Genomic DNA, 144,179 nt, shown 5'->3' on the forward strand with positions numbered 1-144,179 from the left:
GGCAGGACGAGCATGCGTCCATTTAATTGTATGGTAGTATTGCTGAGCACAACACTGGGGTATCTCCGGATCTCCCATTTATTGTCTATGAGATTGCCGGAGATTAACGCTGTGCTCAGCAATTTCCAACATTCCAATACAGTTGAATGTAGAAGCAGGACACATGTTCAACTTTTCGCTGCATAAGTTAGTGAGGACGGGACCCCCCTTCTCCGGATTTCTGGGGGGTTTCCTTCTAGTGATGGGTGGGGTTCCCTCGCCCATCAGATTGTTATCCCCTATCCTGTGGATAGGGATAGCTTAAATAGTTTGGACCACCCAAAGGTGTAATCTCCTGGCTCCAAAACAAATAAAATTTACTACAACCCCCTCCCCCTCACATAATACTGGTGCGATATAGTTTCCTTTGTACCCCCTCATATGTGAACGACAACGTGTAACTGCTCCCTATACGCAGATGTACAAGATCCCTAAATGATTGTCACCCATCCTCTCCATACCCATGCAAAGCAAAATAAATGTGCTTGGATCTATTCCCCCTGAACCTCTAAGGGTGATGCCACACATGGCGTTTTGAACCCGTTTTGAATCAGTTTTTGGCCCATTTTTAAGCATAAAATGTGCGTTTTACTTAAAAACGGGCCAAAAACAGATTCAAAACAGGTTCAAAATGCCATGGATGGCCTCATCCTACTCTGGATAAACAGAGCGGTTTTACATGAAAAATCTTTGAAACTGAGTTCAGCTCTAGCGCAGCTGCCAAAACCTCTGCTATTATAAGATTGGTCACACTTTCTGTCAATTAATTGAGAGAATTTGAGAAGCAGCACCTGACTGCAAGCACAAAGGTGGAAATAACATCTAAAGGAGGAGTAGACGGTAATCGATGAGGACTTCCCACTATCTGTAGATGAATTGGCTCCGCCCTTGGTGCACTTGCAAACTGATTGGCATATCCATAAAGCGATTATCTTTGTATCACCTTATCAGTTTGTGGCCACATAAGTTTCTGCTCCAAATACAGGTCCATTATAAGCCTGGGAGGCACTTTGATCCCCCCCAAAGTTTTAGCGCTCGTAAACGGGCATCTTATTGGCGCGATCCCCTGAGTGACGACAGATCCTTCTAGGACAGAACAAAAAGTCCCTGACCTCCATGACTTATTCATGTCTCGTGCCCGTGAGGTTGTGTACATAGGTTCTGTTACCTGTCTTGTTGTAATGTCACCTTAAAGACATGAAAACCTTCTCTCCGAGCTCTAATTATGGTCACAGGCTCCATGTCAACACTTACTGAGCGGCTACAACCCCCCTGCGCAGCCCTGACCGGTGGCTGACCCCCAAACTAGTTTGTTACAGTGTATCAGTGCAGGTCCGGAGTCCGGGCTATTGAGCTGAATTGCTGACTGTCTCCCCCCTCTTCTTGCAGAACATTGAGCTGAGATATTCTCCAATCTAATATAATGAAGAGATATCAGCAAATTTCTCACCAGCGACTGTCAAGGGGAAGAGGCGATTAGTGAAAAAGCCCAGGACGTCGCCTCCTCCATTAGATGCCGGTGTCCCCGGGGGGTCATGGGCCATTGTTATAGATTGCCTGGATTCATTTGTAACACTTGTAATCTCCAGGGCCGGACACTACATGCAGAAATACAGCAGAGAACACCGGGTTCTGAGATGTGGCCAAATCCAGAAGAACCAAATCCATAGGGATTCCCATCCCCGAGTCCTCCGTCTGTCAGGACGTTCTGTAATTTGCACAATAGAACGACAATAAACGTCTCGTCTTATTCACAAAGAGTCAACGTGGAGTCACAGAGGCTCAACAGAGGAAAAAGAATACATTGTAATTCCTATACGTTTGCTGTCAGTGAATAGGAACAGCCTACATTCAATGCTAACTTATTCATACTACTAAGGGTGATGCCACACACGCCGTTCTGAACCCGTTTTTGGTCCGTTTTTAAGCAGTTTGTTAAAAAACGCATGCTTTTTTGAAAATGCAGCCGTTTTTGACCATTTTTAAGTAAGATAATTGGTAAAACCTGTCAAAAACGGATGCGTTTTCAAAAAACGCATTCGTTTTTAAAAAACGGATGCATTTTTAACGCATACATTTTCTAACAGACTGCCTAAAAACAGGTTCAAAACGCCATGTGTGGCATCACCCTTAGAGCTGAGCGTTTGTTACAGTTGTGTCTAGTTAATACAATGCTCTGTGATACAAATTTTATCTGCACTTATACATTGGGGCTCATTTACTAAGGGTCCGAACGCAGCACTTTCGTACGGTTTCCCGAATATTTCCAATTTGCACCGAATTGCCCCGGGATTTTGGTGCACGCGATCGGATTGTGGCGCATCGGTGCCGTCTTGCACGCGACAGAAATAGGGCCATGGCTGTCGGACAATCCGACAGATTCGGAAAAAACGCGGAATTTAAAAAGTGATTTGTGTCACAAGATCAGCACTCACATGCACCGGGACAAAGTAGGTGAACTCCGGCGGACCTCGGCGCAGCAGCGACACCTGCTGGATATCGGGCGCACGATCTTAGTGAATCCCGGCAGACCAGAATCCTTGTCGGACAACGCGACGCGGGATCGCGATTGGACGGGTAAGTAAATGTGCCCCATTGTACCAGACTGTTGGGACAGGGAAGACAATTTAGTTGCGGATTCTCCAAAATAGCCAAAATTTGGACATGTCTGTAGGGGTTCAGGACCCCTAATCAAAATACCACATCCCTGACCCTGGTCCAACAGGAAAATGTATAGAATGGATATAATTGTAACAAATCCTCAGCAGTGATTGCAGGTTTGCAGCCTTCGGATATCAACATGAATTGGCTTATTCAATGACAGCAAGCAGAATACTTCTAAATGTTTAGGACTAGATACACATGTATATTACAAAGTGTATTTGTTTTCGTTGGCTATAACCCCTGGCTTCCGGTGTGACCTGTCCATGGTGCTGAGGCAGGGCGTCAGTAGGGCTCTGTTCACACCTTAGTAATGGAAACCCCAATGCAGTGAAGGATCCATAGAACCAGAGAGTTCGACCAACCCCACATAATCATTGGGACTATATATTTTCCTATTCTTTTGGAGAGCACAAATACATGATAGTACCTTTCTCCTACATGGAGGGCGGTGACTGTGAGTCTTTTTTGGGGGCAGGTTTACTTATCCAGTCCATTCGCAATCCAGCGGCGGTTTCTCCGACGCCGATTCGGGTCTTCCGGTGATTCACTAAGGTACTGCGCCCGATGTCCACCAGGTGTCGCTGCTGCGCTGAAGTCCGCCGCAGTTCACCGGAGTTCGCTATCCTATCCTGGGTGCAGGTAAGTGCGTGTCATTATTTTTCTTTTAATTAAGCATTTTTTTACTAATCTGTCTGGGTTTTCCGACGGCCACACCCCCCATTTCCGTTGCGTGCATGCCAGCGCCGATGCGCCACAATCCGATTGCGTGCGCCAAAAACCCGGGGCAATTCGGCGCAAAACGGTAATTTTCGGGAAACCCGACGAAAAAACGTGATTCAGGCCCTTAGTAAATGAGCCCCTTTGTCTCTAGTCTCTGTGAACTTTGGAGGTATAGGTGCTGATGTCTAGATGCTTGGTTCTAGGACCTTAGATATGTGTGTTAAAGCCTGGGTGCATAGTTATGGGTGCTGCGGTGTAGATACCGGGTTCTAGGTGCTTAGTTCTGGCTGCTGAGGTCTTGATCCTCAGTTAAGGGTGATAAGTTTTTGGTGCTGGAATACAAATAGACGGGGCAGCCATGATGCGGTTGTGATGGGGCGGCCGTATCGATGAAGGAATTGTAACAATAATTCATAACAAAATTACTGTTATCATAAAACTGTCACTGATTAATACTTTTGCTATGAATTATTGTTACAATTCCTTCACTTATACTGCCAACCGCATCATGGCCGCCCTGTCTATTCGTACCCTTAGTGCTGGGGACTGCGTTGCTGCTGGTACTGGATGCAATGCAGAACCTATAGGATATTGTGAGCCGTCCTGGAGTCTAAGTGGTTAATTCTAGAACTGCAAAGTCCACAATGGGCAGAGTAAGGAGCAGATGGGGAACAATTCCCCTGCTGTGTGCAGTATATTAGAGGTGACAGGTTACAAGGTCGGGCACATGACTCCTGTACAATGCAGACGTCTGCTCTACACTCCCACATTTAGGTTTCTCAGCATTTTTGGGCTGGGACGACTTACCTCATGACCTATGGAGAATTTTTTTTACTGCTAGTCAATGATTTAGGAACCAATAAATGGTGTCATTATGTGCATCAACGCCAGAACATCAGTAGTCAGTTTTCACCCCATATTCTTCTATTTATAGGATGTGACCTGCATTGAAAGGAATGGGGATCCTTGCATCGGTTTGCATTCATGGTTGGTTAGGATTTTGTGGCCGTTCTTACTTGGTGTTATCTGGGATGATTGGGAGCTATGGGTCTTTAGGATTGTTCTGCTGATGTGACCCCCTTATAAAAAAGCTGTGATGGGGGTGGAGGGATCCCGGCATCACACAGTAAAATCAATAAGCTGTCTGTCTGTGTTCTGTATTAAGCTCCCCGGTCCAGCCAGAGACTCTCCCATAAATAATTATAAGAAAACATGCAAACTGCAGCCAGTGTTATGTATTGTCCCTGCAGAGAAGTGTAATCAGACCTTTGTGTATGATGTTAGTAGCAGCAGGACTTTGTAATTAGGATTTATATTCTAGGATTGTGGCTTCTCCAAATGCAGTAGGGACATGTCCTCACACTGCTGTGTTCTGTGCTCTCTGCAGCCAGTGTTATGTAGTCTCCCTGGAGAGATGTATAATCAGAACTTGATGTATGTTGCTAGTAGCAGCAGGACTGTGTTATATGGATATATATTCTAGGATTGTGAGGCGCATGTCCCCACACTGCTTTGTTCTGTGCTCTCTGCAGTATGAACACGTCCCCAAGTAGAGAGAGCAAAGCAGAGCATCTATCCAGGGACAATACCGAACACTGACTGCAGAGAGCACAGAACACAGCAGTGTGAGGACACACCACCACTACACTTGGAGAAGCTACCATACTAGAATATCAATGCATATTACACAGTCCTGCTGCTACTAACATCATACACAAAGGTCTGATTACACATCTCTCCAGGGACATCACATAACACTGACTGCGGTTTCCATGGTCACAGCTGCTGACAGGTTCCCTTTAATGATCATGTTTTCTTATAATTATTTATGGGAGTCTTGAAGGTGTCTTGTCTATAAAACCCTTTTAGCCAGGATGAAGAACTAATACAAAGAGAGTGTCCCTGGCTGGACCTGGCAGCTCAATGCAGAACACAGATAGATTATTAATTTTACTAAGAACTTTGTAATACCGGGCTCCCTCCACCCCCATCACAGCTTTTCATAAGGGGTCTAATCAGCAGAAGAATCCGGGAATATGAATCCATATTTCACAGTCCTGCTGCTACTAACAACATACATATATGTATGATTATAGATCTCTCTCAGGACAATAACTATCACTGGATGTAGAGAGCACAGAGAATATCAGTGTGAGATCTCTCTAAGGACAATACCTATTACTGGCTGCAGAGAGCACAGCAGTGTGAGGATACCCCTCCAGTGTACTTACAGAAGATACAATTCTGGAATATAAATCCAAATTCCACAGTCCTGCTGCTACTAACAACATACACAAAGGTCTGATTACACATCTCTCCAGGACCAATGCCCAACCATGGCTGCAGTATGGTCACACCTGCTGACGGGTTCCCTTTAGAGTCCGCTGACAGACCCTTACGCTTTTCAGTAGACTCCAGACCACACGCGCTATCCTGGGATTCTCTCCAGAGCTTCTCTCTCACACTCTCTGCACTTCTTCATGGTCAATAATATTGACAGATCCCCTTTGAAGATAAAAGCAGGTACCTAAGCGCAGAGCTGGCTCCTGGATGGGGGGCACTGTCAGATATTAGGAGGGGGAGAGCTTGCTCCTGGATGGGGGGCACTGTCAGATATTAGGAGGGGGAGAGCTTGCTCCTGGATGGGGGGCACTGTCAGATATTGGGAGGGGGGAGTGCTTGCTCCTGGATGGGGGGCACTGTCAGATATTAGGAGGGGGAGAGCTTGCTCCTGGATGGGGGGCACTGTCAGATATTTGGAGGGGGGAGTGCTTGCTCCTGGATGGGGGGCACTGTCAGATATTAGGAGGGGGGAGTGCTTGCTTCCGGATGGGGGGCACTGTCAGATATTGGGGGGGGGGGGGAGTGCTTTCTCCTGGATGGGAGGCACTGTCAGATATTGGGGGGGGGGGGAGTGCTTACTCCTGGATGGGGGGCTCTGATCAGATATTGGGGGGGGGGGTGCTTGTAAAGAATAAGTAAACACGTCTGCTTTCTTCTAGAACAGCGCCCCACCTGTCCACAGGTCGTCAGTGGTAATACAGCACAGTCCCATTCACTGCCCTGGATCTGTGATGTGAAACACAATCCCGGGGCAGGTGGGGGGCACTGTTCCTAGAAGAAGGCAGCCATGTTTTCCTGCTGGGGAGGGTATTTATGGGTCAGTGACCTGCAGTGACCCCCATTGTCTGTGCAGCGCTGGGTGCTCATTGTGTTGTGGGTTTTCTAGCACAGGGGGGGTCATGTGCTGCTGAGTCAGAATTCGGCATCAGCGGCGGTGACATGAGGCCTGCCTGTATCTGTGGTGAGGACAGCACCCCCTCCTCCGTGCTGAATCAGCGCCTGTCCTCATAATGCGGTGACATGCAAAGTGGCTTCTCCTTCATTACACCCCACGGGTAACCAGAACCTTCTATCCTGTGCTACAATGCACCATTTATGCTCTAATGATCTCTATGGACAGGGCCATGAGGCAGCACATGATGTCTGAGGCCCCAAAACAACAGGAGGGCCCCAGAGAGTTATGGGGTGCTGTTGATTCTTGTTTAACAGATCTGCACTCCTGTGTGTGAGCCTCAACTGTATCAGCGTCCAAAGGAAGCCAATACAGTGTAACGCAATGGCAGAGCAGGAAGCCATAGACTCCTTGCTCTGCCATTGGGAGTAGAGCCCTAATTTAAGTGGGCATTACTTCTGAATAAATACCAAATAAATATATTATGGTGGTCCAGTTTCATCAAAATGAGGACACCAATGTCATAACTGGAAGGGCTCCCAGTGATTAGGAACCTCTACCAATCTTATATAGTGCTGTGCAGAGGACTTTTATAGGGGCATAGATATACTTTTGTATAAGATATACAAGGAAGGTAGAGAAAATATACACTCACTGGCCACTTTATTAGGTACACCTGTCCAACTGCTCGTTAACACTTTATTTCTAATCAGCCAATCACATGGCGGCAACTCAGTGCATTTAGGCATGTAGACATGGTCAAGACAATCTCCTGCAGTTCTCCCGAGCATCAGTATGGGGAAGAAAGGTGATTTGTGGCCTTTGAACGTGGCATGGTTGTTGGTGCCAGAAGGGCTGGTCTGAGTATTTCAGAAACTGCTGATCTACTGGGGTTTTCACGCACAACCATCTCTAGGGTTTACAGAGAATGGTCCGAAAAAGAAAAAACATCCAGTGAGCGGCAGTTCTGTGGGCGGAAATGCCTTGTTGATGCCAGAGGTCAGAGGAGAATGGGCAGACTGGTTCGAGCTGATAGAAAGGCAACAGTGACTCAAATCGCCACCCGTTACAACCAAGGTAGGTAGAAGAGCATCTCTGAACGCACAGTACGTCCAACTTTGAGGCAGATGGGCTACAGCAGCAGAAGACCACACCAGGTGCCACTCCTTTCAGCTAAGAACAGGAAACTGAAGCTACAATTTGCACAAGCTCATCGAAATTGGACAGTAGATGATTGGAAAAACGTTGCCTGGTCTGATGAGTCTCGATTTCTGCTGCGACATTCGGATGGTAGGGTCAGAATTTGGCGTCAACAACATGAAAGCATGGATCCATCCTGCCTTGTATCAGCGGGTCAGGCTGGTGGTGGTGGTGTCATGGATCCATCCTGCCTTGTATCAGCGGGTCAGGCTGGTGGTGGTGCTGGTGTCATGGATCCATCCTGCCTTGTATCAGCGGCTCAGGCTGGTGGTGGTGGTGTCATGGATCCATCCTGCCTTGTATAAACAGTTCAGGCTGGTGGTGGTGGTGTCATGGATCCATCCTGCCTTGTATCAGCGGGTCAGGCTGGTGGTGGTGGGGTCATGGATCCATCCTGCCTTGTATCAGCGGTTCAGGCTGGTGCTGGTGGTGTCATGGTGTGGGGAATATGTTCTTGGCACTCTTTGGGCCCCTTGGTACAACGCCACAGCCTACCTGACTATTGTTGCTGACCATGTCCATCCCTTTATGACCACAATGTACCCTGTAACATCTGATGGCTACTTTCAGCAGGATAATGCGCCATGTCATAAAGCTGGAATCATCTCAGACTGGTTTCTTGAACATGACAATGCGGTCACTGGACACAAATGGCCTCCACAGTCACCAGATCTCAATCCAATAGAGCATCTTTGGGATGTGGTGGAACGGGAGATTCGCATCATGGATGTGCAGCCGACAAATCTGCGGCAACTGTGTGATGCCATCATGTCAATATGGACCAGAATCTCTGAGGAGCTTCCAGCACCTTGTTGTATCTATGCCACGAAGAATTGAGGCAGTTCTGAAGGCAAAAGGGGGTCCAACCCGTTACTAGCATGGTGTACCTAATAAAGTGGCCGGTGAGTGTATATATTTTAAAATACATGCAAATGCACCTGCAAGTGCTACAGGGGCGGGGCTTAGCTTGCTATCGCTGTTAAAGGATGAAAGGCTTCCCTTTACTAGCAGGTCTTGCAGCAGTAACAGCTAAAGTGCAGTACCTGAGCCTCGGACCAGTGCTCTGCTTAGCTGGATCAATCTCCTGGCAGCCAGATCCACTCTGCTGCATCTACAGAATTAAAACAGCAGTGTTTCTCTCTGTAGTGACAGTCCAAAAGACGAAGTCCAATGGATAACCCAAAATTCCAGGGCTGAGCCTATATTTATGGACCTTTGGTCTCAGCTTGTGGAAGGTTCCAGGAAGCTAGCCATTAGACAGCCTACATAACCTCAGGTAAAGATACAGTTATATAAACTCATAAACACATATCCATTTCCAGACCCGGGAGGTTGTTACAAAACAATTTGCAATACAACCCTGATAGGAAGGTTTGTAGAGGATCGGAACCTGGGAAAGTTGTGTTGTTTTGCCCAGACAGCTGGATCTCTGAGTAACAGAGCCTAGGAGGTGGATCAGTCCTACTGGGTCCACTCCAGTGAGTATACCAGACTAATGTTTAGTATTGATCCAACGCTGGGACAGTACACTTGCATGTGTCTGTATTTAAACCAGGAAATGGGCCCACGCCTGGAGCACTTGCTGTCTGGTTCAGAGATCAATATAAAGATGACTATCTTTGCATCGTTTCATCTTCACAAAGTCTCCTACAGTACACAGCAACATAATTGGTTTATGAGACATTCCCAACGTACTGTGATGTTATTGTAGAGGCTACCTACAGCCACCACTAGGTGGAGCTCACTGAATACACAATCATATAGCTCCAAGATTTACAACAGAATAGAAAAACAGCTCCCTCTTATCAGGGTTCAGGATCAGTGGATCCTCTGGACCACCACGGGAGGTGACCGGAATCTAAGTGGCACCTGGTATTCACCAAAGCCAGCCACCAGGTCGATCCACAGCTGCGACTAGCCCGCGGTGGCAGCTGAGGTCGAGGTATCTTAGCAGAAGACAGTCTCGTGGACAGGTCCAGGCTCAGGGTCAGGGCAGACGGCAGAAATGCAAGGTCAGGTCCAATCCAGGGTCAGCAACGGGAGGTCCAGGCAGGTGGGAACGGGAACACTTGAACGAGACACAGGAGCACACAGAAACGCAGGAACACGGGAACTCAAGAGCAGGAACACACAGGAACACAGGAATATCGCAGGGGAACTTTCTCAATGGCAAAGGCTCAAAGATCCGGAAGGGTTTGCAGGAAGAGGCAGGCTTAAAAAGAACCGTCAGGCAAAATAACCCCCCTAATCTAAATATATTTTCATAAATCTGCCATTAGAAAGCATTGCCTCTATCCCTTCATTGTCCCTCTACATGCCTGTAAACCTAATCAATGAGGTCCTAAAGCTGTATGCAAATGACCTGTGAAATGTCCAATGAGTCATTAGCATATTCAAGCTGTCCAGCTTATTCATGAGTGGGAGGCACAGCCACACCCCCAGTGCTCGACTGACAGCCTGTATAATGATGGGAGGCTGTATAATGATGTGATGGCTGCTCCATGTGCTTGGTGGTGGCCACGCCCCCTGCAGCCTGTGTGTGTGTATAGGAGAGATACAGCAGCTCCAGGCAGCCATGTTATAGCAGAACATGTCAGATTCATGTGTAGCTGATGTCTGTGTCTCTGTGTATTAGGAGGATGCAGCATGTCAGCAGATGCAGCACACACACCAGCAATGCTTTACTATACATTACACACAGACATGAGCAGGGGGAGGAGAGGGGAGGGGTAACAGGGGTGACATCACTGCCTCTGACCATGTGACCAGCCTCATTTACATAATAAAGAATAGATGATTTCACAATGAATAATGTATGAAATAACTAGATAAAGGCTGGGATGGGATCCTTGTGAGCTGCTCCAACAGGTAGAGGTGACAGGACTAGTGACACAGACCTGATGACAGGTGTCCTTTAAATAGAATTCCAGAAAATGGCCAGCACCAATTAGCGGTGGGCTGGCCCTTTAAATCTCATGAAGCCAGAGCGAGCGCGTGCCTTTGGAATCGGGAATGCGCACGCACAGCCGAGGAAGCGGACATGTAAGCGGCGCAGGCGCCAGCGGGGGAACAGAGGTGCGGGTGAGCCCGCGACCTGCAATATGGGTCACGGATCACCCGTGACACCCCTATATGGATATTCATTTGTAATAACCTAGAATGGTGGAAATTCACAAATTTTTAATAAAGAGGTTGTCCATGTGATGAATCACCCACTGGGGTCTCAGTGGCAATTGCTATGGGAACTATTATTTCTGTCCACACTTCTGACACATGGCACACGGCAGATACCAGATAACACTAGCTATGATGGATTACAGACAATTCTAAAAATGACTTGCAGTAAGCAAAGAAGAAACCACAAAGATGGAAGAGAAGGAAGTTCATTGACCTTCCTCTTCTGGGCACGAGGAGACAATGTATCGCTGCTGCTGCAACACATTATAGTACTGATGGGGTTAGGCTCAGTGTCGGACTGGGATACCATGGGCCCTACAGTAAAATCTGATCTTGGGGCCCACAACAGCTATAAGATTGTTACATAATCTATTAATGTAATCATATAGACACATAGGATAGTTGAGATACTCTATGCTACATATATGTATAGCACTGCTATTGCAGGGTCTGGGGGCCCACCGGTGGATCCACCTGTTCACCTGTGGGCCAGTCCGAGTCTGGTTAGTCTATCAGGTAATTGTCCCATGTTTGCTAGGTTGTGGTCCCACTTCTGGGATATTGGGGGCTTGTGTCCCTCCTTCATTGAGCTTTTCACACCTATGCTTACCCTTTGCTAGAGGCAAAGAGGACCTTGCCGATTCCTATTGGGGGGGTTCCATAGACTATTCACACAGGTAAACGGAACAAATACCTGTCATATGTCCTAAATCTAAAAGATATTTTCAGAATCGATAGGGGTCCCAGCACCCCCATCATTGATAAGATGATTACAATACCACTCACTGCCACTACACACTGTATAGAGCTGTGTCTGTACCATATAACACCTGCGATCATATAATCTGTGGGGGTCTCTACGCCCAATGATATAATGTCTATGACACATTCTTAAAAATCAGTTATCAAGATTAGAGTCCGACGGACCCTTAGTAAATGAGCCCCATTGTGTGCAGCCTCTTTGTTTGGACCTGAGCGCCCTCTGCTGCACGAATAAATGATGACACCTTATACTCCTGATGCAGGGAATAGCAGCATAGTGATGATATATTGCAGTATTATTATGCTATGTATCATCAGAATGTCATTATTTCACAGCTTGGATTGCAGTTTATATTTACCTTGCTTAATAGACGCCTTACTAGATATAACAGGTATCGTTTCTATACTAAAGCAGGGCCTTTGTCGGCAACTACAACTCCCAGCATGCCTTGACTGTCAAACCCTATGATGAAGAAGACCAGAAGAAATAGCTACTTCCTTCTTGGAGATCTTACACCGCCCTGCTGGACAATGCTTGTATAGACATCAATTATTATATGAGATAATGACTATTATATACCATGCCGGCTGTTCTCTTATAACAAGCTCCGGGTGTAAATCCAGCAATGCACATATAATACCTGGGTGTGTGCGGCAGGACAGACGCCGGGCTTGTCTCTATTAGTCATGGCTCAGTCACACAGTCAGCTTTTTTTGGTATCAAAGCTACCATAGCGAGCAATCCACATCCAACATAGACCATAACATGTACTAACAGGAGTGAGGGTCTCCCAAGTGTTGATATATATTCCAGGTCCTGCCCCCTCTTTCTCCATCCTCCTGGTGCATAAATTCAGAAATAACTTTTTAAAAAATCCTAAAGAGTAAAATTAGTGACATTACAGAGGCAGAACTGCATTAAGAGAATGGTGCCAGCAGAGGGCAGCGTTACGCTCTAATAAGGACACTGCCTGTGTGAACACTCACCTGTAGTGATGGACCATAAACTGACTCCACCCAATAACTATTCCTCCTTACTTCATCCTACACGTGCATCCTTGGCTAGCATAGGCGTGTGTTTTCACAAGGAGAGTAGACTTGGTCATACATCTAAAGGGGTTGTACCAAGTTTGCCTGTTATCCCGTGAAAAGAATAGGGAATAACAATCTGATCGATAGGTGTCCGATTGCTGGGACCACCATTGATCACAAGAGTGGTTTGACCTGCCGCTCCATCAATAAGTGAGTTTCTCCTGATCACAGACGCCTTTAGATGAAGAAGATGTAAATGAAGAAAAGCCTCTGTTGCCCGATCCCAATCACTAGAATTTAGGTCTAAACACATCTGTGATTGGGAAAAGCTCCTTCCATTGTCCTTCAACTGCCTCTCTAAACATAATACAGACGCCAAATCTGCCCCTGGGGCTCAGTCAGGACCCCTCCGATCCCCCAATACACGTTCCAGCTGTGGCCGCTGCCCGGCCGAAACCACCTGGAGAACTAAGCGTCAGGACATCTGTTTATAAAGAGGTGTTTTCATGGCTAAAATACTTATAAAAAATCCCAAGTGTCATCAATATCAGATCGATGGAGGCCCGAATGCAGACAACCCAAAAAACCTGCTAATCAGACATCGCTTTTGCAGCTGAACTTTTGAAACGCAACGCACAGACTCCTCCTGTGAACACCCATTGAAGTACTTGAACAGGTGATCGTAGGAGGAGTCTGTGCGTTATGTTTTGAAATGCAACGCAACTGCCACATGTGAACACGGCCTTACAAGGAACAGCGCCGGACACTGTGTTCTCTGCCTGGTAGTGCTCAGCCCCAATCACTTGAATAGGAAAGAGCTGCTAGCAACCCACGTGACATAGGGGCTCATTTACTAAGGGTCCGCGGAACGCATTTTCATTGGGTTTCCCAACGATTTCCGAGTTGCGCCGCATTTAACAGGGGTTTTTGGCGCACGCGACACAAATTGGGGGGCGGGCCGTCGGACGATCCAACGGATTCGGACAACGCACAGGATTTAACATAGCAAATTGTGTCGCGAGACATGCACTTACATGCACCGGGAAGAAGAAGGTGAACTCCGGCGGCCCTCGGGGCAGAAGCGACACCTGCAGGAAATTGGACGCACAATGTTAGTGAATTGCGGCAGACCCGACTCCTCATCGGACAACGCACGGCGGGGATCGCGACGGGACGGGTAAGTAAATCTGCCCCATTATGTCACCTACTATGGTGCTGCTTCTGCTGGGAACAGATGATTAATTAGACTGACAATAACGATTTATCCCAAGGACATTACTATGACCTTTTAGCCACCCCTTAACTTTCCTGATTATATTTTGCGGACAGTTTTTATTAAGCTGCAAAGAACCCGCAGGAATTAATACATGCCCTCCAAGAGCCTGGGCCACTGACCCCTCGTCCTCTCCTTGTTTCTTATGTATGTTATTAGGACCTTTCATATTGTAAGGACCCCTTTAAGTAAGCATATTGGCCATTCTAGGGGCTGTCTAAGCGACCCTAAAATCCAATAGCTGCACACATTACATCTGCAAAGTGTTTGTATGTTCTCTACGTGTTTGCGTGGGTTTCCTCCGGGTCCTCTGGTTTCCTCCCACACTCCAAACATACTGGTAGGTTGATTAGATTGTGAGCCCCATTGAGGATAGGGACTGATGTGACAAGCTCTGTGCATAAAGGAATTATATTATGAATAAATACTATCCTGACAGTAGGACAAGCTGGTATAATATAAGTCCTATTTAAGTGGATAAAATCCATGCAAGAGCTGTTGGGGCAGCCATATTTGTCGTTCCTAGGACTAACGCGTACATATAAAGTAGTTCTTGTACAAGAAGACAAAAAAAACACAAATCAGATCCGATCTAATCTTAGTGATTGCTATGGGCAACCGTCTTCATTTTTCACGATTGCAAATTTTCACAACTCCCCATCATTCCCCTACTGTTGCGAGAGTTATTCGTCGCTCTCTGTATGAGAAATGCAGATTTGAGGACGTCGTAGTGTTTTTGTTTTCCACGAGGCTTTATCCGGAGCCGACGTCACTTCCGCCCACTCCGAGCACGTGACCACGACTACTGGCAAAAGAATGGCGCCGGCGCGGCCTCACCTTGTGGGCGGAAGTGACGTAGGCTGTGGTGTATGATGTCACTCGAAGGGGAGGCGCTGTAGTAGTTTCTGGCAGTGTTGTGCGTCACTCCCCGGAGCGGAGTCTCTCGTCACCCGCCGGGATATCCCCCTCCTCCTCCGCCGCTTCACCCTCACCGGGGCCGCCATGGATTTCATGAACGTCCTGAAGGTGGCGGCTTCCAAGCAGAGCAGTGATGGAGCCGCGGTAAGTAGCGGGGTGAGGGGCTGCAACAGCTGAGTGTCAGCGCTGTGGGGAGGGGGGCTTGTGGTCAGCCAGCGAAGTACGGCGGCGGTCACACCGTGCGTTTTCACTGCGGTTTTAAATGTTTGCCGTAAAAGTAGTGTTTTGGTTTTCTTTTTTTGTGGATTCCAGCTGCTGGCATTGATTTGTATCACCTTCTATACAACGGGGCCCCAACACATATGGCGGGGCAACAGATTTGCAGTTTTTACCCACATAAGTGATCGGTTTGGGTTCTATGTATCTGGGTTATAAAGACTACATCCTGGTATCAGGGCATGCTGGGAGTTGTAGTTTGTTACCTTGGCTGATGCCCCAGACCTCTCTAGCGCCCCCAGGTAGGCAGAACAATGTAACTGCGGTGGATGGAGCTGATGGAATGTGACAACTATGTAACAGTTTTTGGGGATTCTTAGTTGCTGTTACAGCAGTGCATGCTGGGAAGTGGTTTATATGACCTGGGTCCTCCAGTAACTTGCAGGTGCGAGTGTCACCTAATAACAGCACCCATCATTAGTGGCCCGGGTGATGGTGACTGCACCCGGCTGCTCGGTGCGGAGGGGGGGAGGGAGACACTGCCTCGTCAGCAGCTGACTCTCCAAATCACCCGTCTGACTACAACCTGTTGTGAGCAGCAGCCGAGTTCTGGGCTATTTCCAGCTGCTCTCCCACATCCAGGCACAGGCCTCGAAGAGTCACATCACACATGTCTGACTTAAAGGGGATGTCCGGCTGCTGCAGAATGTTGTGTTTATACTATTTAATGTCAGACAATGTTCTCCACGCTCCACTGATTATGGATCAGAGACTGACATCTAGCTCCGGTTCATGTGTGGTGGCCAGTCCTGGGAACTGCAGCTGAGCTACTTGTGTCTGATCTTTTTGGGGGCCCCCAGAGACTACTGACTGGCTCTATGGAGAGGTCACCAATATCTAATAAGACGTGAGAGTTGTTACATAGTCGGGTGACTCAAGAGGAATGAGGGCCCCTGCGCGGAAGAGCTTGCAATCTACAAGCTGTTAGTTAGGTGTAGATTTTGAAGAGTAATGTCTGTATCTGTTCTGCTGCAGACCTTTCCACAGGGTAAGGGGTAAGAATCTGATTACTGGGTGAGACCCCCTACTGATCAGAAGAGCAGGACCCCCAGCAATCTGGAGAACGGGGCTCCTGCTTTCACTCATGGTTGTCCTGCTGCTCCATCCAATACTCTGGGAATGTCAGAACTTGCTGGCCTTAGTGTTTGCTGCCACCAATAGCGATTATTTCCCCCATCCTACCATCTCTATGGCAAGGCGGCTGGTGGCATAGTGGGCCGGCAGAGGCTTGTTAGCCCCCCCATCTGCGCACTTGCTATAATTAGCGACCATTCAAACTGCGCGGTCACTATATACGCATAGTAGCTGGGTGCTGGGTACATCGAGATGTTGGAGCCTCATGATGGGCCGGCGTATGATAAATGGCCCCCTGTATGTTTGTTATGAAAATTACCTTGAGAGTCTTGTTGAGGGGCTCTTTCCACGCCCCAGTAGCCTCTGCTGTGTGTCCTCGTCGTGCCGCCGGATTCTTTGGAGCTCTGCGCATGCACTATATCTCCTCATGTGCATAGCTCCAAAGAAGCCAACTGGGGTGTGAAGCATCTGTAGCTCCCATTGCCCAAAGAAGCCGGTACACACCCTAGTGGCTGCTCTTACAAGGACTAGCCAAATATAGTGTAGGGATGAGGCTGGCAGGAGGAATGTACTTGAAGGGATACGGTTGGGCTGATTTGAGACACTAAACCACTCGCAGGTCCTTATGGACCGGTGGTTTACTGTCTTTATGGCCCTTTAGCAACTCCCTGTGTGTGCGCTATTAAATTATAAAAACCGTGTACAGTATACTTGTTCCAGGGCTCCATTTTATGCAATCACACGACCTTCGCTGTGTGCATGCGCTTTGGTTATGGTGGGGTGGACTGCTTCGGCTTCATTGAAGTACTGCGCTGCCATGGGGAGCACCAAAGACGGGTCTGATCTCTAGGTTAGTGTAAAGGGTTTATACGGAGGGTGATCTCAAATACTAACCCCGCCCCCCACCCCCATCCATAAGGACTTGTGGTCAAGGGTCCCAAACTGCCCTGACAAGTCCTTTTTGTAATGTCCAGATAATCTGATTAGTTCTAGTCACGTTCCCTCATGATTGCTTACGCCAAGTTTCTCATGACAATGACCCATCTCCATTCAGAGTATAACGGTAGATTTTAAATAAGTTTTCCATACTTAATGCATCAATGGAGGTTTGTTTGGAAACCCCCCCGCCCCCCCCCCCCCCTCCTTTTGAAACTCTACAATTCTGGAGTCAAAGCTTAATCCCAGGTGTACATGTACTTCCCCTTTAAGTGTGACAGTTCAGTGAGCGCTGCTTCTGTCTATGGCTTGTGTTTTTATTGTTTTGCCGGCGTCACCGTTGATTGTTCATCCAACCATAAGGACCTCTACATCATTATCATTTTATGTGTTACCCAGAGACCCTTGTATTAGAGAGAATCCACCTACGACAAATGTACCTGAGCGCTGCCGGTGACGACTTCTCCGAGCTCATGTGTATCCGGAGCCGTAGATGTTTAGTAATAAGTACAGGACGTTTCATCTGGTGATGTTTTAGTGACCTCCAATCGTTATGAAACCCTTCTCCAAGAAGATACAGGGTAACCTGTGTCCAGGAGACCCCTTTAAGAAGTGTCAATTTGCCAATAGCTATGAATTTTAATGATTCAAAGGAAAAAAAACCTGTGGTTTTGCGTTTGGCTTCTAGTTTTGAAAACCCAGTCGCCTTCAGAACATCCATTCTCATCAATGTGTTAGGTCTGTTCTATATTGGTCAATATGTGACCCCCAAATATTGCAATATTACAGTGAATCCCCCCCCATCTCCCGATGTAACCTCCATGTACTGAGCAGAGAAGAGTCATCTGTGGATGTGATGTCACCGCTGCTCTGTAGGGATTTCACCGCTCGCTGATCAGGAATTTCCTCGAGATCTCTTGTGAGATGACTGTACCCTGACTTCTAACCCACCACAAGCTTCTCGTATAATTGGAGGTGAACCCCCCCACCAATACCAAGTAGTAGATCAGGAGTCCTGTAGTCACCCGGCAGCACCCAGGTGTATGTGGATTGTACAGCGCTAAGGGTGATGTCAGGGGTACATCACTGGCACTGCGTGTGTTAAGCTGTGCCCCGCGCTGGCAGGATTACAGTGTGACTGTGTGCATTGTGCCAGCGCTGATGACACGGTTTCATCACCGCAGCAGCAGATGTGTCTCCCCAAGGAGCAGAAGTCACCACTGTAGCAACCAGATCATCGCTCTTCCCACCACATCCCATTGTATATGGCCAATACCCCCCTAGCGGATGGGTGGCCTGGGGTGGACCACATGGATGCACATCCCTGGCAGCACAATGGTTAAAAACCCACAGTCATTATTGCATGGGATTAGCTCCAATGAATTAGATTGGGGCTAATCCTTGTGCGTAATTCCTGGACAGTCTATAGAGCAAAGCTTACACTGTATGTGTGAACACTGGTCCAAAGTTGTCATGTCTTGGGGGGCAAGGGGACGGAGCTGCCGGATTTCATGTTTGGTTTAATATACTACTTTTTTTTTTTATTATTCTTTACAGAAGAGGTACAGCTTGGCGGTGGGACCCCCAAAGAAAGACCCCAAGGTGAAAGGGGTGCAGTCAGCCGCCGTCCAGGCCTTCCTGCGGCGCAAGGAAGAGGAAATGAAACAAAAAGGTAATGATCTAGAGTCCCTTAAAGGAAATCTACCACCAAAATCCATCCTGATAAACCAGGGACACAGTGTACATTCACGCGGCGGTATGCCCACCGGGCGGGCATACCGCCGGCACTGGAGAATAGGTAACCCCTCCATTGAAAACACAAAGCACAGTACCACCGCTGGGTTGTTATTGCCGTATATGGGGACAAACTTGCGGCCGAATATACATCCCCACAGAAGGGCGTGTGAATAAGGCCTTACTCATAGATCCAGGCACCGTGACTGTTGTAATCTTCTTATATTTGTTATCCATCCCCTCCTTCCTTCTAAAAATCAGCTTTAAAAATTATGCTAATGAGCCTTCACAGGCTGTTACACTGTTACGTACTCCCCCGCTCCCTCTTCCACCGCCTGATGTAATTTCAGCACACAGTGAGAGGGGGGAAATGCTGAGGGAGTGCGGGGAAGGGGGGGGGATAAAAAAAGCTCATTAGCATAATGTTAAAAGTTGATTTTAGAAGGAGGAGGCCATTTATAACAAATAAGAGGATTATCACAGTCACGGTGCCTGGATCTATAAGTTATGTCCCTGGTTTATCAGGATGGATTACTTTAAAAGATTACCCTAATCTCGAATAGATTATTTTGGCAGCATCTTGTATCAGTCGTGTGCCGTTGGTTTCCGTCATGTGACAGACCTGGTGCTGCCGTCTTTTCCGCTTGTCTGTACTTGTGAAAGAACCGAAACTTAGAAATGCAGATGTGAATGTGTCCTGACGCTGCAGTTATATTAGAGAGTTTGTGCAGGATCTATAAAATACATTGCTGCTTTCTTCTAAAAACACTGCCACCCCTGTACAGTGGTTGTATGTAGTATTGCAACGTAGCTCCGCTAAAGTGAACAGAGCTGCAATACCAGACCTGACCTATAGATGGGTATGGCACTGCTTATAGAAGCTAGCAGCCATGAACAACCCCTTTAATGTGTGATAACGCAGGTGACTTGTTGTTTACCTGACTCGGCGAAGGGCTTGTTGGAAAGATCAATGTGACTTCCAGTGAGTAAACATCAGCGGGGACATCACCTGGAGATCTGGAGCTTCACATGAGCCGTTGCTGAGTCTATACCAGGTCATGGTGACTACTCCTGCAAATAAAGGGAAATATAGCATGAACTTCAGTCAAAGGTGCTAACGGACTGCTGCAAGACTACTACTCTCAGCAGGTCCTGTCCTCAATGCTGGTAGATGGCCCTTATAAAATCACTTGGTTCCTTACATCAGAAATCAGTCACTGTGACGTGTACGTTGCCCTTCAGTCAGCCGCAGTGGGGAATCGGACCCCCGGTTTTCTCTCCAAACTTCCTGAACGTGTGTGGGTCTGTATGTAGTGCTGTGGATGCCAAGTATCTCACACTAGGCTGAAGCAGAGAGAAGTGTCCAGTGTGCACCCAAAGGCCAATTTACAGACAATCGGAGGATGTTATCTATCACTGATGTGGGCCGACTAATTCTATGGGTTTCGATGAATGTGTCCACTATTAGAAACTTATTGCTACTGTTGTGTAATGAAAAACTCTTTAACATTTTCCTATATGCTTTCCTTATCAATTCCTCAGGGTTTTCTAGATCTTTGCTTTCTGTTCTGCTATTGAAACCTTCATTATTTACTTGCGCTGAATATACACCGCTCCCTGGTCATGTGATATCGCAGAGTAGTCAGATCTGTGTGTTATAATTAGCCGCACACCTGTGTGATGTCACATGACCTGGGACATAACGAGCCGTGCACCTGTGTGACATCACATATCCAGGGAAATAATGAGCCGTGCACCTGTGTGACATCGCATGACCAGGGATATATGAGCCCTGCACCTGTGTGACATCACATGACCAGGGATATAACAAGCTGTGCACCTGTGACATCACATGACCAGGGAAATAATGAGCCGTGCACCTGTGTGACATCACATGACCAGGGATATAACGAGCCTTGCATCTCTGTGACATCACATCACTGAGGATATATATGAGCTGAGCATCTGTGACATCACATCACCAGGGATATATGAGCCGTGCACCTGTGTGACGTCACATGACCAATGATATAACGAGTAGTGCACCTGTTTAAACCGCAGATCTACAAAACAGTTAAAAAATTGATACAGAAAGTATATTGGAGAGTTACACAAACAACATCAATTATTTGCTGAAGGTGCACATCCCTTTAATACCATTTGTGGTCTAATGGCCTTTCTTACATGTTGTGACTTTAAATTAAGCGAAAGGAAAGTTTATCTCATTTGTGCTTTTGTATGTTCTAGAACGTGATGAAAAGAGAAAAAAAGAGGATCTACTGGCAAAACGGAAGGAACTGAAACATGACAAGAAGGCGAGGGCGATGGCTTCCAGGACGAAAGACAACTTCAAGGGCTACAATGGGATTCCGCTAGAAGAGAAAACGAGCAGCAGAAAGCGAACGAGCAGCAACACTGACCAGAACGGTAATGAGAATGATGAGTACATGACTGAAGAAGAAATGTACGAATATTCCCAGAGCGAGTCTGAGCAGGAGGAGGTAGAAGAACCTCCCCCACCACCACCACCACCATCCAAAAAACCAAAGCTTTCCAGCGGGAAGAGGCCGCCTCCACCGCCAGCCATGAACTTCGCTGAGCTGTTGCGACTCGCCGAAAAGAAACAATTCGAACCAGTAGAAATTGTAAAACCACTAAAAAAGAATGACGAGCGACCAAGAACCGCCGAAGAGCTCCGAGAAATCGAGTTCCTGGAGCGGAAAAGCCACAAACATTCAAAAAGCAATGGCCAAATCGTCAAGGTCAGCAAAAGCTCTTCAGATAAACATTCCTCCTCCAAGGGAAGTCATTCCGAAGATAAGAAGCTGAAGAGCAGCAGCTCCACCTCGAAGAGCAGCCATCACGACAAAGCTCGGAGTGGAGAGAACGTCATGGTCAAAAAACATTCAGATACAAAACACAAATCGGAGAAGCACTCGTCCGCCTCGCACAGTAAAAGTTCTAAGGTTCCTTCAAAACCTTCATCTAGCAAAGACCCTGGTGCTAAACATTCTTCATCCTCCAGACCAGATATGAACGGCAGTATGAATGGAAAACATCAAGGAAGTTCTCGACCCGGCAGCACAAGTTCTATGAAGTCTTCTGGATCTTCTGGAAAGCCATCGGCACACAGCGGGGCAAGTTCCATGCGACCATCCAGTGTATCTAGCTCTGCAAGGCCTTCTGGAGCACCCTCCTCTAGTTCTGGGCGGCCTTCTGGAGCACCCTCCTCTAGTTCTGCGCGGCCTTCTGGAGCACCCTCCTCTAGTTCTGGGCGGCCTTCTGGAGCACCCTCCTCTAGTTCTGGGCGGCCTTCGGGTGGATCTGTTGCACCTTCTTCTCGACCAATGAGTAGCTCCAGTTCCTCCAAACCATCTAGCGGCTCCAGCCGCCCCTCTGAAAGCTCTGCCCGGCCCTCTAGCGGGTCTGGGTCAGGCAAACCTCACAGTAGTTCTGGCTCATCTCGTCCAAGCGGCTCTGGACACTCAGGTTCTGGACGTCCATCTAGCGTATCTGGATCTAGTCGACCCATGAATCCTTTATCCACTGGAAAGCCAAAAAGTGCCCCGTCTGGAAGAGAAGGGTCATCATTGCGACCAAACGGAGGACCTACAATGAGTTCTTCTAAACTTGCAGCTAATTCTGGTCCAGGAAGGCCGGGAGGGCCGCCCACCATGGGCCATGGGTCAATACCCAAATGTACTGTAGTGTCAGAAACCATTTCCTCCAAAAACTTTGTTCCTAAATCTGGTAACGGACCGTTAAATGGTGCGAGACCCGGACAAGTGAACGGTGCAAGGCCAGGAGCGGTGAACGGTGCGAGGCCGGGACCAGTGAACGGTGCAAGACCACCCCAAGCAAATGGAATGCGGCCCGGACCAGTGAATGGTGCAAGACCAGGCCAAGCAAATGGAATGAGGCCCGGACCTCCACCAGGACACAGACCAATGGCACGTCCTCCAGGTATGTGCAGTATATATCAATCTATAGGTCCTATGTCAATCCTTCTTGTGTCTCCATGCTGAGCAAGAGTCCTCTCGTCGCAGGTCCCCCGCTGCCCCCCATAACCAGCTCATACAAGCGAAGAATCGATGACGAGGAGGAGTATGATTCAGAGATGGAAGATTTCATCGATGACGGAGGAGAATCTCAAGACGAGATCTCGAAACACATCCGCGAAATATTCGGCTATGACAGGAATAGGTAAGTGGAGGCCGTAGGACCTATGGCCAAAATCTGACACTATATCTGGCCTATACCTGTTGCAGTTATTGATTTGAGGGGGCTCTCTAGGTCCCCTTTTGAAGTCTTATGCCGACTCTCAGGATCAGTGATCAGTGAAGGTCCAATAACTGGACTTAAAACCGATTGGCTGTTCGGGTATTGGAAACTATACAGGGGATGATGGTATAAGGATCCAATCGCCATATTGTGGCCATGATGGGAACCGCAGCTGAGCTTCTGTTCAGTGCAGCAGCTATATAGACAACTATATAGGCTGAGCCTTCTGGCTCCAGTAATGTCCCCCCAAAATAGGTCCCTGTGCCTGGAGGAAGCCTAAGGAAGCATTGAGTGTCCGGACACCCAACAATCACAGATCATGTTGGGTAATCGGTACCGAAGCTCTTTAGGAGGTCTCGAAAACCCTGCAATGTTCCCTTTAAATTAACTCTTCGTGTCCTTCCTTCTCCAGGTATAAAGACGAGAGCGACTATGCCCTGCGCTATATGGAGAGCAGCTTCCGAGAAATGCAGAAGGAGGAAGCGAGGAGGTAAGGAGAGGATGGTGCCTCGTGTGCTCCTTCATTACCATGTGACACAGTACGACCAATGGGAGTGTGGAAATGTTATTGGAGACGGATGACCTGGATTTAGTTTTACATGCATATAATGATCCTTTGCTATGACATGGGGCGGGGTAGTCTGCACTGACGTCTTCCAGCTTTAATGGCTGAGTACACAGGATCCTGTGATCTGAGCTGTTAACCAATTGATGGTCGCAGTGATGACTTACCAAAGTATAATGAAGGCGGAATCCCCTCTTTAACTGGGCGACTGAGTTTCCAAATGAATCAATCCAGGAGTGAACCATAAAACCAAAAGAAACAATTGCATGTTAAAGGCAACCTGTCACCAGGGATCTTATATGCACTAAAGACAGGCTGCAGAAGCCCATTACAGCTGCATTGCACATCTGTGTAGTCCCAGGGGTTGTGCTTTGGTTTGGATGCATTTCAAAAAACATGTGACATGTCTGTGCTGCAGACTGCTCAGCTCTCAGCCCCCACCTTTGTGCTCCTGTACAGCTCCTCCCTCCTGCTCCTTCATAGAGCTCAGTCTGGTGACATTAGTAGGCGAGGGAAGAGCTGTACAGGAGCACAAAGGTGGGGGATGAGAGCTGAGCAGTCTACAGCACAGACATGTCACATGTGTTTTTTTTTTTTTTGTTTTTTTTTTAAGTATTCAAACCAAAACCCAACCCCTGGGACTACACAGAGGATTCTGTCAGGGTACAAGATAAGTTATAACACACAATTATATTGTAAATGCTTAGAAAAGGCAGAAATATTTGCAATGCAGGTGTAAAGGGCTGCTGCAACCTGTCTTTAGTGTGACAGGTTCCCTTTAGGTGGATAAATCGTAATTTCTAGACTAGCTGCCCCTTCTTTACCTTATGTTCAGGCCAATTTTGATTTCGTCTAAAGATTTGGGTAAATTGACATTAGTTGCATCATGTCCCCAGCTGCAATGTTCAAAGGGGTGTTCTACCCATTAAATATATCTTATAAATCATAAATGCAATTTTTTTTTTTTTTTTATAAAAAAGGAATGCATGAAATGTATATTTACTTGTCCTTGTTAAGTAGTACAGCGCCACCTGTTGTTCAGTGTATACAATTGTGCACGTCCACCTAATTAGCTGGACACACATGCTCAGTCACTCGCCCTACTGGTCTCTGCATAGCATTTGTTTACTGCAGGGCAACCTATAGAAATGGATCATTGCCCTGCTGGTCAGGAAAGGAGCAAAGCCCTAGCAGTACTTGTCAGTATAACTGAGAAGCCTCCACTTGTAGGGGACATAAGGGGATTATATTGTTATGTACTGAAGGGAGAAGACTAGTTCTGTCTCGATAGCTGTCAGAAGACGAAGGGCACCATATATGTTTATTGTTTGCCCCAGAGGGAGAAGGAGACTGATTCTGTTTGAAGTCTGCCCTCAATAGTTGCCAGAAGGAGGAGGAGATTGATTCCTTCTACACTACACCTGTCTTCAGCATAGTGGGGTGCAGTGTACATACAGAAGTTACCATTCACGTACTGTGTTGCTTTCCATACAGTGCATTCATGTTTAATGTCTTGTCTTTTCTCCCAGCCTGCGGTTAGGCATCCAAGAAGACCTGGAAGAGATGAGACGAGAAGAGGAGGAGCTCAAGAGAAAAGCAAAGCTAGAAAAAGCCAATAAGAAAATGAAAAAGCGATAACACCAGCTTTACCCAAAAACTGACATTTTCACATCAGCCCTCTTATAGCGCAGTTCTCTGTGCTACCACCAGGGGGAAGCTGGAGCCTAATGGAGTCTATAATATATATTTACAGAAAAGATGTTATGAATGAAAGATCCTTTTAAGAAAAATCTAGAGATATAAAACTAACGGAATATTTTAGTTTTTTTTTTTTTTTTCAACTTTTTTGCTACCGGGGGGAAAAATGGATCTCCACATCACCCAGGACCACGGGGATGAGCTCGGTTTCTATTTTCTTTTATAAATATATTAATTATGGATCTTGTTCTGAGAACAGATTAATAAATTATTTGTACCGTGTATGAGGATTTATAAAGTTGTCCCCTTTTGAATATTCTGAATTAATGTGTATATATATTTTTTTCCTTTTTGGTCATGGAGTATATAATGTATATCCCTCTGGTGGTGATGTGTATGTGAGGATTGTTTACAGTCACTAAGTGCACTTACCCCATGTCTGACTGCAGAGAAGATCCTAAACCTGAAATACAACTTAAAGGGAACATGTCACCAGGGACCTCATTTTCACTAGAAGCCCATTACAGCTGCAGTGCACATATGTCTTTCGGCTTTTTCTAAGCATTTGCATTATAATAAAATCGTGTGTTATAACTAACCTTGCACCCTGATAGTATCCTCTGTGTAGTCCCAGGGGTTGGGCTTTGGTTGGATGCATTTTTAAAAAACATGTGAAAGGTCTGTGCTGCAGACTACTCAGCTCTCAGCCCCCACCTTTGTGTACCTGCACACCCTCCTCCTCCTCTGCTGGTGAGCTATACATGAGCACAAAGGTGGGGGCTGAGAGCTGAGGAGTCTGCAGCACAGACAAGTCACATGGTGTTTTATGAAATGCATCCAAACCAAATCCCAACCCCTGGAACTCCACAGAGGTTTCTGTCAGGGTGCAAGGTAAATTATGACGCCTAATTATATTGTAATGCAAATGCTTAGAAAACACAGACTTGCCCTGCAGGTGTGATGGGTTTCTGTAACTAGACTTTAGTGAAAATGAGGTCCCTGGTGACAGGTTCCCTTACAATACAACGGTGTAGAGACTCCTGCTCAGCAGCATGATCTATACTCTGCACTATTATATACTACACAGCATATCCACCTTATTTACACTATTCTACAGCTTATGTTACACTAATATACTGGAGAGCTGTACTCACTATTCTGCTGCTGGTGCAGTCACTGTGTACATACATGACATTACTTATCCTGTACTGATCCTGAGTTACATCCTGTATTATACCCCAGAGCTGCACTCACTATTCTGCTGCTGGTGCAGTCACTGTACATACATGACATTACTTATCCTGTACTGATCCTGAGTTACATTCTGTATTATACTCAATGAGCTGCACTCACTATTCTGCTGCTGGTGCAGTCACTGTGTACATACATGACATTACTTATCCTGTACTGATCCTGAGTTACATTCTGTATTATACTCAATGAGCTGCACTCACTATTCTGCTGCTGGTGCAGTCACTGTGTACATACATGACATTACTTATCCTGTACTGATCCTGAGTTACATCCTGTATTATACTCCAGAGCTGCACTCACTATTCTGCTGCTGGTGCAGTCACTGTGTACATACATGACATTACTTATCCTGTACTGATCCTGAGTTACATCCTGTATTATACCCCAGAGCTGCACTCACTATTCTGCTGCTGGTGCAGTCACTGTGTACATACATGACATTACTTATCCTGTACTGATCCTGAGTTACATCCTGTATTATACCCCAGAGCTGCACTCACTATTCTGCTGCTGGTGCAGTCACTGTGTACATACATGACATTACTTATCCTGTACTGATCCTGAGTTACATCCTATATTATACCCCAGAGCTGCACTCACTATTCTGCTGCTGGTGCAGTCACTGTGTACATACATGACATTACTTATCCTGTACTGATCCTGAGTTACATCCTGTATTATACCCCAGAGCTGCACTCACTATTCTGCTGCTGGTGCAGTCACTGTGTCCACACATGACATTACTTATCCTGTACTGATCCTGAGTTACATCCTGTATTATACTCCAGAGCTGCATTCACTATTCTGCTGCTGGTGCAGTCACTGTGTACATACATGACATTACTTATCCTGTACTGATCCTGAGTTACATTCTGTATTATACCCCAGAGCTGCACTCACTATTCTGCTGCTGGTGCAGTCACTGTGTACATACATGACATTACTTATCCTGTACTGATCCTGAGTTACATCCTGTATTATACCCCAGAGCTGCACTCACTATTCTGCTGCTGGTGCAGTCACTGTGTACATACATGACATTACTTATCCTGTACTGATCCTGAGTTACATCCTGTATTCTTCTCCAGAGCTGCACTCACTATTCTGCGGCTGGTGCAGTCACTGTGTACATACATGACATTACTTATCCTGTACTGATCCTGAGTTACATCCTGTATTATACTCCAGAGCTGTACTCACTATTCTGCTGCTGGTGCAGTCACTGTGTACATACATGACATTACTTATCCTGTACTGAGTTACATCCTGTATTATACTCCAGAGCTGCACTCACTATTCTGCTGCTGGTGCAGTCACTGTGTACATACATGACATTACTTATCCTGTACTGATCCTGAGTTACATCCTGTATTATACATCAGAGCTGCACTCACTATTCTGCTGCTGGTGCAGTCACTGTGTATATACATGACATTACTTATCCTGTACTGATCCTGAGTTACATCCTGTATTATACCCAGAGCTGCACTCACTATTCTGCTGCCAAGGGACTATAATACATGATGTAAATGTAAAGAGACAACCATATTGTGATAAATGAAGTATTTTCTCTACCCCCTCACATTGAGTCCTACATGTTGGGGTGCTGGTAGAGAGGAGAGAGATCTCACTGCAGTGTGGGGAGGGCAGTGTATGAGGTGTATACAGTGCGGGGGCAGTGTATGAGGTGTATACAGGATGAGGACCAGTCTGGGGGCAGTGTATGAGGTATATACAGTATGAGGACAGGTCTGGGGGCGGTGTATGAGGTGTATACAGTATGAGGACAGGTCTGGGGGCGGTGTATGAGGTGTATACAGTGTGAGGACAGGTCTGGGGGCGGTGTATGAGGTGTATACAGTATGGGGGCAGTGTATGAGGTGTATACAGTGTGAGGACAGGTCTGGGGGCAGTGTATGAGGTGTATACAGTATGAGGACAGGTCTGGGGGTGGTGTATGAGGTGTATACAGTATGAGGACAGGTCTGGGGGCAGTGTATGAGGTGTATACAGTATGAGGACAGGTCTGGGGGCGGTGTATGAGGTGTATACAGTGTGAGGGCAGGTCCGGGGGCGGTGTATGAGGTGTATACAGTATGAGGACAGGTCTGGGGGCAGTGTATGAGGTGTATACAGTATGAGGACAGGTCTGGGGGCGGTGTATGAGGTGTATACAGTGTGAGGACAGGTCTGGGGGCAGTGTATGAGGTGTATACAGTATGAGGACAGGTCCGGGGGCGGTGTATGAGGTGTATACAGTATGAGGACAGGTCTGGGGGCAGTGTATGAGGTGTATACAGTATGAGGACAGGTCTGGGGGGCAGTGTATGAGGTGTATACAGTATGAGGACAGGTCTGGGGGCGGTGTATGAGGTGTATACAGTATGAGGACAGGTCTGGGGGGCGGTGTATGAGGTGTATACAGTGTGAGGACAGGTCTGGGGGGCAGTGTATGAGGTGTATACAGTATGAGGACAGGTCTGGGGGCGGTGTATGAGGTGTATACAGTATGAGGACAGGTCTGGGGGGCGGTGTATGAGGTGTATACAGTGTGAGGACAGGTCTGGGGGGCAGTGTATGAGGTGTATACAGTATGAGGACAGGTCTGGGGGGCGGTGTATGAGGTGTATACAGTATGGGGGCAGTGTATGAGGTGTATACAGTATGAGGACCAGTCTGGGGGCAGTGTATGAGGTGTATACAGTATGAGGACCAGTCTGGGGGCAGTGTATGAGGTGTATACAGTATGAGGACAGGTCTGGGGGCAGTGTATGAGGTGTATACAGTATGAGGACAGGTCTGGGGGCAGTGTATGAGGTGTATACAGTGTGAGGGCAGGTCTGGGGGGCAGTGTATGAGGTGTATACAGTGTGAGGACAGGTCTGGGGGCGGTGTATGAGGTGTATACAGTATGAGGGCAGGTCTGGGGGGCAGTGTATGAGGTGTATACAGTGTGAGGACAGGTCTGGGGGGCAGTGTATGAGGTGTATACAGTATGAGGACAGGTCTGGGGGCAGTGTATGAGGTGTATACAGTATGGGGGCGGTGTATGAGGTGTATACAGTATGAGGACAGGTCTGGGGGCAGTGTATGAGGTGTATACAGTATGAGGACAGGTCTGGGGGCGGTGTATGAGGTGTATACAGTATGAGGACAGGTCTGGGGGCGGTGTATGAGGTGTATACAGTGTGAGGGCAGGTCCGGGGGCGGTGTATGAGGTGTATACAGTATGAGGACAGGTCTGGGGGCAGTGTATGAGGTGTATACAGTATGAGGACAGGTCTGGGGGCGGTGTATGAGGTGTATACAGTGTGAGGACAGGTCTGGGGGCAGTGTATGAGGTGTATACAGTATGAGGACAGGTCTGGGGGCGGTGTATGAGGTGTATACAGTATGAGGACAGGTCTGGGGGGCAGTGTATGAGGTGTATACAGTATGAGGACAGGTCTGGGGGGCGGTGTATGAGGTGTATACAGTATGAGGACAGGTCTGGGGGCAGTGTATGAGGTGTATACAGTGTGAGGGCAGGTCCGGGGGCGGTGTATGAGGTGTATACAGTGTGAGGGCAGGTCCGGGGGCGGTGTATGAGGTGTATACAGTATGAGGACAGGTCTGGGGGCAGTGTATGAGGTGTATACAGTATGAGGACAGGTCTGGGGGCGGTGTATGAGGTGTATACAGTGTGAGGACAGGTCTGGGGACGGTGTATGAGGTGTATACAGTGTGAGGACAGGTCCGGGGGCGGTGTATGAGGTGTATACAGTATGAGGACAGGTCTGGGGGCGGTGTATGAGGTGTATACAGTATGAGGACAGGTCTGGGGGCGGTGTATGAGGTGTATACAGTGTGAGGGCAGGTCCGGGGGCGGTGTATGAGGTGTATACAGTATGAGGACAGGTCTGGGGGCAGTGTATGAGGTGTATACAGTATGAGGACAGGTCTGGGGGCGGTGTATGAGGTGTATACAGTGTGAGGACAGGTCTGGGGGCAGTGTATGAGGTGTATACAGTATGAGGACAGGTCTGGGGGCGGTGTATGAGGTGTATACAGTGTGAGGGCAGGTCCGGGGGCGGTGTATGAGGTGTATACAGTATGAGGACAGGTCTGGGGGCAGTGTATGAGGTGTATACAGTATGAGGACAGGTCTGGGGGCGGTGTATGAGGTGTATACAGTGTGAGGACAGGTCTGGGGGCAGTGTATGAGGTGTATACAGTGTGAGGACAGGTCTGGGGGCAGTGTATGAGGTGTATACAGTATGAGGACAGGTCTGGGGGCAGTGTATGAGGTGTATACAGTGTGAGGACAGGTCTGGGGGCAGTGTATGTGGTGTATACAGTATGAGGACAGGTCTGGGGGCAGTGTATGAGGTGTATACAGTATGAGGACAGGTCCGGGGGCGGTGTATGAGGTGTATACAGTGTGAGGACAGGTCTGGGGGCGGTGTATGAGGTGTATACAGTGTGAGGACAGGTCTGGGGGCGGTGTATGAGGTGTATACAGTGTGAGGACAGGTCTGGGGGGCAGTGTATGAGGTGTATACAGTATGAGGACAGGTCTGGGGGGCAGTGTATGAGGTGTATACAGTATGAGGACAGGTCTGGGGGGCGGTGTTTGAGGTGTATACAGTATGAGGACAGGTCTGGGGGGCAGTGTATGAGGTGTATACAGTATGAGGACAGGTCTGGGGGGCGGTGTATGAGGTGTATACAGTATGAGGACAGGTCTGGGGGGCAGTGTATGAGGTGTATACAGTATGAGGACAGGTCTGGGGGGCGGTGTATGAGGTGTATACAGTATGAGGACAGGTCTGGGGGGCAGTGTATGAGGTGTATACAGTATGAGGACAGGTCTGGGGGGCAGTGTATGAGGTGTATACAGTGTGAGGACAGGTCTGGGGGGCGGTGTATGAGGTGTATACAGTGTGAGGACAGGTCTGGGGGCGGTGTATGAGGTGTATACAGTGTGAGGACAGGTCTGGGGGCAGTGTATGAGGTGTATACAGTATGAGGACAGGTCTGGGGGCGGTGTATGAGGTGTATACAGTATGAGGACAGGTCTGGGGGCGGTGTATGAGGTGTATACAGTGTGAGGACAGGTCTGGGGGCGGTGTATGAGGTATATACAGTATGAGGACAGGTCTGGGGGCAGTGTATGAGGTGTATACAGTATGAGGACAGGTCTGGGGGCGGTGTATGAGGTGTATACAGTATGAGGACAGGTCTGGGGGCAGTGTATGAGGTGTATACAGTGTGAGGACAGGTCCGGGGGCGGTGTATGAGGTGTATACAGTGATTACCTGTCTCTGGGGCAGTGTATGAGGTGTATACAGTACGAGGACAGGTCTGGGGGGCAGTGTATGAGGTGTATACAGTGTGAGGACAGGTCCGGGGGCAGTGTATGAGGTGTATACAGTATGAGGGCAGGTCCGGGGGCAGTGTATGAGGTGTATACAGTATGAGGGCAGGTCTGGGGGCAGTGTATGAGGTGTATACAGTATGAGGACAGGTCTGGGGGGCAGTGTATGAGGTGTATACAGTATGAGGACAGGTCTGGGGGGCAGTGTATGAGGTGTATACAGTATGAGGACAGGTCTGGGGGGCAGTGTATGAGGTGTATACAGTATGAGGGCAGGTCTGGGGGCGGTGTATGAGGTGTATACAGTATGAGGACAGGTCTGGGGGCGGTGTATGAGGTGTATACAGTGTGAGGGCAGGTCTGGGGGGCAGTGTATGAGGTGTATACAGTATGAGGACAGGTCTGGGGGCAGTGTATGAGGTGTATACAGTATGGGGGCAGTGTATGAGGTGTATACAGTGTGAGGACAGGTCTGGGGGCAGTGTATGAGGTGTATACAGTATGAGGACAGGTCTGGGGGCGGTGTATGAGGTGTATACAGTATGAGGACAGGTCTGGGGGCGGTGTATGAGGTGTATACAGTATGAGGGCAGGTCTGGGGGCAGTGTATGAGGTGTGTACAGTATGAGGGCAGGTCTGGGGGCGGTGTATGAGGTGTATACAGTATGAGGACAGGTCTGGGGGCAGTGTATGAGGTGTATACAGTATGAGGACAGGTCTGGGGGCAGTGCATGAGGTGTATACAGTATGAGGGCAGTGTATGAGGTGTATACAGTATGAGGACAGGTCTGGGGGCGGTGTATGAGGTGTATACAGTATGAGGACAGGTCTGGGGGCGGTGTATGAGGTGTATACAGTATGAGGGCAGGTCTGGGGGCAGTGTATGAGGTGTATACATTGTGAGGACAGGTCTGGGGGCAGTGTATGTGGTGTATACAGTATGAGGGCAGGTCTGGGGGCAGTGTATGAGGTGTATACAGTATGAGGGCAGGTCTGGGGACAGTGTATGAGGTGTATACAGTATGAGGGCAGTGTATGAGGTGTATACAGTGTGAGGACAGGTCTGGGGGCAGTGTATGAGGTGTATACAGTGTGAGGACAGGTCTGGGGGGCAGTGTATGAGGTGTATACAGTATGAGGACAGGTCTGGGGGCAGTGTATGAGGTGTATACAGTGTGAGGGCAGGTCTGGGGGCGGTGTATGAGGTGTATACAGTATGAGGGCAGTGTATGAGGTGTATACAGTATGAGGGCAGGTCTGGGGGCGGTGTATGAGGTGTATACAGTATGAGGGCAGTGTATGAGGTGTATACAGTGTGAGGGCAGGTCTGGGGGGCAGTGTATGAGGTGTATACAGTGTGAGGACAGGTCTGGGGGCAGTGTATGAGGTGTATACAGTGATTACCTGTCTCTGGGGCAGTACTTGTACTTTCTCATACATTGCAGTGGGCGGGCGGTGACCCGGATCGGGCGTGTCGTGCTGCGGGTGGCTCCTCCCCCCGGGTGTCCCGGGTTCTGTAGAGGAAGCAGGAAGAGGAGCCGGGACCCGGGAGACATGGAGTTCAGTGCGGAGGTGATGAGGCAGCGGCTCGGGAAGGTGAGACATGATATTATAGCACAGACCGGACCGATACCAGCATCACGTGACCACCACAGCTCCATGTAACTAACTGGTACCGGACTGATACCAGCATCACATGACTGCTACTCCTAACTAACTGGTACCGGACCAGGACCAGTATTGTATCACTGCTACAACTATTACCGGACTGATACCAGCATCACGTGACTACACATTAAGTGACTGATACCAGACAAGTACCAGTGTTGTATCACTACCACAACTATATGGAACTAGTACTGGACTGATACACCTGCACCTATCTAACTGATACCGGACCAGGACCAGTAGTGTATCACTACCTCTACTGTATGCAATTAGTACTGGACCGATACGAGCATCACGTGACTGCTACTCCTAACTAACTGGTACCGGACCAGTACCAGTAGTGTATCACCAGTACCACAACTGTATGTAACAAACTAGTCCTGGATACAAACCAGCATCACATGACTCTGTATAACTAGTACTTGTCTGATACCTGAGTCACCTGTACAAGACTGATACTGATACCAATACTGTGCTTCATATACCTAACTGATACCTAGGTCATATAACTTTCATTATACTGATCCCTACATCACATAACTAGTCCTATACTGATACCTAGGTCATACAACTAGTCCTATACTGATACCTAGGTCATATAACTTTTATTATACTGATAACTACATCACATAACTAGTCCTATACTGATCCCTACATCACATAACTAGTCCTATACTGATCCCTACATCACATAACTAGTCCTATACTGATCCCTACATCACATAACTAGTCCTATACTGATCCCTAGGTCATACAACTAGTCCTATACTGATACCTACATCACATAACTAGTCCTATACTGATACCTAGGTCATACAACTAGTCCTATACTGATACCTACATCACATAACTAGTCCTATACTGATACCAAGGTCATACAACTAGTCCTATACTGGTACCTACATCACTTAACTAGTCCTATACTGATGCCCAGGTTATATAACTTGTACTATTCTGATACCTAAATCCTATTTCTTGTATTATAGTAATACCTACCTACATCACTTAACTAGTACTGTACCATAATACGCTTTGTTTATATGGTGCTAAAATATTCCTATATACGGTAACAACTGTTACTATACTGATCTCCAAAACTAGTCACATAACTGCTACTAACTACATCATATACCTGGTACTGTACAGATAACTAGTACTATACAGATATAACTAGTACTATACAGATATAACTAGTACTATAGCGATATAACTAGTACTATACCGATATAACTAGTACTTTACTGCACATTTCTCTGCTTTCTCTCCCAGTATAAATTTCGAGACCTGACGATAGAAGAGCTGAAGGACATACACCGCGCCTTCCCCTCCTTCCTCTATTCCATAGACACCTACAGTAAGTCATATAAGATATTATACTGCAATCAGGTGTCTATATAATACTGCGAGTAACATCATAGTCCTGTGTATTACACTGCTATCCTGCAGGCTGATGTATGCCGGGAGCCTGGGACCAGGTATATAATGTATGGACGGCGATGGGTGGGTTTATCTCTATGTTGCAGTATATATTACTTCTTCAGTATTTCATTCATCCAGAGAGCACTACAACCCCCATCCTTACTGCTACTTCTCTGATGACGATCACTGTCTTACATTATAAACAGTAAAGATGTTTATGTTTTGTTTTTATATTTTTAGCGTTTAAAGATGGATCCCAGAAAGATTTGTTGAATCTTTCAGGAACAGTTCCCATGAAGTTCCAGGGTAATGACCTTCTGACACTTGGGGGACAGGACAGGTACACGCTGACACTTGGGGTACAGGACAGGGACACGCTGACACTTGGGGTACAGGACAGGGACACGCTGACACTTGGGGGTACAGGACAGGGACACGCTGACACTTGGGGGTACAGGACAGGGACACGCTGACACTTGGGGGACAGGACAGGGACATGCTGACACTTGGGAGACAGGACAGGGACATGCTGACACTTGGGGGACAGGACAGGGACATGCTGACACTTGGGGGACAGGACAGGGACACGCTGACACTTGGGGTACAGGACAGGGACACGCTGACACTTGGGGGACAGGACAGGGACACGCTGACACTTGGGGGACAGGACAGGGACACGCTGACACTTGGGGTACAGGACAGAGACACGCTGACACTTGGGAGACAGGACAGGGACATGCTGACACTTGGGGGACAGGACAGGGACATGCTGACACTTGGGGGACAGGACAGGGACACGCTGACACTTGGGGTACAGGACAGGGACACACTGACACTTGGGGGACAGGACAGGGACACGCTGACACTTGGGGGACAGGACAGGGACACGCTGACACTTGGGGGACAGGACAGGGACACGCTGACACTTGGGGTACAGGACAGGGACACGCTGACACTTGGGGGACAGGACAGGGACTCGCTGACACTTGGGGGACAGGACAGGGACTCGCTGACACTTGGGGGACAGGACAGGGACACGCCGACACTTGGGGGACAGGACAGGGACACTCTGACACTAGGGGGGTGCAGGACAGGGACACGCTGACACTTGGGGGACAGGACAGGGACACGCTGACACTTGGGGGTACAGGACAGGGACACACTGACACTTGGGGGGACAGGACAGGGACATGCTGACACTTGGGGGACAGGACAGGGACATGCTGACACTTGGGGGACAGGACATGGACAGGCTGACACTTGGGGGGACAGGACAGGGACATGCTGACACTTGGGGGACAGGACAGGGACATGCTGACACTTGGGGGGACAGGACAGGGACATGCTGACACTTGGGGGACAGGACAGGGACATGCTGACACTTGGGGGACAGGACATGGACAGGCTGACACTTGGGGGACAGGACAGGGACATGCTGACACTTGGGGTACAGGACAGGGACACGCTGACACTTGGGAGACAGGACAGGGACACGCTGACACTTGGGGGGACAGGACGGGGACACGCTGACACTTGGGGGGACAGGACAGGGACACGCTGACACTTGGGGGGACAGGACAGGGACACGCTGACACTTGGGGGGACAGGACAGGGACACGCTGACACTTGGGGTACAGGACAGGGACACGCTGACACTTGGGGGTACAGGACAGGGACACGCTGACACTTGGGGGTACAGGACAGGGACACGCTGACACTTGGGGGACAGGACAGGGACACGCTGACACTTGGGGGACAGGACAGGGACACGCTGACACTTGGGGGACAGGACAGGGACACGCTGACACTTGGGGTACAGGACAGAGACACGCTGACACTTGGGAGACAGGACAGGGACACGCTGACACTTGGGAGACAGGACAGGGACATGCTGACACTTGGGGGACAGGACAGGGACACGCTGACACTTGGGGTACAGGACAGGGACACGCTGACACTTGGGGGTACAGGACAGGGACACGCTGACACTTGGGGGTACAGGACAGGGACACGCTGACACTTGGGGGACAGGACAGGGACACGCTGACACTTGGGGGACAGGACAGGGACACGCTGACACTTGGGGTACAGGACAGGGACATGCTGACACTTGGGGGACAGGACAGGGACTCGCTGACACTTGGGGGACAGGACAGGGACTCGCTGACACTTGGGGGACAGGACAGGGACACGCTGACACTTGGGGGGACAGGACAGGGACATGCTGACACTTGGGGGACAGGACAGGGACACGCTGACACTTGGGGGACAGGGACACGCTGACACTTGGGGGACAGGACAGGGACACGCTGACACTTGGAGGACAAGACAGGGACACGCTGACACTTGGGGTACAGGACAGGGACACGCTGACACTTGGGGTACAGGACAGGGACACGCTGACACTTGGGGTACAGGACAGGGACACGCTGACACTTGGGGTACAGTACAGGGACACGCTGACACTTGGGGGACAGGACAGGGACACGCTGACACTTGGGGGGAAAGGACAGGGACACGCTGACACTTGGGGGGAAAGGACAGGGACACGCTGACACTTGGGGGTCAGGACAGGGACACGCTGACACTTGGGGGACAGGACAGGTACATGCTGACACTTGGGGGACAGGGACACGCTGACACTTGGGTGACAGGACAGGGACTCGCTGACACTTGGGGGACAGGACAGGGACACGCCGACACTTGGGGGACAGGACAGGGACACTCTGACACTTGGGGGACAGGACAGGGACACGCTGACACTTGGGGGTCAGGACAGGGACACGCTGACACTTGGGGGACAGGACAGGGACACGCTGACACTTGGGGGACAGGGACACGCTGACACTTGGGGGACAGGACTGGGACTCGCTGACACTTGGGGGACAAGACAGGGACACGCCGACACTTGGGGGACAGGACAGGGACACTCTGACACTAGGGGGGTGCAGGACAGGGACACGCTGACACTTGGGGGACAGGACAGGGACACGCTGACACTAGGGGGGTGCAGGACAGGGACACGCTGACACTTGGGGGACAGGACAGGGACACGCTGACACTTGGGGGGACAGGACAGGGACATGCTGACACTTGGGGGTACAGGACAGGGACACGCTGACACTTGGGGGGACAGGACAGGGACATGCTGACACTTGGGGGACAGGACAGGGACACGCTGACACTTGGGGGACAGGGACACACTGACACTTGGGGGAAAGGACAGGGACACGCTGACACTTGGGGGACAGGACAGGGACACGCTGACACTTGGGGGACAGGGACACGCTGACACTTGGGGGACAGGACAGGGACACGCTGACACTTGGAGGACAAGACAGGGACACGCTGACACTTGGGGGACAGGACAGGGACACGCTGACACTTGGGGGGACAGGGACACGCTGACACTTGGGGGGACAGGACAGGGACACGCTGACACTTGGGGTACAGGACAGGGACACGCTGACACTTGGGGGGACAGGACAGGGACACGCTGACACTTGGGGGACAGGGCAGGGGCACGCTGACACTTGGGGTACAGGACAGGGACACGCTGACACTTGGGGTACAGGACAGGGACACGCTGACACTTGGGGTACAGGACAGGGACACGCTGACACTTGGGGGACAGGATAGGGACATGCTGACACTTGGGGGGAAAGGACAGGGACACGCTGACACTTGGGGGTCAGGACAGGGACACGCTGACACTTGGGGTACAGGACGGGGACACGCTGACACTTGGGGGACAGGACGGGGACACGCTGACACTTGGGGGGACAGGACAGGGACAGGCTGACACTTGGGGGTCAGGACAGGGACACGCTGACACTTGGGGGACAGGACAGGGACACGCTGACACTTGGGGGTCAGGACAGGGACACGCTGACACTTGGGGGGTCAGGACAGGGACACGCTGACACTTGGGGGGACAGGACAGGGACACGCTGACACTTGGGGGGACAGGACAGGGACACGCTGACACTTGGGGGACAGGACAGGGACACGCTGACACTTGGGGTACAGGGTAATGACACGCTGAACATTATGTCTTCCAGGTAACTCCTATAACATCCCGGTTTGCCTGTGGCTCCTGGATTCGCACCCTTTTGCTCCTCCGCTCTGTTTTCTGAAACCAACACAGAACATGGGGATTCGGGTCGGGAAGCACATAGATAGTCATGGCCGGATCTATCTGCCGTACCTCCAGAACTGGAGCCATGTAAGTACAACAACTATATCCCATATACATAGTCATACCGCATTGTTATGGGGATATCCTATAGATTAGGATACAAATGCTGTGGGGAGACCAATTGGGTCACTGCTTTCACTTTGTACAGGGCCTGTAAAATATGAGAGTGGCGATGTCATTGGTTGCTACGGGGAATGTCATGTGCTGGCGATGTCACCGCTGGCCATTTCCTCATGTCTCTCCTCGTGCTCAGCGATACAAGTCATGTGACCACGAGACTCGTAATACAATATTATTATCTCACCGGACCGGGGCGTCTAGTTGTGACTCAGATGATGGAAGGCAATGGCAGCCAGGAATATCATGTACACAAGACGTCTCCTGTGACTGTAATATTACAGCAATGGGGAAGGATAGTCACACATGTCACCCAAATACCTGCAGCAATGAAGAAATAGTGACCTGAAAAGGATCTGAAACGTCTCACTTGGGTTCATAAAATACCTATCTATCTATCTATCTATCTCATATCTATCTATCTAATATCTATATATCTCCTATCTATCATCTATCTATCTATCTATCTATCTATCTATCTATCGGAACATGGGACTCTCCTGTTTTCATTGAGAGCCTGAAAATTGATACAGACTCAATATATCTCACAGCTGTTACTATTGTGTAGTCTCAGCAATTCTCTGAGCTAGACAGAATCTATTCATCTTAGAATAAATTCACACTTGGTACTTTAAGTAAGCAGGAATGGTTCTAGTCACTGACAGCAAGCAGAGGATGGAGATTTTATTATTATTTCTCAATTTTAAAAATTTAAAAATTATGATAGAATTTTAACTCTATCGCTGCCGTCTTGTAACGTTCGGCCTCTCACAGCCCAAGTCTACAATCCTCGGCCTGATCAAAGAAATGGCGGTGACATTTGAGGATGAGCTCCCGCTGTATTCCCTCTCGGCTGCAGAAGCCGCCAGACAGAAGGAGCTCCTCTCTTTCATCTCCAAGGTCACGGATGGTAAGTGTATATGGAGGATCCTCTATATAGACCGTAGAGACTTGCACACTCTGCCCCCTATATAACACCTTGTCATTGCACCCACAGGTGTGTCCAACGTAGACGTCACTGCAAAAAGTGGCTGTAAAGTCACCGTGATTGGAGGAGGAGATTTGGCGCTGGCTTGTCTATTGGCTATATCAGCAAAGGTAATGGCCGCCCCCTTAGAGTGATATGGATAGATAAGTGTGAAGTATAGGATTTTCTCACAAAATACGTTTTCTGTCCAGAGATCGGCAGACAAGCTTGTTCTTCTTGACGTCAGTGATGGCGGATCAAAAGGGGGCGGAGCCACAGACCTGGAACTTTTTCCCGTTCCTAATGTGGAAGTCACTACAGGTAAGGGAAGAACCCTTTATGAAAGGGAATCTGTTAGCGGGTTTGAACATACAGACTGCAAAAAGTGTTTGGGTTTGTCCCTGGAGAAATGCGTAGTCAGACCTTTGTTGTTAGTAGCAGCAGAACTGTGAGAAGCTACAATCCTGGAATATAAATCCATATATCACAGTCCTGCTGCTACTAATCACATACACAAAGGTCTGATTACCCATCTGCATAGGGACAATACCCAACACTGGCAGCAGAGAGCACAGAGCACAGCAGTGTGAGGACTCCCCAACCCCACCCCAGTGCACTTGAAGAAGTTACAATCCTGGAATATAAATCCATATATCACAGTCCTGCTGCTACTAACAACATACACAAAGATCTAATTTCACATCTCTCCCAGGACAGTACATAACACTGGCGTCAATCTGTATTGTCAGACTTGCTGACAGGTTCCCTTTAAGACAGAATTGTGTTTTACTTTGCTGTCTTTTGATTTTAGATGTGTCTTCTGTTGCCGATTCAAAAGTCATAGTCATAACCGTGAACTCCTGGAGTAACGCTCAGTCCTACCTGGAGGTCTTACAGAGTAATGTAGATCTGCTACGTGGATTTATACCAGCCGTGTCCTATTACTGTCCCAATAGCGTCCTGGTAGTTGCTTCCCAGCCAGGTAAGACCCCATTATAGTGAGTGTCGCCATTTTTGATCTTTTTTTTCATTGTGAAAACTGCCATTTTTCCTATATATATGTATAAATAAATAGAGATATATACACACATATACATTCCCTGCCGTTCTCCATATTCACTATATTAATATTTCACCTTGCAGTGGAGATAATGACCTACGTGGCCTGGAAACTGAGTGGACTCCCCCACAGACAGGTCATAGGTATCGGCTGTAACTTGGACTCTGCGCGGTTTCAGCAGATTGTTAAAACTTTGGCCAGTTCTTCCGAGGAGTCGCAGTCGGGCTGGATTATTGGGGAGCAAGGAGCAGACAAAGGCAAGATAAAGGAATAATTGAAGATTTTAGTGTCTTCTATAATATATATATATATATATATAATATATATATATATATATATATATATATATATATATATCTGTTACAAATGTATTTGACTTCCCAAACAATTTCTAGTGTAGTAGGAACCCCCATTGTCTTTGTGCAGTGGTCTGTTCCCCCTAGCTGTCTGCAAGGTTATGGAACAAACCATTGCAGTATGGGGGTGTCTGACTGTGCATAACGAAAATCGGTTTCCTGTGATGGAATACAAATCAAGTCTTTGGTATCATATATTGAATATTATTAATTTGTATATTACAGTGGCAGCTTGGAGCGACCCAGAATCTGCAAATAATCACAAAGCTACCAAAATATACCCCAAACTCTTCCAGGAACAGCTAACAAACAAGTAAGTGTAACACGATGTGTAGAGGGACCTATTGGTAGATGCAGTATATAGTAAAAGTATTACATATTATATGATATAGTATTATATATGTGTGTTTGTTACTTAAGTCATTTATGTATGTCTTTTTTAACTACACAGAGCTATGGAGGTCATGAAAGGCAAAGGTCAGAGGTCATGGTCTATCGGGCTTTCTGTAGCTGACCTCACAGACACCATTGTGCAAAATAAGAAGAAGATTCATTCCGTTTCTTCGTTTGCGAAGGTAATGTCATATCTTAAGTAAAGAATGCAAACCATGTGAGTAGAATTTAAAGGAACAAAGAAAGGTTGTATTTTCTCACCTACAACAATTTAAACTGATAATTTTTCATGTGTGTACATCCAGGGCTATTTTCAATACCACCCACTAACCATGGTTTTTGGAAGAAAGCAGCCATGTTTTTAGCCAACAGACATCCCCTGTAAAGGACATCTACTACCAGGATGAAGGATTGTAAACCCAGAACACTGACATACTGGTGTGTGCCTCCTCTGGCAGGATCTGCTCTTTTTTTCAATCCTTGTTCCCTGTTTTTTATTTGTAAAAGAATTATGCAAATGAGCTTGGGGGCTCCAGGCTCCATAGGTTATAATAATGACTAGAGCCGCTAAGGCTCATTTGCATATTTTTAAAAGCCTTTTATTCTTAAAAACCAGGGCATATGAAGCTTGAAGGAAAGTGGATCATGCCAGAGGGGGCACTCCTCATCAGTATATCAGTGTGCTTGGTTTACTATCCTTCATTCTGGTAGATGTCCTTTAAAGGGAACCTGTCACCAGGGACCTCATTTTCACAAAAGACCAGATTGTAAAAGCCCATTACACCTGCATTGCAAAAATGCCTTTCTGCCTTTTCTAAAAATTTGCATTACAGTATAATTGTGTGTTATAACTTACTCTTGCATCCTGACAAAATCCTGGGGTAGTCACAGGGGCTGGACTTTGGTTTGCATGCACTTCAAAAAACAACATGTGACTTGTCTGAGCTGCAGGCTGCCTCCATCTTTGTGCTCCTGTACAGCTTGTCCCCCCCACTGATGCCAGGCTTATCAGGCTGTGACCTCTGAGAAGGAGCAAGAGGAGGAACGGTACAGGAGCACAAAGGTGGGGGCAAAGATCTGAGGAGTGAGTAACAGACAAGTCACATTTTGTTATCTTTGGTGAAGTCTCTGGATACCTTACTATAGTCCTAGGCTGCAATCATCAGCTGTGAGATGTCTGTAATGAAGTTTTATTGATAATCTTTGGTCCCATTACAGCAAAACATTTGGAAACTACAAATGTCACTGGGGCAATAAACAACATTTGTCAGTTTCAACTTGCATACAAATTCAACTTAAGAACAAACCTATGGAACCTCTCTTATACGAAACCCGGGAACTGCCTGTATATTGCAATGCAAATGCTTAGAAAATATTTGCACTGCAGGTGTAAAGGGCTTCTGCAATCTGTCTTTAGAGAAAATGAGGTCCCTGGGGACAGGTTCCCTTTAATGTGGACGTTTAGTTTAGAAAACCCCTTCTTAAAGAAATGTATCACAGTTTTATTACATGACTTGTACCTTTTTGAACAAAGAGATATCAGCCTCAAGATATAAACAAGAGTATCCCCATTCACTGACAGACACCAGAGATATTAAAAATGGTTCCAGATTACAACACTGAAAGATAACTTTTTAAATTGTAGAATACCCACTGTAATTCAGTATATTCACGTACACATGTGTCTTACTACATACATAGGGATATTTGGGAGTAACTCGACCTACAACCGTTATCCATTAAAGGGGGGGTTCCACTTTCAGCAAATAATTAGTGTAATTCTGAAACTTTCCAATATACTTTCTGTATCAATTCCTCACTGTTTTCTAGATCTCTGCTTGCTGTCATCCTATGGGAAGCTTTATTGTTTACTTTCTGTGGATAGAAATCTGTCCATGGTTATTATATTCCTGGTCATGTGATATCACACAGTGGCACGGCTTGTTCTATCCCTGATCATGTGATGTCACACGGGTGAACAGCTTGTTATATCCCTGGTCATGTTATGTCACACAGGTGCATGGCTCATTATATCCCTGGTCATGTGATGTCACACAGGTGCACGGATAATTGTATCCCTGGTCATGTGATGTCACACAGGTGCATGGCTCGTTCTACCCCTGGTCATGTGATGTCACACTGGTGCACAACTCGTTATATCCCTGGTCATGTGATGTCACACAGGCGCATGGCTCATTATATCCTTGGTCACGTGATATCACACAGGTGCACGGCTTGTTATATCCCTGGTCATGTAATGTCACACAGGTGCACGGATAATTGTATCCCTGGTCATCTGATGTCACACGGGTGCATGGCTCATTCTACCCCTGGTCATGTGATGTCACACAGGTGCACAACTCGTTATATCTCTGGTCATGTGATGTCACACAGGTGCACGGATAATTGTATCCCTGGTCATGTGATGTCACACGGGTGCGCGGATTGTTCTACCCCTGGTCATGTGATAGCACACAGGTGCATGGCTCATTATATCCCTGGTCATGTGATGTCACACAGGTGCACGACTCAGTATATCCCTGGTCATGTGATGTCACACAGGTGCAGAAAGTATATTGGAAAATTGTATAACTTTAAATTTCACAAACAATAAAGTAGACGACCCATTTAACCTCTGGAATTTCCGTTCTTTTTTTCAGGGTTTCTTCAACATCCAAAATGAAGTGTTTCTGAGCGTGCCCTGCCTCCTGGGAGATGGTGGGGTACTCGGGAACCCCCAGATCCTACAACATGAAGATCGTGTATCTGACGCCTTACATAAAAGTGCCGCCTCTATCTCTGACCTGCAGCAGCAGCTGAGCCTGTGACCTATGACCTGCGGAGCCGGACTCCTCTCCATTGTGTGTAACCTCTGCAGTGCAGAGTCGCTTTCCCATATGATTTTAGCACATGAACAAGGGACGGGGTTAATCGTCTGCTATATACACTAAGTGCTACAAGCCCGATGTATCCTGAGCTGCTACATGTCACTAAGCGCCTGAGCCTGACTGTGGGGTCAGATACAACAGATTGCCCGGATCTATGGCTAAATCTACAATTCTTCACGACTTAAATGTATGCAAAAAAATTAGGCAGTGGCTTTGCCCTGGAGTCGGTGCATGTGAGCGAGGTTCTGCATTACATGTGGCTGGGTCTTTAAGGGGTTCTCTGCTTAGGACAATCCATACTTTGGAATAGGGTCCCTTGGACATAAGCTGATCCTCATGCTCAGAGGAAACCTGTCTATAAGTATTCAGCCTCCCTGCAGTGCCCTAACAGGAGAGGGGGAGGTATTACACCATGTCCATACACCTCAATGGGGCAGATTTACTTACCCGGTCCAGTCGCGATCCAGCGGCGCGTTCTCCGACGCTGATTCGGGTTCTGCCGGGATTCACTAAGGTCGTGCGCCCGATGTCCACAAGGTGTCGCTGCTGCGCTTAAGTCCGCCGGAATTCACCTTCTCCGTCTCGGTGTATGTGAGTGCTATTTTTGCAACACAAATTTTTTTTTTAATTCCACGGTTTTTCCCGAATCCGTCGGGTTTTCCGATGGCCATGCCCCCCGATTTCTGTTGCGTGAAATCCAATCGTGTGCGCCAAAATCCCGGGGCAATTCGATGCAAATCGGAAAAATTTGTAAAACCCGGCGGAAAACCATGTTTCGGACCCTTAGTAAATGTGTCCCAATGTCTTGTCTGTGTAATGTTGAGTCCTTTAGAGGGAAAGGTGCTTTTTGTAACAACTCATTACCAAAAAAAAGCCATAGTAGGGGTGTCGAGGGCCCATAATAACCCTTATTTCTCTAAAACAGTATTTAGAGATGGGTTTTCCAAACTATCAAATCCCTTTAAGTGCTCCTGTAAATACTAGGTAGTCACTTTAAAGTCTTTCTACCATTTTTAATAATAAAGGTCTGCTGTGAGTGATTATAAAGCAAAGTTGTTTGCTTTGTTACAATTTAGGCAGTCTTCCCTAAAGGGGTTGTCCTATTTTCGAAAATATATGCATATAGGACTTTGGCACATATCTACATGACCTCACAGGTTGACTTGGATTTTCTGATTTGGCCAGTGATTGGCTGCAGTGGTCATGTGATGCCATTGCAACCTGCAGAGGTCAAATAATGCTGCATTTAGGCCATTCCCAGCCTTTTACCTGAGACTGGACAACCCCTTTAAGCACATTGTTTTTCTGGCTGATGGCTCTTCTCAGTACAGATACATTGCAACAAACTTCAGCTATGTGTAGGATTAATACAGCCACTGGCTGTTAAAATGTTACAAATCACTGACAGCAAGCAGAGATCTTGAAACAATGTACACAACACAATGTAGAAGGTTGATCACTGCGGTAACATTTAGCTGTATTTTTAATCGATGTGCTTGTATACTGATAACAATGATTTTTCTATATTCATTTTTGTAAATGCGGATTATGTACAAAGGGTGGAACATTTCATTCAGTGAATGGAATCATTTGCCGCGTATGTACCAATAAATGTGTTCCCCCTCCAATCACTTGTTGCAACATTGAATTATATTACAAGAAGGGTTAGTCAAGTCAGTGCCACATGTATCCTTAAAGGAAATCTACCACCAGGATGAAGGATTGTAAACCAAGCACACTGACATACTGGTGTGTGCCCACTCCGGCAGAAGCTGCTCTTCTTGTAGCTTCGTATGACTTTGTTTTTAAGAAAAAGAGGTTTTAAAAATTATGCAGATGAGCCTTCGGGGCTCCAGACTCTATAGATGCCAATGGAGCTTGGAGCCCCGGAGGCTCATTTGCATAATTTGTGAAACCTTTTTATTGTAAAAACAAGGTCCTAAGAAGCTAAAAGAAAAGATGAACCTGCTAAGGGGGCAGTCACCAGTATGTCAGTGTGCCTGGTTTACAATTCTTTATCCTGGTGGTAGATTTCCTTTAAGGTTTGGTGTCATGCCCATAACAATAAAAAAAAGATTGTCCAGGCCTCAAAACATAAGCAGGAATTGAACCTGCTGTGGGCTTTGTGGCTCGGCAGTCGGATCACACACAGATCTGTGGAAACCACAGCCATGGGAGCACGTGCGAGCCTTTGGACCTAATATACTGCTGATGAGGTGGTGCCGAAATGCTGCCCCCCACCCATCGGCAGAGCAAATGGAGCAGCACTGGTTCTGTTTCAGGAACTGGTTCTTGGCAATACTGATGACCATAGTGGATGGATGCCCACCGAACAGTTACTATATCTGCAACTTGGACTAACCCCATTAAGAGTAAAAATTATGCTGTGTAATGTGTCACCATTTGGAGAGAAAGAACCGGACCGAACATCTACACATGATACATTGATCTATTCCTGTTAGGCTACATTCATAAATTGAATTTGAGGTTCTTAGTTATATTTTGGTCAAATTTCATAAGAAACTAACCATGTCATGGTGACCTCGTAGTAGTGGGTCCCTACACTAATGGGTGCAGCATCACATGGCGTCCTCTGTCACCTCCACAACACAGCGCCTGCAGGGACCCCTACTGGCAGGTTAAGCACCCATGGCTCTGGGACCCTACAGGCATCACAGAAACAATGGATGCTATGCAGTACCGCACTGTGATTGAGTTCCCACCTTTCCATGTGGTCCCCGGATGTACCGTATGTTTGCTGCTAAATTTTGCAGTGCCCAATCTATTGTCACTGCCTCACGTGTGAACCCGGAATAATGGCAGATTTTCTGGTTTTTGAAGCGAAAAAGAGCGAACTTTGCATCAAAAGACAGAGAACTGGGTACTTGGGACACATCACTGTAACAAGGAAGTGAAACTTGAAAATCATGTGATCCCAGAGACACAGTGAAGGTCAATTAATATAGTCCGGAAATTTGTGCCTGACTTTTTTTTTGGAGGGGGGGAAGAGGGGGTTTGAGCTTGCTTGATTTATATTGGAGAGTGTTAAATCTGGCGTTTCAGGGGGTGGTATTTTTGGCATTTTGTTGAAAAAGCCAATAATTTTTGAGCTACCCATTGTAATATTTGCCCTATGCCAGCAGGAGTGTGAAGGTTTTTTGCATAGAAACGTCCGTAGTTTCAGTCACACAACCCGGACATCATGACCATGGCTAGTAGCAAGGGGCATCAATTTTCCGGCACCAATCTTACAGGTGGCGCGACTGAGCCTGAACGCCGAACTGAAACTACGGGGTGGCTCATCTCAAATAAAGCAATTAGTATAATTTATTAATTTTAAATGTGAATTTTTTCAAACGCCAACATTTGGATTCCTAAGATAAATCAGGCACAACACAAGAAAAAATTTCAGGTGTAATAGGCACAAAAAAAAGCGTCCAAATCCACTAGTGCGCACAAAAAAGGAGACCCTCCAGCCATAAAATAAAATGAAAAATAAAATGTTATTAGGCATGAAGAGTCAGATGTCTTCGTTCCTTCTCCTGGTGAAGGGGTGCGTTTCTGACGTACTTGCAGGTCTGCTAAGGGTGATGGCACACGTGGTGTTTTGAACGCGTTTTTGGCTCGCATCCGTTTTTGACAGGTTTGACCAATTATCTTAATTCAAACTGGTCAAAAACGCATGCGGTTTTTGACCGACTGCTTAAAAACGGGCCAAAAACGCATTCAAATGCCAAGTGTGCCATCACCCTAAAGCAGTGATGGCAAACCTTTTTGACGCCGAGTGCCCAAACTACATCCAAAACCCACATATTTTTCGCAAAGTGCTAATGCGGCAATTTAAACAACTCCCTGCTCTGCCACATATTTAGATTGTATAGGCACCTGAGGACACCAATACAGTAGAAAGAAGGAGAAAAAGCTTTGATTATGATTGTAGCTTCCTTCTAGGGTCCTGGGCTGCCTGGAACTGCAAAAGGCCTTGAGTCCTGTCTGGCGAAGTCTGCAGTGGAGTTATGGCTCGGGTGCCCATAGGTTCGCCACCACTGCCCTAAAGCATTTTAGGAAAGATGGGGAAAGTGACTAAAGGAACTGCTGCTTAAAGGAGAGCGCCATGTATGTTGACTTTTCATGTCAAAGTCCATCTTAGTTTTCTGGGTGTGAATGGCCATCTTTTTGTGGGGTCCACAAGGTTAGACCTCCACTACTTCATAGGGGGCAATCAGTCTGAACGTCGGCTGCAATAACACCAACTTCTGAGCTGCTCCATGAAGTCTTTACAGAGAAGAGTCACCTAGAAACAACTGCTCATAAATATTCTTGCAATTGATGGAAACTTAGGCGAGAGGCTTGATGGCGGTGCGGGATGGCAGACAGGTAACTTTGCATTCGGTGTAATGCTATTTGCAGGAAAATTGTATTTTTAAAAAAATTAAATATAAAACCCCTTTAAATGGTATTGGCCAGTAGGTATTGTCTCTGGACTTTTGAAAATTGCAAAAGTAAGCCGTGTCATGTGTTTCCATAAATCCTATCCACTATGGCGGCACATTGAGGCATGAATTCCTATCTCATCCATGATTTGAGATGGAAATACACCTTCTCCGAATAGTTATAAGTCTGCTGTGCTCTTTGATCATTCCTATTTATGACGGATAACTTGCTCCATAGTAGAATGGATCAGTTCAGCTTATTCTGGTGTAAATTGCTTGTCAGTAGCCTGGGAAAGTTGGGTGGCAAGATGTCTATGACATCACAGATGCATATCCGTAATGGATGAAAACATTGCTGTTGGCTGCTTATATACAGTTCCATGACACCGACAAATAATGTGAAATGTTATTGGCAACTAACAAGAAATCAGCCTAATTTATTATAAAAGAACAATAATCCATATTAATGTGAATTGTTATGAATGTTCATTATATATATAATGTGTGTGTAATGTATAGCTCAGAATCCTCTTTTTACACATAATTTATTCGGGGAGAAAATATCTGCAGTAAGGGAGACCTGCCCTTACCAAACATGGCGGCTGCTTTGTGAATTTTGGTCGCCATGGTAACACTGCTAACCCAGAGGAAGTGACGTGCTGACTGAACTGGAAGTCGCTGACAGCTGGAGTGCAGGTTTACACTGCTGGACGCATCTGTGAGGAGGTCACCATGGCGATGTCAGAGGTTCTGCTGAGCAGGATGCTGGGCAAGGTGAGACTAGCGCCGCCCACAGGCGGGTCACCGGGTCTGACCGGCAGCATGGCACAAAACTGATGAGCTGTCACCTCCGAGACATAGTTCTCTTTCAGTTTCACTTCTCTCCCCTCCTCCCACTGCCCCTGCCCTCTCCTTATTCCTATTTATCTTTCCTCTTCCCCTGAAACTGTTGTATCCCCCCCCCCACCTCTGTTCTCCGCTCCCCCCCATCTCTGTCCTCCGCTCCCCCCCATCTCTGTCCTCCGCTCCCCCCCATCTCTGTCCTCCGCTCCCCCCCATCTCTGTCCTCCGCCCCCCCCCATCTCTGTCCTCCGCTCCCCCCCATCTCTGTCCTCCGCTCCCCCCATCTCTGTCCTCCGCTCCCCCCCATCTCTGTCCTCCGCTCCCCCCCATCTCTGTCCTCCGCTCCCCCCCATCTCTGTCCTCCGCTCCCCCCCATCTCTGTCCTCCGCTCCCCCCCATCTCTGTCCTCCGCTCCCCCCCATCTCTGTCCTCCGCTCCCCCCCATCTCTGTTCTCCGCTCCCCCCCATCTCTGTCCTCCGCTCCCCCCCATCTCTGTCCTCCGCTCCCCCCATCTCTGTCCTCCGCTCCCCCCATCTCTGTCCTCCGCTCCCCCCCCCTATCTCTGTCCTCCGCTCCCCCCCCATCTCTGTCCTCCGTTCCCCCCCCCATCTCTGTTCTCCGCTCCCCCCCATCTCTGTTCTCCGCTCCCCCCCCATCTCTGTTCTCCGCTCCCCCCCCATCTCTGTTCTCCGCTCCCCCCCTATCTCTGTTCTCCGCCCCCCCCCCATCTCTGTCCTCCGCCCCCCCCCATCTCTGTCCTCCGCCCCCCCCCATCTCTGTCCTCCGCCCCCCCCCATCTCTGTCCTCCGCTCCCCCCCATCTCTGTCCTCCGCCCCCCCCACCTCTGTTCTCCGCCCCCCCCCCCATCTCTGTCCTCCGCTCCCCCCCATCTCTGTCCTCCGCCCCCCCCACCTCTGTTCTCCGCCCCCCCCACCTCTGTCCTCCGCTCCCCCCCTATCTCTGTCCTCCGCTCCCCCCCCATCTCTGTCCTCCGCTCCCCCCCCATCTCTGTCCTCCGCTCCCCCCCCATCTCTGTCCTCCGCTCCCCCCCCCATCTCTGTCCTCCGCTCCCCCCCATCTCTGTCCTCCGCTCCCCCCCATCTCTGTCCTCCGCTCCCCCCCCATCTCTGTCCTCCGCTCCCCCCCCATCTCTGTCCTCCGCTCCCCCCCATCTCTGTCCTCCGCTCCCCCCCATCTCTGTCCTCCGCTCCCCCCCATCTCTGTCCTCCGCTCCCCCCCATCTCTGTCCTCCGCTCCCCCCCATCTCTGTCCTCCGCTCCCCCCATCTCTGTCCTCCGCTCCCCCCATCTCTGTCCTCCGCTCCCCCCATCTCTGTCCTCCGCTCCCCCCCCCTATCTCTGTCCTCCGCTCCCCCCCCATCTCTGTCCTCCGCTCCCCCCCCATCTCTGTTCTCCGCTCCCCCCCATCTCTGTTCTCCGCTCCCCCCCCATCTCTGTTCTCCGCTCCCCCCCCATCTCTGTTCTCCGCTCCCCCCCTATCTCTGTTCTCCGCCCCCCCCCATCTCTGTCCTCCGCTCCCCCCTATCTCTGTCCTCCGCCCCCCCACCTCTGTTCTCCGCCCCCCCCACCTCTGTCCTCCGCTCCCCCCCTATCTCTGTCCTCCGCTCCCCCCCCATCTCTGTCCTCCGCTCCCCCCCCATCTCTGTCCTCCGCTCCCCCCCCATCTCTGTCCTCCGCTCCCCCCCCATCTCTGTCCTCCGCTCCCCCCCATCTCTGTCCTCCGCTCCCCCCCATCTCTGTCCTCCGCTCCCCCCCATCTCTGTCCTCCGCTCCCCCCCATCTCTGTCCTCCGCTCCCCCCCCATCTCTGTCCTCCGCTCCCCCCCCCTATCTCTGTCCTCCGCTCCCCCCCCCATCTCTGTCCTCCGCTCCCCCCCATCTCTGTCCTCCGCTCCCCCCCATCTCTGTCCTCCGCTCCCCCCCATCTCTGTCCTCCGCTCCCCCCCATCTCTGTCCTCCGCTCCCCCCCCATCTCTGTCCTCCGCTCCCCCCCCATCTCTGTCCTCCGCTCCCCCCCCCATCTCTGTCCTCCGCTCCCCCCCCTATCTCTGTCCTCCGCTCCCCCCCCCCCACCTCTGTCCTCCGCTCCCCCCCATCTCTGTTCTCCGCTCCCCCCTATCTCTGTTCTCCGCCCCCCCCCATCTCTGTCCTCCGCTCCCCCCCATCTCTGTCCTCCGCCCCCCCCCACCTCTGTTCTCCGCCCCCCCCCCCCACCTCTGTCCTCCGCTCCCCCCCTATCTCTGTCCTCCGCTCCCCCCCTATCTCTGTCCTCCGCTCCCCCCCCCATCTCTGTCCTCCGCTCCCCCCCCCATCTCTGTCCTCCGCTCCCCCCCCATCTCTGTCCTCCGCTCCCCCCCATCTCTGTTCTCCGCCCCCCCCCCATCTCTGTCCTCCGCTCCACCCCTATCTCTGTTCTCCGCCCCCCCCCATCTCTGTCCTCCGCTCCCCCCCATCTCTGTCCTCCGCCCCCCCCCATCTCTGTCCTCCGCTCCCCCCCTATCTCTGTTCTCCGCCCCCCCCATCTCTGTCCTCCGCTCCCCCCCATCTCTGTCCTCCGCTCCCCCCCATCTCTGTCCTCCGCGCCCCCCCCCCACCTCTGTCCTCCGCTCCCCCCCTATCTCTGTCCTCCGCTCCCCCCCCCCATCTCTGTCCTCCGCTCCCCCCCCATCTCTGTCCTCCGCTCCCCCCCCATCTCTGTCCTCCGCTCCCCCCCATCTCTGTCCTCCGCTCCCCCCCATCTCTGTCCTCCGCTCCCCCCCATCTCTGTCCTCCGCTCCCCCCCCATCTCTGTCCTCCGCTCCCCCCCATCTCTGTCCTCCGCTCCCCCCCATCTCTGTCCTCCGCTCCCCCCCATCTCTGTCCTCCGCTCCCCCCCATCTCTGTCCTCCGCTCCCCCCCATCTCTGTCCTCCGCTCCCCCCCATCTCTGTCCTCCGCTCCCCCCCATCTCTGTCCTCCGCTCCCCCCCATCTCTGTCCTCCGCTCCCCCCCATCTCTGTCCTCCGCTCCCCCCCATCTCTGTCCTCCGCTCCCCCCCATCTCTGTCCTCCGCTCCCCCCCATCTCTGTCCTCCGCTCCCCCCCCCCATCTCTGTCCTCCGCTCCCCCCCCCCATCTCTGTCCTCCGCTCCCCCCCCCCCATCTCTGTCCTCCGCTCCCCCCCCCCATCTTTGTCCTCCGCTCCCCCCCCATCTCTGTCCTCCGCTCCCCCCCCCATCTCTGTCCTCCGCTCCCCCCCCCATCTCTGTCCTCCGCTCCCCCCCCCATCTCTGTCCTCTGCCCCCCCATCTCTGTCCTCCGCTCCCCCCCACCTCTGTTCTCCGCCCCCCCCCATCTCTGTCCTCCGCTCCCCCCCATCTCTGTCCTCCGCTCCCCCCCATCTCTGTCCTCCGCTCCCCCCACCATCTCTGTCCTCCGCTCCCCCCCCCATCTCTGTCCTCCGCTCCCCCCCCATCTCTGTCCTCCGCTCCCCCCCCCATCTCTGTCCTCCGCCCCTCCCCATCTCTGTCCTCCGCTCCCCCCATCTCTGTCCTCCGCTCCCCCCATCTCTGTCCTCCGCTCCCCCCATCTCTGTCCTCCGCTCCCCCCCCCATCTCTGTCCTCCGCTCCCCCCCATCTCTGTCCTCCGCTCCCCCCCATCTCTGTCCTCCGCTCCCCCCCATCTCTGTCCTCCGCTCCCCCCCATCTCTGTCCTCCGCTCCCCCCCCATCTCTGTCCTCCGCTCCCCCCCCCCATCTCTGTCCTCCGCTCCCCCCCATCTCTGTTCTCCGCCCCCCCATCTCTGTCCTCCGCTCCCCCCCATCTCTGTCCTCCGCTCCCCCCCATCTCTGTCCTCCGCTCCCCCCCATCTCTGTCCTCCGCTCCCCCCCCATCTCTGTCCTCCGCTCCCCCCCCCCTATCTCTGTCCTCCGCTCCCCCCCCCTATCTCTGTCCTCCGCTCCCCCCCCATCTCTGTCCTCCGCTCCCCCCCCCATCTCTGTCCTCCGCTCCCCCCCCCATCTCTGTCCTCCGCTCCCCCCCCCCATCTCTGTCCTCCGCTCCCCCCCATCTCTGTCCTCCGCTCCCCCCCATCTCTGTCCTCCGCTCCCCCCCCCATCTCTGTCCTCCGCTCCCCCCCCCATCTCTGTCCTCCGCTCCCCCCCCATCTCTGTCCTCCGCTCCCCCCCCCATCTCTGTCCTCCGCTCCCCCCCCCATCTCTGTCCTCCGCTCCCCCCCCCCCATCTCTGTCCTCCGCTCCCCCCCCCATCTCTGTCCTCCGCTCCCCCCCCCATCTCTGTCCTCCGCTCCCCCCCCATCTCTGTCCTCCGCTCCCCCCCCCATCTCTGTCCTCCGCTCCCCCCCCCATCTCTGTCCTCCGCTCCCCCCCCCATCTCTGTCCTCCGCTCCCCCCCCCATCTCTGTCCTCCGCTCCCCCCCATCTCTGTCCTCCGCTCCCCCCCACCTCTGTTCTCCGCCCCCCCCATCTCTGTCCTCCGCTCCCCCCCATCTCTGTCCTCCGCTCCCCCCCATCTCTGTCCTCCGCTCCCCCCCCATCTCTGTCCTCCGCTCCCCCCCATCTCTGTCCTCCGCTCCCCCCCCATCTCTGTCCTCCGCTCCCCCCCCATCTCTGTCCTCCGCTCCCCCCCATCTCTGTCCTCCGCTCCCCCCCATCTCTGTCCTCCGCTCCCCCCCATCTCTGTCCTCCGCTCCCCCCCATCTCTGTCCTCCGCTCCCCCCCATCTCTGTCCTCCGCTCCCCCCCATCTCTGTCCTCCGCTCCCCCCCATCTCTGTCCTCCGCTCCCCCCCATCTCTGTCCTCCGCTCCCCCCCATCTCTGTCCTCCGCCCCCCCCCATCTCTGTCCTCCGCTCCCCCCCATCTCTGTCCTCCGCTCCCCCCCATCTCTGTCCTCCGCTCCCCCCCATCTCTGTCCTCCGCTCCCCCCCATCTCTGTCCTCCGCTCCCCCCCATCTCTGTCCTCCGCTCCCCCCCATCTCTGTCCTCCGCTCCCCCCCATCTCTGTCCTCCGCTCCCCCCCATCTCTGTCCTCCGCTCCCCCCCATCTCTGTCCTCCGCTCCCCCCATCTCTGTCCTCCGCTCCCCCCCATCTCTGTCCTCCGCTCCCCCCCATCTCTGTCCTCCGCTCCCCCCCATCTCTGTCCTCCGCTCCCCCCCATCTCTGTCCTCCGCTCCCCCCCATCTCTGTCCTCCGCTCCCCCCCATCTCTGTCCTCCGCTCCCCCCCATCTCTGTCCTCCGCTCCCCCCCATCTCTGTCCTCCGCTCCCCCCCATCTCTGTCCTCCGCTCCCCCCCCCTTATCTCTGTCCTCCGCTCCCCCCCCCCTTATCTCTGTCCTCCGCTCCCCCCCCCTTATCTCTGTCCTCCGCTCCCCCCCCCTTATCTCTGTCCTCCGCTCCCCCCCCTATCTCTGTCCTCCGCTCCCCCCCCTATCTCTGTCCTCTGCTCCCCCCCCATCTCTGTCCTCTGCTCCCCCCCCATCTCTGTCCTCCGCTCCCCCCTATCTCTGTCCTCCGGTCCCCCCCATCTCTGTCCTCCGCTCCCCCCCATCTCTGTCCTCCGCTCCCCCCCATCTCTGTCCTCCGCTCCCCCCCATCTCTGTCCTCCGCTCCCCCCCATCTCTGTCCTCCGCTCCCCCCCATCTCTGTCCTCCGCTCCCCCCCCCTTATCTCTGTCCTCCGCTCCCCCCCCCTTATCTCTGTCCTCCGCTCCCCCCCCCTTATCTCTGTCCTCCGCTCCCCCCCCCTTATCTCTGTCCTCCGCTCCCCCCCCCTTATCTCTGTCCTCCGCTCCCCCCCCCTTATCTCTGTCCTCCGCTCCCCCCCCCCTATCTCTGTCCTCCGCTCCCCCCCCTATCTCTGTCCTCCGCTCCCCCCCCTATCTCTGTCCTCTGCTCCCCCCCCTATCTCTGTCCTCTGCTCCCCCCCCATCTCTGTCCTCTGCTCCCCCCCCATCTCTGTCCTCTGCTGCAAAACTAATTTTCCTATTGGGATAAAGGTTTTATCTATCCACCCCCAGTGTACTAGAGAAGCTACAATCCTGATGTATAAATCCATATATCACAGTCCTGCTGCTACTATCAACATACACAAAGGTCTCTCCAGGGACAATACCTGACACTGGCAGCAATCTGTCTGGTCCCACCTGCTGACAGGTTCCCATTAGAGGGGCCCTCCAGTCAGAGCTGAATGATTGAAGCTTTTTTTGTGTTCTTGTTTCAGTACAAATACAGAGACCAGACCGTGCGGGAGATCATGAATGTCACCGGGCTCTACGCGGACCTCAGACCATTACCTGACAATTACGGTAGGTGGTGACAATACGGTGATGGCCTGTATCCAGACATGGGCTGTTTTATTACTCCCCTCCCCCTCCTGCAGTTATTAATTATTGCAATTAATGATTCTATAGTCGCTCTTTGGCTTTTGGGTGTAGGACCTTGTGCAGTCGTAGCAGCGGCTCCTTACACTGTGTCACACTGTCAGCAGTTCTTACCTTCATGTCATTATCTTCCTGTTCGTATTGACATGAGATCCTTCTACATCCGCAATGTGATCCCATTTATCACTAGGTGGCAGCACTGGGGACATCCTGCATGACCATTGCTTGTGGAAGTAGCAATAAATCCCACACGGGCTCAATGATATCTGTATTTCCCTCTTTAGTATTCAATGACGGCACGTCCAGAGAGCTCCTGAGCCTCGCGGGCACCATTCCTGTACCCTACAAAGGTAAGTTGATGAAATAGTCTCATAGGGGGAGATGTACGCGGTGCTCCTGCGGCAATCACGCCGAATACATCTAGAGGCTTAAACGTAAAAAACAGCAAATTGAAGTTTGCCCCGTGGAGGCGTGGAGGTGGCATATTCCCGATTTGAATCACAAATTCTTGCTTTGCTCAAGAATAGGAGACAGTGAATAGTGAATGGCAGAGATAGCCGAGCACTGTGCTCAGCAATACGCTCCCATAGTATTGAATGAAGACCTATATTTAACCTGTTACTTCATTCAATTAGGTAACCTCATGATCGGAGGGAGTCCTATGGATAGAAGTTTATACAGCTCCTTTCAGTCACTTTGGGATTTGGGATATTGGAAGTTTCATGTTATACTTGCCTTCAAGGAAATCTACAATTTGAATTGATGCAGTATGAAGCAAACACACCTTGAGAATGCTGTAGCTACACTGTTGCAGGATCATATCTTGGTTAATCCCTGAGCTGAGTGCTTTTGCTGAAAAAACTATTATAACATTCAGGACCTTGGGAAAGCTGGGTCAGGCTGGCAGCCTACATAAACACATTACACATGGGAGCTTGTAATTGAAAATGGAGGTTAGTCAAGACATGACTAATCAATCTGAGCAGGATCTCACATACACAGCAGCTGGGGGATGGTGCAGCAATTGATTATTCTGTCTCCAGGCACAACCCAGGGATTACATCATCCTCTCCTGCAGTCACTTGCTGGGACAAACACTGAAGCAGCAACCGAAGTGAGAGCTTCGTTATCCTAATGTTATATCTGTTTTATCAGCAAAACCACTCAGCTCAGGGATTAACCAAGATATAATTCTGCATCAGTGTAGCTACAGCATTCTCAGGGCATGTTTGCTTCATACTGCATCAAATCAAATGGTAGGTTTCCTTTAAAGGAATCCCAAAATCCTTCATGAGGGGCACTTACTCATAGATCCAGGCACTGTGACTGTGGTAATCATATTATATTTGTTATTAATGGCCTCCTTCCTTATAAAATCAACTATAAAAATGCTAATGAGTTAGAAGGAATATGGAGGTGGTAACCAGAGACCCTCTGTGCTGCAGCTTTATTGGCTGTGATGTTGTGCAGGAGCACTTCCCTCTGCCACTGTGAGGGATGATATCAGGCAGGGGGGGGGGGGGGCGCTGAGGGGCGAATGGTGACAGTGTTGCAGCCTGTGAAGCTACAGCACAGAGGGGCTCTGAAGGGTGTGTCTCATTAGCATACCTTATAAAGTGGTTTTAGAAGGAAGGAGGCCATGGATAACAAATATAAAACGATACCACAATACCGGTGCCTGGATCTAAAAGTGCCCCTGGTTTATCAAGATGGATTTTGATGGTAAATTTCCGTTAAACCAATATAACTATACATATAGTAGAAGGCAAAGACTAGTCATATAGTCAGAAATATTTTTGTGTATGATATCAGATCACACGACCTTTTCTTCCCTTCCCATGTCGAGTATTTATGACACATGCTCGGATGTGGGTATCCTTATAGTTACACAACAGCTGGAGAGCTACAGGGTGCGCGTCTCTGGTGCGGGCCATTGATAAATCTTCCATGCTTCTGGGGTTGTCCCTTGTACCTTCACTGATTTTCATTTTGTTTAGGTAACACGTACAACATCCCTATATGTCTGTGGCTGCTGGACACCTACCCGTACATTCCCCCAATCTGCTTTGTTAAACCTGCAAGTACAATGTCAATAAAAACCGGAAAATACGTAGACGCTAATGGCAAGATTTACCACCCGTACCTGCACGATTGGAAACACGTTAGTACATTACAGGACGGAGATCTGTCTAGTGATCCTGTGATACCCAGCACTGTAACCACAAGGCCTCATTCACACACACAGTACAGGCGCAGCTATACATCATATACTGGATACTGTAATAGCAGTCACTCTCTATCATAGAGGACTGGTGGTAGAAGGGCGACTGGTTTGGGGATTAAAGCCTACTCCAACAAACTCGCCCTCCGTGTTCTCGCTGAATCTCCTTGACGGAACCTAAAATCTCTGAGCTGAACTCAACATATCAGTTCAGTTCAGTGGTTCTGAGTTTGCTGCAGAGAATCCTGAGCGCGTTTGTAAGACCACACCTGCGCAAAACAATAACAATTCTTTATTTATATAGTGCACACAGATTATGCAGCGCTGCACAGAGTTTGCCAAATCGGTCCCTGTCCCCATGGGACTCACAATCTAATCAACCTACCAGTATGTTTTGGAGTGTGGGAGTAAACCGGGGGAATCGGAGGAAACCCACACAAACACAGAGAGAACATACAAACTCTTTGCAGATGTTGACCCTGGGACTTGAACCCAGGTGCCCAGCACTGCAAGGCTGTAATGCTAACCACTGAGCCACCGTGCTGCCCATTGCTCATGAGCGAAGGGCTTTACTCTGATTACATCTTTACAATGAAAAGAAAATGGAAAATCCATAGTCCTTCTGGTTACAAAGCTGGTTATAAAAAATAAAAAATCTCTGCATTAGATGAAATCTAACACCAAACCCGAGCTTAATAAACCAGGGGCACTTACTCATAGATCCAGGCAAGACTGTGATATCTTCTTATGTACGTTATCCATGGGCTCCTCCCTTTTAATATCAACTTTTATAATTATGCTAATGAGCTGAAGGGCTCCTGGGGGTGTTACCAGAGCCTCTCCACGCTGCAACTTCACAGGCTTCCCCTGCTCCCTCAGCACTTTCCCCCTCCCTCTGACTGATGTAATCTCACATAGTGGGAGGGGGAAGTGCATATTTTTGTACATTGTAAGTCACCGCTTTGCTTTGCTAATCTCTGTGGCTGCAATAACCAAGCTCTGAGCTTTCTCTAGCCCTGCGCTATGTGTGTCTAATATACAGGCAAGTATAATTGTACCTGTTATTCCTTATGTAAAATAGCTAGAGATCTGAAGTGATAAATTTTAGGAAATGTGGGTAATTCCTGGCAGGTATCAGGCATAAACTAATCCCTGTATAATGATAATTGCTATAGCGCTGAGTATTGGAGTGTTGGGACATTGGACCTTTTCTTCCCACAGTCCTTTATCATCTCCTTATGTACTTACCTCTGTATTGTCTCTCCACAGCCTCCGTCTAACCTGCTGGGGTTAATCCAGATCCTGATTGTTGTATTTGGAGAGGAGCCACCAGTTTTCTCTCGATCCTCTGCACCAGCTCCATACATGTACCCGGCCACCGGACCTCCCAACAGTGAGATATTTACATTCATAAATTACCAGTTTTCCTGAATGTTTTTTCAACAAATTTGTATCATAAATTTGCTCTATAACATGCTGCATGCAAATAGGACACAATGTAGATTCTGCTCAGCCCCTCCAGCTCTATAACATTCTGCCTGCAGATAGGACACAGTCTACAATGTGCTCAGCTCCTCCTGCTCTATAACATTCTGCCTGAAGATACGACATTATGTACAATGTGCTCAGCTCCTCCTGCTCTATAACATTCTGCCTGAAGATACGACATTATGTACAATGTGCTCAGCTCCTCCTGCTCTATAACATGCTGCCTGCAGATAGGACACTATGTACAATCTCTTTAGCTCCTCCTGCTCTATAACATGCTGCCTGCAGATAGGACTCTATGTACAATCTGCTCAGCTCATCCTGCTCTATAACATGTTGCCTGCAGATAGGACACCATGTACAATCTGCTCAGCTCCTCCTGCTATGTAATATGGTTCCTGTAAATATTATACTAGTTTTCTGGTGTACCAGTTCTTACGTAATCACAATGCTTTGCGAACCTCCAGTAATTGTGATTATTTTCCCCTTTACGCTAAGTGGGTTAAAAGGGAGGGAAGGCGTTCCTTCCCCTCACTATAGACAGGTAGAGGCATTAGTCTCTATGGACAGGTCATTAGTACAGAGACAAAAAAACCCTAACCTCTTAGCAACATTTAACATTCATCATTTGCCCACAGAAAGCCTATGGAGGAGACTCCTTCTCCATACACAGCAGCTGCCATCTGTATTATACTGCAGACACCACCTGCAGCTTCCATCCCTTCCACCTCCTCCCCAAGCATCAAAATCTCTTGGAAGCAATTTATTATTTCTGTCTTTTATGCCACTTCTGAGAAATTCCCATTGAAATCCGTATGCTAATGGGGCAGTTGGTGCAGCAGGACGTGTCCTTGACAGTTGAAGCACTTCTATTCCTGCCTGGACCACTATTCCTGCCTGGACCACAAGACTTTCCATTAAATAAGCCAGAGATTTGTCTCGAAACTTTGGGGCGAAACGTAACAAGAGGGGAAAAACAATTTTTGGTGGGAACAGTTCAGAACAGGTATTGAAAATGGCAGAATGGACAGAAATAGTGAAGGATATGTTGAAAAAAAACAGAAATCGTATATCTACGGCCTGTGGCAAGCAGATTATAACACTTGGTGGAGATGGTAGAGTCCTTTTAACCTATAAAATTCCACAGTTAAAGGAAAACTACCATCAAAATCCATTATGATAAACCAGGGACACTCACTCAAGGATCCAGGCACCGTATATGTTGTCCATGTCCTCTTCCTACTAAAATCAACTTTTATAATTATGCTAATGAGTCGGAAGAGCTTTGGGAATGCTGTAGCAGAGCTGTAGCTTCACAGGCTGTAACACTGTGTCCCCCTTCCCCTGCTTCCCCAGCACTCCCCCCCCTCCTTCTGCCTGCTATAATTATATAATATAATAATAACTGCTGTAATCTCACACAGTTGGAGGGGGAATTGCTCCTGCATAGTGTAACAGCCTGTGAAGATTGAGCATGGAGAGGCTCTGGTAACAAACCCATAAGCCATTCAGGTTCATTAGCATAATTTTAGAAGTTGATTTTTAAAAGTAAGGAAGCCTTATCATGGTATTTGAGTTGTTAGACATAGAATGTGTCTCCACTCACATGTAAGCTGTGGTACCACTAGGTTGATGAGTTTTGCACTGAATCTCCTGCTTGTTTTCTTTGCCCAGGTTCTGAGGAACGATATCCTGAACCATCATCCATCCCACCACCTGTGTTAACTGCAGGGGCTACGGAGGCGTGTACTAGCCTTGGCTCCCAGTGCCAAGGCCAGGATAGTACACGCCACAGTACAGCCCGGCCAGGCTACGCCACGCCCCTATAGCCTCTGCAGTTCATTTACATATTATTCAAATAAAGTTAGGTTCTAGGATTATTAAAAAACAGATTGGGGCAGAGTCAGGCAGCAGGAATCACATCTACTTCTGATGGTAGATTTCTCATGGTAGGTTTCATTTAATGTTCTAGGAGCCACCGTCTTACAATGTATTATGGGTAGTGATGGTGATCCTCTTCATATTTTAGGTGCCAGCGTTAATCCTCGGACTGAAACAGCGGAAGCTGCCACACAGACCGCACCATGTAAGAGATACTGAATGTTTATAGAATTATTTCATTAAACTTACATTTTTATGAAAAGATGGCTGCAAAAAAATGCTCCACCCCTCAATGACTATGCTGGTTTGTAGTTTAATCTCCTCTTGGGCACATTTTGTGGTGCTGCATACATGATGGCTCTCTCCATATGATATATCCGAAAATTGCTAATTAACGGTAGTCAAATGAGTACAGACGGTCCCCTACTTAAGGACAGCCGACTTACAGACAACCCTTAGTTAAAGACAGACCCCCTGTGTCCGCTGTGACCTCTGGTGACCTCTCTGGATGTTCCTTTAGTCCCAGACTGCAATGATCAGCTGTAAGGTGTCTGTAATGAAGCTTTATTTATAATACTTGGTCCCATTAATTTACAACTCCAATTGTCACTGGGGCAAAAAAAATTTTTTGTCTGTATCTACAATTATAAAATATACAGTTTCGACTTACATACAAATTCAACTTAAGAACAAACCTATGGAACCTATCTTGTATGTAACTGCCTGTATATGTAACCCTTACATTGACATTGGACAAGTTAGAACCCAAGTTTTTATGGGAACCCATGAGGGACCAGATCAAGTGACCCCAGTAAATTGTCATGGGAGCCCCCTTCTTTGTCACATGTTTCAGATGCTACATTATTAGTGATCCCCAATGTCTATGTTGGGGTCAAAAGTTTGATTCGCAGTCCAGGCTCCAATGATGATCACATGTCCACAGCTTTTTAGCCACTCAGACAATGTGACTGTACAGGAAAGTTTTGCATGTGCTTACATAGAATGTTTATTTATTTTCTGACCTTAAAGGGATTGGCCACTTTTCAATAAATCTATCTCCAAGAATATGTCCCTGTGTCTTTGCCACCTTTGATAGCTTTAGCCTTCCCCTGTTCTCCCTATGCTGTCATCTGGATATATAAAAGCTTCCCCTCTCTCACTCCTCTAGGCCCTCCTCATGGTTTCTCCCAATGTGTCTTTCTTTTCACTGTCCTTCCTTACTGATAGACACAGTGAGAGGGGAGGGAGCAGGATGAGTCATAATCTCCTGCTGCAGCTCCTCCTAGTCATCACAGCTCAGACATGTAAACCAAGAATCGTGGAGAGTCTGCAGACAGCACAAAAGTAAGCAGCAAGGCTGCCGAATCACTTTATCATTAAGGTAGTAAAGGGACATGGGCAACTTTATGTAAAAGAGTGGCCAACCCCTTTAATATATTGATGTGTTATGTGTACTTATATATTATACATTTGTTTTAACACTTTGCACTTGTGGCTCTTCTCAGATGTCGACCCTGAAGGCCAGAAGGCATTTGACTTATACCTGGACTGTCTGCAGAAGATCAGGGAGGCCGTCAATGACACCGAGGCCAAACTCTTATCTCTGAAGGACATGGAGCTGTGAATTTGTTTTTATTTCAGTTTTTTTAAAACATTTTTATACCTTATATTTTTCACCAGAATATAAAAAGTGATACAGTGCAGGTGGTAGAGTGATTCACCACTGCTATATTTTATATAATTATAGGAATAAGTTTATAAATAAAACATTTTATCTTATTATTTTCTAATATTGTTATATCCCTGGTCATGTGATGCCACACAGGTGCACGGCTCGTTATATCCCTGGTCATGTTATGTCACACAGGTGCACGGCTCATTATACCCCTGGTCATGTGATGTCACACAGGTGCACGGCCTTTTATATCCCTGGTCATGTGATGTCACACAGGTGCACGGCTTGTTATATCCCTGGTCATGTGATGTCACACAGGTGCACGGCTTGTTATATCCCTGGTCATGTGATGTCACACAGGTGCACGGCTTGTTATATCCCTGGTCATGTGATGTCACACAGGTGTGTTGCTTGTTCTGTATCCGTGGTCATGTGATGTCACACAGGTGCAAGGCATGTTATATCCCTGGTCATGTGATGTCACACAGTTGCAAGGCATGTTATATCCCTGGTTATGTGATATCACACAGGTGCAAGGCATGTTATATCCCTGGTTATGTGATATCACACAGGTGCAAGGCATGTTATATCCCTGGTCATGTGATGTTTTTTCTCTTCAATTGTGCCAAATGTTGGAGAATTCATGTGTCAAGCTCGAATTGGGCAAAAAGTCACCAATTGAGGCTCCTTGCACACAGCCGTGTACTCATCGGGGCAGTGACCTGTGTGTAGCACATGGAGAGGGAGTGAGGGCTCCTCACCGCGTCCCTCTGCTGTGCCACAACACGGTCTAAAGACAGGACCTGCTGCGCGGCTCGTACACGTGAAGGGTGGCGCAACATACAACTGCACGCTCACCCTCTTTATAGAGAAGTAACGGCTGGTGCCATAACACGGCAGAGTGTCCTATATTTGACCGTGCGAGGTCACAGACAAACATGTGTTCCCTGCACAGTGACCGGCACCACAGACGTCAATGGGGACGGAGACGTGGCCACCAATGGAGCGGCCAAATATCAGTCCCCATTACTTGTGTGTGAATAAACCCTTAGGTGGGAAATACGAGCACTCAGATGAACGCCCATATCTCCCCAATGGATGCTAGCCGTATATATTGTTACGGTACGGATAATATGTCTGTGTCATAGAGGGGTGTCAGCAGCCAATCATATTTCGCCCTAAAGTAGACACTGAAAACCTTTATTAAGTGAGGGCAGAGATCTTTTACTGTCGTCTTATGACAAGACTCGCTGTCTCCTGAGACGGCTCTGGTAATCACATCTCTGCCTGAGACATCACTGTATGACAAGTTATGCAGCCATCTGCACTGCTATCTGGAAATGATGAGTGTTACTGAAATTAACCATGAATAATCTATGTTATAAAGTGGGGATGCAGGGAAATATCTCGCAGATTTATACATAATTTATGGAATTAACCAGTAAAATCCAGCAGTCAGGGAGACTTGCCCTTATCCAATATGGCGCCTGCAGCGCGGACTAAGGTCGCCATGGTAACACACTGCTGTATCCAGGGAAGTGACGTACGTGCCAGAAGCGGAAGTCGCAGTGCGGACAGCTGGATTTCCGGCTTTACTGGGTTTGGTTCTGGAAGTCGGGAGAGGAGACGGAGGGTGAACGGGGATTGTAAGGGAGCGGCCGGCGGGACACTCCTCACCATGGCGGTGTCAGAGGCCCAGCTCAAGAAGATGCTGAGCAAGGTGAGACTGGCGCCGCCCACAAGCGGGTCACCAGAATTACACCCGCCCTGGAGAGACCCTGTCACTCTGAGGCCCCTCCCCCACGGGGAATGGTACCTCCCAGACCACCCAGGATAATAGCCCCTGTGCTGAATAACAGCCCCTGTGCTGTGTGCTGCATCTCTGATCCCCTTATACCAGATCCCCGACCTCATCCCCTGGATCTCTGTCCAGGTCCCCCCCCCCCTGGATCTCTGTCCTGGCCCCCCCCCCCCCCTTGGATCTCTGTCCAGGTCCCCCCCCCCTGGATCTCTGTCCTGGTCCCCCCCCCCCCCCTTGGATCTCTGTCCTTGTCCCCCCACCCCTTGGATCTCTGTCCTGGTCCCCCCCCCCCCTTGGATCTCTGTCCTGGTCCCCCCCCCCCCCTTGGATCTCTGTCCTGGTCCCCCCCCCCCCTTGGATCTCTGTCCTGGTCCCCCCACCCCCTTGGATCTCTGTCCTGGTCCCCCCCCCTGGATCTCTGTCCTGGTCCCCCCCCCCCTTGGATCTCTGTCCTGGTCCCCCCCCCCCTTGGATCTCTGTCCTGGTCCCCCCCCCCTTGGATCTCTGTCCTGGTCCCCCCCCCCTTGGATCTCTGTCCTGGTCCCCCCCCCCCTTGGATCTCTGTCCTGGTCCCCCCCCCCCCCCCTTGGATCTCTGTCCTGGTCCCCCCCCCCCCCCCCCTTGGATCTCTGTCCTGGTCCCCCCCCCCTTGGATCTCTGTCCTGGTCCCCCCCCCCCCTTGGATCTCTGTCCTGGTCCCCCCACCCCTTGGATCTCTGTCCTTGTCCCCCCCCCCCCCCCTTGGATCTCTTTCCTGGTCCCCCCACCCCTTGGATCTCTGTCCTTGCCCCCCCCCCCCCCTTGGATCTCTGTCCTGGTCCCCCCCCCCCCTTGGATCTCTGTCCTGGTCCCCCCCCCTTGGATCTCTGTCCTTGTCCCCCCACCCCTTGGATCTCTGTCCTGGTCCCCCCCCCCCCCCCCTTGGATCTCTGTCCTGGTCCTCCCCCCCCTTGGATCTCTGTCCTGGTCCTCCCCCCCCTTGGATCTCTGTCCTGGTCCCCCCACCCCTTGGATCTCTGTCCTTGTCCCCCCCCCCCCCCCTTGGATCTCTGTCCTGGTCCCCCCCCCTTGGATCTCTGTCCTGGTCCCCCCCCCCCTTGGATCTCTGTCCTGGTCCCCCCACCCCTTGGATCTCTGTCCTGGTCCCCCCCCCCCTTGGATCTCTGTCCTGGTCCCCCCCCCCCCTTGGATCTCTGTCCTGGTCCCCCCACCCCTTGGATCTCTGTCCTTGTCCCCCCCCCCCCTTGGATCTCTGTCCTGGTCCCCCCCCCCCCTTGGATCTCTGTCCTGGTCCCCCCCACCCCTTGGATCTCTGTCCTGGTCCCCCCCACCCCTTGGATCTCTGTCCTGGTCCCCCCCACCCCTTGGATCTCTGTCCTTGTCCCCCCCCCCTTGGATCTCTGTCCTGGCGCCCCCCCCCCCCCTTGGATCTCTTTCCTGGTCCCCCCCTCCCTTTGGATCTCTTTCATGGTTCCCCCCCCCCTTGGATCTCTTTCATGGTTCCCCCCCCCCTTGGATCTCTTTCCTGGTCCCCCCCCCCTTTGGATCTCGTTCATGGTCGCCCCCTTGGATCTCTTTCATGGTCCCCCCCTTGGATCTCTTTCATGGTCCCCCCCTTGGATCTCTTTCATGGTCCCCCCCTTGGATCTGTGTCCTTGCCCCCCCCCCCCTTGGATCTCTGTCCTGGTCCAACCCCCCCCTCCCCCTCCCCGATCTCTGTCCTCCTACACCCCAGATCTGGATCTCTGATCCCCCTACACCAGATCCTCATCCTCTGGATCTCCGTCTCTGTCCTCGCCCTCCCTTCCCCCCTGGATCTCAGTCCTCATTCCCCCTGGATCTCTGTCCCTGTCCTCGTCCCCCTTGGATTCATTACAGTCTTGGTCCTCCCCAGGATTGATTTCCATCTTCACATGCCCCAATCGACCGCTGTCCTCGCACGTCATCTGCCCCAAACCGACCACTGTCCTCGCAACCCCTTGGTTCAATCTCTGACACCCCCTTTCATTGATTTGATCCACATCCTCTGTCCCGCATTGGTTTTAACTCTGTCCTAGTCAACCCCCCCCCACCCCCTCTCCTTGGTTCCATCTCTGTCCTCATTCCCTGGATTTATCTCTGCTGCACTCTCATCCCCACGTCTCTGTCCTGTTCTCTTACCTGGATCTCCATTCCCCCCCCTGCCCCCTTTATCTCTGCCTTGTCCCTTCTTCCCCCAGATCTTTCTCCATCATCTCCTTCCTGGTATAATCTGCAGACCTCATACACTGGTCTCTACATGACTGTACTGTACATGTATGCGTCACACTGCATTTCTGTATTATAAGTTACTGTCCCTTTAAGTCTAGTAATATGTCACCTAATCATGTGCTGACAGCGGTGAGTCACGGTGATGTCACTGCACGGTGGTATCTCCAGCCCATGTGACCAGGAAGTCATACCTGACGGATCAGGCTGCACATTACATTGACTTTCCATACTGATGACATCACACTGTTACCTCTGACCTCACCATATCACCTCTCCCTTAAAGGGGTTGTCCCACAAACAGAAATAAGGCCCTATCCACAAGATAGGACCTAACTTGCTGATCAGTGGGGGTCTCAGTGATGAGTCCCCCCACAGATCACGAAAATGAGGGGTCTGTTGGGACCGATCGGACCCTTCGTTTTCGAGATCTGTGGGGGGGTTTCATCACTAAGACTCCCATTAATCAGCAAGTTAAGCCATATCCCGTGGGAAAACCCCTTAAATAATGGAGTCCCAGGAAATAGAAGGTGTCACTGTATACAAGAGCGGATAACACATAATCTGAGTTAGTGAACCCTTCCAGCTATATACTTGCCTCGCTGTTGGGGCCCTCGGGCTCCAGCAGTACCTCTCCAATTGGTCCGTATGTAATGATGTCATATACAATGTACATATGTTTTATGATGAATGGGACTACAGCCCCTATTACCTTAATCTGTTATTTACTCTGTACACATTGTATACCAAGAGCTCCCTCTAGTGGTGGTTTCAGACACACAGTATTTTATCATGTTCCGCCATGTCCGTTCAGTTGATGAGATATACAAAGCACTGATATATAAGGAGGTTTAAAACACTATTAATATTGATGACCTATCCCTAGGGAGTCAGAAGAACAGCTCCATTGTCTTGATAGTGGCCATTCTGCTAACTTCAGCTTAGCGTCTGCTCAATTCAGTGGTAACTGGACTGCAGTAACACTGCCCGTCCACTACGCCAGCAATGGAGCTGTTTCCCTTCTCTTATGATCCGTTGGGAGACCAAGTGTTGGGCTTTGACTGATCGTAAGGTCTATCCTATAAAAGATTCTTTTAAAAGAATGTGTCTGATTCATATGTTTCCAGTTTTCTATGAGAATGATCAGTTACAATGATATTTTTCTGCTTTGTTTCAGTACAAGTACAGAGACCTGTCAGTGCGGGAGATCATGAATGTCATCGGACTCTACAGAGACCTCAAGCCATTACCTGACAACTATGGTAGGTGATGGGTCTGTGGTGAGAGTCGTGCGGGGTTAGATTTACTAGAGAGGTGACGTCACCCCCAGCTCCAGGATGCCCCCGCAGGCAGGAAAGTGATGTGATCCTATGGAGGGGGAGGTGCAGCACCAGAGACCTGCTCTGTGTGTAGGACAACGTGGTCTCTGTGTGGTGTTCAGTCCCAGCAGATGACTCAGTGTCACCTATGACAAAGAGCAGCCGCTGCCTGTGATCTCATCATCTTCATTCATACCCAATCACAAAGACTCTCTTATCCTCCTTCCACTTTCTCTGCTGCTTTTTTTATCCCTCCATCGCACTCAGATGTCACCTTTTACAAAAGGAGAACCTTGCGTTGGTTAATGGAAGCGCTTGTTCTAGTATTGATAATTTTTCGGCAGTAAAGAAGCCCCCAACTAGTACATAAATAAAAATTTTAGTTTTGTTTCTAAACATGTTATAGCGCCACCTGCTTTTCAGAATGTCCGTTCTTAGTCACCCCCCCCCCTCCCCCCACAAGCAGTTATCTGCATAGTTATCCAATAGGAATAGCTCCTTGACCTGCTTGTCAGGACAGGAGCAGGCCCTCTGCATTACATAACAGCACAGCCTTCTATAAAAGGACATAAGAGACCACATTGTCACCTGCACAAGGTGGAAGGAGACTTCTATAAACCCCCCTTCCCACCAGTGTTTAGGAAAACTCGAGGTTCCAGGGTGTCCTGTATGCATGGAGTATGGAGCAAATATGTAGCTTCCCTTGCATTCACTTTTGTGGAATTGATGCAGCTCTGTCTGTCCCATAGAAGTGAATGTAATGGTGGTCACACATGTACACAACCCACACTATTCACATTAGCCGTGCAGGGACCCCCTCTCTTACGGTTGCTGGGGGTCTCGGCAGTCCGACCCCTTACAATCAGTCAGTCACTTACAGTCAGTTACATATTATCTATCGTGTGAGTAGAGGAAAGGTATCTTTTGGGACAACCCCTTCAATACTGGTTATTTTCTAGTCTTGGATTAGAGAGATGCTATAAATTGGTAGGAAACCCCTTCTATGCTATCCTGCAGTGGTAGTTTGGTAAAGTGTGTCAGCGTAGGTCATATATGTCAGCCTGGATTCCAAAATGTCTCATCTACCTGTCTTAACTGATGCAATGTAACAAACTTTCAGCTGTGATATTAGGTTGGAATAAGGTTAGTTGTCAGAGCTTCTCATTCAGCGCCTGCAAGCAGAGATGTTGAATGTAATGTGTTTTCATCGAACAAGGATTGATAAATTGCTTACTAAATGATATATAGTATTTGGCTTCACCAATATCTCGGACAATATTGCTGCCCATCTTGTCTGTCAGGGAACAGGGGTCCCATGATCCATCAGCTGTCACTGGGGCGGGGGAGGAGGGAGAAGCAGCTGCACATTTTCTCAGCTCTCTGGACTAGCCTATGGGATCCATAACACCACAGACTGATATCCTGTGACACCATTAGATAGGAGATTATTTAGGGTGTTGCTTCTGGTGTTGAGGTTGCGACTAATTGATATCTGTATTTTTCTCCAGTGTTCAATGATGGCAGCTGCAGAGAGCTCCTCAGCCTCTCGGGCACTATTCCTGTACCTTATAAAGGTAAGTGTCTCTCTACTGCTACCTACTGTCTGAGCTTCATCCAGCACCTCCAAAAATTTACAAGCACAATGCACTTATGTATAGGAGGGGGGGTCATTCATATAACTGGAAATATCTTTTGTTGTATATTATTGACTGTTTAACCTGTGGCTGCCAAATTGCAAAAAAACAACTACAACTTGGGAACACAACTACAACTCCTAACCTGAGGCTGCTGGGAGTTCTAGTCACACAACAGTTTGAGAGCCGCAGGTTACTGATCACTGCTATAAATCCCCATTGATAAATCATCCATCATAATCTGTCATTAATTAATATTCAGGTAACACATACAACATCCCTATATGTCTGTGGCTGCTGGACACCTACCCGTACAACCCCCCAATCTGCTTTGTCAAACCTACGAGTACGATGACCATAAAAACCGGAAAACACGTAGACGCTAACGGCAAGATATACCTCCCGTATCTGCACGAATGGAAACATGTGAGTACACTGGCCTGCAGGGGGCGTCCTACCTTCACCTGGATATCATCACCCGATACATAGGATGATGCTGTGGGCTGCCCTGGGTCATTGGGGGTCTCTCTCCTGATAATAAAGAGCCTTTTCCTGGTCACTTTTCTCTATACACCTGATCCCTGTCTACTTTGTACTCCATAGTGGCTGTGCAGGGTAATGCAGGTTTGTCCTATACAAGCTCCATGTAAGCCGATCAGTTATTGGACCCAGTCGGATCAGTGGTATTGATGGTAAAATCTATCCATCACCTCCTTTACATATAATATACCCCCTTCTCCATCCAAGCCTCCCAGTTGTGATACATCCCGGGTTTATAGTTTATATGTTTGCTATATGCTTCATGCTGCACTGTTCACGGCTGAAATGCAGCACAATGTGACAACGCAGCAGATCGCAGCTGAATGAGAATGTGCTGGAGGCTACAGGACAGAGATGAGTACAGAAGGTATCACAGTGTAGTCACCGCTTATTCTCTCTCCACAGCCTCCGTCCGACCTGCTGGGCTTAATCCAGATCCTGATTGTTGTATTTGGAGAGGAGCCACCAGTTTTCTCTCGATCCTCTGCACCTGCTCCATACATGTACCCGGCCACCGGACCTCCCAACAGTGAGTGTCATATACGTATGCGGTGTATACCCAGAGATAAGGATACATTTCTGTCAGCTGGATGGGGAATACTGCTCTAATGCCTTAGGTGGGGGTAAGGGTCCCAAATACGTTCATTTATCACATTTAACCCAAATCGATAGGTAATCCAGTGAGAAGTTGCTGGGGGTCTGCTCTCTATTGTCTTCTGCAGCCTCAACCATGGTCAGTGCACTTCTCTGTATTGTCTATGCTTGTGGTTTAGTGCTCCTGTATTTCCATGTTATATGACAGTGATGGAGAACCTTTTTGAGACCGAGTGCCCAAACTACAATCAAACCCACTAATTTAAATAGAAAGTGCCAACGTGGCAATTTAAGCAGTAACTTGTTTTGTCACGGTTTTTAATTGTATTGGCATCCTGAGGACACCAATGCAGTTGAAAGCAAGAGGAGAACTTCATATTATCATTGTAGCTTCCTTCCAGGGTACCCTGAAGAGGAAGAATTGTGGGGCCCATAGCAGGAGCTCCAATAATAACCCAGCCTTGTCTGCACCTCCTTGCTCCTCCTGTAGTCCAGGGCAGCTAACTATGTGTAGCTTTAGCACTGATCAAAGCACATCCTGGGTGGCCAAGGAACTGCAGGAGAAGGCTTTGAGTCCTGTCTGGAAACTGTGCAGAGGTGATGGCCTGGGTGCCCACAGAGAGTGCTCCGAGTGCCACCTCTGACACCTGTGCCATAGGTTCGCCACCCCTGTTATATAGTGACATAGTACTTATGGATGGTAGGTCTGTTATAACTGTATTTAGGCAAATCTCTGTGTGACAACAAGGGGTTTCAGCACTGCATTGAAATAGTGTCCCAACTACAGATCTGCCCTTAATTCCTCCAAAAATCATAAATGAAAGAACATCCAAATAAACTTAAAAAAAGCTTTAATAAAAATGTTTAATTAAAACAAAAAAAAGGACATCCAAATGGTTTGTCTTGACTTTTTAGATGTGTGCCCTGCTTTGGGGTCACTGCAAAAAAAAATAAAAAAATCCCACTTTTTCTGTTTTTTGTAGGGATATGTTGGGAGGATTCCAAATGTGTCCTTTACACGGGGCAGCGGCACATCCCTCTCAATGCTCATAAAGAGAGGTGCGGCCTCCTTTCCATCTACCCCTAAAAACAGGCAGTGTTTTTGAATAGTGAATCCATTCTGCAGAGGCCATGGTGCTGAATGTATACTTCTTATTTATACTTTATGTATAGGGATAAATTATATTACAAAAAATGGACCAGTTGTCACGGCAGGGTTATTACACAGACGGACGTAAAGCTGCCATTGGCAGAAAGAATACCCATATCCGGACAAAGAAGTGTGTGTCTTATTGTAAAACGTCACTTTTATTAAACGTCAAATTAAAAAAGAAAGAAGTGTGTGTAGAATCATTGCTACAAATTGCTTTAGAGAATGGAATTTAAAAACACAGTAGAGTGGGCTACCTCTGATGAAGCCAGCTTGCTGGTGTAACATGTCGGGGGGCTTTTGTGTAACTTCTTTTTAATCAGCAGTACAGTTAGGCTCTGAGTCAAATCCACAGTATACTATCAGTTAGCATGTACCTCTCAGATACGGCATAGTTTGGCTAGCAGTACGCAATCTACTCACTGACTCCTGCTGTGTAGGGCTCTGGTCACTGTATATGGCCAACCCATATACACTTACAGGGGGACAGTAGCAACTGGTCCGTCAACTCTCATACATGGATATCAGTGAGATGTCTATCTGAACCTATGCAGTATTATCCCTGTGAGGATTGTGGTCAGGCGAATATCAGTCACCACACCCGAGACCAAGCTACCCAATAGCAACCCCATATGCTGGAAATCCAGCGGAGTCTGACACTCTGTCCATACGCCATAACTGTGCCCGAGAGACCTTAGATTACATGCATGATGCTAATGCGATACTTTAATAGGGAGTGGGTACCCCTCATTGACCCATTGAGCCCACTCTACTGTGTTTTTAAATTCCATTCTCTAAAGCAATTTGTAGCAATGGTTCTACACACACTTTCTTTTTTAATGTGACGTTTAATAAAAGTGACGTTTTACAATAAGACACACACTTCTTTGTCCTTATATGGGTATTCTTTCTGCACGGTGGCTCAGTTGTTAGCAGCAGTTAGCCCATTGCAGCGCTGGGGTCCTGGGTTCAAGTCCCACCCAGGTCAACATCTGCAAAGAGTTTGTATGTTCACTCCAAGTTTGCGTGGGTTTCCTCTGGGTACTCCGGTTTCCTCCCACACTCCAAAACATACTGGTAGGTTGATTTGATTGGGAGCCCCGTTAGGGACAGGGACTGATTTTCCGCGCTGTGTAATCTGTGTGCACTATATAAATAAAGGAATTATTATTTTTCCAGCAGGAGGATATAGTAGTGTAGTCCACTAGGCTTTCTTCTCAGATATTTCCTGCTGAATATGAGGTTATACCGAGCAGATGAAAGGTCAAGAGGAGCCTCTGTTTCTGGGCACATTCAGCATGTATGTCGGTAAACTTCCTGAGATCTAAACATGTCCTTACAGTAACCTAAAATCAATGGGAAGTATAGGGGAAGTGACCGAGTGGCCAATTTTCAAATCACCAACAGGTCATCACTTTATTTCTATTTTTCAATCTTTGTAAATCCACCAAATAATCCAGAGCGACTCTACATGTACTAAGGGCAGGTTTACTGCAGCTTTCTTCACGATTTTGTTAGATTCGGTGCGGACAGTCTGTATTCTGCTCGCATCTGCGCACGTTGTGGTTTCTGTGCAGATTTTGATGTAGAAAACATACAGGTCAACATCTGCAAAGAGTTTGTATGTTCTCTCCTTGTTTGTGTGGGTTTCCTCCGGGTCCTCCGGTTTCCTCCCACACTCACAAAAACATACTGGTAGGTTGATTAGATTGTGAGCCCCATTGGGGACAGGGACTGATTTGGCAATCTGTGTGTGCAGCTGCGTAACCTTTAGGCGCTATATAAATAAAGGAATTATTATTAATAAAATGTGAAGCATAATACCGTAGCATTAAAGTGAATGTGATTGGAATAATGTAATGCAGATGATGCATTATTCTTTTTTTCAGCACGGATAATTAAATAATGATCGTGTCACTTTTCTTGTGCGTCCTTGCAGATTTTTGCATCTATTTTTTTTTTTTATTATTAATATTTATATTGGAAATCTGCATCACTGTGCAGTTTTCATGCAGTATTCCCTAAGACTAAAGGGGTTTTGAAAAAAAGAGGGGAAAAAAAATGCATGCAGAAAATCTGTACAAAAAAATGTGACAATGAATAATGTAGACACATCTGCATGAAAAAGCCCATAAAAAACATAAGTTTTGTATGTGGTTTTTCATGCAGATTTTCCGCATGACTTGTTATGTTCGGCCTCGTCTCCATTTACAGTCACATCTCATTTTCTCTAATATTTATCCATGGCTGCTAATTTTCCTTGTGTATTTCAGGCTCGTACATGCCGGGTGCTATCCCCCCTTACCCGTCTGCAGGTCACCCGTCTAACCCAAGGTACAGTGAATGCCAGGTCATAGAAGGGAAGATTGAGATTGGTCTAAATATGTATCAGTCAGTTAGGATTGTGTCATCCCATAATACCAGGTGTGGAAGACATTCAGCCCTTGCCGAGTCCGTATGCATTGATTCTTTATCTCTCCCTATTCCTAGCGGGTATCCTGGCTACTATCCTGCAGGTGGGCCCTATCCCCCAACGTCCGGCCCCCAGATGTTTCCTCAGCCCCCTGTATCCCAGCCTCAAGTCACCAGCTCTGGTAAGTAATAATCATCAGCCACAATATAAGCCCAGACTAAACTATACTAAAGCCCAGATTTAAGGTTTTCAGAAGAAACCAACCTGCATGGGTTAAAATGTATTTGCATTTGTTAAAAGTGTTGAGAAAGTTGCTCTTTCTCCTATTTGGGGCTGGAATCGATGCAATGATTTCTAGAGTTTTGGAATGTTAATGCTCACGCCGTTAGATTAGTGGTAGTATTTAGTTTTTCTTGCCACCAGAGGGCACCGCACTCCTATGTTTTTATATATCGGGGATGATGTGAGTTGAAGTGTTCCATCCTCCTGTTTAGTTGTGTGATTATTAGAGTTGTTGTCCTTTAGTCTTGCACAACTATACAAGATTTGGTGTAGCAGTAAATACATCAATATCTAGTTATACGTGGATTTTGTACCCAGAAGGCAATGGGTAAAGTCCAGTGTCCATCTACATCTGTTCTTCTGATCTTCTGCCAAGTGTTACTGAGTGCCAAGTACTGATCCTTGAGTCTTATTGATTGCTCAGTGTGTAACCAGGCTTCTTAACTACTTCTGGCCTATCAGTGTGGGAACAACATGCGGTGCTGGTGTGCTGCTACACTACGGTTCAGCCTTGGGCTAGAAGCTCACAACTGGGGTCCATGAATCGCAGAACATGAGCTGGCCAAATTTCATGGACCGACCTGGGTGCATAAATGATGCAAGGATTCCCTTCTTCCCCGCAAAACAGCACACAGTAATGACTTCACAGGGGGTTACATGAATATCCCCCTGTATTCTCTATCAGGGTTTTGTACTAACCCTAGTAAAATTAGGTATTAGTGGCTACCCCCTTTAAGTGTTTCATGTGAATGGATCGCAGGCGTGACCTGCGCCCCTAAGGGCCAGAGGGGGTGAATAGAGCCAGGTCCTGGGTGCACCCTGCAGCCTCATTCACATGCAGCATTTGATCAGGGATACAACATGTGTAAATTGTACCTATGGCTCCTTACACAATAGGTCAGGGGTAGATCTCCTAGATGTGATAAAACCCACCCTGTGTCGCCCAGCGCCGTCTCTTATACTGTACTATGAGGCTTATTGTAATCTGACTCCATTTGCTATAAAGGTTAAGGCAGATTTCATCTCCGGTGGCATAAAGCCCAAAGAGCGGAGATAAAAATGGAAATGTTATGGGGTCATGTTGTGGGCACCACAGGGAATTACAGCCTGAGTAGTTACATAATCTCCTGCTGCAGAAATCTCTACCTGTATGTATTATACTGCAGTCACAGCTAGCGAGCGCCTTTAGCTGTACGGAGACAGGTTATATAATATAAAACCTCATTCACTCATAGAGGAGTCGCTGCAGAAGACCAGGGCAGGTAGTGAGGTCTCATCAGCTCACATGCTGGATGTATACACCGCTAGAGCACCCATCTATGTGCAGGAGGAGGTCTCCAGGATACATGTACTATCGTAGCACCTATCTATGTGCACAGCCCTCATACGCTTCCCTGTGAGGTTACATGCAGGATACATTCACTATCTGAGCACCTATCTACCTGTACATCTCTCATACAATTCCCTGTGAGCTCACTTTATACATACACTATTGGAGCTCCTATCTCTTACCCTGTGTGGTCACATACACTATTGGAGCTCCTATCTCTTACCCTGTGTGGTCACATACACTATTGGAGCTCCTATCTCTTACCCTGTGTGGTCACATACACTATTGGAGCTCCTATCTCTTACCCTGTGTGGTCACATACACTATTGGAGCTCCTGTCTCTTACCCTGTGTGGTCACATACACGATTGGAGCTCCTGTCTCTTACCCTGTGCGGTCACATACACTATTGGAGCTCCTGTCTCTTACCCTGTGCGGTCACATACACTATTGGAGCTCCCATCTCTCATACACTTCCCTGTGTGGTCACATACACTATTGGAGCTCCTATCTCTTACCCTGTGTGGTCACATACACTATTGGAGCTCCTATCTCTTACCCTGTGTGGTCACATACACTATTGGAGCTCCTATCTCTTACCCTGTGTGGTCACATACACTATTGGAGCTCCTGTCTCTTACCCTGTGTGGTCACATACACTATTGGAGCTCCTATCTCTTACCCTGTGTGGTCACATACACTATTGGAGCTCCTATCTCTTACCCTGTGTGGTCACATACACTATTGGAGCTCCTGTCTCTCATACACTTCCCTGTGTGGTCACGTACACTATTGGAGCTCCTGTCTCTCATACACTTCCCTGTGTGGTCACATACACTATTGGAGCTCCTGTCTCTCATACACTTCCCTGTGTAATCACATACACTATTGGAGCTCCTGTCTCTTACCCTGTGTGGTCACATACACTATTGGAGCTCCTGTCTCTTACCCTGTGTGGTCACATACACTATTGGAGCTCCTGCCTCTCATACACTTCCCTGTGGGGGTCACATACACTATTGGAGCTCCTGTCTCTCATACACTTCCCTGTGTGGTCACATACACTATTGGAGCTCCTGTCTCTCATACACTTCCCTGTGCGGTCACATACACTATTTGAGCTCCTGTCTCTCATACACTTCCCTGTGTGGTCACATACACTATTGGAGCTCCTGTCTCTCATACACTTCCCTGTGTGGTCACATACACTATTGGAGCTCCTGTCTCTCATACACTTCCCTGTGCGGGTCACATACACTATTGGAGCTCCTGTCTCTCATACACTTCCCTGTGCGGTCACATACACTATTGGAGCTCCTGTCTCTCATACACTTCCCTGTGCGGTCACATACACTATTGGAGCTCCTGTCTCTCATACACTTCCCTGTGTGGTCACATACACTATTGGAGCTCCTGTCTCTCATACACTTCCCTGTGTGGTCACATACACTATTGGAGCTCCTATCTCTTACCCTGTGTGGTCACATACACTATTGGAGCTCCTATCTCTTACCCTGTGTGGTCACATACACTATTGGAGCTCCTATCTCTCATACACTTCCCTGTGCGGTCACATACACTATTGGAGCTCCTATCTCTTACCCTGTGTGGTCACATACACTATTGGAGCTCCTATCTCCCATACACTTCCCTGTGCGGGTCACATACACTATTGGAGCTCCTGTCTCTCATACACTTCCCTGTGCGGTCACATACACTATTGGAGCTCCTGTCTCTCATACACTTCCCTGTGCGGGTCACATACACTATTGGAGCTCCTGTCTCTCATACACTTCCCTGTGTGGTCACATACACTATTGGAGCTCCTGTCTCTCATACACTTCCCTGTGCGGTCACATACACTATTGGAGCTCCTATCTCTTACCCTGTGTGGTCACATACACTATTGGAGCTCCTATCTCTTACCCTGTGTGGTCACATACACTATTGGAGCTCCTATCTCTCATACACTTCCCTGTGCGGTCACATACACTATTGGAGCTCCTATCTCTTACCCTGTGTGGTCACATACACTATTGGAGCTCCTATCTCTCATACACTTCCCTGTGTGGTCACATACACTATTGGAGCTCCTATCTCTCATACACTTCCCTGTGTGGTCACATACACTATTGGAGCTCCTGTCTCTCATACACTTCCCTGTGCGGTCACATACACTATTGGAGCTCCTGTCTCTCATACACTTCCCTGTGCGGTCACATACACTATTGGAGCTCCTGTCTCTCATACACTTCCCTGTGTGGTCACATACACTATTGGAGCTCCTGTCTCTCATACACTTCCCTGTGTGGTCACATACACTATTGGAGCTCCTGTCTCCCATACACTTCCCTGTGTGGTCACATACACTATTGGAGCTCCTATCTCTTACCCTGTGTGGTCACATACACTGTTGGAGCTCCTGTCTCTCATACACTTCCCTGTGTGGTCACATACACTATTGGAGCTCCTATCTCTCATACACTTCCCTGTGTGGTCACATACACTATTGGAGCTCCTGTCTCTCATACACTTCCCTGTGCGGTCACATACACTATTGGAGCTCCTGTCTCTCATACACTTCCCTGTGTGGTCACATACACTATTGGAGCTCCTATCTCTCATACACTTCCCTGTGTGGTCACATACACTATTGGAGCTCCTATCTCTCATACACTTCCCTGTGCGGTCACATACACTATTGGAGCTCCTATCTCTCATACACTTCCCTGTGTGGTCACATACACTATTGGAGCTCCTATCTCTCATACACTTCCCTGTGTGGTCACATACACTATTGGAGCTCCTATCTCTCATACACTTCCCTGTGCGGTCACATACACTATTGGAGCTCCTATCTCTCATACACTTCCCTGTGTGGTCACATACACTATTGGAGCTCCTATCTCTCATACACTTCCCTGTGTGGTCACATACACTATTGGAGCTCCTATCTCTCATACACTTCCCTGTGCGGTCACATACACTATTGGAGCTCCTATCTCTCATACACTTCCCTGTGTGGTCACATACACTATTGGAGCTCCTATCTCTCATACACTTCCCTGTGTGGTCACATACACTATTGGAGCTCCTATCTCTCATACACTTCCCTGTGCGGTCACATACACTATTGGAGCTCCTATCTCTCATACACTTCCCTGTGTGGTCACATACACTATTGGAGCTCCTATCTCTCATACACTTCCCTGTGTGGTCACATACACTATTGGAGCTCCTATCTCTCATACACTTCCCTGTGTGGTCACATACACTATTGGAGCTCCTATCTCTCATACACTTCCCTGTGTGGTCACATACACTATTGGAGCTCCTATCTCTCATACACAGGATACATACACTATTGGAGCTCCTATCTCTTACCCTGTGCGGTCACATACACTATTGGAGCTCCTATCTCTTACCCTGTGCGGTCAAATACACTATTGGAGCTCCTGTCTCTCATACACTTCCCTGTGCGGTCACATACACTATTGGAGCTCCTATCTCTTACCCTGTGCGGTCACATACACTATTGGAGCTCCTATCTCTCATACACAGGATACATACACTATTGGAGCTCCTATCTCTCATACACTTCCCTGTGCGGGTCACATACACTATTGGAGCTCCTATCTCTCATACACTTCCCTGTGTGGTCACATACACTATTGGAGCTCCTGTCTCTCATACACTTCCCTGTGTAATCACATACACTATTGGAGCTCCTATCTCTTACCCTGTGTGGTCACATACACTATTGGAGCTCCTATCTCCCATACACTTCCCTGTGCGGGTCACATACAGTATTGGAGCTCCTGTCTCTCATACACTTCCCTGTGCGGTCACATACACTATTGGAGCTCCTATCTCTCATACACTTCCCTGTGCGGTCACATACACTATTGGAGCTCCTGTCTCTCATACACTTCCCTGTGCGGTCACATACACTATTGGAGCTCCTGTCTCTCATACACTTCCCTGTGTGGTCACATACACTATTGGAGCTCCTGTCTCTCATACACTTCCCTGTGTGGTCACATACACTATTGGAGCTCCTATCTCTTACCCTGTGTGGTCACATACACTATTGGAGCTCCTATCTCTCATACACTTCCCTGTGCGGGTCACATACACTATTGGAGCTCCTATCTCCCATACACTTCCCTGTGCGGGTCACATACACTATTGGAGCTCCTGTCTCTCATACACTTCCCTGTGCGGTCACATACACTATTGGAGCTCCTGTCTCTTACCCTGTGTGGTCACATACACTATTGGAGCTCCTATCTCTTACCCTGTGTGGTCACATACACTATTGGAGCTCCTATCTCCCATACACTTCCCTGTGCGGTCACATACACTATTGGAGCTCCTGTCTCTCATACACTTCCCTGTGTGGTCACATACACTATTGGAGCTCCTGTCTCTCATACACTTCCCTGTGTGGTCACATACACTATTGGAGCTCCTGTCTCTCATACACTTCCCTGTGTGGTCACATACACTATTGGAGCTCCTGTCTCTCATACACTTCCCTGTGTGGTCACATACACTATTGGACCTCCTATCTCTCATACACTTCCCTGTGTGGTCACATACACTATTGGAGCTCCTGTCTCTCATACACTTCCCTGTGCGGTCACATACACTATTGGACCTCCTGTCTCTCATACACTTCCCTGTGTGGTCACATACACTATTGGAGCTCCTGTCTCTCATACACTTCCCTGTGTGGTCACATACACTATTGGAGCTCCTGTCTCTCATACACTTCCCTGTGCGGGTCACATACACTATTGGAGCTCCTGTCTCTCATACACTTCCCTGTGTGGTCACATACACTATTGGAGCTCCTGTCTCTCATACACTTCCCTGTGCGGGTCACATACACTATTGGAGCTCCTGTCTCTTACCCTGTGTGGTCACATACACTATTGGAGCTCCTGTCTCTCATACACTTCCCTGTGCGGTCACATACACTATTGGAGCTCCTGTCTCTTACCCTGTGTGGTCACATACACTATTGGACCTCCTATCTCTCATACACTTCCCTGTGTGGTCACATACACTATTGGAGCTCCTGTCTCTCATACACTTCCCTGTGCGGTCACATACACTATTGGAGCTCCTGTCTCTCATACACTTCCCTGTGTGGTCACATACACTATTGGAGCTCCTGTCTCTCATACACTTCCCTGTGTGGTCACATACACTATTGGAGCGCCTGTCTCTCATACACTTCCCTGTGTGGTCACATACACTATTGGAGCTCCTATCTCTCATACACTTCCCTGTGCGGTCACATACACTATTGGAGCTCCTATCTCTCATACACTTCCCTGTGTGGTCACATACACTATTTGAGCTCCTGTCTCTTACCCTGTGTGGTCACATACACTATTGGAGCGCCTGTCTCTTACCCTGTGTGGTCACATACACTATTGGAGCTCCTGTCTCTTACCCTGTGTGGTCACATACACTATTGGAGCTCCTGTCTCTTACCCTGTGTGGTCACATACACTATTGGAGCTCCTGTCTCTTACCCTGTGCGGTCACATACACTATTGGAGCTCCTATCTCCCATACACTTCCCTGTGCGGGTCACATACACTATTGGAGCTCCTGTCTCTCATACACTTCCCTGTGCGGTCACATACACTATTGGAGCTCCTGTCTCTCATACACTTCCCTGTGTGGTCACATACACTATTGGAGCTCCTGTCTCTCATACACTTCCCTGTGTGGTCACATACACTATTGGAGCTCCTGTCTCTCATACACTTCCCTGTGCGGGTCACATACACTATTGGAGCTCCTGTCTCTTACCCTGTGTGGTCACATACACTATTGGAGCTCCTGTCTCTCATACACTTCCCTGTGTGGTCACATACACTATTGGAGCTCCTGTCTCTTACCCTGTGTGGTCACATACACTATTGGAGCTCCTGTCTCTTACCCTGTGTGGTCACATACACTATTGGAGCTCCTATCTCTTACCCTGTGTGGTCACATACACTATTGGAGCTCCTGTCTCTTACCCTGTGTGGTCACATACACTATTGGAGCTCCTGTCTCTTACCCTGTGTGGTCACATACACTATTGGAGCTCCTATCTCTTACCCTGTGTGGTCACATACACTATTGGAGCTCCTATCTCTTACCCTGTGTGGTCACATACACTATTGGAGCTCCTATCTCTTACCCTGTGTGGTCACATACACTATTGGAGCTCCTATCTCTTACCCTGTGTGGTCACATACACTATTGGAGCTCCTGTCTCTTACCCTGTGTGGTCACATACACTATTGGAGCTCCTGTCTCTCATACACTTCCCTGTGTGGTCACATACACTATTGGAGCTCCTGTCTCTCATACACTTCCCTGTGTGGTCACATACACTATTGGAGCTCCTGTCTCTTACCCTGTGTGGTCACATACACTATTGGAGCTCCTGTCTCTCATACACTTCCCTGTGTGGGTCACATACACTATTGGAGCTCCTATCTCTCATACACAGGATACATACACTATTGTGCCATCTATCTCTTCCCTGTGCGGTCAGGCGCTGGCTGCATGTCCGGGAATGCGTCTCCTCCTATATGCGCCATGTGTTCGTGGCGTGTACGGCGTGTGATGCAATCCTCCCAGTGCCCGGATACGGGCGAGGTCGCCTCATGCCTTTTACAGCCGGGTTGATGATTTAACTAAACCGCCGATGATATTGTACCCGGAGATAAGATTACAGCAGCCGCTATCACACCTTCGCTTTCTGTGTAGATCAGTGTCTCGCTGTGTTTAGGGCGTTGCTAATATTCCCTGTTATCATTTAGGGCAGGGAGAGGCTGAAAACAACTTTCCTTGGATGTTAAGGAGATTCCTTTTAGGGCTTCCTAGTCAGTCATTGGGGTAGTAAAGCACCTTAAAGGGGTTGTACCAACTTAGATTGTCATCCCCTATCCACAGGATTATTCTCGAATTATTGAGACACTGACTTTTCTACGTTGGGTTTTGGCTCCTCAGGTCCAGCACGGGACGGCACCATTGGTGAGGACACAATCCGGGCCTCGCTGATCTCTGCTGTAAGTGACAAGTTAAGATGGAGAATGAAGGAAGAAATAGACCGGGCCCAGGCGGAGCTGAACGCCCTGAAACGCACGGAGGAGGATCTGAAGAAGGGACACCAGAAGCTGGAGGAGATGGTCACCCGGCTGGACCAGGAAGTGGTAAGATATGGGCACCACATGGTGGGATCATCTCCTTATAGGCTCAGAGACTATTCACAATCTAAGAAAGCTGGGTGGCCATATTTCTACAAAAAGCTGAACTACTGTCCCATGGATAGTGAGAGAAATTGCTGTGGATGCGTCCAGCCAGACTCCTCCATCATCAGGATGGAAGTCTATTGCCCCCTGACCTCATTGGTTTATAGTATCTAATAACTGGACATGAACCCCCAATAACCAAGTGACTTGTACTTGATGCTTTCTGAGTGTGACGTGAGATTTCTTCTACTGTTCCCCTCAGACGGAAGTGGATAAGAACATCGAAACCTTGAGGAAGAAAGACGAGGAGCTGGGAGCGGTGGTGGAGAAGATGGAGAGCCAGTCAGAGTACAGAGACATAGACGAGGTGATCGTACCCACCGCCCCGCTCTACAAGCAGATCCTCAATCTGTACGCGGAGGAGAACGCCATCGAGGACACCATCTTCTACCTGGGAGAGGCGCTCAGGCGCGGAGTCATAGATCTGGACGTCTTTCTCAAGGTGAGATGTTAAAGGGATTTTCCAGCGTCCTGATCCATAGGAGAGGGCATTAGCATCAAATCCATGACGGTCCATCATCAGGAATCAATCTGATTTATATCTCTGCTTCCCAGTGTTCTGACCCACATGGATCTGATACCCTATGAATAGGCCATCAATATCAAGACTGTACAAGCAAATACAGACTTTAGTTTTGCGGGCTATTACTCTCTGTTCAGGCCGTGGATACAAGGATATTCCAAAATATCCGTAGATAACAGTGAAAGATTCCAAAGTCTGACAGCTGGGACCACCAGCAATCACAATAACGGGGGTCCCTGTATAGAGCAACTGATCTATTCACTTCTGTACACCGACTGCCACACCTTGACATTGGGGAACATCATGGTGCAGCAAGGGGTTAATAGGATACCCGCAGCATCTTTCTAGGTGCTATTTTGCCTGAAATGAGTCAATATTGGAAGCGGCAGGGGGCGTATCACTTCAGATGGCCCTATCGTCAGTTTTATAGCACCTAGAAACATGCCGCTGGTGCCATATTAAAGATAAAAATCGCATCTTTCAGATCAGATAACCCGATCTAGTGATCTAGAGAAACTACATCAGGTTCTGCAGATCTCATTTCCAACATTTTTATTAATTGCCTCTATATCCAGTTGTGTAGCTCATAGAACCTGATGCAATATAAAAGATGAGATTTTTATTATTAATATGACACCAGCAGAGTGTTTTTAGGTGCTATAGAACAGGAGATAGGGGGTGTCACTTCAAACGCCCTTATGTAGCATCTAAACTTGACTTATCTCAGGCAAAATGTGACTCTTCTTTGCTCATTGTCACATGACTTTGGAAGAGAATTTTTTTTTAATAGGTAAAAAAGTGAGATTTGAGCTAAAAGAAGGAATTCTTGAAAGCACATGAGGAGGCTGGGAGTTTAATAGAGTAAAATCTGGTGACAAAGTCCTGTCTATCTATCTTCTAATACTGTGTGCTGCATACGTTTTACCAGCCGCTTACTCACCAATCTCTCCCGTTTTCCAGCACGTCCGTCTCTTGTCCCGCAAACAGTTCCAGCTCCGGGCGCTGATGCAGAAAGCCAGGAAGACGGCAGGACTGAGCGACCTGTATTAACATCAACCCCCCACCCTCATTTTTTTATTTTATATATTTTTTTTTTTTTTCCTCAATTCTTGAGATCATTAGAAATTTGGGTTAAATTATTGTAAAAAAAAAAAAACCGAACAAAAAAGAAACAAAAATATCAGAGTTTGTATTTTGCGCTGGTGGGGGGAGGCTGTCTCAGAGTGATGCACTTTGTCTTTAGATGGAGAGAGGTGACCAGAGGGGCGGCGCTCACCCCTCCGGACCTTGGCGGGGGGGAGGGGATGCCGCCACTTCTGTATAGCTCACTAAACCTTCTGGTTACCGCTTAGATCATTGTGTAGAGGGCCACGCGTATAGGTCCGATTTGTACAAATATATATTTTCTTTTTTTGCTTTTCACGGGAAAGTTTTCTTTTCTTCTTGCTGCGATTTGCTGCCTGAGATTTCAGATCCCATCAGTTGCTCCTCAGCATCAATGTATCGCAACGCACCGATCGCTACTGCCTGCCCCCTGCGGCTGAGGAGTAACTATAACCGGGCGGCAGCCGCAGCAGGAGGGTCTTCCCCGCAGCAGAGGAGGCCGAACGTGTGGGATTCATTTGCCTGTAAGTTGAGCGTTTTGCCCTGTCTATATTTGTATGTGAAGCCGCTGTACAGTGCAACCGGAAGTTCTATGCTGTGCGGAGGCAGCATCAAATCCACCTGTATGTGAATAATTTTATTAATATGTATTAAATAAATACTAATTCTTTCTCTTGTGTCACTTTTATTGATCACAGGGATGTATTGAAGGTCACCATCAGGCTCCAGAAACTGGATTCCATAGTAAATTTTTGTTGCCTTTAGAAACATTGGCCCCAATTTATTGTGTATAGTAATACAGGCGGTCCCCTACTTAAGAACACCCGACTTGCATACAACCCCTAGTTACAAACCGACCTCTGGATGTTGGTAATTTACTGTACTTTAGCCTTGGGTTACAATAAGCAGCTATAACAGTTATCAGAGGTGTCTGTAATGAAGCTTTAGTGTTACTCCTGGTTCTAATGACAACCAAAAAGTTTTAAAATCCAAGTCACAAAGACCAAAAATTTTGTCTGGGGTTACAATTATAAAATACACAGTACTTTTAAAGTAATTTTAAAGGAAATCTAACACATAGATGCCGTGCCTCTAAATCAGGGGTTAGGAACCTTTTTGGCTGAGAGAGCCATGAACGCCACATATTTTAAAATGTTTTCTGTAAGAGCTGTACCATATGCACATGTATGGGTAGCCCCAGCACATACCTCCCAGTAGATGGGTGGCCCCAGCACATGCCTCCCAGTAGATGGGTGGCCCCAGCACATGCCTCCCAGTAGATGGGTGGCCCCAGCACATGCCTCCCAGTAGATGGGTGGCCCCAGCACATGCCTCCCAGTAGATGGGTGGCCCCAGCACATGCCTCCCAGTAGATGGGTGGCCCCAGCACATGCCTCCCAGTAGATGGGTGGCCCCAGCACATGCCTCCCAGTAGATGGGTGGCCCCAGCACATGCCTCCCAGTAGATGGGTGGCCCCAGCACATGCCTCCCAGTAGATGGGTGGCCCCAGCACATGCCTCCCAGTAGATGGGTGGCCCCAGCACATGCCTCCCAGTAGATGGGTGGCCCCAGCACATGCCTCCCAGTAGATGGGTGGCCCCAGCACATGCCTCCCAGTAGATGGGTGGCCCCAGCACATGCCTCCCAGTAGATGGGTGGCCCCAGCACATGCCTCCCAGTAGATGGGTGGCCCCAGCACATGCCTCCCAGTAGATGGGTGGCCCCAGCACATGCCTCCCAGTAGATGGGTGGCCCCAGCACATGCCTCCCAGTAGATGGGTGGCCCCAGCACATGCCTCCCAGTAGATGGGTGGCCCCCGCACATGCCTCCCAGTAGATGGGTGGCCCCCGCACATGCCTCCCAGTAGATGGGTGGCCCCCGCACATGCCTCCCAGTAGATGGGTGGCCCCCGCACATGCCTCCCAGTAGATGGGTGGCCCCCGCACATGCCTCCCAGTAGATGGGTGGCCCCCGCACATGCCTCCCAGTAGATGGGTGGCCCCCGCACATGCCTCCCAGTAGATGGGTGGCCCCCGCACATGCCTCCCAGTAGATGGGTGGCCCCCGCACATGCCTCCCAGTAGATGGGTGGCCCCCGCACATGCCTCCCAGTAGATGGGTGGCCCCCGCACATGCCTCCCAGTAGATGGGTGGCCCCCGCACATGCCTCCCAGTAGATGGGTGGCCCCAGCACATGCCTCCCAGTAGATGGGTAGTCACAGCAAAAAGAAAAAAAAAATTTCGCCTACCTGCGCTCCCTGCAGACAGCTCCTCATTGCTCCCACGCTCTTCTCTTTGACCCAGGCTTGGAGGATAACGGCGAAGCCGCCTGGGTCATACAAAGGACGTAGGCAGTGGTAACATCCCTGCCTGTGTCCAGTGATCAGTCACACAACAGCCATCACTATTTATTAAAGATCTGTCTCAGAGCCAACAAAAGAGCCACATCTGGCTCCCGAGCGATAGGTTCCCTACCCCTGCTCTAAATCAAGTTAACCTATATGCTGGCGTTTTCCAATGTCTTATTTTGGCTTCTAATGGCTTAGTTTTTGAGAACACTAAAGGGCATACAAGCGGTCCCCTACTTAAGGACACCCGACTTACAGACCCCTAGTTACAGACGGACCCCTCTAACCTCTGGTAACCTCTCTGGATGATACTATAGTCCCAGGCTGCAATAATCAGCTGTAACGTGTCTGTAATGAAGCTTTATTGATAATCTTTGGTCCCATTACAGCAAAAAATGTTTAAACTTCAATTGTCACTGGGGCCTAAATTTTTTTTGTCTGGATCTACAATTATAAAATATACAGTTTCGACTTATATACAAATTCAACTTAAGAACAAACCTCCGGACCCTATCTTGTACGTAACCCGGGGAATGCCTGTATTTTAAATGTCTATATGTTCTATACCATGGCACACTGTTCTGGTGTCATTTTAAAGAGAATCTCCATTAAAGGACTTGTACCACCAGGATGAAAGACTGTATGCATTAACACCTATGGAGCCTGGAGCCCCACAGGCTCATTTGCATGCAGTCCTTCATCCTGGTAGTAGATGCCCTTCAACATTTGTGTTTCTTGGTAGAACACAACTGGAAATATCCACTGCTCAAGAGTCAGAAGCGCAAGTTTTATATACAGCTCCTACTTTAGACTATAACGTTACATGTTGATATCTAGGTGACACATACACAAGCCTTGTGTATAGAGGAGAGAAATGTACCTGATGGGTGCAGTGCTTCTGAACCAAGTACACCTACATGCTGACGTGTGTCTCCTACAACCAAATCTGTCTTCTTTTGGCTTCTAATAGCTTACTTTTTGAGAAACCATCAATTAAAATGATGCAAATGAGCCTCAGGGGCTCCTTTTATTGCATCACAAAAGTCTTCGGCGTTTGCCAAATATTTACACCTCCATTGGACGTTTCTGTCCACCTCCTCCATCCCCAGCCAAAGAGACAGATGAAGGGGTGAATAATTAGCAGATGATGGAGCTAGAAGGGGCTTCTGTGATGTAGCCAGGAGCCACTGAGGCTCATTTGTATAATTTTAAAAGAAAGTTTTCTCAAAAATTAAGCTATTAGAAGCCAAAAGAAGTCAGATCCTGTTTCTGGAGGCACATGCCAGTATGTAGGTGTACTTGGTTCAGAAGCACTGCACCCATCTCGTACGTTTTTCTATACACAAGGATTGTGTCTGTGACGCCTAGATTTCAACAAGTAATGTTATAGTCTGAAGTAGGAGCTGTATATGAAACTTGCGCTTCTGACTATTAAATGGTGGATATTTCCAGTTGTGTGGTACCTAGGAACACAAGTGTTTAGCCAGGGAGATTCTCTTTAAAATGACACCAGAACCGTGATTCTAGGTGCCATGGTATAGAACATATAGCCATTTAAAAGTGCGTTCCTCCCATAAGGGCTTAATTTTGGAGTGGGGCTTAGATTTTAACTCAAAAAGATTTATTTTCAGGGAAATGCAGTATCTGAGTCTTATACATCTACATTATATTCTATATATCCTCAGGATCGGCATTATTATCTGATTGCTGGGGGTCCAGTACTCGGCCCTTGCACAGATCCGCTGTTTTGTCCCTGTATGACTGAGAACATTGGTTTGGAAGTAGATGGAACAGCTGCATAGCAAAGTCCGGCACGTAGTGGTTTTGAGCCCCTGCGCCTTATCTGACATAGTGAGAGCCTCCTATACAGATGTTTGCACGGGATCTATCACTAATTTGCGCCTCTGAGCAGCTGCACTTCCAAAAAACTTCCCTTTTCATTACTAAAAACATACATTTTAGGTTCCCAAATGACAAATTCCCTCTATGCAACATGGAAAATACTTGGGAGCAGTTTTATAATGTAACATTTCCCCAGTAACGACTTCATCATTGTCTATAGGATCATCTCTGGGAGTGATTATTGTCTTATTGTACAGATCTGAGAATATTATCGTCTCCGTTTCCTGTAAATTATAATAAAAACGGCAAAGACTCATTTCAGCAAGAATTTATATATATTTTTTTTTCCATCTCTGTAACTTTTAGTCCCTGCAGTTACATCACAATGATAGGTTTTTGTGCAGAGATGAAGCCCTGAACGTTCTGTCACCTTTTCTCAGTCTCCTTTCATTATTGCTCACAAATGAGATCTAACAATTTGAGACAAATTAGGCGCAAATTTAGGCGCAAATGAATGGGACAAGCGACAGTTCCAAAGTGCATTTACTAAGCCAGAACCAGATCCATCATAGATCAGGAGCCAAAAAGAAGAGCAAACCAGGCGCAAAAACAGGTGAACCTGAGACCCCACTATGATTAAATGTCCCCCAAGATTCTTATCTTTAATAATAAACAGCAGCGTGTTTTTAGGTGCTATAGAACAAAAGATAAGGGCTTCTGAAGAGACACTACTGCTGCAACCACTAAACTTGACTCATCTCTGGTACAAATCTTACTCTGACCTACTCCTGACTCCGGGGGAGAGATTTTTTTTTTTTTTTATACGGGAACTGATGAGATTTCACATAAGAGGGGAATTCTAGAAAGGACATTTAACACCCTACCTGCTAGTTTAATGGAGTAAAAGCTTGTGACATGTTCCCTTAAAGGAAACCTACCACCACAAATCTACCTATAAAGGTAGATCGGGTGGTAGGTGAATCAATGGGACGTGAGGATAGCCCTTTTAAGGGCTAATCCTCACGTCCCCGCACTTTTTTGTAAACTTTTATTACTTGAATATGTTAATTTTGTTATGTGGCTACTTGGGCGTGGAGTAGCCGCATCTGAGGTTACACGAGGCGGCTACTCCACGCCCCGGTAGCCACTTCGGCGCGCAGCTGCTCGTAGCTGCGCCCTCGTCTGACGATCCTGCCGTCTGCGCATGCGCAGAACAGCAGGCCCGCGCGGTCACACCTCCAAAGCCGGGGCTGCACAGGCGCATGCGCAGACGGCAGGATCGGCGGACGAGGGCGCGCAGCTACGAGCAGCTGCGCGCCGAACATGGTGAGTAGGAGGGGTAAAGTGGCTACCGGGGTGTGGAGTAGCCGCCTCGTGTAATCTCAGATGCGGCTACTCCACGCCCAAGTAGCCACATAACAAAATTAACATATTCGAGTAATAAGTTTACAAAAAAATGCGGGGACGTGAGGATTAGCCCTTAAAAGGGCTATCCTCACGTCCCATTGATTCACCTACCACCCGATCTACCTTTATAGGTAGATTTGTGGTGGTAGGTGCCCTTTAAATGGGGATTTTGGGGGCTGTAATTACCGTATTTCTAACCTATTCCAAGGCTCCATTCACATACATTTTCGGACAGATAGCCCTCCCCATAGAAGCCTATTGTGCTCCCTATGGAGAGGGAAGGGGGTGAGCAGCGCTCCCTATGGAGAGGGAAGGGGGTGAGCAGCGCCCCACCTCTCTAGCCAAACATATCCTACACGTGGGCTCTGTCTTGGATGGGTGTAGCATACGTTGTGTGTATGGAGCTCAGTACTGTAATAAGATGTGTCTGCTTTCTAAATGGTCCTAATAAAGACACAAAAACTTAAAGTATATATATATATATTTTTATTAGTGCCATATTCATGTTGCCATTTCTCAGAGTTTCAGCTGTAATAACAGGAAGCGTTCCCTGCCCGGAGGTAAGGACAACACACGAGACACCGATATATAATATAATCTCCTATAGATTCTCTTTGGTGGTGGGAACACCAATCAGTGACGAAGTCTCCGCCCTGTAAACTATTGTTACCCTTTTCTGGACCAATCGAAAATTGGTCTCTGTTTTTAGACCATGACAGGCAATGGCTAACTGACAATCCTACCAGATGAACGACAGTTGGATTCTAAGATTCAAAAGTATCAAAACAGGAAACGGAAGCAAACCGCCTGCTTTATTAATCAGATTTTTAGAAGTACCGCCCCTTTAAGAGCGGCACAGCTGCCTTCATTCCATGGATTATTTGTTCTCTCGGGGTAATGGAAACGTAAGTGTGAGCTTCAGACAATGTACTTTAATCCCAGAGACTTAATTTAACCCTTGAGTGCCATGTAATACCGTAAATACAGTATGGTGCTCTGGCGGCCTGTACACAACGGTGATGGCAATTTCACGAATACAGATGATTACATCACACGGGCATTGACCTACTTAAAAAGTGCAACGTAAAAACACAATATGACGACGACAGACACGTGAACAGAAGAGAGCGACTTAAAACTGCAGCTCCTTCTGGATACACCATAGAGTGTCAGCGCTCTTCCTCAGGCGCTCCTCCTCATCAGCCTTAAGGGTCATGTTCACCACATCTGTGATACCCTGGTTACCCAGAATGGATGGGACACTGAGGAAGACGTCTTCCTTCACACCGTGCATTCCCTGGAAGAGAGATTGTTACACTAATTATACAGTATTATAGTAGTTATATTCTTGTACATAGGGGGCAGTATTATAGTAGTTATATTCTTGTACATAGGGGAGGTATTATAGTAGTTATATTCCTGTACACAGGGGGCAGTATTATAGTAGTTATATTCCTGTACATAGGGGCAGTATTATAGTAGTTATATTCTTGTACATAGGGGTAGTATTATAGTAGTTATATTCTTGTACATAGGGTGCAGTATTATAGTAATATTCTTGTACATAGGGGGCAGTATTATAGTAGTTATATTCTTGTACATAGGGGGCAGTATTATAGTAGTTATATTCTTGTACATAGGGGGCAGTATTATAGTAGTTATATTCTTGTACATAGGGGTAGTATTATAGTAGTTATATTCTTGTACATAGGGTGCAGTATTATAGTAATATTCTTGTACATAGGGGGCAGTATTATAGTAGTTATATTCTTGTACATAGGGGGCAGTATTATAGTAGTTATATTCTTGTACATAGGGGGGCAGTATTATAGTAGTGATATCCCTGTACATAGGGGGCAGTATTATAGTAGTTATAGTCTTGTACATAGGGGGCAGTGTTATAGTAGTTATATTCCTGTACATAGGGGGCAGTATTATAGTAGTTATATTCCTGTACATAAGGGCAGTATTATAGTAGTTATATTCTTGTACATAGGGGGCAGTATTATAGTAGTTATATTCTTGTACATAGGGGGCAGTATTATAGTGGTTATATTCTTGTACATAGGGGCAGTATTATAGTAGTTATATTCTTGTACATAGGGGGCAGTGTTATAGTAGTTATATTCCTGTACATAGGGGGCAGTATTATAGTAGTTATATTCCTGTACATAAGGGCAGTATTATAGTAGTTATATTCTTGTACATAGGGGGCAGTATTATAGTAGTTATATTCTTGTACATAGGGGGCAGTATTATAGTGGTTATATTCTTGTACATAGGGGGCAGTATTATAGTAGTTATATTCTTGTACATAGGGGGGCAGTATTATAGTAGTTATATTCTTGTACATTCTCGTACCTTCACCATTGTGGAAATGGGATGAACACGTCGGAGGTTCTTTAGAATAGTCTCAGCGAGATCTGCGACGGAGAGGCCGATGGCCCAGGATGTGTAGCCCTTCAGCTTGATGACTTCATAAGCACTACAAGAAATGGCAGTGACATTCGGTAAGTTAATATGTATAAATTGTAAAAGTAAATGTACATCATCTTGTGGGGGATATCAATTATGGGGGGGGGGGGGGCTTCATTCAAGCTGCTGTTAACAGATAATGTGCAGTTCCCAAATAACATAACATTATATGTCACACCACCTCATGTGATACCGTATATAACTGTTATACCTACAGTTGGTGCTTCTATTACTAATCAGAACAATTTTGGGACGGTAGAGTGTCAGAACTTTCCGCTGCTCTCCAGATATGGTGAGACTACAACTCCCAGCATGTACCGTGTTGTAGTTTCAGCATAGCTGGAAAGATACCAGCTACACATGACTGCTGTATGTGAGATAGATATATATTATGCTATAGCTCAATGGTTCACACCCGTACAGATTCTGTACCTGTCCACCACTTGTTTGTGCACCTCCTTCCAGTTCTCCTTGTCGTTGTCTGCTCCCATATCAGGATTCAGGTTCTTCAGACAGACACCGGCGACGTTGACTCCACTCCAGACGGGCACTGGAAGAAGAAGGATATTAGGGATCGGGGACAGAAGTACAGTATTTTTTGAACTATAAGGCGCACCATCAATAAATGCCTGCTAAAACATCTAGGTTCATATATAAGGTGCACCGGATTATAAGGCACACCCGATTGTAAGGATGAATGACCAGCAGGTGGCAGACCTGTGCACAGCTCAAGGCAGCTGTTGTCTGTAAGTACGGTTCATATATGAGGCGCACTGGACTAATGCGCACCTTTGATTTTTGGGAAAAATCAAAGGATTTTTTGTGCGCCTTATAGTCCGAAAAATACGGTATTTTATGATTCATTTACACCAAATGTTTCAATATGGAAGTAGAAGGCTAATAAATAAATGGCATGTTCCCTGTACATAGCAGAGCTGACTGCGCGCAGCTCCACCATCTGCCATCTATCCCAGTAGTAATATTCCCTATGACCTTTCCGGGCCTTTCAGGGTGAAGGCCGCAGCGTCCGACCTACTTGTGTTACTGTCGTGACCTTTCCAAGGAGATAAATTTAGACGGTGTCTAAGGTTACTTGAGGTTTGGTCTTTAAGGAGCGCACTCACCGCTGGAGTCTCCGTGTTCACCGATGACCCAGCCGTGGCAGCTCAGGGGGTGAATACCCAACTTTTCTCCCATGAGGTAGCGGAAACGGGCAGAGTCCAGGTTACAGCCGCTGCCGATGACCCGATGCTTGGGGAAGCCGCTGATCTTCCAGGCCACGTAGGTCAAGACGTCGACTGTGGAGGAAGAAAATTAAGTCAGAAATATTAAAATAAAAAAAATAAATAAATAAAAAAAAAAGAGAGACCCCCATAGTAAGGGACCACCTGGGTGCACTGGACTAACCTGGATTGGAAACAATCAGCAGGATGCAGTTAGGACTGTACTTTACAATATTGGGAATGATAAATTTGAAGATGTTGACGTTGCGCTGCACCAGGTTCAGGCGGCTCTCTCCTTCCTGCTGACGGGCTCCGGCTGTCACCACCACCAGCTTAGAATTGGCGGTGACGCTGTAATCTGCAACAACAGTAATCAGTTATAGTTCCGGCAGCCTAGGGGGGTCTGATCCTATAACACAAAGGGGTTTCCAGAGCCTCCCGTATAAAAGAAGCGGACTTTAAACTTGCAGACCAAACACTTGAATGACACAGTGGTTTGGGGTTTCAAGTACAATGCCCGATGGATGGTTCTAGACTTAAAGGGGTCTTTCCATCTAGATTATTTATGACATATCATCTATCTAGGGAACAGAGGCAATGCTGACCCTTTTCCTGCAGTCAGGCTGAATATGGCCACTCTCCGTTCAACTCGATTGGACCGTAGGCCCCCCAATGATCACGGGGTCCTGTTTTACCCCATTACACTAGTAGCCCCCTCAGGTAGGGGACAAAATGTTCTAGAATTCCCTGTATGTGAAATCCCACCCGTTTACCTTTATAAATATCTAAGTCATATGAGTCAAATGAGCAGAGAAGAGTCATATTTAACCAGAGAGGAATCAAGTTTAGAAGCTGCTGAGGCATGGTCAATTCAGACAACCATATCTTCTGTACTATAGCACCGAGAAACATTCTGCGGGTGTCATATTAAATATAAAATTCTTATATTTAAGATGGTGAACTTGTTTTTCTGTGATCTACTGAGCTGCAGATACAGACAGTTACAAAACATTTAACTTTCTGTATCTCCCGTTCTGTAGATCACAGAAGATAAAATTCTTGTCTTTAATATGACACCACATAGCAATATTCTCGGTGCTATAGAGCAGAAGATATGGGTGTCAGAAGTGACTATCCCCCTGCAGTCTAAACTTGACTCATCTCTGGTAAAATATGACTTTTCTCTGCTTAGGGTCACATAACTTTGGAGATTTTGTATAGGCGAGATTTCACATAAAAGAGCAAATTTTAGAAAGGAAATTTCATCCCTTACCAGAGGGGGTTGGGCATTTAATGTGGTAAAAGCTGCTGACAGGTTCCCTTAAATGATAGAGTAGCAAGATAAGCATAGGAATGGTTGGTCACTTGAGTAGTCATAGTGTTTTCCAATGGGGACAGGTCTATATGTATACCTGATGGCGGACTTACCTTTCCCAGACACAATCTTAGGGGTCTTCAGGAAGAGGCTGCCATGTTGCAGATCCATCATTTCACCCTTCAGTTTGTCTTCAATCACATCAACCAGCGCGAGCTCATCAGCCAGATCCTGCAGAGAGAACATGGAAGGGTATGAAGAAGATCAGAGATATTACAGGACCCCCTCCCCCCGGGGTATGAGAAGACCTGGCCTCACCTTCTGCAGGACGCTGATGGCACAGGCCATGCCAACGGCGCCAACCCCGACAATGGTGATCTTGTTTTGGGAGGCGGCCGGCTCGCACACCACATTGTGGATCAGCTTTTCCTTGGTACTTGCCATCTTGTTCTGCTGGAGGAAGCAATAGTCAGACTTAGAACCTGGCGGGATAAAGGGCAGTGCCACGTGTTATACATTAACCCACGAGAGTCCATAAACATCCAGCCGATGACGCAACATGACCGCACATCTAGTGACGTTACCCCAGCAGCTCCGCTCCGATAAGGACGTCTAGACGTTACCGTACTAAATGGGGGGGGGAGAGGATTCTCAGAACAACATCTCCTCCTAAAACGGCCAAACAATCTCGTCTCTGGGAAAGCTGGGTGGCAATCAACTCAGATAACATTACTACTTGTAAACCCAACGTCTGCAGAAGCAAAATTTGCAGTAATTTATAACCAGGAAGTATTACCAATCAGGGTCCCAGAAAAGCTGGGTTATAGTCCAATTACACAGACAGTTTGTGACCACTGCCGACCCCAAATTAATGTAAAAGGGGTCAGAAGAGGTAGAGATAAACTATGAATACATAGCAGTGATGGATTTTTTATAACTCTGTAACCTTGTGATACAGAAATGTCTGCCAAGAGACAAACTCAGCTCTGCTGCATATTCACAGGCCTCGGCTTCCCAGCAACTAACACCATTATAACGACTCCTTGTGACGGTGCTGGATGTGACCCAAGTGACGGAAGGAAGTGAAAGGCAACTACTAAAGACTTATTACACTGGCGCAGGCGCCGTACAAGTCTCTACACGCCGCAACACTGAAGTCACTGCCAACGCGTCGCTATTATGTGACTTTATTAGGTCTTAGAAGAACAAGGAGTCGATTAGGGTCTCGGCCCTAATCAAAAGTCAGGAACCACCACTCATACACCTGTAATAGCTGGACACCCATGTCCTGGCACCTTTCTATAATAGACAGCAGAAACCGAGCAAGCTAGCCTTCACACCTATGACCCACGGTCACCTATGACCCCATCACTGTTTGTTCTTAGACACAAATTGGCAGATACCAACTACAGACCAGCAGCACCCAAAAAGTCCTGCGCTATGGAGCTGCTCTGACCCAGTGTTTGTCATCAGCACTCAGATCCTAACGTGAAATGAAAGGTCAACTGCTCCCAATACATCCAACCCTTAAAAGGTCACCAGGTAATCAATACTATTCCCCACTATAGGGCTATAGCCACATCTACAGCTACATGGGTGATGCAGGTCTTCTTATATAACTACTGTAGTATAGGGTTCCCTTGAGCGTTGGTTTAGATTGGCTGTATTGGCGACACTATAAAGTCCCCTAATGACTTTGACAGAATCTACTACAGAATAGATAGATACATGGTTGCTAGATGGATATATGGGCGCAAAAGGGATACATAGATGGATATATGGGCGCAAAAGGGATACATAGATGGATATATGGGCGCAAAAGGGATACATAGATGGATATATGGGCGCAAGAGGGATGCATAGATGGATATATGGGCGCAAGAGGGATACATAGATGGATATATGGGCGCAAGAGGGATACATAGATGGATATATGGGCGCAAGAGGGATACATAGATGGATATATGGGCGCAAGAGGGATACATAGATGGATATATGGGCGCAAGAGGGATACATAGATGGATATATGGGCGCAAGAGGGATACATAGATGGATATATGGGCGCAAGAGGGATACATAGATGGATATATGGGCGCAAGAGGGATACATAGATGGATATATGGGCGCAAGAGGGATACATAGATGGATATATGGGCGCAAGAGGGATACATAGATGGATATATGGGCGCAAGAGGGATACATAGATGGATATATGGGCGCAAGAGGGATGCATAGATGGATATATGGGCGCAAGAGGGATACATAGATGGATATATGGGCGCAAGAGGGATACATAGATGGATATATGGGCGCAAGAGGGATACATAGATGGATATATGGGCGCAAGAGGGATACATAGATGGATATATGGGCGCAAGAGGGATGCATAGATGTATATGTGGGCACGAGAGGGATGCATAGATGTATATGTGGGCACGAGATGGATACGTAGATGTATATATAGGCGCAAGAGGGATACATAGATGGATATGTGGGCGCGAGAGGGATACATAGATGGATATATGGGCGCAAGAGGGATACATAGATGGATATATGGGCGCAAGAGGGATACATAGATGGATATATGGGCGCAAGAGGGATACATAGATGGATATATGGGCGCAAGAGGGATACATAGATGGATATATGGGCGCAAGAGGGATACATAGATGGATATGTGGGCACGAGAGGGATGCATAGATGTATATGTGGGCACGAGATGGATACGTAGATGTATATATAGGCGCAAGAGGGATACATAGATGGATATGTGGGCGCGAGAGGGATACATAGATGGATATATGGGCGCAAGAGGGATACATAGATGGATATATGGGCGCAAGAGGGATACATAGATGGATATATGGGCGCAAGAGGGATACATAGATGGATATATGGGCGCAAGAGGGATACATAGATGGATATATGGGCGCAAGAGGGATACATAGATGGATATATGGGCGCAAGAGGGATACATAGATGGATATATGGGCGCAAGAGGGATACATAGATGGATATATGGGCGCAAGAGGGATACATAGATGGATATATGGGCGCAAGAGGGATACATAGATGGATATATGGGCGCAAGAGGGATACATAGATGGATATATGGGCGCAAGAGGGATACATAGATGGATATATGGGCGCAAGAGGGATACATAGATGGATATATGGGCGCAAGAGGGATACATAGATGGATATATGGGCGCAAGAGGGATACATAGATGGATATATGGGCGCAAGAGGGATACATAGATGGATATATGGGCGCAAGAGGGATACATAGATGGATATATGGGCGCAAGAGGGATACATAGATGGATATATGGGCGCAAGAGGGATACATAGATGGATATATGGGCGCAAGAGGGATGCATAGATGTATATGTGGGCACGAGAGGGATGCATAGATGTATATGTGGGCACGAGATGGATACGTAGATGTATATATAGGCGCAAGAGGGATACATAGATGCGAGATGGATACACGGATGTATATATAGGCACGAAAGGGTTACAGATGCTAGATGGATACATAGATGGATACATAGATAGATACATAGACGCGAGAAGGATACATAATTGTTCTCTACAATTATGTACATATGAACCTTATCGCCTACGATGTAACGAAGTGATGTTACTAGGTAGAAAGGATAGTTGTGTGTCCTCCTATAGGTGGAGATATGACACATGACGTCACGTATACATCAGCAGGAGATGTCGGCTTTCAAGGACACAGTGATGTGCAGATATCACACCCCCTCCCCTCCCCCCATTACATGGTCCACAAGCTGCATACAAATGCATCAACCTACACCATTAGTGGATACTGGACTATAGGAGGGCCCTGCAATCACAATACTGTACATATCATTGGGTACTGCCAAAGCATCGACCAATGACCTCGGTGGCTGGGTGACGTGACCTCCAGGATGTGTGATGTGACCTCTGGGACCGTGCAGGTTATAATGACATCGTGCAGGTCCCTTCGAGGATACCAATGGCAGTGCAGGGTTATAATCAGATCAGAAGGGCTTAGGCCCTGGGCACAGTCTGCAGCTGTTACTTATGATGTATAGGGAGCAGGATAGAAGTGGGTGTGATGGGCCAGGGTCATGCATGCTGATACTTGTGGTTCTACAACCCTAATAAAAAAGGAAAGGGGGATCCAGAATATTTTGTAACATTCAATGGATTTATATTTTGTCTAAAGAGCAGCCGCACCCTTCACGTCTTCACTTCCCCACCAGGGCTGACTCACTGCAAGGAAGCAGAGGGGGGCGCCGCGCCAACCCTGCGACCGTCACTTGTTACTCTGTATCACAGATACAATCCAGGCTATAAATACTGCGGCCTGGACCCAAGAGGATAATATGGGGAGGAGAGAGCAGGAAATAAGAGGAATGGGAACAACTAATATCCTGATGATGATCTGACCAAAGCTACAATATAAAGATTATAATTATACACATCCACCAATAACTGCAATGTACAATGTATCCATAGACTTGTATGTACATCCACCAGTGCAATGTGTACACTGGACTCTCATCCAGAGCAATGCATTCTCTTATTTTTAAAAATGGATTGATAATTTTATGTGCAAAAAGTATCCAATATCTATCCTCCACATATTTGTAACAATGACAGAAATTATTTAGCTAAAACTAGTTCCATTTCTTCATGTATCAGCAGCTACAAAGTAACAAATAGAGGGGTGTCATGGCAGGGGGCACGAGGGGTGTCATGGCAGGGGGCAGCAAATAGCAGGGTGTCTTGTCTGGGTGCAATAGATAACAGGGTGTCATGTCAGGGTGCAGCAAATAGCAGGGTGTCTTGTCTGGGTGCAATAGCTAACAGGGTGTCATGTCAGGTTGCAGCAATTAGCAGGCTGTCATGTCGGGGTGCAGCTGTTGTCACCTGTAGTGAGTCCTGTGTCTTCTCCTCGGCTGCTGCTGTCCTCCGCTCTGCACAGGCGCCCCGGCGGAGGGATACACATATATACCCGGGGCTGCGCTACACGTCAGCGGTGATGCGGCCTCATTTGCATAGCGGCTCGGCGGACGTGCCCGGCCTCAGGTTCTGCGGCTGGCGGAAGGATCTGAGGAGGAGATGATGCAGTGATGAGGCTGGATGAGGAGATGGAGGAAGATGAAGGGCGGGAGGATGATGAGACTTGTAGTACTGACTGAGAGACACAGACACCCTATAACTATATCACTGGTATATACTCAGGGGGTGTATCCAATAACCCACCACAGATACCCCATAACTATATACCCACCACATATACCCCATAACTAAATACCCTCCACAGATACCCCATATCTATATACCCACCACAGATACCCCATAACTATATACCCACCACAGATACCCCATAGCTATATACCCTCCACAGATACCCTATAACTATATACCCACCACAGATACCCCACAGCTATATACCCACCACATACACCCCATAACTATATACCCACCACAGATACCCCATAACTATATACCCTCCACAGATACCCCATAACTATATACCCTCCACAGATACCCCATAACTATATACCCACCACAGATACCCCATAGCTATATACCCACCACAGATACCCCATAACTATATACCCACCACATATACCCCATAACTATATACCCACCACATACACCCCATAACTATATACCCACCACAGATACCCTATAACTATATACCCACCACAGATACCCCATAGCTATATACCCCATAGCTATATACCGACCACAGATACCCCATAACTATATACCCTCCACAGATACCCCATAGCTATATACCCACCACAGATACCCCATAACTATATACCCACCACAGAAACCCCATAACTATATACCCACCACAGATCCCCCATAGCTATATACCCTCCACAGATACCCCATATCTATATACCCACCACAGACACCCCATAGCTATATACCCACCACAGATCCCCCATAGCTATATACCCTCCACAGATACCCCATATCTATATACCACCACAGATACCCCATAACTATATACCCCATAGCTATATACCCACCACAGACACCCCATATCTATATACCACCACAGATACCCCATAACTATATACCCCATAGCTATATACCCACCACAGATACCCCATAACTATATACCCACCACAGACACCCCATATCTATATACCACCACAGATACCCCATAACTATATACCCCATATCTATATACCCACCACAGATACCCCATATCTATATACCCACCACAGATCCCCCATAGCTATATACCCACCACAGATACCCCATAACTATATACCCACCACAGATCCCCCATAACTGTATACCCTCCACAGATACCCCATATCTATATACCCCCCACAGATACCCCATAGCTATATACCCACCACAGATACCCCATAACTATATACCCACCACATATACCCCATAACTATATACCCACCACAGATCCCCCATAGCTATATACCCACCACATATACCCCATAACTATATACCCACCACAGATCCCCCATAGCTATATACCCACCACATATACCCCATAACTATATACCCACCACAGATACCCCATAACTATATACCCAGCACATATACCCCATAGCTATATACCCAGCACATATACCCCATAACTATATACCCTCCACAGATACCCCATATCTATATACCCCCCACAGATACCCCATAGCTATATACCCACCACAGATCCCCCATAACTATATACCCACCACATATACCCCATAACTATATACCCACCACAGATCCCCCATAGCTATATACCCACCACATATACCCCATAACTATATACCCACCACAGATACCCCATAGCTATATACCCACCACATATACCCCATAACTATATACCCACCACAGATACCCCATAACTATATACCCACCACAGATACCCCATATCTATATACCCCCCACAGATACCCCATAACTATATACCCACCACAGACACCCCATAGCTATATACCCACCACAGATACCCCATAACTATATACCCACCACATATACCCCATAACTATATACCCACCACAGATACCCCATAACTATATACCCACCACAGATACCCCATAGCTATATACCCACCACATATACCCCATAACTATATACCCACCACAGATACCCCATAGCTATATACCCACCACAGATACCCCATAGCTATATACCCACCACATATACCCCATAGCTATATACCCACCACAGATACCCCATAGCTATATACCCACCACATATACCCCATAGCTATATACCCACCACAGATACCCCATAACTATATACCCACCACATATACCCCATAACTATATACCCACCACATATACCCCATAGCTATATACCCACCACAGATACCCCATAACTATATACCCACCACAGATACCCCATAACTATATACCCACCACATATACCCCATAACTATATACCCACCACATATACCCCATAACTATATACCCACCACATATACCCCATAACTATATACCCACCACAGCTACCCCATAGCTACATACCCACCACAGATACCCCATAGCTATATACCCACCACAGATACCCCATAGCTATATACCCACCACAGATACCCCATAACTATATATCCACCACAGATACCCCATAACTATATACCCACCACAGATAGCCCATAACTATATACCCACCACAGATACCCCATAACTATATACCCACCACAGCTACCCCATAGCTACATACCCACCACAGATACCCCATAGCTATATACCCACCACAGATACCCCATAGCTATATACCCACCACAGATACCCCATAACTATATACCCACCACAGATCCCCCATAGCTATATACCCACCACAGATCCCCCATAGCTATATACCCACCACAGATACCCCATAGCTATATACCCACCACAGATACCCCATAACTATATATCCACCACAGATACCCCATAACTATATACCCACCACAGATACCCCATAACTATATACCCACCACAGATACCCCATAGCTATATATCCACCACAGATCCCCCATAACTATATACCCACCACAGATACCCCATAGCTATATACCCACCACAGACACCCCATAGCTATATACCCACCACAGATACCCCATAGCTATATACCCACCACAGATACCCCATAGCTATATATCCACCACAGATCCCCCATAACTATATACCCACCACAGATCCCCCATAGCTATATACCCACCACAGATACCCCATAGCTATATACCCTCCACAGATACCCCATAACTATATACCCTCCACAGATACCCCATAACTATATACCCACCACAGATACCCCATAACTATATATCCACCACAGATACCCCATAACTATATATCCACCACAGATACCCCATAACTATATATCCACCACAGATACCCCATAGCTATATACCCACCACAGATACCCCATAGCTATATACCCACCACAGATACCCCATAACTATATATCCACCACAGATACCCCATAACTATATATCCACCACAGATACCCCATAGCTATATACCCACCACAGATACCCCATAGCTATATACCACCACAGACACCCCATAGCTATATACCCACCACAGATACCCCATAGCTATATACCACCACAGATCCCCCATAGCTATATACCACCACAGATCCCCCATAGCTATATACCACCACAGACACTCCATAGCTATATACCACCACAGATACCCCATAGCTATATACCACCACAGATCCCCCATAGCTATATACCCTCCACAGATACCCCATATCTATATACCACCACAGACACCCCATAGCTATATACCCACCACAGATACCCCATAACTATATACCCACCACATATACCCCATAACTATATACCCACCACAGATACCCCATAGCTATATACCCACAACAGATACCCCATAGCTATATACCCACCACAGATACCCCATAACTATATACCCACCACATATACCCCATAGCTATATACCCACCACAGATACCCCATAACTATATACCCACCACATATACCCCATAACTATATACCCACCACAGATACCCCATAGCTATATACCCACCACAGATACCCCATAGCTATATACCCACCACAGATACCCCATAGCTATATACCACCACAGACACTCCATAGCTATATACCACCACAGATACCCCATAGCTATATACCACCACAGATCCCCCATAGCTATATACCCTCCACAGATACCCCATATCTATATACCACCACAGACACCCCATAGCTATATACCCACCACAGATACCCCATAACTATATACCCACCACATATACCCCATAACTATATACCCACCACAGATACCCCATAGCTATATACCCACAACAGATACCCCATAGCTATATACCCACCACAGATACCCCATAACTATATACCCACCACATATACCCCATAGCTATATACCCACCACAGATACCCCATAACTATATACCCACCACATATACCCCATAACTATATACCCACCACAGATACCCCATAGCTATATACCCACCACAGATACCCCATAGCTATATACCCACCACAGATACCCCATAACTATATACCCACCACATATACCCCATAGCTATATACCCACCACATATACCCCATAGCTATATACCACCACAGATACCCCATAACTATATACCCACCACATATACCCCATAGCTATATACCCACCACAGATACCCCATAGCTATATACCCACCACAGACACCCCATAACTATATACCCATCACAGATACCCCATAGCTATATACCACCACAGATACCCCATAACTATATACCCCCCCACAGATACCCCATAGCTATATACCACCACAGATACCCCATAGCTATATACCCACCACAGACACCCCATAACTATATACCCATCACAGATACCCCATAGCTATATACCACCACAGATACCCCATAACTATATACCACCACATATACCCCATAGCTATATACCCACCACAGACACCCTATAACTATGTTGACCACTAAGACCCCTCTTGACAATGTGCCAGCCATATATGTCTGCCAGCTATAGACCCCCCCCAATTTGAAACCCTTAAAAGCAGCCATAATTATCAGGTATCGGTGCCCCTATATCAGTGTATCATCCACAGAATCACAGATCATATCAATAAGGGACATACGTCTAAAGGAATTGCTCGTTATCCTAAATGGAGGTGGGGGCTGCTGGGGTCCCCCTGTAGCTTGAGGACTATCCCCTCACCCTCTTTAGGCCTCCTGCACGTCGGCTGTGAGTGTTGTGTGAATGAGGCCTTAGAGTGTGAGCTCCTGTGGAGTCTTTTCCCCCTTCTTCCTCTCTGTATATCTCAGTTTCTGTCTGGGAGGAGGTGATTATACATCGCTGCAGCTTTATTATCATCATTTCATCTGATTTTATTTTATTCTTCTCGCACAGATGCAACGACCTGTAATAGGAAGCACCTGGACCCTGTGTGACGCTCTCTGTGCATTGCACTCGCCTATAGGAGTGTTTCATCAGATGGCGGCCGCTCCTTGTGACTGTGACCTGTACACCGCGCCTGCAGGTAGAGATTATTATAGTCACATCACCACTACTCGTCACCAGTCATACAATGGGGATGGTAAAAAAAAAAAATCCCATCCATCCGTCCAGGTGATAACACTATGCATGGTATATATCTGTATCACTATCCCAGTACTTTATCTGTAAGGGCAATTATTATTCATTTCCTGCAGAGCATGCATGTGTTCTCATACAGAGAGAGGGATTAGCCACTTTGAGACTCATCTGACCCTTTTTAGTGAAGTCCTGACACCTGCCCTCCAGGGATAAGGGGACAACCCCATATACATCACTGGATATTGATATATATATTATATTTGGAAATAGTTTAGTGTCACACATCCTACAGCTCAGGGGATGACTACCCCAGTATAAGGCGCTGGCAGCACCTGGCACCGGGCGGGGGCACATGCCCCGCGTCTTATGCCTGGTGTCTTGGCAGGAGTGTACAATGCACTCAGTCGTATCTGTATCCCATGGGGGTAGATGGGTGACTTTGCTGCAGGGCTCTATTCTTCTCTATCCTATTACTTCCAATGACATAATCCGAGCTGGAGACGTCTGACTACTACAGTCTCCATAGAAATAACCTGACCAAGACAACGGGAATATCTGCTAATATAAGAGTGTGGGTGTGTGTATCTGTGTGTGTCTGAGGATTTATATATGTATGTGTCTGTATGTGTGTGTGTACATTTACCATAATTGGGAGTGTTATATTATTTACATGTGTCTATGTGAGCATGTGTGTGTATATTGATGTATGTGTATACGTGTATCAGTGTATGCATGTGTGTATACGTGTATCAGTGTATGCATGTGTGTATACGTGTATCAGTGTATGCATGTGTGTATACGTGTATCAGTGTATGCATGTGTGTATACGTGTATCAGTGTATGCATGTGTGTATACGTGTATCAGTGTATGCATGTGTGTATACGTGTATCAGTGTATGCATGTGTGTACACGTGTATCAGTGTATGCATGTGTGTATACGTGTATCAGTGTATGCATGTGTGTACACGTCTATCAGTGTATGCATGTGTGTACACGTGTATCAGTGTATGCATGTGTGTACACGTGTATCAGTGTATGCATGTGTGTACACGTGTATCAGTGTATGCATGTGTGTATACGTGTATCAGTGTATGCATGTGTGTATACGTGTATCAGTGTATGCATGTGTGTATACGTGTATCAGTGTATGCATGTGTGTATACGTGTATCAGTGTATGCATGTGTGTATACGTGTATCAGTGTATGCATGTGTGTATACGTGTATCAGTGTATGCATGTGTGTATACGTGTATCAGTGTATGCATGTGTGTATACGTGTATCAGTGTATGCATGTGTGTATACGTGTATGTGTGTATACGTGTATCAGTGTATGCATGTGTGTATACGTGTATCAGTGTATGCATGTGTGTATACGTGTATCAGTGTATGCATGTGTGTATACGTGTATCAGTGTATGCATGTGTGTATACATGTATCAGTGTATGCATGTGTGTATACGTGTATCAGTGTATGCATGTTTGTATACGTGTATCAGTGTATGCATGTGTGTATACGTGTATCAGTGTATGCATGTGTGTATACGTGTATCAGTGTATGCATGTGTGTATACGTGTATCAGTGTATGCATGTGTGTATACGTGTATCAGTGTATGCATGTGTGTGTATGTATCAGTGTATGCATGTGTGTATACGTGTATCAGTGTATGCAAGTGTGTATACGTGTATCAGTGTATGCATGTGTGTATACGTGTATCAGTGTATGCATGTGTGTATACGTGTATCAGTGTATGCATGTGTGTATACGTGTATCAGTGTATGCATGTGTGTATACGTGTATCAGTGTATGCATGTGTGTATACGTGTATCAGTGTATGCATGTGTGTATACGTGTATCAGTGTATGCATGTGTGTATACATGTATCAGTGTATGCATGTGTGTATACGTGTATCAGTGTATGCATGTGTGTATACGTGTATCAGTGTATGCATGTGTGTATACGTGTATCAGTGTATGCATGTGTGTATACGTGTATCAGTGTATGCATGTGTGTATACGTGTATCAGTGTATGCATGTGTGTATACGTGTATCAGTGTATGCATGTGTGTATACGTGTATCAGTGTATGCATGTGTGTATACGTGTATCAGTGTATGCATGTGTGTATACGTGTATCAGTGTATGCATGTGTGTATACGTGTATCAGTGTATGCATGTGTGTGTATGTATCAGTATATGCATGTGTGTATATGTATCAGTGTATGCATGTGTGTATATGTATCAGTGTATGCATGTGTGTGTATACGTGTATCAGTGTATGCATGTGTGTGTATATGTGCCCATGATTTGTGCATGTAGTTCTGTCAATGTGTTCATGTGTTTGTGTATCTATGCATATACAAGTGCATCTATGTGTGTGTAATATGAGCATGTGCATGTGTGTTCATAGGTTTGTGTACATTTGTGTGAGGTGTATGTACAGCATGTATGTGTTATATATGCATGTATGTGTATGTGTGCATATATATATATATGTTTATATATCAATGTGTGTTTTTGTGCATGTAATTGTGTGTGTGTATATGTGTGAACGTGTCCATTGTGCATGTATCCATGTGTATCCATCCATGTGAGTCTGAGGTATTTATAGACTTGCACTGTCATACATACAAGACATGAGGGAGCAGCTCTCCTCCTCGCATAGTGGTGTCTGTATACACAGGGCATGCTGTAGTGCGGCTCCTCATACTATCACTATTGTCAGATAGGAAGTCATAGAAATGTCACTTCAGGACTTTGCTTTCTCATTTCCTGGCCCCGGTTACTGACACAGAGTAACTTATTTCATCATCCTGCCTGTGATATTAATGTATACATTAACCCATTCACAGAACAATCACTGGTATGTACATAGAGGAGGAGGGACCCAACCAGAAACTCATCAGCACCCTTACCAGAACCCCCTGTCCCCATACAGCACAGGAGCTCACTCCCCCCCACCACATCTATACCTCCCTCCTCTCATTCACAATGTACAAGAGGTTGTAAATTCCGCACCAGTGACTAATATCACATTACATCTCATAGGTGACATTAAGTTTCCTGTGAGTAATGATCTCCATCCAAACTGTCTGTATAGAATGTGTGTGAATGTGTCCATGGTGCACGTATCTACGTGTATCCATCCAAGTGAGTCTGAGGTATTATTTGTATTGTCATACATACAAGACATGAGGTATACATTTAAGACAGTGATAGCATACACATTCATACGTCTATAAATCAATAGTGTGATAAAGAACCCCCAAGATGAGACCCCCACAGATCACGAAAACGAGGGGTCCGATGGGGTCCCACAATTGCGCTCGTCAATTTCCGTCAGCTCCATAGAGATTAATGGAGCAGAACGGTCATGCGCGGTCATCTGCTCCATTAGTCTGAAGGAGTGACGAGGGGTCCGACGGAGTTACGTGGGACCCCACCGGACAACTCGTTTTCGTGATCTTTGGGGGTCTCAACACTGCAAGTTTGGCCCTATCCCGTGGGCCCTTTAAATAGAATGTGCAGTAACAAAGCTCGGAATGCTCCGGAAGTTCCATGGGCTACAGAAATGGCTTATATTAAAGGGGGTGTTCTGTAGTGCAAAAAAAAATTTAAAAACGGATCCAAAAAATTGAAGAAGCATTATCCATCTCACCAGTGTTGGACGTGCCCATTGGAGGAGCAACCGATCCTCCGGTGGGCTCCATGTTCCAATACAATGCTACACCCCAGGGGTCAAGCAGATGACAACCTGATTTGGAGGTTACTAGTACTTTTGTTTCCTAATTCTTATTGGACAGGGGCAGAATAACTTTATCTGGTGGGCCGACACTGCATCTCAATTCACAGTTCTGATACTTACTGGTCCAGTGTCATGCTCCACGTGGGAAAAGCCTGCTCAGCCAATCACTGACTGAGGCGGGTCACTGTTTCGGATGGTGATTGGCTGAGAGGTCATTTCCTGTTTATTGAGAAGAGATCAGGGAAATTTCCTATAACTCTCCCAAATTTGCTGTAATGTTTTAAGACAATCCTGACTTGGATTATGTTTGGGACACCTTAGTCCATCTCTATGCACCATCCCAGACATGATGGCGTGTGAGTGGGTGATCAACACTTGATGAGCCATGTACTAATTGCTTTAATCAGGGGAGTAATGATGGCGCAGGGGGAATCCTCTCTGTGTAATATGAATGCTCTGCAGCCGGGATGAAGGTCAAAGAAATCTATAGTGTGACCTTGTGGTGTACAGAGCCTATTACTGGGGTCATGAATAATAGAGTAGTGTGGGACAATGATGTGGCTGGAGATGAATCCTACCCCCCATCACATGACTACATTATAACAGTAGTATTATGTTAGACCTCATTCACACTTACTGCACAGCATGACGTGTATGTAAAAGATAGGAAGGTATTGTATATAATAGAGCGCCACACGTGTTTGGGAGTGGTATTGCAGCTCAGTCCCATTTATTATAAAGAAACTGAGCTGCAATACCTTTCACCACCACTGTATAGAAAAGAAAGCAGATAGGACATTTTTAATCAAGTGCAACCCCTTTAAGATGAGATCAATAATGGGAAACATGAACCGTTTACACAGTGAGGGTGAAAATCTGACCTTAATAATATTCAATTGACAAAACTGATACATTGTAACAAAGTACACACCAGTGTTTATAAGAAGTTATCACCTCTAAACATGTGCGATAACTTTATATCAGGAATGCAGAGCACATATTGGTTCATTTTTAAAGGGGTTGTCCATGATTTAAAAAATTGCTTACTTCTTAAAACAGCGCCACTCAAGTCCATAGGTTGTGTCTGGTATTGCAGCTAAGCTCAATGCATTTTATTGGCGATGTGTTGCAATACCAACAAAACCAATTTTTTTTGGGAAAAAGCAGCCAAATCTGGAAACCCCTTTTAAGCAGGACAGTTTTACAGTACAAGTGCCCTAAAACCAGAGTCTAATGACTTTTAATGACCTTTACATAGGAGTAGAGAGTACGAGATTGATGGGTCTGGCGTCTCCTAAAAGTGGCCACTGCCGGTCACAGGGAGGTCACAATCAGAAGGTCAAATATTTGAACTTGTACAAATGTCACTCAGCTTTCCCTCAACCTCCATATAGGACAAGGAGACAAACCCAGTAACCCAGTAGTCTGAGCCATTGCTGGATTTCTCAGCCCAATCCCCAGTATCCCATTGATGTAGTGTGGTGATAGCAGATGTCAGTGTGTGAATGTACAGGCACGGATGAGGGAGCATCTGTGCAAACACACTATACAGTGGCTCAGCTATAAAAATACAAGCCGCATGCCCAGAATTCCTCAGGGATTGAAGATAGGACACCGGCGCTCCTGCCAACAAGAGACTGATATAACCTTTACAGTGACGGAGAAGAGGAACACAACACATGAAGACCCTACTAACCCCAACATACAGGGAAACTGTGGGAACTCTATAAACCTTATAGGATTCCTTTTTCTTGATTTGTATTTCCATCTTAATGAAACTTTTATCTTGGATTACTCTATGTTAATAGTATAGTTATAATGTAAGTCACTTTCTGTATTATACTCCAGAGCTGCACTCACTATTCTGCTGCTGGTGCAGTCACTGTGTACATACATGACATTACTTATCCTGTACTGATCCTGAGTTACATCCTGTATTATACTCCAGAGCTGCACTCACTATTCTGCTGCTGGTGTAGTCACTGTGTACATACATGACATTACTTATCCTGTACTGATCCTGAGTTACATCCTGTATTATACTCCAGAGCTGCACTCACTATTCTGCTGCTGGTGCAGTCACTGTGTACATACATGACATTACTTATCCTGTACTGATCCTGAGTTACATCCTGTATTATACTCCAGAGCTGCACTCACTATTCTGCTGCTGGTGCAGTCACTGTGTACATACATGACATTACTTATCCTGTACTGATCCTGAGTTATATCCTGTATTATACCCCAGAGCTGCACTCACTATTCTGCTGCTGGTGCAGTCACTGTGTACATACATGACATTACTTATCTTGTACTGATCCTGAGTTACATCCTGTATTATACTCCAGAGCTGCACTCACTATTCTGCTGCTGGTGCAGTCACTGTGTACATACATGACATTACTTATCCTGTACTGATCCTGAGTTACATCCTGTATTATACTCCAGAGCTGCACTCACTATTCTGCTGCTGGTGCAGTCACTGTGTACATACATGACACTACTTATTCTGTACTGACCCTGAGTTACATCCTGTATTATACCCCAGAGCTGCACTCACTATTCTGCTGCTGGTGCAGTCACTGTGTACATACATGACATTACTTATCCTGTACTGATCCTGAGTTACATCCTGTATTATACCCCAGAGCTGCACTCACTATTCTGCTGCTGGTGCAGTCACTGTGTACATACATGACATTACTTATCCTGTACTGATCCTGAGTTACATCCTGTATTATACTCCAGAGCTGCACTCACTATTCTGCTGCTGGTGCAGTCACTGTGTACATACATGACATTACTTATCCTGTACTGATCCTGAGTTACATCCTGTATTATCCCCCTGAGCTGCACTCACTATTCTGCTGCTGGTGCATTCGCTGTGTACATACATGACATTACTTATCCTGTACTGATCCTGAGTTACATACTGTATTATACTCCAGAGCTGCACTCACTATTCTGCTGCTGGTGCAGTCACTGTGTACATACATGACATTACTTATCCTGTACTGATCCTGAGTTACATCCTGTATTATACCCCAGAGCTGCACTCACTATTCTGCTGCTGGTGCAGTCACTGTGTACATACATGACATTACTTATCCTGTACTGATCCTGAGTTACATCCTGTATTATACCCCAGAGCTGCACTCACTATTCTGCTGCTGGTGCAGTCACTGTGTACATACATGACACTACTTATCCTGTACTTATCCTGAGTTACATCCTGTATTATACCCCAGAGCTGCACTCACTATTCTGCTGCTGGTGCAGTCACTGTGTACATACATGACATTACTTATCCTGTACTGATCCTGAGTTACATCCTGTATTATACCCCAGAGCTGCACTCACTATTCTGCTGCTGGTGCAGTCACTGTGTACATACATGACATTATTCATCCTGTACTGATCCTGAGTTACATCCTGTATTATACTCCAGAGCTGCACTCACTATTCTGCTGCTGGTGCAGTCACTGTGTACATACATGACATTACTTATCCTGTACTGATCCTGAGTTACATCCTGTATTATACCCCAGAGCTGCACTCACTATTCTGCTGCTGGTGCAGTCACTGTGTACATATATGACATTACTTATCCTGTACTGATCCTGAGTTACATCCTGTATTATACTCCAGAGCTGCACTCACTATTCTGCTGCTGGTGCAGTCACTGTGTACATACATGACATTACTTATCCTGTACTGATCCTGAGTTACATCCTGTATTGTACTCCAGAGCTGCTCTCATGTGGACAGATAATACTCTTGCTCACTTCAGTGCCCCCTTGTCGTGCAGATAAGTTAACCTTGGTGAATGTCCATTTAAAGCACATTTACTAAGGTGCTAGCGCAGTTTTTTAGGGACAAACTGTTTGCACATTAGTGTTGGATGCAACCTGTTTGTGGCGTGGCTGCATTATTCTTCATGCAACACACATTTCTGCACTGAAGGGAGCGCTCCTGCGCTCAGTTGGACCATGCGCCCCCTACAGACTACACAGGACACTGCACATAGTACACCCTGCACTGTTCTTAGTAAATGTGGGCCTATGAGTCCTGTGTATATATATATTACTGTGTCATTCTATGCATCTTCCAGTACTCGGGGAATGGGTTGTAAACAAGCTAATTCTCATGTATTATTCACTACACTGGGAACATGTTCAATAAAACATTGAGAGAGATTCAGAACTAAGAGGAGAAGTCCTAATAGTAACTGACATCACACAGGCTCCATGCAGGTCAGGTATTCAGGTTCACACTGAGGACCCCACTGCTGGTACCTAATAACTGAGACCCCATCAATACAAAAGTCATATAAGTTCTTATAATCGGTCACTGGATCTTATTAGCTCCTGCAGCGTAACTCGTTACTGCACTACAACCCCCAATGTGTGACCCATCCACATAAATAAAATCTTATTACTGATTCCTGACATAGGAACAGATAGTGTCAAAGCGGGAATCTTTTGGATCACATTCAAGTTTGTAAAATGAACTTTGAACAATCCCAAAACAAATGCAAATAACAACCTCAAAGGTCACACAAGCGCAGCGTGAGGATATGTTGTGCTGTGTATAGTATTATAGTGTCCTCAATTATACTCCAAAACTCTACAGTGTAATGTCAGAAATATATACACAGTGATAAGTAATGTCATGTATGTACACAGTGACTGCACCAGCAGCAGAATAGTGAGTGCAGCTCTGGGGTATAATACAGGATGTAACTCAGGATCAGTACAGGATAAGTAATGTCATGTATGTACACAGTGACTGCACCAGCAGCAGAATAGTGAGTGCAGCTCTGGAGTATAATACAGGATGTAACTCAGGATCAGTACAGGATAAGTAATGTCATGTATGTACACAGTGACTGCACCAGCAGCAGAATAGTGAGTGCAGCTCTGGAGTATAATACAGGATGTAACTCAGGATCAGTACAGGATAAGTAATGTCATGTATGTACACAGTGACTGCACCAGCAGCAGAATAGTGAGTGCAGCTCTGGGGTATAATACAGGATGTAACTCAGGATCAGTACAGGATAAGTAATGTCATGTATGTACACAGTGACTGCACCAGCAGCAGAATAGTGAGTGCAGCTCTGGAGTATAATACGGGATGTAACTCAGGATCAGTACAGGATAAGTAATGTCATGTATGTACACAGTGACTGCACCAGCAGCAGAATAGTGAGTGCAGCTCTGGAGTATAATACGGGATGTAACTCAGGATCAGTACAGGATAAGTAATGTCATGTATGTACACAGTGGGGCACATTTACTTACCCGGTCCAGTCGCGATCCAGCGGCGCGTTCTCTGCTCTGGATTCGGGTCCGGCCGGGATTTATGAATGTAGTTCTTCCGCCGTCCACCAGGTGGCGCTGCTGCGCTGAAAGTCGTCTCATCGCGCCGGAATGCACCACCTCGGACCAGGTGAAGGTAAGCGCTCCCCAAGCGACACTTTTTCGGTTTTTAAATGCGGCGGTTTTTCCGAATACGTCGGGTTTTCGTTCGGCCACGCCCCCCGATTTCCGTCGCGCGCATGCCGGCGCCGATGCGCCACAATCCGATCGCGTGCGCCAAAATCCCGGGGCAATACAGGTACAATCGGCGCAAATCGGAAATATTCGGGTAACACGTCGGGAAAACGCGAATCGGGCCCTTAGTAAATGACCCCCAGTGACTGCATCAGCAGCAGAATAGTGAGTGCAGCTCTGGGGTATAATACAGGATGTAACTCAGGATCAGTACAGGATAAGTAATGTCATGTATGTACACAGTGACTGCACCAGCAGCAGAATAGTGAGTTCAGCTCTGGGGTATAATACAGGATGTAACTCAGGATCAGTAATGTCATGTATGTACACAGTGACTGCACCAGCAGCAGAATAGTGAGTGCAGCTCTGGAGTATAATACAGGATGTAACTCAGGATCAGTACAGGATAAGTAATGTCATGTATGTACACAGTGACTGCACCAGCAGCAGAATAGTGAGTTCAGCTCTGGAGTATAATACTGGATGTAACTCAGGATCAGTGCAGGATAAGTAATGTCATGTATGTACACAGTGACTGCACCAGCAGCAGAATAGTGAGTGCAGCTCTGGAGTATAATACAGGATGTAACTCAGGATCAGTAATGTCATGTATGTACACAGTGACTGCACCAGCAGCAGAATAGTGAGTGCAGCTCTGGAGTATAATACAGGATGTAACTCGGGATCAGTACAGGATAAGTAATGTCATGTATGTACACAGTGACTGCACCAGCAGCAGAATAGTGAGTGCAGCTCTGGGGTATAATACAGGATGTAACTCAGGATCAGTACAGGATAAGTAATGTCATGTATGTACACAGTGACTGCACCAGCAGCAGAATAGTGAGTGCAGCTCTGGAGTATAATACAGGATGTAACTCAGGATCAGTACAGGATAAGTAATGTCATGTATGTACACAGTGACTGCACCAGCAGCAGAATAGTGAGTGCAGCTCTGGGGTATAATACAGGATGTAACTCAGGATCAGTACAGGATAAGTAATGTCATGTATGTACACAGTGACTGCACCAGCAGCAGAATAGTGAGTGCAGCTCTGGAGTATAATACAGGATGTAACTCAGGATCAGTACAGGATAAGTAATGTCATGTATGTACACAGTGACTGCACCAGCAGCAGAATAGTGAGTTCAGCTCTGGAGTATAATACCGGATGTAACTCAGGATCAGTGCAGGATAAGTAATGTCATGTATGTACACAGTGACTGCACCAGCAGCAGAATAGTGAGTGCAGCTCTGGGGTATAATACAGGATGTAACTCAGGATCAGTACAGGATAAGTAATGTCATGTATGTACACAGTGACTGCACCAGCAGCAGAATAGTGAGTTCAGCTCTGGAGTATAATACTGGATGTAACTCAGGATCAGTGCAGGATAAGTAATGTCATGTATGTACACAGTGACTGCACCAGCAGCAGAATAGTGAGTGCAGCTCTGGGGTATAATACAGGATGTAACTCAGGATCAGTACAGGATAAGTAATGTCATGTATGTACACAGTGACTGCACCAGCAGCAGAATAGTGAGTGCAGCTCTGGAGTATAATACAGGATGTAACTCAGGATCAGTACAGGATAAGTAATGTCATGTATGTACACAGTGACTGCACCAGCAGCAGAATAGTGAGTGCAGCTCTGGGGTATAATACAGGATGTAACTCAGGATCAGTACAGGATAAGTAATGTCATGTATGTACACAGTGACTGCACCAGCAGCAGAATAGTGAGTGCAGCTCTGGAGTATAATACAGGATGTAACTCAGGATCAGTACAGGATAAGTAATGTCATGTATGTACACAGTGACTGCACCAGCAGCAGAATAGTGAGTTCAGCTCTGGAGTATAATACCGGATGTAACTCAGGATCAGTACAGGATAAGTAATGTCATGTATGTACACAGTGACTGCACCAGCAGCAGAATAGTGAGTGCAGCTCTGGAGTATAATACAGGATGTAACTCGGGATCAGTACAGGATAAGTAATGTCATGTATGTACACAGTGACTGCACCAGCAGCAGAATAGTGAGTGCAGCTCTGGGGTATAATACAGGATGTAACTCAGGATCAGTACAGGATAAGTAATGTCATGTATGTACACAGTGACTGCACCAGCAGCAGAATAGTGAGTTCAGCTCTGGAGTATAATACTGGATGTAACTCAGGATCAGTGCAGGATAAGTAATGTCATGTATGTACACAGTGACTGCACCAGCAGCAGAATAGTGAGTGCAGCTCTGGGGTATAATACAGGATGTAACTCAGGATCAGTACAGGATAAGTAATGTCATGTATGTACACAGTGACTGCACCAGCAGCAGAATAGTGAGTGCAGCTCTGGAGTATAATACAGGATGTAACTCAGGATCAGTACAGGATAAGTAATGTCATGTATGTACACAGTGACTGCACCAGCAGCAGAATAGTGAGTGCAGCTCTGGGGTATAATACAGGATGTAACTCAGGATCAGTACAGGATAAGTAATGTCATGTATGTACACAGTGACTGCACCAGCAGCAGAATAGTGAGTGCAGCTCTGGAGTATAATACTGGATGTAACTCAGGATCAGTACAGGATAAGTAATGTCATGTATGTACACAGTGACTGCACCAGCAGCAGAATAGTGAGTTCAGCTCTGGAGTATAATACCGGATGTAACTCAGGATCAGTGCAGGATAAGTAATGTCATGTATGTACACAGTGACTGCACCAGCAGCAGAATAGTGAGTGCAGCTCTGGGGTATAATACAGGATGTAACTCAGGATCAGTACAGGATAAGTAATGTCATGTATGTACACAGTGACTGCACCAGCAGCAGAATAGTGAGTTCAGCTCTGGAGTATAATACTGGATGTAACTCAGGATCAGTGCAGGATAAGTAATGTCATGTATGTACACAGTGACTGCACCAGCAGCAGAATAGTGAGTGCAGCTCTGGGGTATAATACAGGATGTAACTCAGGATCAGTACAGGATAAGTAATGTCATGTATGTACACAGTGACTGCACCAGCAGCAGAATAGTGAGTGCAGCTCTGGAGTATAATACAGGATGTAACTCAGGATCAGTACAGGATAAGTAATGTCATGTATGTACACAGTGACTGCACCAGCAGCAGAATAGTGAGTTCAGCTCTGGAGTATAATACTGGATGTAACTCAGGATCAGTGCAGGATAAGTAATGTCATGTATGTACACAGTGACTGCACCAGCAGCAGAATAGTGAGTGCAGCTCTGGGGTATAATACAGGATGTAACCCAGGATCAGTACAGGATAAGTAATGTCATGTATGTACACAGTGACTGCACCAGCAGCAGATAGTGAGTGTAGCTCTGGGATATAATACAGGATGTAACTCAGGATCAGTGCAGGATAAGTAATGTCATGAATGTACACAGTGACTGCACCAGCAGCAGAATAGTGAGTGCAGCTCTGGGGTATAATACAGGATGTAACCCAGGATCAGTACAGGATAAGTAATGTCATGTATGTACACAGTGACTGCACCAGCAGCAGTTAGTGAGTGTAGCTCTGGGGTATAATACAGGATGTAACTCAGGATCAGTACAGGATAAGTAATGTCATGTATGTACACAGTGACAGTGACTCCTCTAGCAGAATAGTGAGTGCAGCTCTGGGGTATAATACAGGATGTAACTCAGGATCAGTACAGGATAAGTAATGTCATGTATGTACACAGTGACTGCACCAGCAGCAGAATAATGAGTGCAGCTCTGAGGTATAATACTGGATGTAACTCAGGATCAGTACAGGATAAGTAATGTCATGTATGTACACAGTGACTGCACCAGCAGCAGAATAGTGAGTTCAGCTCTGGAGTATAATACAGGATGTAACTCAGGATCAGTAATGTCATGTATGTACACAGTGACTGCACCAGCAGCAGAATAGTGAGTGCAGCTCTGGAGTATAATACTGGATGTAACTCAGGATCAGTGCAGGATAAGTAATGTCATGTATGTACACAGTGACTGCACCAGCAGCAGAATAGTGAGTGCAGCTCTGGGGTATAATACAGGATGTAACTCAGGATCAGTACAGGATAAGTAATGTCATGTATGTACACAGTGACTCCACCAGCAGCAGAATAGTGAGTGCAGCTCTGGAGTATAATACAGGATGTAACTCAGGATCAGTACAGGATAAGTAATGTCATGTATGTACACAGTGACTGCACCAGCAGCAGAATAGTGAGTGCAGCTCTGGAGTATAATACAGGATGTAACTAAGGATCAGTACAGAATAAGTAATGTCATGTATGTACACAGTGACTGCACCAGCAGCAGAATAGTGAGTGCAGCTCTGGGGTATAATACAGGATGTAACTCAGGATCAGTACAGGATAAGTAATGTCATGTATGTACACAGTGACTGCACCAGCAGCAGAATAGTGAGTTCAGCTCTGGAGTATAATACTGGATGTAACTCAGGATCAGTGCAGGATAAGTAATGTCATGTATGTACACAGTGACTGCACCAGCAGCAGAATAGTGAGTGCAGCTCTGGGGTATAATACAGGATGTAACCCAGGATCAGTACAGGATAAGTAATGTCATGTATGTACATAGTGACTGCACCAGCAGCAGATAGTGAGTGTAGCTCTGGGGTATAATACAGGATGTAACTCAGGATCAGTGCAGGATAAGTAATGTCATGTATGTACACAGTGACTGCACCAGCAGCAGAATAGTGAGTACAGCTCTTGGGTATAATACAGGATGTAACCCAGGATCAGTACAGGATAAGTAATGTCATGTATGTACACAGTGACTGCACCAGCAGCAGAATAATGAGTGCAGCTCTGAGGTATAATACTGGATGTAACTCAGGATCAGTACAGGATAAGTAATGTCATGTATGTACACAGTGACTGCACCAGCAGCAGAATAGTGAGTTCAGCTCTGGAGTATAATACTGGATGTAACTCAGGATCAGTGCAGGATAAGTAATGTCATGTATGTACACAGTGACTGCACCAGCAGCAGAATAGTGAGTGCAGCTCTGGAGTATAATACAGGATGTAACTCAGGATCAGTACAGGATAAGTAATGTCATGTATGTACACAGTGACTGCACCAGCAGCAGAATAGTGAGTGCAGCTCTGGAGTATAATACAGGATGTAACTAAGGATCAGTACAGGATAAGTAATGTCATGTATGTACACAGTGACAGCAGCAGAATAGTGAGTGCAGTTCTGGGGTATAATACAGGATGTAACTCAGGATCAGTACAGGATAAGTAATGTCATGTATGTACACAGTGACTGCACCAGCAGTAGAATAGTGAGTGCAGCTCTGGGGTATAATACAGGATGTAACTCAGGATCAGTACAGGATATGTAATGTCATGTATGTACACAGTGACTGCACCAGCAGCAGAATAGTGAGTGCAGCTCTGGAGTATAATACAGGATGTAACTAAGGATCAGTACAGGATAAGTAATGTCATGTATGTACACAGTGACAGCAGCAGAATAGTGAGTGCAGTTCTGGGGTATAATACAGGATGTAACTCAGGATCAGTACAGGATAAGTAATGTCATGTATGTACACAGTGACTGCACCAGCAGTAGAATAGTGAGTGCAGCTCTGGAGTATAATACATGATGTAACTCAGGATCAGTACAGGATAAGTAATGTCATGTATGTACAGTGACTGCACCAGCAGCAGAATAGTGAGTGCAGCTCTGGGGTATAATACAGGATGTAACTCAGGATCAGTACAGGATAAGTAATGTCATGTATGTACAGTGACTGCACCAGCAGCAGAATAGTGAGTGCAGCTCTGGGGTATAATACAGGATGTAACTCAGGATCAGTACAGGATAAGTAATGTCATGTATGTACACAGTGACTGCACCAGCAGCAGAATAGTGAGTGCAGCTCTGGAGTATAATACAGGATGTAACTCAGGATCAGTACAGGATAAGTAATGTCATGTATGTACACAGTGACTGCACCAGCAGCAGAATAGTGAGTGCAGCTCTGGGGTATAATACAGGATGTAACTCAGGATCAGTACAGGATAAGTAATGTCATGTATGTACACAGTGACTGCACCAGCAGCAGAATAGTGAGTGCAGCTCTGGAGTATAATACAGGATGTAACTCAGGATCAGTACAGGATAAGTAATGTCATGTATGTACACAGTGACTGCACCAGCAGCAGAATAGTGAGTTCAGCTCTGGAGTATAATACCGGATGTAACTCAGGATCAGTGCAGGATAAGTAATGTCATGTATGTACACAGTGACTGCACCAGCAGCAGAATAGTGAGTGCAGCTCTGGGGTATAATACAGGATGTAACTCAGGATCAGTACAGGATAAGTAATGTCATGTATGTACACAGTGACTGCACCAGCAGCAGAATAGTGAGTTCAGCTCTGGAGTATAATACTGGATGTAACTCAGGATCAGTGCAGGATAAGTAATGTCATGTATGTACACAGTGACTGCACCAGCAGCAGAATAGTGAGTGCAGCTCTGGGGTATAATACAGGATGTAACTCAGGATCAGTACAGGATAAGTAATGTCATGTATGTACACAGTGACTGCACCAGCAGCAGAATAGTGAGTGCAGCTCTGGAGTATAATACAGGATGTAACTCAGGATCAGTACAGGATAAGTAATGTCATGTATGTACACAGTGACTGCACCAGCAGCAGAATAGTGAGTTCAGCTCTGGAGTATAATACTGGATGTAACTCAGGATCAGTGCAGGATAAGTAATGTCATGTATGTACACAGTGACTGCACCAGCAGCAGAATAGTGAGTGCAGCTCTGGGGTATAATACAGGATGTAACCCAGGATCAGTACAGGATAAGTAATGTCATGTATGTACACAGTGACTGCACCAGCAGCAGATAGTGAGTGTAGCTCTGGGATATAATACAGGATGTAACTCAGGATCAGTGCAGGATAAGTAATGTCATGAATGTACACAGTGACTGCACCAGCAGCAGAATAGTGAGTGCAGCTCTGGGGTATAATACAGGATGTAACCCAGGATCAGTACAGGATAAGTAATGTCATGTATGTACACAGTGACTGCACCAGCAGCAGTTAGTGAGTGTAGCTCTGGGGTATAATACAGGATGTAACTCAGGATCAGTACAGGATAAGTAATGTCATGTATGTACACAGTGACAGTGACTCCTCTAGCAGAATAGTGAGTGCAGCTCTGGGGTATAATACAGGATGTAACTCAGGATCAGTACAGGATAAGTAATGTCATGTATGTACACAGTGACTGCACTAGCAGCAGAATAATGAGTGCAGCTCTGAGGTATAATACTGGATGTAACTCAGGATCAGTACAGGATAAGTAATGTCATGTATGTACACAGTGACTGCACCAGCAGCAGAATAGTGAGTTCAGCTCTGGAGTATAATACAGGATGTAACTCAGGATCAGTAATGTCATGTATGTACACAGTGACTGCACCAGCAGCAGAATAGTGAGTGCAGCTCTGGAGTATAATACTGGATGTAACTCAGGATCAGTGCAGGATAAGTAATGTCATGTATGTACACAGTGACTGCACCAGCAGCAGAATAGTGAGTGCAGCTCTGGGGTATAATACAGGATGTAACTCAGGATCAGTACAGGATAAGTAATGTCATGTATGTACACAGTGACTCCACCAGCAGCAGAATAGTGAGTGCAGCTCTGGAGTATAATACAGGATGTAACTCAGGATCAGTACAGGATAAGTAATGTCATGTATGTACACAGTGACTGCACCAGCAGCAGAATAGTGAGTGCAGCTCTGGAGTATAATACAGGATGTAACTAAGGATCAGTACAGGATAAGTAATGTCATGTATGTACACAGTGACTGCACCAGCAGCAGAATAGTGAGTGCAGCTCTGGGGTATAATACAGGATGTAACTCAGGATCAGTACAGGATAAGTAATGTCATGTATGTACACAGTGACTGCACTAGCAGCAGAATAGTGAGTTCAGCTCTGGAGTATAATACTGGATGTAACTCAGGATCAGTGCAGGATAAGTAATGTCATGTATGTACACAGTGACTGCACCAGCAGCAGAATAGTGAGTGCAGCTCTGGGGTATAATACAGGATGTAACCCAGGATCAGTACAGGATAAGTAATGTCATGTATGTACACAGTGACTGCACCAGCAGCAGATAGTGAGTGTAGCTCTGGGGTATAATACTGGATGTAACTCAGGATCAGTGCAGGATAAGTAATGTCATGTATGTACACAGTGACTGCACCAGCAGCAGAATAGTGAGTACAGCTCTGGGGTATAATACAGGATGTAACCCAGGATCAGTACAGGATAAGTAATGTCATGTATGTACACAGTGACTGCACCAGCAGCAGAATAATGAGTGCAGCTCTGAGGTATAATACTGGATGTAACTCAGGATCAGTACAGGATAAGTAATGTCATGTATGTACACAGTGACTGCACCAGCAGCAGAATAGTGAGTTCAGCTCTGGAGTATAATACTGGATGTAACTCAGGATCAGTGCAGGATAAGTAATGTCATGTATGTACACAGTGACTGCACCAGCAGCAGAATAGTGAGTGCAGCTCTGGAGTATAATACAGGATGTAACTCAGGATCAGTACAGGATAAGTAATGTCATGTATGTACACAGTGACTGCACCAGCAGCAGAATAGTGAGTGCAGCTCTGGAGTATAATACAGGATGTAACTAAGGATCAGTACAGGATAAGTAATGTCATGTATGTACACAGTGACAGCAGCAGAATAGTGAGTGCAGTTCTGGGGTATAATACAGGATGTAACTCAGGATCAGTACAGGATAAGTAATGTCATGTATGTACACAGTGACTGCACCAGCAGTAGAATAGTGAGTGCAGCTCTGGGGTATAATACAGGATGTAACTCAGGATCAGTACAGGATATGTAATGTCATGTATGTACACAGTGACTGCACCAGCAGCAGAATAGTGAGTGTAGCTCTGGGGTATAATACAGGATGTAACTCAGGATCTGTACAGGATAAGTAATGTCATGTATGTACACAGTGACTGCACCAGCAGCAGAATAGTGAGTGCAGCTCTGGGGTATAATACAGGATGTAACTCAGGATCAGTACAGGATAAGTAATGTCATGTATGTACACAGTGACTGCACCAGCAGCAGAATAGTGAGTGCAGCTCTGGAGTATAATACAGGATGTAACTCAGGATCAGTACAGGATAAGTAATGCCATGTATGTACAGAGTGACTGCACCAGCAGCAGAATAGTGAGTGCAGCTCTGGGGTATAATACAGGATGTAACTCAGGATCAGTGCAGGATAAATAATGTCATATATGTGCACATCAATGTTTGAAGACCCCTTGGGACCATTTCTGCACCCACTAGGTGACTTTGGATGTGTCAGCACGCATGATAGGTTCTATATAGTTTTTACTTCAAATTCTACATTTAACAAACCAAAAATATTAAAATAAATAAATATCTAAAATATATATTTATATTATAAAGTTACTTTGTATGTGGTTATTTGATTAAAGAAAAACTTTATTTATAACAAAACAAAAATCAACAACCATGATTATTACCGTGTTTTTACTTCTCTGTCCTCATTTGCTCCTCAGGATCCAGATCTCATCTTATGGAGTCCACAACCCATTGAATAGTTAGGGCTCAGTGTGGCGTGCGGAGCGCCGGCCCCTGTGTGCACTCATATAGATAATATGATTTGACGCTTCACCTCTCCTTGTTTTATGGATTTAGAGAGGAATGTTCACTCTATTCCTTCAATGAAGGAGAAAAATAACAAGAGGAAGGGGCCTCTGCTCTCTGCTTAGCTTGCAGTAAGGACGCCATGTGATTCCATACATTGTACAGAGAGACTGATAGGGAGTGGCTGAAATGTCCTATTACTTTCATGCTATTTTCAGTGATGTAAGTGACACATGTGTAATATGATACCACGGAGCAAGATGACTATTAATGTGGTTTATTTAGGGTCATATCCAACAAATCATTTTGTGAGAGATATCATATTTCTCTCCAGACGCCATATTGTTCACCGTCAGCCATATGATTATTCATACACCTCTGCTTGAAGGTCATGTTTTGACCAGTGGGAGCCTTCACAAGTACATTTAGTGATAAGACCCTGTTTCCCTCAAGTCTAGTGTTTTTTCAGAAGAAACTATATATACAGTTCATTTGGGAAAATAGCTTAAGGGGAGGTTCTGGTATATTCAAGCTAACCTATAGCATTTCAGTATTTTATCACCTTTCCATGCCATCTGCAAAGGATTTTCTACTTTTATATACATGACTGCCTGCTTGGAATAAAGTGTGATTTGAATGCAGCTTATGACCTGTCTGTGTCTTTTCTGTGCTAGGTATCTCAAGGCTGGCAGCAAAGATAAATTTGGTGATCACTTTATTAAAATTTTGATGCGGCATGCATGGTGCTCCCTCCTGAGGGGACAAAGGTTTTAAAGAGATCCCCTCAAAAATTAGCAGAACCTAATAGTGCCCGCCACATGCAAATTTTACCACCTCCACCAATTTTACTGCCTGTATTACTGGACCTATTCTTTAATATTCATGTTAAGTAGTAATTTTGCTTCTATGACATATGAAAGGAAGCCTTTGGCGTTTGCCAGTGTAGAGTTATAAGTCTCCAAATGTTTACCTTGCCCTATACATTTATAGCAGGATGTCCAGCCCTGCTCCATTACTAGTGTGGTACAGAATTACAGGCTCACTGTCGTAATCACGGATGAAGTGTGTCTGCCACCTAGTGGTCACACAAAATGTTGCATCTAGAGCAGAATATTCCAAACTTATCACTAAAAGATATCTGTGTCCCTTATCATGTCCCCCCTCTACCCGTGTAATTAAAATAAATAGCACCAGGGAGTCACGGCTTGTGTCTCCTATTGCTTGACCAACATTAGGGACAACTTATAATTATTTATGTGGATGCAATTGTTTGATTATTTTTAGGAGTAGCTACCAGCCAATAGGTGGATGTTTACCTCCATACATAAGGTCATCTTGAAGCTAGTTTCAAAGTCACCCACGATCCTGGCTGTTACATCAAGATCAAAAGTGACTGGAGCATCTAGATGAGACAAACCCAACACCTTATTATCATATGCTGCCCGGAATGTCTGCAACAAATGACAAAAATCTCATTATATCACCTGTTGTAATACAAGGTTGCCATCTACTGCCCGGAAAAGATGTTTGAACAAGCATTTAATTGTGTTGTGCTGCCAAAGAGTTAAAGTTTTATTGTTGATGTTAATGTAACGTTTGTCTCCTGTCCTGAGGTAAAGCAGGCTGTTCATTGGCTATCTCCCTAGAACCTTCCAGAAACTGACTTATAAAGTATAGGCTTTACCAGGGGTGCAGGGTATCTGCCCTGTGATTTCTCAGCTCCTCATTGCTAATCTTTTACTGCTGATGCAACAGCTCCCTGGAGATTGACCCAGCGTAGCTGACCACTGGTCCAGGCTGAGCTACTCACTATTGGTTCCAACCAAGGACCACTGATTGCCATCCAGCTAGTCTGGGAAATATTGCACAGCCTGTTATCTGCTATGTGAGTTTTCCTAATAATGGAACGGTGAGGTTTTTCTAGTGCGAATGGCTAAGCTGCTACCATGATAGACCTTCCCCTTTATCATCTGCTAAGTATCTGGAACCTGCACCCTTAGTGCCCCAAGCGTAGCCTCATTGTCACGTGACTCTTCTTGTTTCACTCTGTTGGCTCTGACGGGTGTGGATGAGGTCTACACTACCGACCAAACATGAAATCTGTGGCTAAGTCACAACTAAGCCGGGCACCCCATTCCTAGTATCCAGCTGCCCACATATACTGTCAGTCCCCCCTCCCCCAGGGGGATGCTGCAACTGTGTTGTGAAGTTCCCTATTTGGGATCACAAAACGAGTTAAATGGGTTATAATAATAATAATAATCTTTATGTATATAGTGCACACAGATTATGCAGCGCTGCACAGAACTTGCCAAATCGATGGGGCTCACAATCTAATCCACCTACCAGTATGTTTTGGAGTGTGGGAGGAAACCGGAGGACCCAGAGGAAACCCACGGAAACACAGAGAGAACATACAAACTCTTTGCAGATGTTGACCTTGGGACTTGAACCCAGAGTTGACAGATCAATGACCTGGCCGATCCTTACTGCACCGATCCTCTGATATCAGCATGGGGCGGGCAGCTCTGTCACACAGCATTGTGCTGCAGTCAGCTGATCAGTGCACAACCTGCGGTAGGACCCCCACATGCTATAAATAAAGGGGCTGTATTACTTTCTATCCACAGGATAAAGGGATAATTGTATGATCCCAGGTGTAACATTTCTCGGTTTCGTAGTCCCATGAAAGTCAGTGGAGGACAGGACAATCAGTAGCGTTACCAGAGCCCCTCTGTGCTGTGTATCACAGGCTGTGATAACCCCTGTATAACATTGGTGAGAGGAGAAGTTTTCATCCCCCCTTCAAAGATAATCAGTTGATCAGTCATTTATAAAGATTCTCTTAAAAAATATAGAATTTCAAGAACTTTGATGGGGAAAAAATGAGCTATTGAAGGAGTGTGAGCCCCCAATCACTATATAATGTACACAGCTGTGAGGTAGGTACTGACAGTATACACGTATACTGTGAAGACGGACTATAGCAGCCATTTTGTTGGTGGATCCTTCCCTGAAAGCGTCATAGTTTATAGCCCAGCCCATCCCTGCCCACGTGGTTAGCTGATTGGTAAATGTTGGAAATCCCACGTGATCCGGATTATCTAGTGGAAATAAGCTTTACCAATTGACCAATGAGTTTCGATAAACCGCTGGTGGCTGTCATCCGGGGCCATGTGATGCTTTGTAGCCAATGAGCAGTCGAGGTTAGGCGGCTGTAGGCAGGGGGTATTTTGGACTGCGCGGAGCTCCGTAGTTAGAGCTAAAGGAAAGGAAGGGAAGTGGAAGCGGTGAGCGGGGCCGCCTGGGAGCATGGAGCCGCTGCCTGTGTGCGCCTAACCCGAGCGGTATGTGCCTGTATCCGTCACCTACCTGCGGCCTACAGACCCGCCGTGTATGTGTGTATCCATAGTGACCCCTGCCTGACATCTGCTAATACACAGAGCAATGTATACAGTGACTGTACCGAGACCCCAATATACTGCCCTGTGCCCCCACTGATACCTCCAAGGCATTACCATATATACCCTAATACACTGCCCTGTGCCCCCACTGATACCTCCAAGGCATTACCATATATACCCTAATACACTGCCCTGTGCCCCCACTGATACCTCCAAGACATTACCTTATGTACCCTAATACACTGCCCTGTGCCCCCACTGCTACCTCCAAGACATTATCTTATATACCCTAATACACTGCCCTGTGCCCCCACTGATACCTCCAAGGCATTACCATATATACCCTAATACACTGCCCTGTGCCCCCACTGATACCTCCAAGGCATTACCATATATACCCTAATACACTGCCCTGTGCCCCCACTGATACCTCCAAGACATTACCTTATGTACCCTAATACACTGCCCTGTGCCCCCACTGATACCTCCAAGACATTACCTTATGTACCCTAATACACTGCCCTGTGCCCCCACTGCTACCTCCAAGACATTATCTTATATACCCTAATACACTGCCCTGTGCCCCCACTGATACCTCCAAGACATTACCTTATATACCCTAATACACTGCCCTGTGCCCCCACTGATACCTCCAAGGCATTACCATATATACCCTAATACACTGCCCTGTGCCCCCACTGATACCTCCAAGTAATTACCTTATGTACCCTAATACACTGCCCTGTGCCCCCACTGATACCTCCAAGACATTACCTTATATACCCTAATACACTGCCCTGTGCCCCCACTGATACCTCCAAGGCATTACCATATATACCCTAATACACTGCCCTGTGCCCCCACTGATACCTCCAAGGCATTACCATATATACCCTAATACACTGCCCTGTGCCCCCACTGATACCTCCAAGGCATTACCATATATACCCTAATACACTGCCCTGTGCCCCCACTGATACCTCCAAGACATTACCTTATATACCCTGATACACTGCCCTGTGCCCCCACTGATACCTCCAAGTAATTACCTTATATACCCTAATACACTGCCCTGTGCCCCCACTGATACCTCCAAGACATTACCTTATATACCCTAATACACTGCCCTGTGCCCCCACTGATACCTCCAAGACATTACCTTATATACCCTAATACACTGCCCTGTGCCCCCACTGATACCTCCAAGACATTACCTTATATACCCTAATACACTGCCCTGTGCCCCCACTGATACCTCCAAGTAATTACGATATATACCCTAATACACTGCCCTGTGCCCCCACTGCTACCTCCAAGTCATTACCTTATATACCCTAATACACTGCCCTGTGCCCCCACTGATACCTCCAAGACATTATCTTATATACCCTAATACACTGCCCTGTGCCCCCACTGCTACCTCCAAGACATTACCTTATATACCCTAATACACTGCCCTGTGCCCCCACTGCTACCTCCAAGGCATTACCATATATACCCTAATACACTGCCCTGTGCCCCCACTGATACCTCCAAGACATTAACATATATACCCTAATACACTGCCCTGTGCCCCCACTGATACCTCCAGGGCCTTATACTGTAGTGTTCTGTATCCCGCTTAAACCGAAATAACCTTCCGACACCAACCCCCCCCCCCCTCCTCCCCCCTCCTCCTCGTGCCTCAGTTCATTGCTATTTTCAGGATCCTCACCGAACGAGAACATTTCCAGAAGATAAAGAACCTCCCGTCATTTCCTTGGGGTTGATGGATTGTTACTGTTGTATCTTCCATGTCCTGTCACTACAATGTATCAGCCTGGAGACTGTAATGTTCAGCTCGCAGGGGGATGGTCTAGACCGGATACAGATGTAACAAAACCTCAGCTGTTAGAATTGGAGTCTGTGTATTAGTAGGGGTTGGCTAGAGATTACAAGTTATCCTCTGTCCATGAGGAATCGGTTAGAGGTGTGTGTGTGTGTGTCCTGTGTCGATTTAATTCTGTCATAGAGATGAATGGAGCGGCAGACTGCCTGCACTTCATATAGAGGTACTAGGAGGGACCCCCTGTCCTACCACTGGCGCCCCATGATCAGACACTTCCCTCCTTTCCTGTGAATAGCTACTAAAATACAACCTTGAGTCATAAAATGGTGCCATTCTCTGACAGCAAGCAGAAATCTTCAAAATAACAAAGCTTATTATAAAGTCACTGATTTCTCCCCTTCCTCCCTGATTCCTCCTCTCCCTCAGTCCATGTAGACAAAGCTGTTGTGTCATTACTCAGCAGTTACTCATCATCACGTGATTCATTTATTGCTTTAATTACTCGCACGGACCCAGAGCCAGAAAATGGGAAGCGGCGATCAGGGATCAAGTAATGGACCTGGATGCCGACCGCTAATGTCCTGTGATTAATCACCTTTATCTGGAATCATTTACAGCAAATTTCCCTCTCTGTAGTGTTGGGAACAATTCAGTTTTCTAGTTAAAGGGATTTTTCACTTTTGCATAGAACTTCTAAAGGGGCAGCAATAGAGGAAACTATTGTACTGCGGATGGCGTCCGGTTTATTGCACATGTGACCTCTGAGTTAATCGCTGGCCTAAGTAGTCATGTCTTAGGGCAGGGACAAACCAAGTGTCTCGTGCAGTTTATTACATCAGTTACATCAGGACAGGGGGACTAGTCACATCTTCTTTCCTAGTGTCATAATGGATACATAGGGCAGGGATGAGGTAGTGGATGGTGGATCACTGTGTAATGAGTCAGTGTTGCCTTGCAGGAGCTCAGGAAAGCTGGGTGATAAATCTAGTATGAGTTAGAACAATAATACAACTATCTGTAATCTGATCCATTTACTAAGATTTTTTTTTTTCTCCCTGCTAGACATAAAGAGTTAATCATTCCTTCCCCACGACTTCTCATCCGTCCGTATTCCCTCTCATCCCATCTCCTTACTGTCATGTGACTTATCAGTGGTGTGACACTTTGTCATTGTCACCTTGTGCCTGCAGCCTCCCGCCCGTGGCACCATGGCTACGTCATCCGAAGAAGTGTTACTGATCGTCAAGAAGGTGCGTCAGAAGAAACAAGATGGGGCCCTTTACCTGATGGCGGAAAGAATCGCCTGGGCCCCCGAGGGGAAGGACAGGTTCACCGTCAGCCACATGTATGGAGACATCAAGTGTGAGTGAGCACTCAAGTGCCGAATTGTACTTGGCTATTAGACTCCAGCAACCAAAGCCTGCATTCATTTATTATTATGTAGATTTAAAGGGATTGTCCAGGATAAATAAAAAATAACAACAAAGCCATATATACCGTACATTTCTTCTGTTCCCAGCTGCTTTAGTGGCCACTTGGTGCCTGATCATTTGACCTGGCTCACATACATCCAATCACCGGCCTCAGCAGTCACTTAAAGGAAACCTACCAGTTAGAATGGCAGGGGTAAGCTGTAAGTACCGAGCACCAGCTCAGGGTGAGCTGGTGACAATACTTACTTTCGTTAGTGTTATTAACCGCTCTATCGCGGTTTTAACACTTTTTAAACTTTAGAGCAGAAGAGGCTTCGGCGCTGCGTGCGCACGCACCTACATAGGAAATACCGGAGATGTTGCGCACGGTCGCGCGCAGCGCCGAAGCCTCTTCTGCTCTAAAGTTTAAAAAGTGTTAAAACCGCGATACAGCGGTTAATAACACTAACGAAAGTAAGTACCGGCACCAGCTCACCCAGAACTGGTGCTCGGTACTTACAGCTTACCCCTACCACTCTAACTGGTAGGTTTCCTATAAATACATGATGGCTTCCTTGCCGAGGCCAGTGATTGGTTGCAGTGATCACATGATGGCTTCCTTGCCGAGGCCAGTGATTGGTTGCAGTGATCACATGATGGCTTCCTTGCCGAGGCCAGTGATTGGTTGCAGTGATCACATGATGGCTTCCTTCCAGAGGCCAATGATTGGTTGCAGTGATCACATGATGGCTTCCTTCCAGAGGCCAATGATTGGTTGCAGTGATCACATGATGGCTTCCTTCCAGAGGCCAATGATTGATTGCAGTGATCACATGATGGCTTCCTTGCCGAGGCCAGTGATTGGTTGCAGGGCAAATTACGCTGTCGGGATGCACTGGAGCATTGGTTCTGGAACAATCGGGGATTAAATAGAGAGAGATGTGTGAACCCTTGACTATCTCTTTAAAGTCGCACTACTGAGCATTTAAAGGATTTGTTGCAGAGTTGCATGTTATTGTCTCTCTGCTGCTGGGATCTGTCACAGGGATTGGGGGTCTTGTGTCTTCAATTTAATGGCAGTCACTTCATTCATAGTCTAAGGATCACCCCAGTCATAATGAGGACCCACGTCTTGTGAGTGTAGTCATCCCAGTGGTGAGATCTGCAGCAGATATATACAGCCATTGGCTGCTCTAGAGGACCTAGTCAGTAGTGCAGCCTCAGGCTCTGACCCAACTCTCCTCAGTTACTTCCATATGTTACATATAGGAATTACCAGGAATGACCTTGCCCTATTATGTCTTCTCTAGGTCAGAAAATCAGCCCTGATGGCAAAGCAAAAGTCCAGCTACAACTCGTCCTGCACGCGGGGGAGACCACAAACTTCCACTTCTCCAATGAAAGCACAGCAATAAAAGAGAGGGATGCCGTGAAAGAGCTGCTGCAGCAGCTGCTCCCCAAGTTCAAGAAGAAGGCGAACAAGGAACTGGAAGAAAAGAACAGGTGAAGACCCTACAAAATTACACCTGAGTGATTTAGTGACCCAACAATTTATCTCTTGAGCCGCAGCTTTGCCCTGACCACATCTGGCTTGTCACAGCTACAGTTTGTTACAGTGTATCGGTCTACATAGGGGAGAGATTTGTGCTGCTGCATTAAACTCGGTCAGAATTGCAGAGGCTACATTGTAACAAAGTACCAGCTGCAATAGAATACATTTTCGGCAGAGAAGTGGGAAAAAAAAATATAAGTGTGTGTATATATGTATATGACGGGGATCTTGAAAATCGATAAAATTGTTACGCACAGTATTTGTTGCTGTGAATGACCTTGATGCTTTATTTTTCTTCCTGTAGGATGTTAAAGGAGGACCCGGTTCTGTTCCAGCTCTACAAGGACCTGGTGGTTAGTCAGGTGATCAGCGCCGAGGAGTTCTGGGCCAATCGTCTGAGCCTCAACTCCCTGGAGAACAGCCTGTCCAACAACAAGCAAGACGTGGGGATCTCCGCCGCCTTCCTGGTGCGTCTTTAAGGGGAATTTGAAGTCTTTACAATGTATTGGGGGCTTCTCATGCATTTCTTTCTATATTTGATTTATTATTTAAGGCCGATGTTCGTCCCCAAACTGACGGATGTAACGGTCTGAGATACAATCTGACTCCGGACATCATTGAGTCCATTTTCCGCACATATCCAGCAGGTAGGTCGTTGTGTTTGGATTATAAGAACACAGAGAATATACAGGCTCCTGGCAGGCATGATGGGGATGCATGGAAAGTACTCGCCTATGCAAAACTGCAGGTGGCGATCAGTGGTAACCCTGGAGAACTTCATCATAGCAACGTGTATGTTAGTAGCAGTGGAACCGCTCCCTGCTGGGGGTTATCATCTACTCTGTGCATGTATCAGCGCCAACCAATATGATGTTTTCATACTATTCAGGGCTTTTGCATCATTATACAATCATATGAAGTCATCCTGCAGCACTTGCTGAATATAGGACCGCCCTCGTGGCATTTGCCAGCTGTGTGCAATGGCCATAAATGCCCTGCCAAGTGGCAGAGAGTTTGGTAGTGAGTTTAAATCAAGACTACTTTTAAATCGCATTGTAGCAGCATTACCTGAACATTGTGCACACAGATGACAGCAGGGATCCTGGGGACTTGTGAATGTGACATTATCTTACATATAACCTTTTTCTTGCAGTGAAACTGAAATACGATGAAAATGTTCCCCACAACATGACGGAGAAAGAGTTCTGGACCCGCTTCTTCCAGTCTCATTACTTCCATCGAGACCGACTCAACACTGGATCCAAAGACTTGTTCTCGGAGTGCGGCAAACTCGACGAGAAAGGTCATTGCCACTTCATAGCATGACAAGCTATACCGCAGCGCTGCCCTTAGGGGGCGCTCAATCCAATTTACTTTGTTTAAAGAAGTTTTACGTCTTCTAAAAGTCAATAGATTATAAATTATAATCAGTATGGTGTTTTGGGGTCTGCGTGACCCCCATCAATATTGAACTTGTCTATTGATCTCTTACTAGGTTTGAAATCTTTGGTTTCACAAGGAGTAAGGAATCCAATGTTAGATCTGATGTCTCTGGAAGACAAGTGTCTCGATGAGGTGAGGCCAGAGTTCTCCTTTGCTGTTCACCAAGAACTAATACTTTCTAAATAGTGCTTCAAATTCATTTTTACTTTTCTACAGCCACCACCAGGGGAGCTCATGAGGTTACTGCATACTGTTATACAGTTTTTGACTTCCAGGTGGCAGTGTCTGCCTAAAGGGGATGTCCCATTCTAAACTTTTGATCAGACTTTAGTCTGTACATATTTCCATAAGTGACCCAGCTGTAACCTATCCCAAATACTAGACTATGTGATATACAAAGTTCATAACACATAAAAGCGGTGGCTGGGAACTTTTTATCTTATAATTTTGCACTTTATCTTGTAAGATTTTTGACTCCTATTACTGGGTGTGGGATTGGAGATCTTCGTCTCGTTGAGGCGATGACCTTGATCTGCCTTCATGTTACAGGGATATGGGATTTCTTCGGTGCCATCAACTTCAAATGCAAAATCTATGAAAGAGAATAGCAATGCTGCCATCATCAAACGATTCAACCACCACAGTGCCATGGTGCTGGCAGCGGGACTCCGAAAAGAGTGAGTTTTATCTCCTTAACGGAAACCTATTATTTGATTTGATGCATTATGACGCAATCACACCTTGAGAATGCTGTAGCTACACCGATGCAGAAACATATCTTGTTTAATCCCTGTGCCGAGTGGTTTTGCAGAAAAAACAATTATAAAATTATGATAATGTATGGTATTATAATGATATAATAATATTCCTGGTTGTGACATCAGCTCACCCCATGTTTGTAATTGGCCGATCTAAAACATGTGACTCCTACCATGGTTGTGACATCATTACAGGTCCTCTGCATCAAACTAAGTACTTTCAAATGATGCAGGACAGCTTGTTTGCAATTTGCCGGCCTGAAGCATGTGGTGGGTCACACACTTGTGATATCATTACACGCCCTACAGACCATCTCAACAAGCCTCCTGTCGTCTCTAGCTGTACTATATGATTTCCCATGGCAGCCCGGAAGCATGGCAAACGGAGATTAGCCTGGGGGGGGCACGGTAAAACCTCTGCTGGCAGCTAAACACCTGCAGATAGCTAATAATAGTAAACTATAGAATTGCATATTTTTGCTTAGTGCAGAAGTAAGCAAAAGTTTTTATACTTTACATTTGTACTTTAAACAAGATATGTTTCTGCGTTAGTGTCGCTGCAGCATTTTCAAGGTATGTTTGGTTCACAATACATAAAAACAAATGGTAGATTTCCTTTAATATATAGAAGACCTCTGTGAGCTGCTTTTTTATTTCATGAAATATCTTTCTGATATAGATCTACAACCTCCCCTGCATTGACATAGCTGAAAATAATTTACTTTACACAGCCACCACCAGTGGGAGCTCATGAGCTTACTGCATACTGGTGTTTGCAGTAAGCTCCTCGGCTCCCCCTAGTGATGGCTGCAGGAAGTAATGATTTTATTTAGGTTTAGCCACTGGACTGCAGCGCCACACATTGATTGGTAGACGTCACTGCTGGTTAATTATTGCTACTCAGGGTTTATTATATTTTCCAGAGAAGCACAAAATGACCAAAACAGTGAGACGAGTAGCACAGATGGCAATTCTCGCGACTCCGACTTCTTCCAGCCGCCTGTAAAGAAGGTAATAAGGGCTACAGCAGCCACATGGAGGAGAGATGACCCCCCTCCCCCTCACATATTGATTTCTTACCATTGCCTTGTATATGGACTCATTGATTGCAGGTGAAGTTGCAGGAAGCCATAGACTATGAAGACTTAGAAGAACGGAACGGTATCAAACCAATAGCACTAAACCTCAAGAAATCTGATAGGTAAGGTATGAATTAATCTACAACATGCAATTCTTAAAGGATTCAGAAAAACCTGGCTGATTACGTCGTAAAACAGCGCCCCAACTGTCCACAGGCTGGTTGTGGTATTGCAGCTCAGCCATGCACATTTTATTGGAGCCGCAATCCCAGACATAACCTGTGAGCAGGAGTGGACAGTTTCTAGAAGAAAGTGGCCAGTTTTTGATCAACCCCTTTAATAACAAATCTTATTTACTGTCTGTGTCCCCCTCAGGTATTACCATGGTCCGACCCCGGTCCAGTCCCAGCAATATACAACCAGTCAGGATATTATTAACTCCTTCTATAGTATTAAACAACAAATGGAAAACTATGTACCAAGACTAACTCAGGTGGGTGCTGCCTGGTGCATTATGGGAGGAGGGAGGGGGCACATCAGGGCGTCAGGCGTGTGTTACTGATATATAATGGCTTTTCCTCCAGTCACAGTCAAAGCTGCACTGTAGGAGTTGTAGTTCTATAACTTTTGGACTTGAGAAAACTCTTGTTACACGTTGCAGATTTGCATTTGTTACATTTCTGTTCGTTCTTCTTTAGGTTCTTTCAAGCAGCGCTGCTACTAGTACCTTATCTGCTTTGTCCCCTGGAGGTGCATTGATGCAAGGAGGGACCCAGCAAGCCATAAACCGTAAGTCCTCACCCCCCTTTCCCATTGCTCTTCCTTGTATCCCCCCGGCTCTGTTACTTAAGTACATGGGAAACCAGCAGTGTCTCCTAGATGGGTCTGAGCTGCTGTACAACAGTCACTGATCTATATATATATATACATACATACATATATACAGTGCTGCTCCATTCATTCTCTGTGGGACTGATGGAGATGACTAGGTCAGTCCTGACTTCACTCAGTAGCGTAACCTGAAGCTGATGGGCCCCAGGGCAAAGTCTCTGCCAGGCCCCCGACTATAATGTATCATGTACAGTACTACAGTAGGAAAGTGACACCTTATGGGCCCCCTAAGCCTTTGTCCCAGTGTCAACCGAACCCTCTGCACCCCCTCAAGTTACGCCCCTGGCTTCCATTAAAAAAAGGTTATATAGGATCACATGACTTGTAATCAATGGGGGACCTAGCAGGCAAACACTAGTCATTTCTGAGGCTGCATTCACACGTCCGTATATAGGGGCCGTGAGCTAGACGCAGAGATGGCACCTAGCTCCTAGCCACCATACAGGTGCATTATACACAGGGCACACGGCACAGGGGAGGGGTGAGCAGGACCCTTCTCAACTTGGGCTCACTGATGCTCACACAGATGTGTGAATGGAGCCTTATGGATAGGTGTGATGATTTTAGGACCCTTTTAACCCATTGATCTCTTAGAGGTCTTGGTGCTGCATATATTATTGAATAAGGTGTCTGTCCCTTTTAGAGATGGTGCCAAACGATGTCCAGTCTGAGCTGAAGCACTTGTACGTGGCGGTGGGCGAGCTGCTGCGTCACTTTTGGTCCTGTTTCCCTGTCAATACTCCCTTCTTAGAGGAAAAGGTAAGTGACAGAAGAGCAGATCAGTGCAGGGTGTGGGTATCAGACCCCAAGCAGCCATATAGTGATGACCTATCCCTATCCTGACCACTTCATAGGGACCTGGAAAGCCTCTTTTAACCCCTTAATGCTCTGCGCCGTAGCTCTACGGCGCAGAGGTATAAGGGAAGTATGAAGAGGGCTCACGGGCTGAGTCCTCTTCATACAGAGGTGGGGGTTTTTACATTTTGCACAAAACCCCCACCGCTAATAACCGCGGTCGGTGCTAGTACCGATCGCGGCTATTAACCCTCTAAACGCCGCCCGCAAAGTCGCGGGCGGCGTTTAAAAGACGGCGGCGCGCGGGCGCCGCCATCTTTTCTTCGATCGCCACGCCCCCGAACGTCATCGGGGGGCAGCGATCGGTTACCATGGTAGCCTCGGGTCTTCTTTTGACACGAGGCTACATGGTTTATGCAGGTTCGTTACAATGAGCCAGTGGCTCATTGTAATGTAAGACCTGCAAAAACGCCATATATTGCAATACTGTAGTATTGCAGTATATGGTAGGAGCGATCTGACCATCTAGGGTTAATGTACCCTAGATGGTCTAAAAAATAGTGAAAAAAAAAAGAAAAAAAAAAGTTTAAAAAATAAAAAAAATTAATAAAATATTAAAAGTTCAAATCACCCCCCTTTCCCTAGAACGGATATAAAACATAACAAACAGTAAAAATCACAGACATATTAGGTATCGCCGCGTCCCAAAATGCCTGATCTATCAAAATATAAAAACGGTTACGGCCGGCGGTGACCTCCGAGGCGGGAAATGGCGCCCAAATGTCCGAAATGCGACTTTTACACCTTTTACATAACATAAAAAATGAAATAAAAAATGATCAAAATGTCGCACAGACCTCAAAATGGTAGCAATGAAAACGTCGCCTCATTTCGCAAAAAATGACCCCTCACACATTTCCGTGCGCCAAAGTATGAAAAAGTTATTAGCTTCAGAAGATGGCAAAACATTTTTTTTCTTTTTTGTACACATTCGTTTAATTTTTGAAAATGTATTAAAACACAATAAAACCTATATAAATTTGGTATCACCGCGATCGCACCGAACCAAAGAATAAAGTAGGTGTGTTATTTGGAGCGAAGAGTGAAAGTCGTAAAAACTGAGCCCACAAGAACGTGACGCACGTGCGGTTTTTTTTAAATTTTTCCACATTTGGAATTTTTTTTCAGCTTCGCTGTACACGGCATGTTAAAATAAATAACATTACGGGAAAGTAAAATTTGTTACGCACAAAATAAGCCCTCACACAGGTCTGTACACGTAAAAATGAAAAAGTTATGGATTTTTGAAGTTGGAGAGCGAGAAATTAGCCGAAAAACCCTCCGTCCTTAAGGGGTTAAAGGGGTTGTCCTATGTGTCCATGATAAATCCTGTCCTCTAGTTAAGGGAAGAAATACTAACAGGTGATCGCAAGAATCGGGGTCGTTCCCCTTAATGAATGGAGCGGCAGGACAAGCATTCGCCCCACTATCTGCAGAAGTTCCAGATGCTGCACCCGCTGCTCCATTCAGGGGGACAGTTCCCGGTTTTGGTGGTTGTTTGTAGACTGCGAGTTGTTGGCAGCCGCATCTAATCCTCCCTGCTGCTTGTTTTTCAGCTTATTAAGATGAAGAGTAACTTGGAAAGGTTCCAGGTAACTAAACTTTGTCCATTCCAGGAGAAGGTGAAGAAGCTCTACCTTAGCACAAATGTAAGTCCCGTATATGAAACTGTAAGGAAAGTCCGTTATCACAATACAATCCATTATTATTTACCATATTTCTAGCTGTAAAGCATATAGAATAGTGAGTGCAGCTCTGGGGTATAATACTGGATGTAACTCAGGATCAGTACAGGATAAGTAATGTCATGTATGTACACAGTGACTGCACCAGCAGCAGAATAGTGAGTGCAGCTCTGGAGCATAATACTGGATGTAACTCAGGATCAGTACAGGATAAGTAATGTCATGTATGTACACAGTGACTGCACCAGCAGCAGAATAGTGAGTGCAGCTCTGGGGTATAATACAGGATGTAACTCAGGATCAGTACAGGATAAGTAATGTCATGTATGTACACAGTGACTGCACCAGCAGCAGAATAGTGAGTGCAGCTCTGGAGTATAATACAGGATGTAACTCGGGATCAGTACAGGATAAGTAATGTCATGTATGTACACAGTGACTGCACCAGCAGCAGAATAGTGAGTGCAGCTCTGGAGGATAATACAGGATGTAACTCAGGATCAGTACAGGATAAGTAATGTCATGTATGTACACAGTGACTGCACCAGCAGCAGAATAGTGAGTGCAGCCCTGGGGTATAATACAAGATGTAACTCCGGATCAGTACAAGATAAGTAATGTCATGTATGTACACAGTGACTGCACCAGCAGCAGAATAGTGAGTGCAGCTCTGGAGTATAATACAGGATGTAACTCAGGATCAGTACAGGATAAGTAATGTCATGTATGTACACAGTGACTGCACCAGCAGCAGAATAGTGAGTGCAGCTCTGGGGTATAATACAGGATGTAACTCAGGATCAGTACAGGATAAGTAATGTCATGTATGTACACAGTGACTGCACCAGCAGCAGAATAGTGAGTGCAGCTCTGGAGTATAATACAGGATGTAACTCAGGATCAGTACAGGATAAGTAATGTCATGTATGTACACAGTGACTGCACCAGCAGCAGAATAGTGAGTGCAGCTCTGGAGTATAATACAGGATGTAACTCAGGATCAGTACAGGATAAGTAATGTCATGTATGTACACAGTGACTGCACCAGCAGCAGAATAGTGAGTGCAGCTCTGGGGTATAATACAGGATGTAACTCAGGATCAGTACAGGATAAGTAATGTCATGTATGTACACAGTGACTGCACCAGCAGCAGAATAGTGAGTGCAGCTCTGGAGTATAATACAGGATGTAACTCAGGATCAGTACAGGATAAGTAATGTCATGTATGTACACAGTGACTACACCAGCAGCAGAATAGTGAGTGCAGCTCTGGAGTATAATACAGGATGTAACTCAGGATCAGTACAGGATAAGTAATATCTCGTATTTACACAGTGACTGCACCAGCAGCAGAATAGTGAGTGCAGCTCTGGAGTATAATACAGGATGTAACTCAGGATCAGTACAGGATAAGTAATGTCATGTATGTACACAGTCACTGCACCAGCAGCAGAATAGTGAGTGCAGCTCTGGAGTATAATACAGGATGTATAGTGACATGTGTTTAGTTTCCTTGGTCCTGGCTCCATTATGTATCTGTGTTTCCTCTTCCTCTCAGCTCACGAGTCACTTAGAAGAAATGCTGCAGACGGCGTACAACAAGTTTCAGATGTGGCAATCCCGACGGATGTTGAAGAAAACGTGAGGTCACGTTTCTCCAGGACTTGAAAAAAAAAATAGAAAAACAGAAGTAAAACACAAATTGTGATGGGTGACGCCCATACAGAAATACAATACAGAACATGAGAGGTGCGGGGGGCGCAGTGTGCGGGGTCTGAAGCCTCACTCGTTGGCGCTGATCCGAAGAAGAGCGAAAAAGCAACAAAGAATCTTAAAACAACCAAAACTTTTTTACAATAACGGCCAAAAGGTTGAAAAAGCGAAGGAGGGGATGTCACATGACCCTGTAAGCGGCCACTCAGGAAGGTGAGCGCCAGACCCTCTCCACAACAAGCTGCTCCGGAATCCGAGGAAAGTCCCGTTTTCTTAATCCTGAAGACTCCACCCACAAATCGATGCAGTTTTCGGATACGTTGTATTCCACCCGCGGCACAGGGTGTAGGATACGTCTCTTGGTCTTACGTAGGTTTTAGTTCACGTTTTGTACTGTTGATATTTTTAGTGCATTTTTTTTTTTTTTTCTTGTTTGAATCTTTTTCGCAAGAACTTTAAGGATTCCCATAAAAAAAACTCCCAAAGACAAGAGGATAACTTGCACTGCCGGGTCACGTCTCGCGCTGTAAATTGCCCAAATTCGCAGTCGATTATATATGCAAATTATTACATTCACCATCCTTATTGGTCAGCAGAGCTGAGAGGAGGAAAAAAGATTCCAAAAATTTCCCCCCTTTTTTTTTTTTTCTGGGAAATTAAGAGGCTCCGCCCTCCTCTTCATGACTGTTAAACGGTAGAGTCGGCGACTTGATAATCATTGACCACGTGACCGTGAAATTGGCGAAGTCGGTGTCTGACACCTGTGCCATAAAGCTTCAGTTCATCTAGGAATTCGCTCACCCGCGGACGCCGCGTCGTATAAGGGGGAGGAGTTTTCTACGGGCGAATCGTCTCTCTCTCCTCTCTGGAGATATCTATGCAGATTGGACGGTGTCCTGGGAGG

The 144,179-nt window shown here is 47.0% G+C and overlaps 6 protein-coding genes across 10 annotated transcripts; 5 read left to right on the forward strand and 1 right to left on the reverse strand.

The window, feature by feature from the left end:
* The first annotated feature begins 14,934 nt into the window (after positions 1-14,934).
* Positions 14,935-25,907, forward strand: SPTY2D1 (SPT2 chromatin protein domain containing 1). Its single transcript, XM_072118955.1, has 6 exons — positions 14,935-15,164; positions 18,864-18,978; positions 21,288-23,003; positions 23,087-23,243; positions 23,734-23,811; positions 25,416-25,907. The coding sequence occupies exons 1-6, from the start codon at positions 15,105-15,107 to the stop codon at positions 25,522-25,524; spliced, it is 2,235 nt and encodes a 744-aa protein (XP_071975056.1). The 5' UTR covers positions 14,935-15,104; the 3' UTR covers positions 25,525-25,907.
* Positions 25,908-33,635: 7,728 nt separating this feature from the next.
* Positions 33,636-46,907, forward strand: UEVLD (UEV and lactate/malate dehyrogenase domains). 3 transcript variants are annotated; one of them, XM_072118956.1, is made up of 12 exons: positions 33,636-33,790; positions 35,132-35,216; positions 35,522-35,587; positions 39,343-39,506; positions 40,371-40,506; positions 40,594-40,694; positions 40,776-40,884; positions 41,375-41,545; positions 41,707-41,880; positions 42,205-42,292; positions 42,431-42,554; positions 45,033-46,906. In XM_072118956.1, exons 1-12 carry the CDS (start codon positions 33,749-33,751, stop codon positions 45,198-45,200), a joined length of 1,428 nt encoding a protein of 475 aa, XP_071975057.1. In that variant the 5' UTR covers positions 33,636-33,748; the 3' UTR covers positions 45,201-46,906. The 3 variants fall into 3 exon arrangements, with proteins under 3 accessions (XP_071975057.1, XP_071975058.1, XP_071975059.1); XM_072118957.1 differs by lacking the exons at positions 35,132-35,216; positions 35,522-35,587 and having other exon boundaries at positions 33,731-33,790; XM_072118958.1 differs by lacking the exons at positions 35,522-35,587; positions 39,343-39,506 and having other exon boundaries at positions 33,767-33,790; positions 45,033-46,907.
* Positions 46,908-50,348: 3,441 nt separating this feature from the next.
* Positions 50,349-64,301, forward strand: LOC140071330 (tumor susceptibility gene 101 protein-like). Of its 2 annotated transcripts, XR_011849113.1 has the most exons (8): positions 50,349-50,467; positions 56,773-56,857; positions 57,217-57,282; positions 58,930-59,093; positions 60,423-60,546; positions 62,316-62,590; positions 62,671-62,727; positions 64,028-64,088. XR_011849113.1 is itself a non-coding variant. In XM_072118961.1 (7 exons), exons 1-7 carry the CDS (start codon positions 50,426-50,428, stop codon positions 64,144-64,146), a joined length of 657 nt encoding a protein of 218 aa, XP_071975062.1. In that variant the 5' UTR covers positions 50,349-50,425; the 3' UTR covers positions 64,147-64,301. The 2 variants fall into 2 exon arrangements, 1 of the variants encoding a protein (XP_071975062.1); XM_072118961.1 differs by lacking the exon at positions 62,316-62,590 and having other exon boundaries at positions 64,028-64,301.
* A 1,445-nt stretch (positions 64,302-65,746) lies between these two features.
* Positions 65,747-87,129, forward strand: TSG101 (tumor susceptibility 101). Its single transcript, XM_072118960.1, has 10 exons — positions 65,747-65,917; positions 69,423-69,507; positions 71,073-71,138; positions 71,461-71,624; positions 72,144-72,267; positions 75,756-75,816; positions 75,973-76,076; positions 84,530-84,732; positions 85,034-85,273; positions 86,315-87,129. Exons 1-10 carry the CDS (start codon positions 65,876-65,878, stop codon positions 86,402-86,404), a joined length of 1,179 nt encoding a protein of 392 aa, XP_071975061.1. The 5' UTR covers positions 65,747-65,875; the 3' UTR covers positions 86,405-87,129.
* Positions 87,130-92,528: 5,399 nt separating this feature from the next.
* Positions 92,529-102,148, reverse strand: LOC140071331 (L-lactate dehydrogenase A chain). 2 transcript variants are annotated; one of them, XM_072118962.1, is made up of 8 exons: positions 101,997-102,148; positions 97,389-97,523; positions 97,184-97,301; positions 95,940-96,113; positions 95,657-95,830; positions 94,965-95,082; positions 94,419-94,542; positions 92,529-93,354 (listed from the first exon to the last, which is right to left on the reverse strand). In XM_072118962.1, exons 2-8 carry the CDS (start codon positions 97,512-97,514, stop codon positions 93,190-93,192), a joined length of 999 nt encoding a protein of 332 aa, XP_071975063.1. In that variant the 5' UTR covers positions 97,515-97,523; positions 101,997-102,148; the 3' UTR covers positions 92,529-93,189. The 2 variants fall into 2 exon arrangements, with proteins under 2 accessions (XP_071975063.1, XP_071975064.1); XM_072118963.1 differs by having other exon boundaries at positions 97,389-97,520; positions 101,997-102,142.
* A 27,659-nt stretch (positions 102,149-129,807) lies between these two features.
* Positions 129,808-143,247, forward strand: GTF2H1 (general transcription factor IIH subunit 1). The gene is made up of 15 exons (XM_072118964.1): positions 129,808-130,001; positions 133,077-133,248; positions 134,609-134,801; positions 135,155-135,317; positions 135,404-135,497; positions 136,004-136,153; positions 136,346-136,425; positions 136,843-136,970; positions 137,975-138,062; positions 138,164-138,252; positions 138,506-138,623; positions 138,829-138,919; positions 139,665-139,780; positions 141,433-141,525; positions 143,121-143,247. The coding sequence occupies exons 2-15, from the start codon at positions 133,095-133,097 to the stop codon at positions 143,205-143,207; spliced, it is 1,644 nt and encodes a 547-aa protein (XP_071975065.1). The 5' UTR covers positions 129,808-130,001; positions 133,077-133,094; the 3' UTR covers positions 143,208-143,247.
* Positions 143,248-144,179: the final 932 nt, after the last annotated feature.

The sequence above is a fragment of the Engystomops pustulosus genome, chromosome 7 (assembly GCF_040894005.1).
Source record: "Engystomops pustulosus chromosome 7, aEngPut4.maternal, whole genome shotgun sequence".
Lineage (NCBI taxonomy): Eukaryota > Metazoa > Chordata > Amphibia > Anura > Leptodactylidae > Engystomops > Engystomops pustulosus.

Bases quoted from the DNA above. Each gene is read 5' to 3' on its own strand.
- SPTY2D1 (XM_072118955.1), top strand. From the start codon at position 15,105: ATGGATTTCATGAACGTCCTGAAGGTGGCGGCTTCCAAGCAGAGCAGT. The intron at 23,004-23,086 runs GTATGTGCAGTA...CTCTCGTCGCAG, and splicing joins ACCAATGGCACGTCCTCCAG to GTCCCCCGCTGCCCCCCATA. The intron at 23,244-23,733 runs GTAAGTGGAGGC...TTCCTTCTCCAG, and splicing joins TTCGGCTATGACAGGAATAG to GTATAAAGACGAGAGCGACT.
- UEVLD (XM_072118956.1), top strand. From the start codon at position 33,749: ATGGAGTTCAGTGCGGAGGTGATGAGGCAGCGGCTCGGGAAG. The intron at 40,695-40,775 runs GTAATGGCCGCC...TTTTCTGTCCAG, and splicing joins TATTGGCTATATCAGCAAAG to AGATCGGCAGACAAGCTTGT. The intron at 42,555-45,032 runs GTAATGTCATAT...TCTTTTTTTCAG, and splicing joins CCGTTTCTTCGTTTGCGAAG to GGTTTCTTCAACATCCAAAA.
- LOC140071330 (XM_072118961.1), top strand. From the start codon at position 50,426: ATGGCGATGTCAGAGGTTCTGCTGAGCAGGATGCTGGGCAAG. The intron at 56,858-57,216 runs GTAGGTGGTGAC...TTCCCTCTTTAG, and splicing joins ACCATTACCTGACAATTACG to TATTCAATGACGGCACGTCC. The intron at 62,728-64,027 runs GTAAGAGATACT...GGCTCTTCTCAG, and splicing joins TGCCACACAGACCGCACCAT to ATGTCGACCCTGAAGGCCAG.
- TSG101 (XM_072118960.1), top strand. From the start codon at position 65,876: ATGGCGGTGTCAGAGGCCCAGCTCAAGAAGATGCTGAGCAAG. The intron at 84,733-85,033 runs GTAAGATATGGG...TGTTCCCCTCAG, and splicing joins CCCGGCTGGACCAGGAAGTG to ACGGAAGTGGATAAGAACAT. The intron at 85,274-86,314 runs GTGAGATGTTAA...CCCGTTTTCCAG, and splicing joins ATCTGGACGTCTTTCTCAAG to CACGTCCGTCTCTTGTCCCG.
- LOC140071331 (XM_072118962.1), bottom strand. From the start codon at position 97,514: ATGGCAAGTACCAAGGAAAAGCTGATCCACAATGTGGTGTGCGAGCCG. The intron at 96,114-97,183 runs GTAAGTCCGCCA...CTGTTGTTGCAG, and splicing joins TAAGATTGTGTCTGGGAAAG to ATTACAGCGTCACCGCCAAT. The intron at 95,083-95,656 runs GTGAGTGCGCTC...TTCTTCTTCCAG, and splicing joins TGAACACGGAGACTCCAGCG to TGCCCGTCTGGAGTGGAGTC.
- GTF2H1 (XM_072118964.1), top strand. From the start codon at position 133,095: ATGGCTACGTCATCCGAAGAAGTGTTACTGATCGTCAAGAAGGTGCGT. The intron at 136,426-136,842 runs GTGAGGCCAGAG...TTCATGTTACAG, and splicing joins AAGACAAGTGTCTCGATGAG to GGATATGGGATTTCTTCGGT. The intron at 138,063-138,163 runs GTAATAAGGGCT...CATTGATTGCAG, and splicing joins TCCAGCCGCCTGTAAAGAAG to GTGAAGTTGCAGGAAGCCAT.